A 102500-nucleotide genomic window follows, 5' to 3' on the forward strand; every position below is an offset into this window, starting at 1 on the left:
GTGCCGCTTCATTCGTCAGTTTTTCACCACAGACGACGCTTTCAGCTTTAATTTTCTCCATATTCTGCGTAACTTAAAAATTTTTTTTGAAAAAAATCTTCCTCTTTAGCCTCACATGTTGCCATTTCTGCTCCCACTGCTGACTTTGCGAGTTTACCTTTGTGTATATCGGAGGCTGGACTTTCATGTCCGCACAATACTTTAAAAGTTTCCTTTCGTAATTATTGTTCTTGTTATTCAGAATGTGGATAAAAAGACAACATATTTCATATCGGCCACAATGTCGCTGTCAACCGTTCACGGAGCTTAGCACAACGATTAAACGTCCGATTCGGTGATGATAAGATTGAAGCAAAACGAAAACAACGACACGTCACGATGAACTCAAATAGATCCGTTTGCAAATGATCCCAACCTGTCGTCTGATTCAGCCTCGCTCTTCGCTGAAGGTCTACTGTCCTTGGGTCCTTACAAACGCCGCCCCCTCAGTCTTCAAATAGAGTATGGGCATAGTGTTTCCATTGATCTGCATCCATTGAGGAGCTCACCGTCCAGCTGAGTCTAAACTGAGGCGCATGTCGAGCCGTGGCCTCTGTCCCAGGAGGACCACCGCACCAGGAGAGGTCGAGAGCTGCTTGTGGGTTAAAGCTCTTTCCTACAATCACAAACGGGGGGTGGGGGGGTTGGGAATTACTGTGGCGACAGCTGGCCGCTGCTTTAATGGACACTCCTGATGTTGCCTGTGTCTCTGTTTGGAAAGTAATGAATCCAAATCTGCTTTTCTATTCTATTTTTGAAAGAGCGCTTTATATTCGGCCGCCATTAACAGAAAACTTTCACCGCGAGACGCTTGAGTTTCCCCGGCCCTTCTGGGTGAAGCGAAGTGATTACAGAGCGGGTATCGAGCGCCGCATCGAGGTGCTCATGTGGCAGAAAGACGAGGCAGGAGGAAGCTCCGGCTGGAAAGTGATGATGAGACGGTAATGTGAGATAAAGTCACGGGGGCTAAGACCTGTCTCATCAACCTCTTTGTCCCACACACACACACACACACACACACACACACACACACACACACACACACACACACACACACACACCAGAAAATCTTGATATTAATACGCACATGACCTTAAAATGAAATACCCGGCCAAGCCTGCAGCTTCCTCCTGTACATCACAGGGACAGATAATCAATCAGCTCTGTTGTTTACATGAACTCCTCCAATCTCCTGCAGCCGCTTCAGGAGTGTTCCAAAGCGAAAACCTCATTAACACACATATAAACTTACAAATCAGCCTAAGCTGTACTCTATGAATAATTGAAATGTGCTGCATAGCGAATTGATTCACAGGCTTGCCGGAGATAAATCTGTATTCCCGGTGACAAAAAAAGATGTTGTGATCCATGATTGCACTGCATCAAAACACCAGCGGAGGAATTGAATTCTCTGGCAGTCATTCATACTAAGACAAAACACCATTCATATCACGTACATGGCTACGGTGAGCTAGAGCGACCACACAGTGCGGAGCTGGATGGATTAGTAATGAATCACCCGGGGAGGTGGACTGTTGCATCTCTCCCTCTGGTGACTCCCACACTGTCACATCGACATGATACAACGGAGGAAATCAAGCCCCGGGTTATACCGGAGGGGGGGTAAAAATATGCATTTCGCGGCAGCATCAAAAGGGCCAACCTGTTGGCAGATCATCAGTTCTCGACTAATCTGGGAATAGAGGAAGGTCTCCATCAACACATCCCTACCTTTTCACCGTGAGGAAAACATCGCGGCCAGAGGAGCTGTAAGAGCTTTGCTGGAGAATTGGTATTCACCTCATGTCGCACAGCCACAGTGGGAAGGGGGGGGGGGGGGGGGGGGGGGGTGATACGGGGGGAGGTGAGGAGGGCTGGAACAGTCACTCGCCCACAGCCTAAAGTCTGGTTAGGATAAGTCCACTTACCTGGCTGAGCCCGTCTTCACATCGCCATCGGCCGCTCTGCTCCCAGCCAGCCGAAGACCAGGAGCCAAACACCGAGAACCACGCCAATCCCTTTACTGCTCCTCTGTCTGGGGGGGGTGGAGGGGGGTGGTGGTGGTGGTGGAGGAGCAGTGTGTTTGCGCGTCAGAAGGAGACAGAGCGACCGCGAGAGACTGGGAAAAGAGGCAAGAGGATGCGAGCAAAGGTTATGGAAAGGCAGAATCGAGACGAAATGAAGTGCGCAGGAGAGACGGGGTATAAAAGTCTGGCGGGTTTTCTTTTGTTTGTATCCTGGAGGAGAGAGAGATCCACAGGCGGCCGCTTCGTCTAGGTGTATGCAGCAAGAGGCTGTACGGTAGCCTTGGCAACAGAGCCAGGATGAGGGAGAGAGAGCGGGCGAGCGAGGGAGTTGGAGGGAGGGAGGGAGGGAGGGAGGGAGGGAGGGAGGGAGGGAGAGAGAGAGTCTGAGTGTGTGTGTGTGAATGTGTTTATTAGTCATATTGTGGAGACCTGAACCTCTTCAAAAGGGTTTCATCTCTAAAGGACGTTTTCTACAAGGTCCTCCATGAAGGTTTTAAATTCCTGACAGCGAAGCCTTTAACGACACCAAACACCCGCAGGGAAACGCATCCCGCCGACAGAACTTTAAATATTGAAGATGAATCTACGGGCAAAATTAACATTTTTCAAAGTTGGAAACTTTCCATGGGAATTAATGGGAATTTATTGTAATAAATGGTCATTTTAGTTTGGCTCTTAATAACAAAAAATGGTAATTTGAGTTTACTGATATAAATTGATTGATTTACTGATTTGTTTGTTATTATTATTTATTATTATTATATATTATTTTTGATTTACTGACTTGTTATTTATTATTATTTATTAATCATTATTTATTATTTATTATTATTTCCATTTAATTTTATTATATATATATTTATTGATTTACTGATTTACCTTTTCAACTGCTTGAGCAATCTCAACGCGCTTTACATTTTTAATCACATTCTCTCTCACACACACGCTTGCACGCACACACACACACACACACACACACACACACCAATGGAGGCGGCTGACATGCGTGGCTCTTCGTCCATACATTGGGAGCAAGTGGAACAGGGAATTGAACCTGCAACCTACCGATTGGGGAAACGACCGCTCTACCAACCAGCCACCCAACTTAAATACTTAAATATAGCTGGGGAAAATATATTTGAGCATAATCCCGACTAAACGGACCCGATTTCATGCGAATACGGTTGAATATCTACACAGAGTACTGCAGAGCTGTTGAGGCCACGCCCCCTACATGCATTCCGCTATCACGTGCACCGATGAGTCATCAAATCTACTATCGAAGCCACACATTTCAGCCTGTCAACTAAGTTCTCATGATATTATGTTGTAATATATTCAACAAATATTACTAATGTTTAACTTACAAATGTCACATATACGTAAATGTTCGGGGTGTCGACTTTTAATCGTTTCCCACGACGCAGCGCCATGTTGACGTACACAATTCTGCACCGATGCAGCGGCGAAACATCATCGATTAGAACAAACATGTCCAAAATTCACGTGGAACTTCCCTCTGCAACCCTGGTCACTGTCACATAGCGACTCGCTGCCATCGATTTGGTATGAATCCGCTGCTGAAAGTAGACCCTGACAACTCCATTTACTACTTAATATAAAATTTTATATACATATTTTATAATATTATTTTTTGCCAAATCGATGGCGAATATTTCAGGCCAAGTTGAAAAAATGAACTATTTTAGTTGTTAATCTGACGTGGGAGATTACGTGGGAGTTCAATGTGTTTGCGGACAAGATTGGAGAAACACCACCGACACGCGAGCGAAGCTGGGTTCGGTACTTTTAGAGAATTAGTCGACAATGACACACACACACAAAAAAAACCCCACAGCCTTGTTTTTTAACAGCACAAAAAAAATAAAAAAAGTGGAAACATTTTTTTTATTTTTTTCAAGCGACAAAAACCTGTTTGTGTGCGTCGACAGTGGGGGAAGTTGGATCATAACACATCAGCGAGCAGTGAACACCCCCCACTGTCACCTCCTCTGCTTCCAAGCTGTACGCTCTGCCGCCCACCTCTCTCACTCATCTCCATCACCCCCACCCTTCACTCATCACCACCCAGGTCCATTCTCTTTTTCCGGTCTCTGTCATTTTCATCATCCCCTGTTTCACTCTCTCTCTTTCTCTCCTCTCCGTTACTCTCACTCTATCATCCTAAACCTCTCGCATCTCCCTCCTTTAGTGTTCGCTGCAGTCTTTCCATCTCTCTCTCTCTCTCTCTCTCTCTCTCTCTCTCTCTCACTCCCTCCTTCCTGTCTTGCCATATGGTAGCCTTTCCCTGTCAGCTCTCTGAACTCTCCTCCAGCAGGAACATTTTTATTTTTTTTTTTAAATCACTCTATGATGAACACAAATCACCAGGAAACACAAACATGCATTTGTTTTCTCTTGTTTAATTTCGCGGCCTTGGCCCTTTTAGCACAGAAACAACAGACTGCGTGTTTAAAAAAAAAAAAAAAATTAAATAATGGATGTGGGGGGGGAAACAATACACAAAATGCACATTAGCATGCCGCACAGTAAACACTACACTGGTGAACACAAACAAGCTGTAAACACATTGAGCACATATCTCACCTCTTAATTGATCCATCTAATTCTATGCACACGCTGAACGCAGCATGACCTATCAATTAGTCAAGTTTCCATCCGATATTGACTCTGTTATCAGTATCTACCGCCTCTTTAATGGATCCACTCCTCCGTTATTGTCCCTGCCACTGTCCTCTGTTTGGAGCTGAGCAGGGCGGCTGCAGGAATGTCTTTGGACCTTGTGTTTGTGTGTGGAAACATGGCCGGAGGAGTCAAAGCAAACTCCAGTGTTTGTACCCGACCTCCGCCGGTGACAGGAATAACAATACCCTCTCACTACAACCTGGTTGTTGAGACAAATCTGGCAAAACAGATCGTGTCAATTCTGTGAAGAACAAGAGGCGCTGACAAGAGTTCTCCTGGTGAAATGAGGAAAAACCCTCGAGCTTACGCCAGACAAATAGTCCGGACCATCTCCTTTTCTTCCTTCCATTTGAAGCTGTTGAAGAAGCTGAAAAATTATTTGCACATTTTTGCTTCACGGCAAGAAGATCTGGGCTCTAATGTTCTCCAGTTTCCTCCCAAACATGCATGTGAGGACGACTGGTGAACCTGAAATGACGACGACTGATTGATGAGCGAGAATCGGTCCAGAAGTAAACAAACAAAAACATTAGAAGGTAAACAGACAATAACTTACAATACATGAACACACAGTCACCGGTGGTTATTTTAAGGAAACAAGCAGAACCTAACCCCTAACCTCCACCCTGTAATCTCTAATCTCCACCCTCTACCCTCGAGCCTTTAACCTCCACCCTCTATCCTCCACTCTAACCTCCATCGTCTAACCTCCACCCTCTAACCGCCACCCTCTAGGCTCTAACCTCCACCCTCTAATCTCTAATCTCCACCCTCTACCCTCGAGCCTTTAACCTCCACCCTCTATCCTCCACTCTAACCTCCATCGTCTAACCTCCACCCTCTAACCGCCACCCTCTAAACTCTAATCTCCACCCTCTAACCGCCACCCTCTAACCTCTACCTTCTAGCCTCTAACCTCCACCCTCTATCCTCCACACTAACCTTCACCCTCTAACCTCCATTCTAACCTCCACTCTCTAACCGCCACCCTCTAGCATCCACCCTCTAACCTCCACTCTCTAACCTATAACTTCCGCTCTCTAACCTCCACCCTCTAACCTCCACTCCAACCTCTAACCTCTACCCTCTGACCTTTAACCTCCACACCCTAACCTCAACCCTCTTACCTCTAACTTCCACCTCTAACCTCCACCTTCTAACCTCTAGCCTCAACCCTATAACCTCCACCCTCTAACAAAAGAGTTTAATGCAACGCCATTACTTTTGACAAGAATGTTCCACTGTGTCCACTTACGGTCAACCGAAGCTGACCACCTTCATCCCACAGGAGGAAAAGAGCCGTTAATCCTCAACTAACGGTCCATGAAGAACTGGAAGCATCTAAATATCACCGAACTGGAAGCCCACCAGTTCCCACTGAGGAAGTGGGAGGTTTTGGAGAGCTCCATGTCGCTGCGTCTGATGTCTCTCACTGCGGAAGTGGTTTTGGTGAAAGTTAAGAAATTAAAGTACAAATATGTTACTTTCACCCTTGTTTTCTCTCTTCACAATTTTAAATTCAAAGGTTATGTTGGCACCGTTTCACCGGTCCGGACCTCTGAAGAGGAAATTGTCTTGCTTGTTGTTTCTTCTCCTCCGTTTCCTTCAAGGTTGCGATCACTGTGCGTTGGCCTCCTCCGACTAACTGATGTAACTTCAGCTGCACTTACTGAGTGAATCAGACTGAGCCACACAGCGCTGACAGCTCAGACACTGTGTCACGCAAACAATGCAACTCCTGTATGTGCACATTTATGAAAACTAACGGAGAAACAATTAAAAAGGGAGGCCAGAGTGATTTTGTCTGGTGATCGGTAACAATAACAGGAAAAATAGCAACAGACTGTTTACATTAATTGCCTTTCATTTTTGTGCAACTTAAGAAACAATAGACTTTGCTCTTCCTTAACTCTTCAACCCCTTTACATCCTTATAATTCATCTTTCGATATTGCTTTCAAGATAGTACTATTTCGGGATGCACCGATACCAGTGTCGGTATCGGGATCGGTGCATTCGGTGGCGAAACTGCACGGAATACTTATACTCATAAAAGAACCCTGATACAACCCGGTTAGTATTGAAAGACATCACCCTCCACATATTGTTTGCATATGGAGTATAAATTAGACTTATTGGCATTTAAGTACTGGTATCAGTACTCGGTATCGGCAGGATCAACCCCCACTATTAATGTATATTAAGGGTCATTTGCTACATTACCTCTCAAACTATACATTTGTAGCCCCCCCCCCCCATGAAGTAAATAAGCCCCTCCGTCCTCCTTTATCTTCTCCCCCACAGTACGAGTGAGTACGAAGGCATCGTCTAACCTAATTAATGATACAGGGAAAAAAAGATGCTGATACACAGTGGCCTTGAGCTGTCTGGTTCTAACGCTGCTACTCTGAAACAGCAGACTATTACATCACTTCCTCGTTTTCTCACACGGTGACACGCTCCCCGATTCACTGGGATGCGGTGCGAGTTTCACAGGCGAAGGCAAGAAGCCGCGTAAACAGTCACTCGCAGGGAAATGTGAATGAATAAGATGCAGTCTGTGCAGTACATGGAGTCACGGTGGTGTTAAAATCACTCAGATTGGAACTTGTCCACGTGAAAGAAGGGAAGGAAGAAAAAAAAGAAAAGAAAACTGAATGAATTTTCAGTGGATGTCAGAGGGAAGATTCCTGTGGTGACAAATGGAGACATCTAGTGGTCCAACTGGCTCACTGCTGGTGAGCCCAACTCATTGATGCACCTCGCTGGAACATTTATATATATATATATATATATATATATATATATATATTTTGGTTTGATTGTTTGTTTTTTTATTTCAAACAAGCTAATTGGACCTAAAGCCTCGCTGTCTGTTCCCGGGCTCAGATTTGAGTGTGACTCATCATGTCACCTCTCAGATGAAGCCGATTCAGCCTCCAGCCTGCCGTTATGGAGCCATAAAAACAGAGACCAGCACCGGCAGCGCAGTCTAATCCTGCGGTACATTTGCATTGCGACGAATCAGGGAGCTGTAAAGTGTCCATCTGATGACGGCGGACTGTTTCCTCGAGACGCCCAGAGATCTGCAGGCAAATGCAGCACTGTGTGAAATGCAACCAGCCACAGGTTCAAGCAGGATGGTGACACTATATCACTCTAGACTTGGCTGTTTTATTTTCCTTCTTTCTTTTGTTTTTTGTTTTTTTAATAAAAAAATAAAAAAAAACCCTGTTGCCTTTCTTGCAACCAGGATTCAAACGAGTCCCTGACCCGACTAATGCAAATTAAACTATATCAAACTGATTATGATAATAGTATAAACACCCTTTTTTTTTTTTTTTGTTTTGCAATGCATCTTATAACCCCAGTAATTTGTTGTCGTGACGCATTTATGCTTTCAATATTTATTCACAGAAATACGCCCAATAAGTCAATAATGTCATACTTGGTTCTATTGTAGGGCAGCGGTGCTCAAAAATAGAAATGTTCTGCCGAGTTGCATGAAATTTAAACGTATAAATGGCATTTAAAAGTGGATTTTTACCCCTAAACCCGACGTGCACAAATATCCTCCAGCAACACCACGGGGTCACAAGTTTTAATTAACTCACATTTTAATGAAAACTCCCATAATGCAACAGCTATAGGTGAAGTTTTATTTGATATATTTTCCTGTATTTTGCACTAGAAGGTTTCATTAAAATTGGCCTCATGTGGAGAATTGGGAGCAATTTTCCATCGTAGTTGTTTGGTTTTGTGGAAAATATATCATCACGTACATCATGTGACACAGCAAAGAGATGAGCTCATGATCTTATTTTGGCTTACTTCATACACGGTTTGGGAAGATAGACGAGGCTTTTTATCGTGTGTGTGTGTTATGGAGTGTGTGTGTTATGGAGTGTGTGTGTGATCGTCACAGCAGAGTCCGTGACAAAACTGATCCCTCTGATCACCAAACTGATGAATCAACTGTCATTAGTGGTGCTTTTTTTTTAAACGAAGAGTGCAAACATAATGTGTTTCCGGTGCACCTCCGCCCTCGCCGCAGGGCACCGTCACCGCAGCTCCGGCTCTTCTCACCAGCGTGTCGCCATCAGATCGTACAGTTTCAAAGGCAAGATTAGGATTCCATGTTTACTCCGGGGTTCAAATCCAAACAGAAGCAGATTGCGCTCACGGGTCACAACGGCAATTATGACCATTTGCCCGACGTAAACAAACGGATGCCCGATGGAAAGATGGACGAAGAGTTCAAACAGTCACTGCCCAGTCTGACGGAGCGACTCTGATCCACGGTCTGTGTCACGTTCACAGACTTTCAGCGGGGAGGAGGATTTTAATTTTAAATTGAATTGACATGTGAGAAAAACTAATGACAACAAACCACAACAAAACAAACAAATACAACAGAACAAAGCAATGAATGAATGAATGAATAAATAAATAAATGGATGTTCGAATAGATAGATAGATAGATAGATAGATAGATAGATAGATAGATAGATAGATAGATAGATAGATAGATAGATAGATAGATAGATAGATAGATAGATAGATAGATAGATAGATAGATAGATAGATAGATAGATAGATAGATAGATAGATAGATAGATAGATAGATAATATAAATAAATATACAATTAATAAATCATTCTTCTGACTGCTAACTTAGTTGAAGCTGTTTCTGTTACAACACATCATGGTGATTTATAGTGTTGTAGTTTAGGAAAACAGACAATGTTTGATTCTAACTGTTAGAAAACGCTCCTCTTTCCCTGTGAGGAATCCTCCAGTTTATTCATTGGTATTTTTCTCCCACTGGGAAACGGGACCTTTCCAACCTCCCAGTTACTCGTAAACACATCGTCAGTCACTCCGTCGTCATCCAGATGGTTTTATTTTCATTTCTCTCCCACGTAGACTCCTCTCTGTGAACTGTGCTTGTTGATGATGGGAGTGAATTCGTCCATGTTTGATTCCCTAAATGTGCATTTAGCTGGATAGCGTGCTGGCAGAGACGAGGCCTGGCAGTTTAGCGATGGAGGACCTTCTGCACGCGGGTCGCCATGGACGCTCGCTCGCCACTCTCCATAAAAACTGACAGTATGGATCCCGTCCCGCTGAGTCCTGACCTGTTGATTAAAGTACAACCAGAGAGCAGCTCCCTCTTTTCCTGTGTCTACTTAAAGCCAGTCACTGGTGAGTGTTGTGCGTTTGTTTTTTGGCCTGGACGTGTACAGATGACAGATGTAAACTGAATAGAATTTTGAAGAGGAAGACGCTGCAGCAAAAAAAAACAAAAAAGAAGATAGTTGGAGAAGTAGGGTGCTCAGCAAAGAGGATTTCTTTTGGAGAAGTAACGCCGCTTCTGCCTTCACTTCACTTTCACTCAAAATGCCAAAGGTTCATGGTTTGATTTTCCTCATTTAAAAACCGAGCGTGTGCTTCGAGTTCGATTGTTACGTTGAGGAAATAGAAAGACTTAAAGGGGAAGCGCCATCTATGACTTTGTCTCTGGCATGATGGTTCACGTTGCAGTACAAATCATATACAGTTATATTGCTATCTATCTATCTATCTATCTATCTATCTATCTATCTATCTATCTATCTATCTATCTATCTATCTATCTATCTATCTATCTATCTATCTATCTATCTATCTATCGATCGATCGATCGATCGATCTATCTATCTATCTATCTATCTATCATCCATCCATCCATCAGCCATCTTTACTATTCAATTCCATTCATCCATCCATCCATCATTTATCATCCATCATCCATCCATCCATCATCCATCATCCATCCTTCATCTATCATCCATCCATCATCAATCTGCCCATCATCTATCCATCATCGATCATTTATTCATCCATCCATCCATCCATCATCTATCCATCCATCCATCCATCATCAATCTACCCATCATCTATCCGTCATCTATCATCTATCATTCATCCATCTGTCCATCATCTATCATCTATCATTCATTCATCCATCCATCATTCATCCATCCATCCATCCATCATCAATCTACCCATCCATCCATCCATCCATCCATCCATCCATCCATCCATCCATCCATCCATCCATCCATCCATCCGTCCATCCATCCATCCATCCATCCATCCATCCATCCATCCATCCATCCATCATCCATCCATCCATCTTTACTGTTCAATTCATTGAGTTTTATTTATAGAATAAAAACTGAAAGCAGCTTTAAACAGGAACTAACATCAGATCCAGACACAGAAATGGCGACTTTGTTTTTTTTGCTCACGCCGGTTGCAGTCGGGGAATAATGAGAGAGAACGATAAGACGAAGAGAGCAACAAACAAACAAACTGAAAAACAAACAAGCCCACATCAGAAAGCTTCTCCTTGTTTAAGATTATGAAGTTTTTCAGGACAGACCAGAGGAGAAAGACACATCACCTTTAAAAAAAGAAAAACCTTTACTTTCATAAATAACGAAAGTTAAAGTCGGGTTGAACTGGAGAGTTGTTGTTGTTTGCTTTTATATTTTACACATACGAAACATTTTTTTTCAAATAGTGTGGAAATAACTAAGACAGTGTGAGATCACCTGTTTATACTGCCCACAGTCTTCTGTTCTTTGGTTCGTGTCCAGTGTATATCACCATTTTGACAAATTAGGAAATTCTTCTATTGTCTTCGTTGTTTGCCCTGCAGTTTCTTTCCTGCTTATAACTTATGTCAAAGAAGACCAAACAGTAAAAAAATAAAATATAAAATCACCGGTCCAGACTGCTGTTGGAACTCAAACCGGGTCACTTCTCTTCCGAGCACCAGTCCGATGATCAAATATTCAGCCAGTCATCATGGAGACACTATCTGATCCTTCTGTTCTCTTTTCTTTTTGTTCTCCGACTCTTGCAGTACAAAGCGTAACACGCGGACATCAAACAGCCACTGCCCTTGTTCACGTTTTATTGACGATCACCTGTGCAGTTCGTACGTCACCTGAAATAAATGAAACGGTAATAATGTCAAAAACTGGGTCATGTCTCACACTTATCTACCTGTTTGTTGCCTTTTATGGGTGTAAATGTTTGAATCGGGCTCATTGAATCACACAAAAGAACAACAACAGCATTTATTCACATTGGATTTGTATTATAGGACATTTATAGGCGCCCTGTTGTATTTGTCAGTCACATGCTTTGCTTGTGGGTGGATGAAGCAAAACACATGAAAACTGTGAGAGCTAGTTTGTCTTTTATATATACAACAAAAACATGTTTATTTTCCATCCAGCTGATTGCTTGATGAGACGCAATGTCAGTCCGTCTCCGTGGAAACGGAAGACAATGCCAGTTTTATGAACACACAAAAATGCAACTTTTTGAAAACACGCTTGACTCCATCTCTTTGGAAAAAGAACAACAGTGCAACTTTCTAAAAATGGGTCCCAGGATGGAAGTTTTCAAAACAGTTCGACTCCATTGGAAACGGAGGAAAAACGCAACTTTTTGAAAACGCTCCAACTCCGTCTTGGTGGAAACATTGGTAAGGGAGCGTCTCCATGGCAACAGACGCTGATCTCCTCTATGAGGTGCCTCTCCCATCTGCTTTGTATGGGACTTTTTTTTCCCGCAGTTTTTGGGGGATTTATTGGGAAACGATCAGCCGTTAACGTCCCAAAATCTAATCAATTGGTCCTCAGATGATGGCAAATCATCCCCGAAGAGTTCATGCAAATTGGGTGAGTAGTTTTTGCGAAGGGTTTCTAAAATACAGACATACAAACCAAAGAATAAATAAAAAGATAAATACACGCCGACGCAAACATAACCTTCTCTGCCCAAGGTGACCAGTGTTATTCACTTCACCTGTCAGACGTCCTACTAACATTTGGGACTGAAGTGCAACTGTTGTTACTCCACATACATTTGACTGAACAAAGAAAGGATGATGAATTCTCCTCACAAACTACTTCTCAGTCACATTTAACTTCAGTGTTGACAGCAGAGATTTAAATCTATTTACCCGCATGAAATATCCATGTTAAATGAATATTCCTAAGTCAAACTTCCTATTTTAAAATGATTGCATGAATTCTGTTTGAGCGTCAGTAAAGTTACATACTCCTACACTAATGTGAGTACTTTGTTACTTCCAGGCCTGTTGCTGTGACGCGTCACGCTGTGACTTCAGTCCGCGGAGACCGAGATGTTTAGGTCTGTCCTTTAACGAATGCTGTGCATGTTTACGACTCCACGCAGATAACACAGCATTCCTTCCAAGTTGTTGTCGCTTTGCACTTTATCAGTGTCATCGCACACGTCGACATACTTGATTCCTGCTTTCCAGACAGGAGGCCAAACATCGGACAGATACAGTTACATGTGCGTAATTCAACAAAAAAAAAGAAAAAGAGCCCTGTGTGGAGAAAAAGAAAATAGCTGCAACAATTCCCCGGAGGGTTGTGTAACAGTTCCCTGGGAATGGCGGGTCATGGTGACCAGTGCATATCATCTTTATCTCCATTAGCCGCCATCAGCGGGGCCTCCTTTAGCAGCCGCTATGAAACTGTCTGTCAGAAAGCGGCGGCAGCTTCGGTATCCAGCGTCCTATTTAAAGGTCAGAAAAATCGCCCACTCAACACAGCGTGTCTTCAGCAACGCGAGTGTGAAGAGGTGGAAATTTTCCACAGACACACCAGAGAAATTCACAATTACATAGATTCTCTAAGGTATTGGTATTTCATTGCAATTTTACACTGAAAAATCTGCAGCAAAAATGAGAACGTTTGTGTTATTTTAATGTGGCAAAAAGAAAAGAGGAACTCAGTGAGAGGAAGGGTGACGCTGCAAAGCCTTTTTTTTTCTCAGTCAGTCAGTCAGTCAGTCAGTCAGTCAGTCAGTCAGTCAGTCAGTCAGTCAACTCTGATGTTAAGAGAAAACATCAGTTTATCATACAATTCCAATTTTCAAAAATATAGGAAGAATGTGAAGAATGGTTGTTTTTTTTGTGAGGCTCCTCCCACTTTTAAAAAATGACACAGATACATAAAACAGAACATAATACAAAAACTGAGAACCTGTTTTAAGTGAAAACTTGTGTTTTGGGCTCAGAGCCACTGAAAAAATAACTTTTTGAAAAAAAAAGTATAAATATACCTTTCTGTAACAAAAATGCAAAAACATCCCGTTTTCACTTAAAACTTCAAACCACGTTGGCACTGCCATTGCAGTATAGGTGAATTGGACTGCATATTCACTACATACTTGCTCTCAAGGTAAATTACTTTGTTGTACTTAACGTGTGGTGTGAGTGGGTGAGCGGCCTGGAACTTTCAAAAGCAGCCATGCACAAGAACAGACTGAGTGCTGCTTCCTGTGCTGCAACTCTGCAACCACGCTGATAATATTTGTCTAAAAATAAACATTATATGAGGACTTGGTGCAATCATGGTACGTTTTCTTTCCTCATTCTGAATGGAGAAGAGCTGTGGACAATATGCAGCAAGTACCTCAAAGAAAGTGTCACGTCGTGTCTTGTCTGTGTTGGTCAACTCTGTCGCGTCAGAATAGATAAAACTCCAGTCCAGAGCCTTTCTGTCACTCTGTTTAACCTGGTGATGAACTCTCAGTCTCAAGGCCCAAAGAGAAGGTGGATGAGCTTCAAGCCGTTCCTCACGATGCTTCTGACTTTTTGGGTCAAAAGCAGAAGGTTTCAGAAACGTCAGCACAGGGAGACGTGGTGAGCGGCAGCCGAGCGTTCATAGCGACACCGCTTGTTGATACTCTGATGATTCTTGGCAGAGCGAAGTAGAATTCACCAAACATTGGATCGTTAACACACTAATAGGGAGCCTGAGCTGGGTTTAGACCAGTTGTGTCTGGTGGACAAAAACCGGCCCACAAGAGGCTCAAATCCAGCCAAACCACCAAGCGAAGTGTACGTATTTTAAAGAACACATAGATTTTAGTTTGGTTTTAAATGAATTTCTTAAGAGTAGTAATACTGAGACCCTGTTTACACCTTGAACGTAAAAAAAAAAAAATGTTGCGTTTACACTGCAGCAGCAGACACACTGACAGTGATGTCGTTAGTATGCCGGGCCATGGGAGGGCGTTGTTGATTGTTTTTTTATATTGAAACCACACAGACATTAGTGCAGAGAACAATACTCTAAAAACATGAACATAATCCAGAAAATCCGACATTTGCATGAGCAGATGATGAATCGGGTGCTATCAGGGGAGAGTCTCAACTATAAAAGTACTGATATGGAGCCGGTTGTTGAGACTGTAGTAAACCCCCCCAAAAAAACATTTAAATGAATAACCAAGAGACAATATAATGTTTTAGATATACAGTATAGGTGCTGGATTACATGTTAGAAAGGAAGTAGGAAGAAGTGTAAATGTATTTAATTACCATCACATATACTCTGTGCCACAACAAAGAAAAACTACATTTAAATTTAAAGGTAATTATGGCACTATTTTAGTCATCTGTCCCACTTGAGATGAAACTGGGCGGTATGTGGTCCCTGATCTTAAATGTGTTTGACACACTTGGTTTGGAGCCTTGACCTGTGTAAATCTTGTTTGATTGTTGCCTCACTAGTAGTGAGTAGTAGTGGAGAAACTTTGGCAGTAACTTCGGGGAAGTTTACCAAGGAAACGTTTGCCTTGAGGATTAAGCCACGTTTATATGACGATTTGAAAAAGCTCTGACTGTCTCTGTGGAAATGGGGAAAACACGATCTTAAAGGTGATATTATTCAGCTTTTCAACACTTTCACATGGTCTTGTTGGTCCAAAAACATTTTATTACCTCAATTCCAGCTTTTCATTGATTTTCCACCATTTGAATGTTGGATCATAGGAGCTGCATTCAGAATCTGCTGTGTCTGTGTGAGCTGGACTGGCTCCGCCCACACTTGCCCATCTTGGGAAGAGGAGGAAGTACTTCCTCTCGTGGTGCCATGTGCCAGAGCAGAGCTGCCTAATTGTGGGAGGAGTCAAAGGGAGAGCCTACCTTGATTGTGATTGGCTAAACCTCCGATGACACTATATAGGGTTTGAGTTTTGATTGGCTGGTTGGAGCAACACACTTTTTAAAAACTGAAACAAGCCAGGGAGAGAGAGGACAGACTGTTTTCTCTTCTGTCGTCGTTCCAGGTATGGGGACGATTAGTACTGCTGGAAAACCTTCAGAAAGTGAATTTTGCATAATATGAGCTCATTAAGTTCTCAGGAGGAAACGCTACTGCGCATGCCAACCACAGCTAAGCACAGCTGCAGTAACTAGTTCTTCTGCACATGCTCAGTAGACGGACAATAAGAACAATGTTTCTTCCATCATGTGGTGACTCCCAGTCCATATTCTCCTGAGACTTGGTACTTTTATTTTGACAGTCACCTTAATAACAATCCAACTTGATCGTCTGTCTACTAGAATGTCCATGTTCTACCATTGTTAATACCATTTTCAAAATGTTGCCGAAGAAAAGCAAAACTCTCCAAAAACGCTGCGTTTTCACTCGAAACGTTGTCGTGCAATGGAATATAATGAAATGTTAGAAGATAGACTCCACATTCTTTCACTCTGCTTCGCTCCCACTTATGGCAAGAATGCGGGATATGAGTTTTTCCGTTTCTTCGAGGAGAAGGAGGCGGGCTGCCCCGTTCCTCGAAGTTTACAGTAGGAGTGTGAGAGTTGTGGAGAGGAGGAGGCAGGCTTTATTGTCATAAACAAAGTGTCAGAGACCAGTGCACTGCTCAGGCGCTTATTAATGTTTCAGGGTTGCTCATGTTTCGTTGAAAAACAGATGATAGTGTTATAAAATATTTTGAATCTAACATTTTATGTTTTTGTTTCAGTTTTGAAGGTTTGGATTTCTGTTAACACTTATTTGAAAAATACACAGAATTACAAGGCTTTACAGAACAGCGCTGTAGACTTCACATGTAAGATTATAATTACATGATTTTAATAGGCCGTGATCTGAAGTGGGCCGGCCTGAGGTGAGGAGAGGAGGAGGAGGAGGAGGAGGAGGACGAGAGAGGAGAGGAGGAGAGGAGTGGCACTGTTGGAGAGACTTTGTCAAACTTCGTCGTGACGCGCCGCTGCGCTCCGCCCCGCTCACAACTTTCCCACCTTTTAATTGTCCAGATGTAGACGCGAGCTGCCGCCAACAAGAAGAAACATCCGAGAAGTTGTTGGTTTTTTTTGTTTTGTTTTGTTTTTTTTAATTCCAAGACACAAAGTTGGAGATGGCAGTGTAGCGAAGACACTTCAATCTTTCCTCCAACGCGCGCGGCATCATGACGCCGCGCTCGTGCGTCTGTCTGTGGACCGTGCTGCTCTCCTGCTGCGCTCTGCCCGGGGTAGGAAAGCTTCACTTCATCCTCACAAACTTAACTTCTTTTTTTCTCTCTCTCTCTTCTTGTTAAGTCGCTCGAGGCTTTTACAGCTTGCTTTGTTTCAATCTGGGAGGTTTGGCTGCACCTGTTGGCGCAGGTTAATGCGCCCCCGTTGGTGCGCGTCTGCGCAAGTTACAGCTGAAAACTTCTCAGAAAACTTGATCGGTACCATGAACTCCGGTTTATTTCACATGGTGGATGAAGTGTCTTGCTGTCAATGAACAGTGGTCCTTTGTGGGGTTTAATTTGATTCAAATTGAGGTCAGCAGGTAATTAATGCGCCGACCTCCAGTTTGAACGATGAAACAATGACTTATTGAAATGTGCTGAGAGAAAATATTCACTAGATAGATAGATAGATAGATAGATAGATAGATAGATAGATAGATAGATAGATAGATAGATAGATAGATAGATAGATAGATAGATGCGTCTTATTAGGCATTACATGTGCAAAACACATGAAACACACATCTCCAATTAAATAGAGTAACTATTATAACTATAACATATCTTATGCATTCATTTAGAACATAAAACAACATTATGTAAAATGAAATAATGAAAATAATAATAGCTCTATAACCTATACACAGATATGCATGGAACTGATTCGCTGCATTAACAAAGTTAAACTACTAAAAACACACTACATCACATAAATTGACTTTATATAATATTTACTAAACTTTTATAAAAAAAACACCTATCCGATTATACGCCACTGTTACAGAGTGCTGCAAAGAAACACGACAAGGATTTAAAAAAGTTAAACGTGCATCTGTCAGACAGTGAGACGGTATTTAATTGATATAAATAAAGGAGTTATAGATTAAGAAAGTCAGTAGATGACTGATATTTAACATGTGTTTGAGGTTAATGGGACAAATATTTCAAATGTCTTTCTTGGTGAATCATTTATTGAGGATTGCACAACCGACTGGACTTAACAAATGTGTTAAAAAAAAAAGCATTCCTGTGGACAAAAACTTACATAACAGATAGTTGTTGGCGTCCAGCAGCGTAGGTTCCACCTGTCCCGGTCCCACCAGTCTATCTGGTGGGAGAGAGAGAGAGAGAGAGAGAGAGAGGCAGGGTGAGAGAGGTTGAGAATGGCATGTGAGGATGTGTGTGGCCAACACAAAGGGGTCAGGAATGGAATGAGGTGCAGCTCAGTGTCCCCGTCACACAGCGGTCTTCACGACGGGCTCAGAGTGATGTAGACGTACTTAATGAAGTGGACAATATATTAGTTACTGCATCATAAGTGTTTATTATTCTAATACCGGGGTGTCAAATGTGAGGCCTGTGGGGCAAAACTGTCATCAGCCTCAAAGCCACGCTGTCAGGGTGAGTTTGTAAGTCAAAAAACTCGAAAAAACTCATAATGCAACAGCGATAGCAGAAGGTTTCTGGACATTTCATCGTATTTTGCACCAGAAAGTATCATTAAAATGGTCATTTTCAGTAGGATTTAGTTTTGTGACAATATAGACATTTTCATCATGTATTCTCTTTATCACGACAAAGAAAAACTTAAAAGTTTACATTTAAAGGTTGTTATGACGAGGGCTTAGCGATTTGGCCTAAAAAAAAAATATATATATATGTATTTCTAAAGATTTGATTAAAAAAATGTTCCTCAATGCACTTAAAAATGACTGCAGACATCAAAATATTGTCAAAAGTGCAACTGTGATTGTCCTGAGAACTAAAATGCATATAAACAATCTTAAAATAAAAAACGTAAACGAGAATCACTCATTCAACAAATTGAAGCTTTGACCAGGTTTAAGCAAAAGCGCAACAGCAACTACGGAAACCCACAAGGAATGGTGGAGTGGAAAACGGAAAATACAGAAAAACTTGAATTTGCTAAATAAAAATCTTTTTTAGCCATGAATTCGATAAGTCGATTAAATTGAATTCTTCGCCCAGCCCTACTTATGACACTATTTGACCAGTCAGTCAAGATGAAATGATGTGGCCCCTGAACTAAAATGTGTTTAACATCCCTGTTTACATACAAATAAGAAGGGAGCTTCTTATGAATTAGTGGAGCGTTCAATGGGGTAAAACATCAAATTTGATACGTCAAATAAAGGAAGCGACTTTTGTAATCTGGGATTATCGTTTTAGTTGCTGCTTCTGCACTTGTGTTCATCTGTTTTTCCTCCAAGAAAACATCGAGCCAGAGAACGACGAGGAAACTATCTTATTTAAAAACTGAAAAGAGCATCTCCGTGCCCCCGCACATCGTCCTCCAGCTCCTCAGGTTGACCCCGAGCTTCTCAAAGAACCAACCGTGCAAACGCACCGTTTTTGTTTCTGAAAAAAGTTTCGCTTTCACACGTCGGCGTTTTGAATATGACGTTCATTTACATGGAAAAGGGAGAAGCGCTGAAAACAAAAATCGTCACCTTAACAGAGAATAGACTTCAGATTAGTGCGTTTTGAATTTAATAGCTACTGACACGGGTCTCACTGGACATTCGGACCGCCTCACCGGCAGAATCACTGCAAGCGTTTTTGCACCATGAAGTTTCAGCGTGACGATGGTGAAGCACATAAATATACCACTCTGCAACTCAAGCTACTTCTCTTACCAGCAGTCACACATGACTACTTGATAGAAGAAGAGAACTTCCGGATCCTCTGACATCCGCTTTCCGACCTGTCCACGCTTAATGTTTTCATTTCCTAATATCACGTAATGTCTGGTTCCATATCTGGTCGTCACAATGCAGACGCGACAGGTACAATCAAAAGGCCTTCAATTGAAAAAGACGTGAAATTCTCTTTCCTATTCCAGGTTGTAAATACAGTCATTCATTGTTTATCAGTTGAATATTCTTTGCCTATGTGGCAAGTTTAGCATATTTAAATAATGAGGAAGTAAAAGGCTCGATGGCCCGTTGCTGTCGTCTTCTATGAACAGTACACAAGTGGTTCTCACACAGGACACATGCAAATGTGATGAGAGCGCAGCTGCTTTCAATAGAGGTTACACAACTCTGCGTCACGCCATGTTTTTAGTGCGTTTGTGCACAAAAAAAAAAAAAGTAGAATACAAATTCATTTCACTTTTCTTGTCAGATTATTGAGCCTGAAAGAAAAATTAAAGTTTAGATCTGGAGTGTCGAACATGTTTTTAGTTCAGAGGCCACACTCAGTCGAATTTCATCCTGGGGTTTTTATTTGTTGTGGTGAAAATGTCTATTTTTTCACAAAATCCCCAAAATTACAACTGGAAACGACTCCAATCTCAAAATACAGCCAATTTTAATGAAACCTTCTGCTGCAAAATACAGGGAAACGTCCCAAAATGATGCGTTTTTGACTAACTGGCGGTTTTGAGGGTGATGCTGGATATGTCAGCTCAGGTCTCGGCCTCTCTGGAGCCTCCCGCCGGCCGATTCTGGCCCCCGGGCCTCATGTTTGACTCCCTTGTCTTGGAGACGAGACAGTCAGGACTTTCTGCTTCAAGTTTTGTTGAAATCAGAGATAAAGTAAGTCGTGACCTTTAACCTTTTGTTATTGACATCAGGCTTCCAGTGAGTGTGACCGGCTGCAGACTTATTTCTTCCTCCTCCTTTTCTTTTATCAACGACGGTTGTTTGTCAGCGTCTTCTGAATTTGATGGAACTTTTTGGATTGAAGACTTTCGCACATCTTTCTAATAACTATGATGGGAATTCAGAAGGGCCATAATTATTTTTGAAGAAACTCTTAATATCACTGAAGCAACACACAGAAGATAACGTCATCACTTCGGCACAGGACGGCACTTCATCACACACATTTAAGCTTTTAAAAACTCTGAATAAAACAGTGGAAAACAAATAAAAAGAGCAGGAAAGTAAAAGCTGAGAAGTAGAAGGGAAACATGAGTTCTTCCTTTTTTTCTTCAAATGTTTACATGATGCAAGTGAATATTTATATTCCTTAATTCAACATGTCATATTAACGTAATTTTACTTTCTAATATGATATCAGGATGATTTATACACTGAATTTACTTCATGGGCTACTTTTATAATCCATTAATAACTAGAACTCTAAATCTCTGTTTTTGTTTTAGTGCAACAAAGTTTTAATACATCATTAGAAATTCACATTTAATGAACGATCCATGACAAACCCGAAATTAGAATAAAAGAACTGTAATGTCAACAATATCGTGCCTCAGATCACTGTGTGCTTTACAACTTACAGATCACAGTGGAGCTTTATGAAACTATTTACATCTTAAAAAGCATAAAACATTTGGTCACATGTTGCTGGAAGTATAAAATCTAGTAGATTAGTTCATGTCATGGTCAGAATGAGTTGTTCAAATTCTAGAAATGATTGTTAATGGAGATATATTTCTATATCAGTGTTGTGATCACCTGAACTGACTCATCACATAAAGTGCGCCCCTGGTGGTCAGATTAACACATTGCATTGGGCTGTTTGTCCTAACGACACTTTTCCGTTTTGAACTTCTGTCAAATTTTTTTTTTCAGCTTCACTTCCAGTAAAATACAGTCATTCGGTACTTCTTTCTTTTTTTTTTTTTGTTTGTGTGATTATGAATGCCAGTTATTCACCCACCACTTACAAAACGTAATTCGAGGGTAAAAGAGGATGTGTGGAGTCCTGGCAAAGCACGTGCGAGCTTTCAGCTTGACGTTTAAAAAGTTTAAAGAGTAAAGTGCAACACTTTGCTGCCGCTGCTTCTAGACGGGGAAACATCCTGGAACGAGGCGATGCGAGGTTTTCAAACACCATTAAAGAACTGGCCCATTGTGTTTGAGCACTTTATTTGAACGAAAACGACGCGTGACGGCTTGATGACGTACGATAAATTTCTCTCTCTAAATGTATTCTTCCTTCGTTCTCCAAATTAGAAAGCACAGGCCTCATAGTGTCCTGCAACCAAAGTCCAAAAGTCACAAATCAAGCGCTCTTTTGTTGAGGTCTGCAACCCTCCACCCACTCTCGGCCCCCCAATGCGTCGACATCAGGACCGTCCAGTTTTAAATCTGCGTCCCCAAACACGCTGCCCTTGACCGCCACTGGCTGGACTGCGTGTACATGACGAAGCACAAAGAGTCACAGTTCCCCGGTCCATGTAAATGAGACGTCTCGCTGCCTGAAAGGCCTCATTGTCGGCTGGCGGCTATCATTTTATCAAAACCTTGCGGCCGTACGAGGGTGCATCGGACGCAACAAGTGATTCCTTTTAGATCGTTTCGTAGGTCTTCCAATCACTCCAGGCCGACGGTTTGAGTTGTCAGTTCATAAATGGTCTCGTAAATAAGACTTATCCGTTGCATGGAGCCGAACCTTTGGTTCAGTGTTTTGATTTTTAACACACAGAAAAGGTGAGCGGTGCGATGGAACGGAAGACATCGCCACTGTATGAGCTGAGCCGCGAAGGGCGTAGTGATCTGTGGTGAAGTACTTTACGTCAGGACTCGTTTTACACAACATTTCAAGCGAAATCGTTTTTGTGTTTTAGTTTCAGAAAAGTTTCACGTTTACACGGCAATGTTTTGAAAATGATGTCCGTTTGCACAGAAGCAGCAGGCACGTGGAAAACATCGTTTTGTTTTTGTGTTGGTCAACTAGTTGGCGCTGTTTGATTTTGTAATGAAACCACAATGGGAGAACACGGATATTGTAGTGGACAGGCGAACAAGTTGGACTGTTATTAGGGTGACTGTCAAAATAAAACCACCAGGACAACACGGACTGGGAGTCGTGACACTCTGGAGGAAAACATTATTCTGATTGTCTCTACTGAGCATGTGCAGAAGAAGAACTATTTACTACGGCCGTGGTGCACATGAGAACCAGCAGCGTTTCCGCCGTCTCCACAAAGACGGAGCCTGGGGGCATTTCCAGAAAGTTACGTTTTTTTCCCGTATCCACGGCGATGGAATCGAATTGTTGTCAAAACGTTGCCTTTTCAGTGACATTTAATAGAAATCGTTCCATTTATCAATTTAGCTATATGACTCCTCAAGTGGAAACAACAAGAAGCGCGTCACTAATAATTCAGACCCCACAGTTTACCCACTCGCCTCATATTCACACGTTTCAGGCCCTTCTCTCGCCGGCCGCTTCGCCTCCATCCAGAATCCACGGCTGTGGGTTTCACATGCATTCATGCACAGTTTCCTCCTGCTGCAGGCCAGCGGCGTTATGAGGAAGCTCCGCTGGCCGTCGCATTGTGCTCAGATGTGTATCTGAGCACAGTGAATACCGCGTCGCTCATTTCCATAGCCTCCGATGTGATGCGGCGCCTGATAGCAGCGGCAGGACGGCGGTGAGGGAAGCTGATACCTGGAGACCAACGCGCTCGCAGCTCAAACTACCGCCAGCCAGGTGGAATTGTCGGCGGCACCGGATATTTATAGACCTAACCTTTGTGATTCATGTTCCTATAGTGTTACAGACTCTCCCAAAGGGCATTGGGCATTTTTTTTATTCTGACCTCTGCTTTGAAAATTAAGACTGTTTTTTTTTTTTTTTTCAATCTGTGGGGAAATACAGCAACTAAACTTTTGTAACGTTGGACTCCATCGTGATGAGGAGAAATAGGGAGATAAATAATCCTATAAATGCTGAACTGAATATGTGTCTCGAGCAGGGGCGTCAAACATGAGGCTTGTGGACCAAAACCGGGTCGCAAGAGGCTCCAATCCGGCCAAACCAAGCAAATTGTGGAAAAATTCAAGAAAACATAGATTTTTAAAAAAAAATTAATATCTTAAGAGTAGCGGACACAAGACAACACTGAGATCCGAACATTTCAATGTATTTAGCAGCAGATTTTTTTGACTGAGTTTTGTTGACTTCATGTTGTGATTGTTGTTATTTTCTGCAGCGATTGTTTGGTTTCTGCCCCCAAAAAATATAGATATTTTAATCATCACTTATACTCTGCGCCACAGTAAAGAAAAGTTTAAATTCAAAGGTAAATATGTCAAGATGAAATGGGGATGGGGCTGAAGGCGACCCCCTGAACTAAAATTCACAATCTTTGTCATTTTTCAGAATGACAAAGGATGAAAAGTTGTCCACGCAGATTTTCACTTTTTTTTTATTTTATTTTATTTTATTTTATTTTATTTTATTTTATTTTATTTTATTTTATTTTATTTTATTTATTTTATTTTATTAAAAAATATATTTTTAATTAATTAAAAAAATATATTTTTAATTCATTTAAAAAATATATTTTTAATTCATTTAAAATATATATTTTTAATTCATTTAAAAAAATTTGGGGGAAACATTCCGAAAAGTTTTTTTTAATTACAAAACAACTTGACATTTTAAAGAAGGCTCAAAAAATTCATGAAAAGTGTCACAATAAAACGTATCGTTTGTGTGAGTCATAGTAAGGGGGCATCGTTGCACAAGCCACTAAAAAACTAAATTACACAACATTGCACTCATTGGTTACTTCTTTTAAGTAACTTATTAGTAAAGTAAGTTATTAGGAATATGTTTAACTAAACCCTTAATACCCTTGTTTCTATATAATGAAAAAACAAACCCAACGGGACATATTGACACGGCAGAAGAACAGAAGAAGGACTATTTCACCGCGTGGAGTGATGTTTGGCATCAGATGACTTTAAATGGGCGAGAGGCAGATTTATGAGCCGCAGTCGTGTCGCTCTTGTTTTCCGTCATTGACCTTTAATGAGCTGGAGGTACGAAGAACACTTCGGCCCAGACGTCCTTCATGTCTCGGGCTCAGGAAGTCGTGTCGGAACAGAAACAATGAGTCCACCGCTCGAGTGAAACTTCTGAGGCAACGACCTTTAAATAGAAAACAAGACGCTGCTTTATTAGGAAAATGAAGACGGGAAAGTTTTAACTCGCCTCAACCTGCAATAGAATATTATTATTATTATAATAACAGATTTTTTTAAATCGTCAAAGAGGAATCATTCGTTGAAGTTAAACCCTTAAAAACACACACCTTCTTTTGAAAAGAACCACATTTCAAAAAAGTAAACGACAGTAAAGCACGGGTTGTTTTTGGAAAAGAAAAATAGCGGGTAAATTGTGTGTATAATGTCCATCACTGCCATCTAGTTTTGTTTAAATCCATCTTTTTTTAGCTGAAATGTAGTGAATTATCGGCTCGAGTCGCGACCGACTCCCGGTTTTGTATCACGCTCAGTTAAGAACAACGTGATTGGCCAATAGATACCATGTGGTCGATACTTTTTGATCTAATTTTTAATTTCCAAAATGGACCGACACCCAAAACACCAATTACCGCCTAAAACCAAGGGGAAGACTAAAAAGGTTTTTTTTTTAAAGTACCAGAAACACTTAAAAAGTATCAACAAAGTAACAGTTTGGTGAAGAAAATACCACTAAAGTACCAGTAATTAAACAATTTTTAATGACAGAATCCAGGCGAGGACCGGAGACGTCCAACAAACACATCGAGAAAGAAAAACACTTTTTAAGAAAAACTGAAAAAAAACCCCAGAAGGTTTCTTAGCCGATGGAATCAAACCGACGAAGGTTGAAACAAGAAAGATTCATGAAGGAGAGACGAGGGTCGACGTTTGTAAACTTTTCTATGTCTGTCATCAACACGCACACACACACATAAAATGTACACGCACATAGATGTAAAACACACACTGACACACGCACACATATAAAATTAACACACACGTAGATGTAAAACGCACGCACACAACACACACATGCACACACACTCATGCACACGCATATAAAATTAACACACACACTAAATAAATACACGCACATACACACATACTCAGATGGTAAATACACACATACAAAATGGACACACACATAGATGTAAAACACATACATGCACACACACACACACACACACACACACACACACACACACACACACACACACACACACAAACAGAAGAAAGATTCATGGGGCAGAAGAGAACAGGATCAACATTTTTCTACTTCCTCCTGGTGAATATTTTGTATATCATCAACACGCACGCACACACACACACACACACACACACACACACACACACACACACACACACACACACACACACACACACACACACACACACACACACACACACACACACACACACAACACACACACTCGATCAGATAACACGATTTTGCAGAATTTACAGCCGTGTCAGAATCCACCTTCTCCACTCAGCAGGTCAACAAGGGCACCAGCGAGACCTCACTCATTTATTTTTATTACTTTGCGTAATTCAAGGAGAGGAAATCGAGTATTGTTTTTTTTTCTTCCTTTTTCCTGCGATATTCTTCGTTTGTTCCCCGTTATCGGATCATGACGAGCTAATGTTAAACGGCTGATCCCTGAGCAAACGGCCTTAAAGGTGATTTTTGTCGATTGTGTTATTATGCAGGAAGGAAGCCGGGGCGTTATCGCGAGGCGGACTGTTGGGAATCAGAAGGAGTCAGAGAGTGGCAGGCCGCCTTTAGGACTGATGTAATGTTTATAGAGCGCTCAGTACAGCCATTTCCTCCCCCTCCTGCAGACAGTCAAAGGGCACGGCTAGTGTAACGGGGCAACGGGGTCGCTGCTTCACAGTATGAGCATTAAACATAATTCCTCATGTGAAGGTCAAACTGTACACACAAGTTAACCAGCAGATTTTTGTTTTTTACACAAAAACGCGAAAAGCAACACCGGAGCCGGTTGTTAAACGGAGGTCCAGTACGATCCCGAGCCGGGCGGAGCTGCGTCGCCTCCAGAAGGAAAACCAAGGCCATCGTTTGAGCTTTACTGTTTCTCTTTCCCATCAGAGACTCTGAGCTGTGAGTTATTTCTTCTCTCTGAATCAGCGCCAGAGCGTAATGGCTTGGGACGCTGTTTTGTTTATTTAGCCGGGAGCAAATTAAGTGATTCTTCGGAGGAGGTTCCAAGGGAAATACGAGTTTTTGGGGGGAGTTGTGGCTGAGAGCAGTCGCCTCCCTGGAGGGCCAGTTCAACTTCAACACGACTGTTTGTATAAGAAGGAGAGATGTTTGTGTTGTTTACCAGGTTTTCAGCTGGATTCTCCTCACAACACAAATAGGAAACTCCTTTCGCTCGTCTATATGGGATTTATCTACTGAAGCACTAAATTTAATTCACTATAAATACTCACCGCAAAAAGTGGAAAATCTCAATTTATATTTTAAGTTATTTAAAAAAAAAAAAAAAACTTAAGCAGGGGTCGGCATCCTTGAGGACTAAACGTGCCAAAATTAAATAAATGAATACACTACTAAATAATTACTTAAATTTGTCATTAATTAATTCCAATCAGAATTAAATACATAAATGTGTCATTAATTATTTAAAATACCAATTCACTTTATGTAAAAAAAGAAAAAAATCCGTATTTAATTAATTATTTCATGGTCTGGTGTTGCAATGCGAGCCTAATCTATACCTTAAGTAAGCCAAGTAATAATGACACGTGCCTGATTAAAGTGCTTCAACAACAGTGATACAATTTTTCAAATATTTATTTTTCAGTTGAACAACTTATGAAAATCAATTCACAATCCTTAACAGTCCAAGTACTACTTAGTACTCTCTCCGCATGCATCGGTGTGATCCTTCTCCATCTCATCAGAATCAACAAACCTATGTTCTGCCTCTATGGATAGACAACGCTCACTCTCTTCGTCACTGTTATGTTAGTATTCAAGCCTACCTCCACATTTTGACAATAATTTAATTGGTCCATATGTGGCATGAAAAGATCCGAGCCACATAAACCAAAGCACATTCGGGCCACATGTGGCATGCCATCATATAGTCGGTGCCATCATTGCCCGGCCTGGCCCACATTCCGGCTGACATACTGCCGGATCTGGCCCAGACCTGTCTGCTATGTGGGAATATATAGAATTTAATTTCTTGTCATGTCAGGTTTGGCTCAAGATGCCAGACACAGCCGTACATAGGTGGAACAACAACAACAACAACAACAAAAGTCTAAATCATTACAAACCACAAGAGCGTCATGAAGAGACGCTGGACCATCGTCTACCTGGTTCAGATTATACCTATATTTATTGGACGATATAGTCATTCTAAGCGCTCGAGACCAAAGTTGTCAAACACTTTGCACCCACTTCCTGGCAAGGCGTTAATCCGACACACACCCAACAGCAGAAGAGTAGTCATGCACAAATATACTTCCTCATACCAACAATATCCACCCACAATCAAAAGACCTTTCTTTGTTTTGTTTGACATAATAGTTTGTCTTTGAAGTTTGGGCGATCGTTTAAGAATAACATCATGTAGAAGAAAGAAAGTGAGATTTTAATGGATGACGTTTGTGTGTATTAGAGTCCTGAACCCTGAAACTCTCGAGGCTATACTTTGTTCTGACCAGAAAAGGGAAAGTTAAAAGGATCTGGAGCAGTGGTGGGGGAATTTGTTTTTCCCTGAGTTTCCTGGTTTGGTGATTTATTAATTCGTTTTATTTTTCCTCTGGTTATACAATCCTGCACTTGATGCTTCATTGTCAGATCCCATCCTGGCCTGAAGCAGCAGACTGTTCTGCCTGCCACATCAACCACGTAAACCAGAGGCGTGAAAACATATTTCAGTCCCGAGGCCACATGCAGCCCAGGTTCATCTTGAGTGAAGAAATGATGCCAAAATAAACCCTTTAAACTAAATATAAAAGCCAAACAATTATTCTAGAAAAGTGACCACAATCTCAACATAAAGCCAATTTTAATGAAAAGTTTTGGCGCAAAAATGCAGCGAAAGAACTTCATTGTGGGTGTTTTTGAGGCGAGTTTGATGTCTCTCATGGCAACGTCGCCGATATTTCAGCTCGGGTGTCAGTGTTGCGTTTGATTCTCTTGAGAAAAGAATCTCAATGTTTTCTTTGAAATCTTTCCATTTTTCTTGGTGGTTTGTCCAGATTGGAGCCTCTTGCCCTCCGGATTTAGCCCACGACCCTTATGTTTGACCCCCCCATGATGTAAACCGTGGAAACTTCTTCGAAGCTCATTCTGACTGGTTTCCACTACTTTCAGTTTGCTAATGTGAAAGACGTTATACTTTGTTAATCATTGCTGGAGAATGGCTCGTCTAGATTTAATCCATCCCAAGGTCAAATGGACACTATTTGGAGCTGACGGACTTCTGATCTCCTCTATAACCTCGAGGCCAGGGCCGTCAAACATAAAGCCCGCGGGCCAAAACCAATGCGGCCAAACCACCCAGCAAATTATTTTGAATTTCTAAGAAGACATTCATTTTTTTTAACTTTAGATTGGTTTAGACATTTCACTGCGTTTTGCAGCAGAAGGTTTCATTAATATTTGCTTTATGTACAGATTCTGGTCTTTTTTTTTTTTTTTTGTAGTAATTGTTTAGTCTTATATATACATTTTCATCACATCTATTCTGAAGCACAACAAAGAAAAACTTTGAAGTTTAAATCCAAAGGTTATTATGGCACTGTTTCACCAGGCCGTTTGACACCCCTGGATATCAGGATTCTGTGTTTCATGCATTTAATATTTTATATATATATATATATATATATATATATATATATATATATATATATATATATATATATATATATATATATATATATATATATATATATATATATTATCGTTAACATCTCTTCAGATAAGTTTTGATATAATGTCAGCGTTACAAGTTTAACATTTCAAAGCTCTTTTCCGTCATTGCCGGTGGTTAATGATTGGCCCCGAGCTTTGCGGCGGACAGAGCGATGCAGGCCTGAGCTATGACGCCGTGATCGTTTAATGTTTAGTCGAGTGGCAAACAGTGTGACAGGGCGACATTGTCAGAAAAGCGACTGCGGGCTTGTTTAGTTGTTGGCTAATCAGTAATGTGGAATAAGGATCAGTGTTTGGCGCCGATATCTGGATAACCAAAGCAGAAATCGAGAGTCACGGTGGACGCGAGTTTGCACGTGACATCACGGAGCGGCGTGGCTCTTATTTGTTAGTCATACGGGAAGCAGCTCAGGAGTGAGATACGGAGTGGAAAAGTGACCCATGTCTCCTATTTAGTTATAAAAAATTTATAAAAATGTACCTCTCACATGTGTAATCTAAGTAATACACCTTTTGCAATGTTTTTAGTCTTGAAATTTAATTTTAAGGATTTTTTATTTTATTTTAAAGTTTAGATTTCTAATTTGTATACACAGACTTGTAAACTTCACTTCTGGGCATGTGATGGGATTTAGTAGTGCCTTATTTTGAAATTGTATATATGAAAGGAAAGATCAAATAACACACAAAAGCAGTGGCTTATGACCTCTAACAAGGAATATTTATATTAAATATCTACATTGGAACATTCTTATGAGCAAAAGTTTCATGTCAGGGGTCACAATTCTATATGACACCTGTCACATTTAGGTGGCGTTCACACATTTAATGGAAGTTTCCTTGTCGAGAATAAAGTTTCATTCACACCAGAGTTTGTTTTAGTCCGACAAGTGTGAACGCACACGCCCCTGAAAGCTCCGTGAAGCAGATCTCACAGCGGTTCTGCATAGTTCACTTTTTTTTTTGTCACAGGGGTAAATATTTCCCCTCGATCTGTCCGTCAAATTTACCGTTTATTGATGAAGACTTTAGAGCAGTAATCCTGTTAGAGAGAAGAAGAAAACAAACAACCTTTGACTGAATCAAGTGAGATCGCATGTTCTGCTGCTTTCAATCTCTTTGTAAACTCTTTTGTACAATAAACCACACCTTCAAAACCCTTCAAAAAAGGAGGAACAATATTATTTTCACGTTCACCTTCACTAAAGTATTTTCAGGGTCGACTTCCTTGTTTGTACTAACTGCCACTTAAACTCAATACCTTTAATCAGTTACAGTGGGAATTTAATCTCACATTAACGGAGCTTTTGTGTTCGAGCAGGAAGTGATTCGAAAGTGATTGTGAGCTTTAGACGCCGTACAAATGTGATCTGTGAAGTTCCACTGCCTGTCAGGAGCAGACACTGGAATTATTAGATCAGTCTACACCTTAACTGAACCGATTCTTCACGACTTTATTACTTCACATCAGATCACAAATGTATGGATAACAAATCCGCACACACAAGCACGCCAACTGAAGGTGCAGGGAGGCATTTAATACTGACCAAGTTACGCTGAATGTCATCCACACAATAACAAACATTACAATGACAATAATCTGTGTACACATTCGTGTAAGACAGGGGTGTTGAACCTCGGTCCTGGAGGGCCCTTGTCCTGCATGTTTTAGCTCTCCCTGCTTCAGCATACCTGAATCTAATGATGATGTCATCACCAAGGTTGTGAAAAAGCCCAGTAACGAGCCGCTCATTGCAATCAGGTGTGTTGCAACTGGGAGATAAGCTAAACCCTGCCGGACGGGGGCCCTCGAGGACCGCGAGGTTCAACACCCCTCATGTAAGAAAATATGACACTACGTAAGATGCCTTAAAAATGAATTATTTGCAAGTTTAAAACTCATTTTTATTTCTCTTCTTCTACATATACTTCAGAATTTGCTCTATTTCTAGTTTAGATTCGAAGGATGGATGGATGGATGGATGGATGGATGGATGGATGGATGGTTAAAGAGAACATGGTGGTACTTGTTCTGTAGTGTCTGTACTTGGTGGTTAAGTTCAGCAGGACTGTGCGGGTTTGGATTTGGTGCTTCGAAGCTCAAGGCTGCCCTCTGCTGGTATGAAATGATTCACTTTGCTCTTCTCCCCTCTCCACAGGACACTCAGGCGCTTTGTGGCAGTAAGTGTCATTTTACCTCAAGACGCTGGTGCTGTTCTCTGTTTTGACTTCTTTTTGTGTTCTACATGTATTAATATGTAGCCTACTTTAATCATATTGTGTGTTTGTCTGTTTGTTTCTGACTGTTTTTATTTTCTTTCTTGTTGCACCTTCTCCTAGATAATTGTTCAACCCAAGCAGTTCTAACGGCAACAACCACCAGCATCACTCTTGAGTCTCCACCCAACTGCAGCATTTCCACTGGTGGCAGAAACTCATCAAATGGCTCAATATCCGGTCTGACTTCTGGCGCCGTCCATGAAGTCCAGCTTCATTGTTTGAACTGCTGCAAACCAGTGGCGACACGTGAGTTTGATCGTTTTGAAGCTTTTTGGTCAGTCACATGTTTATCTGCAGCTTGGCCTCAGACTCAGCAGGTCATTTAGGTTGTTTATTTTATTATTAATTTGTTCCAGACATTTCAAAGTATATGGAACATAGTTACATATCCCAAAACAATTATATATGCTAAGATGAATTCATCAATTATGAATAGATAGATGGATGGATAGATGGATAGATAGATAGATAGGTAGATAGATAGATATTAGTTGGTTTTTTTATTGAAAGTTTGTTATGGACATGAGGGCACAAATGAGATTATTCAAAATAAAAACACACAAATCAAATAAACATAACAGAGCCAAAGCCAAAAATAAGTACATTATATATAAAAAAAAAAAGCCTAAAAGGAGTAGGACGAAGCCTATATAAATATGTATATATAAACATAGAGGTTTTAAAAATAGAATCTTCTGATGAAAACATATTCTGAAAATCTATTTTTAAATTCACAGAACCTGGACGTGTCCTGAATCTCAATGCTACATCGACAACGTCCTCCGTCTTTGTGACGTGGACAGAACCGCCAGGAAAAATCTCGTCCTACAGGATTGACTGGACACATGAAAATGAACCGAAGCATGTCAATGCGACCGAAGCATCTAAAACCATCACCGACCTCACAGCCGGAACGCAGTATAATATAACTGTTACTGCAGTGGCAGAGGATAATCGAACTGCAGGAGAAGGTTCAACTTTGCTTCGGTACACAAGTAAGTCCCCTTTGAAATGAGGTTGAGTGGAGTTTGCATGTTTTCCCTCGGCGTGTTTGGGTTTTCTCTAGGCACCCTCCCCCAGACCCCAAAGACATGCACGCGTCGCTGCTTATTGATTTTAATAATGTACAAAGGTGTGAGTGTTTGTGTATCCTGCGCCATCGGTCCAACAACAATTGTACAAGTTGAAAATGCATCTTTCTTTATTTTTTTTTTTGGCAGTTTCGTTTCAGAAAAGATTCACATTTACGCCAAAAAAAACCCCAAAACAACTGAAACCAATGTTGTTTTTTCATCTTGGTTCCACTAGAGGGTGGTGTTGTTTGTTTTGTAACAGAACCACACGCGCTATAGCAGAGAACAATGTGTTATAAACATCAAGACTGAAATTCAGTTGTAAAACTATAACAATTAATTGTATGAGTAATAGAACAAAGCAACTGTTCAGTGAAGCAAGAAGAAGAAAAAAATAACACAACAGAAAGTGAAACAAAGAAAAATTGCTGGATAGTCACCAAGATGTTTTTGTCATTCTTCTCCGTTTAATTTATTGTTCTTCATAGAACCCAACATGGTTGAAAGTCTCATTGTTAAAGGAGAAACAACATCATCTGTGTATCTGAACTGGACCAAGCCAGAAGGAAACAACTCTTTCTATAGAGTAAAGTGGACAAAGGGTTTAAATAACAGGACTGACAATGTCACTGAAACAAACCTTAATGTCACTAATCTGACTGCTGGAGTGAAATACAGTTTTACTGTCCAGTCTGTGGCTGGAGATAACACAACAGAGAGTGAAATGATGACAATCTCTTCCTATACAAGTAAGATGAAGATGATGATGAGGAATTCAACCTGGATCATATTTGGTTCTCCCTCTATTTCTTTCTTTCTTCTTCTGTTGACTTCATTCATTTCCTTTAACTGATTGAAATATGGAAAATGTCTTAACCTAAAGAGTTAAAGAATTGAACTTGGATCATGTTTCTCATTTAACGTTTTTATTGCTTCCTTTCTTTTTGAGTTCATTCTATTGGTTTTCTTAACTTACAGAACCTGAAATAGTCTTAAATATCTCTGTTACTGAAGTCACAACATCATCTATGTATCTGAACTGGACCAAACCAGAAGGAAACAACTCTTTCTATAGAGTAAAGTGGACAAAGGGTTTAAATAACAGGACTGATAATGTCACTGAAACAAACCTTAATGTCACTAATCTGACTGCTGGAGTGAAATACAGTTTTACTGTCCAGTCTGTGGCTGGAGATAACACAACAGAGAGTGAAATGATGACAATCTCTTCCTATACAAGTAAGGTCATGTTTATGGTGGAGCATTGAACTTTTGGCCTATTTGGCTCCCATCATTTTTTGTTTTTTTTGACTTTTTTATTCTTCACTTTATTGACTTTTCTTAACCTACAGAACCTGAAATAGTCCTGAATCTCAATCTAACTGAAATCACAACATCATCTATGTATCTGAACTGGACCAAACCAGAAGGAAACAACTCTTTCTATAGAGTAAAGTGGACAAAGGGTTTAAATAACAGGACTGACAATGTCATTGAAACAAACCTTAATGTCACTAATCTGACTGCTGGAGTGAAATACAGTTTTACTGTCCAGTCTGTGGCTGGAGATAACACAACAGAGAGTGAAATGATGACAATCTCTTCCTATACAAGTAAGATGAAGATGATGATGAGGAATTCAACCTGGATCATATTTGGCTCTCCCTCTATTTCTTTCGTTCTTCTTCTGTTGACTTCATTCGTTTTCCTTTATCTTACAGAAATATGGAAAATGTCTTAACTTAAGGAGTTAAAGAATTGAACTTGGATCATGTTTCTCATTTAACGTTTTTATTGCTTCCTTTCTTTTTGAGTTCATTCTATTGGTTTTCTTAACTTACAGAACCTGAAATAGTCTTAAATATCTCTGTTACTGAAGTCACAACATCATCTATGTATCTGAACTGGACCAAACCAGAAGGAAACAACTCTTTCTATAGAGTAAAGTGGACAAAGGGTTTAAATAACAGGACTGACAATGTCACTGAAACAAACCTTAATGTCACTAATCTGACTGCTGGAGTGAAATACAGTTTTACTGTCCAGTCTGTGGCTGGAGATAACACAACAGAGAGTGAAATGATGACAATCTCTTCCTATACAAGTAAGATGAAGACGATGATGAGGAATTCAACCTGGATCATATTTGGTTCTCCCTCTATTTCGTTCTTCTTCTGTTGACTTCATTCATTTCCTTTAACTGATTGAAATATGGAAAATGTCTTAACCTAAAGAGTTAAAGAATTGAACTTGGATCATGTTTCTCATTTAACATTTTTATTGCTTCCTTTCTTTTCATATTTACATCATTCACTTTTCTTAACTTACAGAACCTGAAATAGTCTTAAATCTCTCTGTTACTGAAGTCACAACATCATCTATGTATCTGAACTGGACCAAACCAGAAGGAAACAACTCTTTCTATAGAGTAAAGTGGACAAAGGGTTTAAATAACAGGACTGACAATGTCATTGAAACAAACCTTAATGTCACTAATCTGACTGCTGGAGTGAAATACAGTTTTACTGTCCAGTCTGTGGCTGGAGATAACACAACAGAGAGTGAAATGATGACAATCTCTTCCTATACAAGTAAGGTCATGTTTATGGTGGAGCATTGAACTTTTGGCCTATTTGGCTCCCATCATTTTTTGTTTTTTTTGACTTTTTTATTCTTCACTTTATTGACTTTTCTTAACCTACAGAACCTGAAATAGTCTTAAATCTCAATCTAACTGAAATCACAACATCATCTGTGTATCTGAACTGGACCAAGCCAGAAGGAAACAACTCTTTCTATAGAGTAAAGTGGACAAAGGGTTTAAATAACAGGACTGACAATGTCACTGAAACAAACCTTAATGTCACTAATCTGACTGCTGGAGTGAAATACAGTTTTACTGTCCAGTCTGTGGCTGGAGATAACACAACAGAGAGTGAAATGAAGACAATCTCTTCCTATACAAGTAAGATGAAGATGATGATGAGGAATTCAACCTGGATCATATTTGGTTCTCCCTCTATTTCGTTCTTCTTCTGTTAACTTCATTCATTTCCTTTAACTGATTGAAATATGGAAAATGTCTTAACCTAAAGAGTTAAAGAATTGAACTTGGATCATGTTTCTCATTTAACGTTTTTATTGCTTCCTTTCTTTTTGAGTTCATTCTATTGGTTTTCTTAACTTACAGAACCTGAAATAGTCTTAAATATCTCTGTTACTGAAGTCACAACATCATCTGTGTATCTGAACTGGACCAAACCAGAAGGAAACAACTCTTTCTATAGAGTAAAGTGGACAAAGGGTTTAAATAACAGGACTGATAATGTCACTGAAACAAACCTTAATGTCACTAATCTGACTGCTGGAGTGAAATACAGTTTTACTGTCCAGTCTGTGGCTGGAGATAACACAACAGAGAGTGAAATGATGACAATCTCTTCCTATACAAGTAAGGCTGTATATAAATGTATTCTTTCTTCTTTCCACTGTTGCTTTGTCATCGGTTTGTTTATTGTTGTTTTTTGTCCCGACTTATTCTTTTGACGTCTCATGTATTATATTCTGCACAAAGATCCTGAAAGTCGCAGCGTCCTCTTCATGCCCTGCCTCTTAACCATCTGTTCTCTGGTTTCAGAGCCTGACAGGCCTGGAAACGTTACGGTCACACATCGAGGAACTGACTCCCTCTGCATTACATGGACTTTGTCTGGAGGAAAGACTTTTTTCATGGTTAACATCTCAAATGATAACCTGGCTTATCTGAACGTCAGCCGAACCAACGACAGCTCGGCCAACTTCACAGATTTACTCCCCGGGAGAATCTTTAACGTCACCGTGACGGCCGTCGCTGGAAACTTGGAGACCGTGTCCAACATGTCTTCATTTGCAACCAGTGAGTTTTGTATTTTTATTTTATTTTTTTAAATCTATACGCAATAAGCGATGTGAGTTTTGATTGTACTCTTTTTTTTTTTTTTAAATTGAAACGGACTTGATTGCATTTGCAAATTTCCCCCTTATTCATGAGTTCTTAATGTCAATTCAATGCATCTTTCGTCACGCGTACTCTTTCACGTCTTTGCTCCTTTTCAAACCTCCCAGTGCCCACACCTCCTGGACCCATCCACGTCGCTGACAGGACCAACTCTTCGATCCAGCTGGCGTGGAGCGGCCCTGAAAGCATGGAGGGCGCCCCGGACGTCAGATTCAACATCGCCTACCAACACCAGGGCGGCGAAATGCAAAGAACAGACACCACGGACAATGATACGAAGCTCTCTTCACTCTCATCTGGAACTGCCTACTCTATATATATTACAACTACTGGACCTCAAAATTTAAACAGCACAGCTGTAAATATCTCTTCCTTTACATGTGAGTACAACAGGGAGGGAGATATAAAACCTTGTGTAGCATATGTGTATTTTTAATTTTTTTTTAAGTAATCTATTTGTATTTGAGTGTATTCTTCATCTTTTTCCTCTCCTGTCATCTTTTTAGTGCCGAATCCAGTGCTGAACCTCGTAGCCAGAGCTGACTCTACCACCTCGGTAATTGTGTACTGGTCAGAGCCTCTGGGAGTTCAGCTGTATTACAAATACTTAGTTCAAGTGTTCAATGGCACAGAAGCTCTTGTGAAGTCAACAACAGTGAGCGATAACGGCACTCTTGTTTCTGAGCTGGAACCAGGGTCTGAGTACAAGATCAGAGTCACAACCGTCGCTGAATCAGGAATCAACTCTGCCGTGGAGGAGACGCTCAGCTCCACCAGTATGAAAATGCTTCGAAGTAGAATAAGCACAATAACTTTGAAGAATGATCTTGGATATTTGGTCTTACGTCCCTGTGTTCTCTACAGTGCCCAGCCCCGTGGCTAACCTCAGTGTGGCTCATGTGAACACCACGTCCATGGAGTTACAGTGGGCCAGGCAAAACGATCATAAACCGTCCACCATATATCAGGTCGAAGCTTCCCGGGACGGTCTGATGGTTCACACTGACTCGACGCAGAATGAGACGTACACTTTTTACAATCTCAATCCTGGAACTCCGTACACATTTCAAGTCTTCGCAGTTCTAGAAGGTGTCCAGTCGTCAAAAGAAAACAGACTGTTTTACACAGGTATGTCATTCATGAGTATGGAGAGAAGTTACTAAACATAAACTTCTAAATGTTCAATACGTCCTGCATTCAAAGGGTTAATCACGACACAGTCATGTGATCATGATAATATAGTAACTGCATCAATGATAATGCTCATCATCATTATTTTCATATATATATATATATATATATCCTTATTGTAACAGGTATGACAGTTCCAAGCTATATATATATATATATATATATATATATTTAAACACTTAACACAATGTCTCAATAAGTTTTAATAGGTGTTGTGTTTACACTAAATTCTATATACAGAATTAGTTTCCTGTCACCCATGTACAGCCAGCTGATGTCACAATGACTCTGACCCTCTCTTTTCTCTAGAACCTGAAGCTGTTTCCCTCATTACTGCCACTGGAGGCACAACGGACCTGTCAGTGAGCTGGGAGCTGGTTTCAGGACAGGTTTCCTCATACGCTGTGCAGCTCGACGGAGGGGAAAATCCCCAGAACAGGACAGGTCTGAGCAACGAGACTACCAGCACTCGGTTCAGCGGCTTGAAACCAGGAGTAGATTACTGTGTGGTGTTGGTCACCAAAAGTGGACCGCATGCCATCAAAAGCTTACCTGTCTGCAACGCAACCTGTAAGTTCTCCTCCCAAAATGATCTTCTTGTAGAGTATTTTAACGATTTCCTTTGGGGGGGGTGTTGAAAATGTTTTTTAACAGTAAAATGTGTCCTTTTTTTGTTCAGTTCCCAACCCTCCCAGCCCCATCACGGTGCAGTCTCAGACCGGGACATCCATTAACTTCACCTGGACCTTCCCACTGGACATGAACCCTGATCAATGCAATTTCAGTGTAACGACGGTGAACGGCTCCTTTCTGAAGAGCAACAACTGGTATCTTCTGGATGATCTCCAGTCTGGAAGTCCCTACAATATCTCTGTGGTTACTGTGGGCGTGAGGAAGTACGAGAGCACAGAGGAGACGGCACTAAACTACACCAGTGAGTCGACGCTTTCCTGCAGTTATTACTCTTTACCTCTATGTCTTTGTGTGTTTTTCATTCACTCCTATCTGCATCTGTGCACAAATGTAATTGTTTGTATTTGTTTGCTTAGGGTTTTTTTTTAAACTATTATTTGTCGGCTTTTTATTGTTTTTATTGATTTCCGTGTATTTTCATAAAATATAGATTTATTTAGTGTGTGTGTGTGTGTGTGTGTGTGTGTGTGTGTGTGTGTGTGTGTGTGTGTGTGTGTGTGTGTGTGTGTGGATGGATTCAAATTAGTGCAAATATATATTTCCCTTTTGTAAATACCTATATTTTCTATATCTATTGACGTGTGGAACAAATGAATAATTTCAAAAAATTTCATAAAAATATATATCTTTAGTGTGAGTGATTTCCAACCCACGCTGGGATAAAGTGTAGTTGCATTTGCACAAAAATGTACTTCATACTCACTTAAATGAACCTTAAGTGAGACATAATAAGTTAATATCATTTACTTGCTATCTTGTCAAAGAGGGGTTCTGTTGAGCGGAGGGCATTCAGATGTAATCAAGACCAAAATTAGTGTAATTACAGCCTGGAAACATCTCTTCAGTTACAGGGACTCTTAACAAGTATTTATCAGCGTTAACTCGTCTGCCTTGTACCTTCAGGGCCATATTCTGTCACCAATCTGACGGCGACAAAAATCACCACGGATACAGTCACCTTGGAGTGGAATCAGCCAGAGGCCAAATCGTACTATTCCTTTTTGGTGCAGTCCACAGATATTCTAAGAACAGTGCTGTCTCCAAACGTCACAATCACCGATCTTCAGTCTGGGAGCAACTTCAGCTTCACTGTCACGACCCGGACGGCGGACGGCACTGAGGCTGAACCCGTGACTGTGTCTTACTTCACACGTATGTACACCGTAGACACTGGCTCTCTGAAAATGAACTTAGCAATTTATGCCCCGCTCACGCGACAACGTTTCAAGTGAAAACTCATCGTTTTCATGTTGTGAAAATTACGTAGTTTTAGTGCCAGGCCACTAGTGGGTGCTGTTTTTTTGTTTTTGGAATGAAACCGCACACATGTGTACGCAGACAACAACACGATATGATGTTTCCAAAAACCTCCCTTTCTGTTGTCGTGTAAACGGAACCCCAAAATACAACAAAAGTTTTGTGTTTTCACTTCGAAACTTGCGTACAAAGCACCCGATTGTGTCTAGCACATCATGACTCGGAGAGTTTTAGCCTTCACCATGAGGAGAGTGCAGCTCGTTCCTCAGGCAGGTGATGTTGTGTTTTGTTCGTAGGTCCACATCCCGTTCAGCAGCTGACTGCTGAATCCTTGAACACGACTGCCGTACGCTTAAACTGGAGCAAACCGCTCCAGTACAAGGATTACTATCTGTATTGGGTTGAGGTGACAGGCTGCAGCTACCAAAACAAAAACCTGACGGAGGAAACTGTAGAGATTTCAGATCTCAACCCCGGCACCAACTGCACGTTCTGCGTTTCTGTGGAAGCAGAGGGCTTCAAAGGGGAAAAAATGTGCACGTCCGATTACACGAGTAAGACTTCTCTTCTCTTCTCTTTTCCACGCCACAGTCTGTGACCTGCTTTAATCTGTCCTGCTCCATTCCTCCATCATCAGAGCCTGAGACGGTGCAGCCAACAGTGTCCGGTCGGTCCAATGACTCTATCCAGGTGTCATGGACTAAACCGGAGGGAAATGTGGATAAATATCAAGTTAATCTGAACAGATCTTCCAGTGATTCAAATGGATCGATGCAGCTGACGTATATTGAACTAAACAGTAACAGTACCGGCTATGTGTTTGAAAACCTTTCGCCTGGGAGGCTTTACAGCGCCATGGTCATCGTGCACAGTGGACCCTTCAGCGCCCCGTCTGAATTAAAGGAAAATGCAACTTGTGAGTATCATGAATTAGTTCGTTATTGAAGCTTTCAGTTGTGTCACCGCAAGTTTAAACTCTATCAATTGATGCTTAGGATGTAAATGGAGAGGTATGAGGACAGAGAAAGATTGGTGCAACAACAAGAAAAACAGAAAGGCAAAAGCGTGTGGCTATGGTAGTGTGATCGTCTCTTGATCTTGATCAGAGGTTGCAGGTTTGATTCCCAATTCTCAAGTTACTCAGGGAACTTTTCATTAAAAAAGAAAAGAAAAAATAGTGGTGATTTACCCTGTTTTACAAGTGAAAATTAAATCGAAAAGCATCTACAGTATATCAGTCTATTTATATATTCTTCCACTCCAGTGATTCCTAACCCCCACCAGGGGGCGCCAAAGATTTATGTGGGGGTTGCAAAGCCTGCTTGACTTTAAGAGGTTTAACTTTTTTAAAAGTAGGTGAGTCAGTATTTAGTTCATTGATATCACAAAATTACCATTTTTAAGCATTTGCATTCAAAGTCTATGATTTATTTTAAAATATTTTTAAAAGTGCGTCCAATGTACACAAAGATAAGTTTGAAAAGTCAGCAGTGGGAGAAAAATTGGTGGTTCATCGGGCTGAAGAGAAAAATAAATCTGTCAAAAGGAAAAAAGAGTAGACCTAGAGAGTTCCATTCAATATGGCTTCATTGAAGCAATGGACAAAATCAACTCAATGCATATTTTGCGGTGAAAAGCTGCTGAATGAAAGTTTAAAACTGTTCATGTGATTAAAAAAACATGCATGTTTAATTGGAAGTGTGTATAACTTTCTTGATAACGTCACTCAGCTGGGTGAAGTTAATGTTACATCGTCCATCTCCAGTTCCAAACCCTCCTGGGCCGATTACGATCCTCAATAAGACGACCGGGTCGATCGACTTCAGATGGGCAGAAGCTCCTTTAATGGAAGGTGCAACGTTTTTCTACCAGCTGACTCTCACCCAATTGCCGGAAGGGAAAATCACCGACATCAGGACCAACACAACCACCAGAACCTTTGACTCCCTTCCTTCTGGGACCTCCTTCATCATCTCTGTGTCGACTCAGGGAATTATGGATTTTGAGAGTCTGAAAGTTCATGAAAATGTCACCACAAGTAAGGGCTTGGTTTTGCACTCGACCGTCTCCACCTCGACTGTCTCCGTCGACTTTTGAACTTCGGACATGTCTTTCAATCAGGACCGCTGAGCGTGCAGTCTCTGACGACCACCGCGGGAGACACCCGCATCCGGGTCGACTGGATGAAACCTGAAGAAAGCAAAGACGGTTATCGTTACAATGTGTCCTGGGAGGGACCAGATGGAGCCTTTGGCTCAAGAATCATAGTCAACGATATCAAGTATACAGTAGACGAGCTGGTCCCGGGAAGCCGCTATAACATAAGTGTCACCACAGAGACCTCCGACGGGACGCAGGCCGAGCCACAGCGGAGCTCCAACTGCACACGTATGATCCTTTTCTTTCCTAATGCATTTATTTCTCTTTAGAGTATCCACATGTTTTCTCAAGTGATGAGAGAAACAACACAGCAAATGATAAATTGGATTGATTTTAGGATTTTGCTCTTTGTTTTTGAAGCCCTCACTGGCCTTGCTCATCCTTATTTCTCAGAAAATCTATAATGTCCGAAACACTGAAAGACTGTTAAGATCCACAAACCAGCTCCTGGGGAGATCGTGCTTTCTCAGCCGCTGGCCCCAAACTCTGGAACAAACGGTCACCGGACATATGCACCATTACTGACTTTGGCCTCTTTAAATCCAGGCTCAAAACTTAAATATTCAAACTGGCTTTTAATGCAAATTGATATGGTGGCATTTTATTTTATTTTGTTTTGTTTTGTTTTTATTCTTGTGTTGACATACTGCACATTTTACTATTGCTCTCTTTTCATGCTCTTTTTTAATTCCTTTTAATCTAATTTTACTGCCTGATTTTACGGAAACGCACTTTTGGTCACCTTGAGTGTTGCAAAGGACTTTATAAATAAACGTTAAATTGATTGAGGGATGTTTGTACAGTAAGTTTGAATACTCTAATATTCTTGATATAATATCCTTTGTTCGTGGACTTGGCGAATTATTCCTTATTTTTCCTGGTGCAGGTGCAAGCCCTGTAAAAAACATGATGTGCAGAGGCCCAAATGAAGATAATGCACGGATCAGTTTATCATGGCTCAAACCCAATGGCCAAAGCTCTGGATTCAGGGTCTCCGTAAATGACACAGAGATCCAGAATACCAGCACATGCTGTAGTCGGAATGTTTCCAACCTCCTCCACAATACTGAATATAAGATCACTGTTGAAACTCTAAGCTGTGGACAAGACAGCACTCCGGAGATTCTAAACTGCACGACGGGAATCACAAGTAAGACGTCATGCATGCTTACATATTTCATTAATTATTCATTGCTACAGATATGTAGTGATCCTGAACCTTTTATTTCAGAAACCTCACAAGATATTAAGATTAGAAGATGCAGAAATTTTCTTTTCTTGTAGTTTTTGTGATATTTTACTGCTTTTGAAAATGTAACTGTTGTCTTTGTTTCTTTCTTTTAACATAAAAAAAGACCCGCCCATCCCATCAGACTATCAGTCAAAAGTTAAAACTGTTGCACAGGGACACAACAAGTTCTCCATCAGCATTAACTCCAGCCTGTTCGACCCAGTTAAAGGACCGATCACACACGTTGGTGTGCTGGTAACAAAGAGTCTCTCAGGTAGTTTATTTTCACCGAGATTGCTCTTGCTTGCACATTTTCTTTTTGCCATCATAAGATCTAATAGCCCCTGTTTTGGGTTCATTTCTGTCCCTCCAGGTGTCTGCCCTAATTGTACGAAGTACTTGATGAAAACATACAATGATTTTAAAGACGGGACTGCACAGGTATATCTGGCAACCGTCACAGAGCTGCAGCGGTCTCGCAGCAGTCAGGAACTGAGTATCCATGTAGGAGATAATGCCCAGTGGGAAGGCTACACCAACGGTGCTCTGGAGGCCCAAACAAATTACCGGTAAGATACATAAATGAACCAGGAGCTGGATCTATCCATATCCATATGTACATTTACTGTATGGATTATATTTGTGTAGCACGTAGCTATCCATCCACCCACCCACGTGTTGTTTGCTCCCACAGATACGCCATTGTACTTTTCACCCGTCTGACTGTACAGAACCACCTTGTGGTTGTCGGAATGTCACTGGTTTCATTCACGAACTTCACCTTCACTGCTTCACTCTCCGGTGACCCAGGTACTTTTGGTGTTTGTCTGCTATGAAAGTTCTCTCACAATGAGCTGGTTTATCATCGCTGTCACCTTCTGCAACACATCAGCTATCATCGGTATAGCCGTGGGATCAACACTGGGGATTTTCTGCATTCTCTTCATCATCCTGATTGGATTCATCATCTTCTGGAAAAGGTTTGTCACGTTTGTCATCGCCGAACAGTGACTGTATCTTGGTAACTCCCACATTTCTTCATTCCAACTATCATGCTGGGTGATTGACCTTTGTTCCATTTGCTCACCTTTTTCTTGTGCCTGCCTCTTTAAGAGGAGAGGCGTAAAGATTATTGCCCCAGGTGGCCGTTTAATTTGATCATTATTCGTATTTTTATTTATTTTGTTGGATAGTTTATTCTATTTTTTAACTAACAAAGTTGCTATGTCTCTTTAACAGGATGTCCAAAAAAGAATCACCAGAAATCCAGATTCATTCCCTGAGGTATGTTTTTCCATTACTACTTTATTCTTTGTTTGAATCCTTCCCGCGCAGTTATTTCCGTAACTGTTGCTCTGTCCTTTTTCTTTCTCTCTCCAGAGCCAAAGTGTGAGTATGAATGATTTAAAAGTCAGTTCCAACGTCAGTAGTGGTTTTCTCATGACTCTTGTTTGAACACTCTTTGAGCAGGAGTGTACCTGTGAGGGTGGAGGACTACGAGGCGTACTTCATGAAGCAGAGAGCCGACTCCAACTGTGGCTTCGCGGAGGAATTCGAGGTGAGAGCATCAGTGTTCGAGGTGTAAAACTATAAAATGTCATTTATATTGTCTGCATCTTTAATTTCAAAATAAGGACCTGAAGACCGTGGGTACCGCTCAGGAAAAAATGCAGGCCCTGTCTCTGGAGAACAAGCCGAAGAACCGCTATACCAACGTACTTCCCTGTGAGTCACCGACAAATCATCTTCTGCTGCTTCTAACCATCACAACCGTCATCACTCCTCCAACTCCACCTGACACACAGCGCCTGCCTCCCAACATTTTCGCTTGGGCCTCATAACACAGTGTGGAAAGTCACCGTCATAACATTGTATTTACCCTCTTGCTCACCTCTAGATGACTCCTCTAGGGTGAAACTCTCTATAATCCGTGGAAGTCCAAGCGACGACTACATCAATGCTAACTACATGCCGGTGCGTACTGACGCTCTCCATTTCCCAGTAACAGTACACATCCTTCACAACGTTAACGGTCGTGTCTTTTGCTCGCTGGAATCACACGAGCTTCACACATTCCTCGTATGAAAGTCTTTGAGAGAACTAACTCCGAAGGGTGGGGTGGTGCTGCGCGCCGTGGACGGGCCGCTGCTTTTTCTCGTGCAGGGTTACAACTCCAGGAAGGAGTTCATCGCGGCTCAGGGCCCTCTGCCCGCCACGGTCAACGATTTCTGGCGGATGATCTGGGAGAAGAACGTGCAGACTCTGGTCATGCTGACCCGCTGCAATGAACAGGGACGAGTGAGTGTGAACACGAAACACCACCGCTGTTGGCAGCCTGCTCCACCCATCTTCCTCAGTTTTAACTATGTTGACTTGAAGTTTCTAATTTTACCCGTGTATTGTGAAAGGTATAGGTACTAAGACAGAACCCTGTGGAACTCCATGTTTTTAACTTTGAGCTGTTGTCTCGCCGTTTCTGCTGGTAGTTATTGGTTCAGAAATTAGTTTTTTGTTCCTCTAACTTACTTGATTGAATCACTAAGTACCCACAGTCATCTACAGTTATATGATACTAGTATTTGTGAAGCTACACGCTTCACAAATACTTTGGGATATTTGGTTTTCAGGGCAAATTTAGGGAAAACCTAAAATGCTACAGTGATATTATGCTATGAAAGGAGTAGGGCATTTAAAGCGGCCATATTATGCAAAATTCACATTCTAATGGTTTTCCAACAGTAATATACCTGGACTGACGCCCCAGAAGTGAAGACAGTCTGTCCTCTCTCTCCCTGGCTTGTTTCAGTTTTTAAAGTGTGTTGCTTCGACCAGCCAATCAGAAATCAAACCCTATATAGTGTCATCGGGGGTTTAGCCAATCACAATCAAGGAAGGCCCTCCCTTTGACTCCTCCCACAATTAGACAGCTCTGCTCTGACACATGGCACCATGAGAGGAAGTACTTCCTCCTCTTCCCAAGATGGGCATGTGTGGGCGGAGCCAGTCCAGCTTATACAGACACAGCAGATTCTGAACGTAGCTCCTATGATCCAATATTCAAATGGAGGAAAATCAAGGAAAAAGCTGGATTTGAGGAAATAAAGTTTAAATGCAACGTTTTTGTACCAACAAGACCATGTGACAGTGTTGTATAATATGACCCCTTTAAGTAGAATCAAAAATAAATACTTTATTAATCCCTGGGCAAGAAGCATGCAATTTCCTTATCTCAAACAATTTATGGTTATAGGATAGCAAGTTCTGCAAAAAGTCCTGAAACATTAAACAGTTGGACACTCTACATTTTTGTAAAGGTCACATTAAGTTCCCCAATAAAGGTTAGGGTGCAATTTAGCGCCATCATGAAATCTTTACCGAAAGCCAAATATCCCTTCCTTTTTACCAGTAGTGTATGTGGCCTGATTAACGGGAACAATTCTAACACAAGCAACGATTTCTCAAGTAATTACTTTTATTTGCAGTGACTAGAAAAGCCGGGGTAACTAATTAATGTAATAGATTCTTAATTATAAGACAGCCTAACACTGCTTTAATAAAAAAATAAAAAGAATACTGCATGTATGGGTCCTTTAGGTTAAAACGAGCTTGTTCATCAACATGATGAAGGCTATTCCTGCCTTTGTCACCATTTGTGGGCGGCTGTTTGTGAGCTGCGTTTCACTTGCAAAAAATCACAGTCTTCTATCGAACGCTGAAAACACCTTCCACGTCGATTTATCGAATAGAAATAATGAAATGGAATGGAATGTTATTGTGAAGTGAAGCACAAGGGAAGGAGCCGGTAGACTGCCCCTCCTGTTCCATATGAAAAATTATAACTATTGTTTATTGCAAACACGCTATAATTTATTATATTATTATAGCATTTAGTTTAGATGCCACATACAGCCCAGTTTCATCTTGAGTTTTTTCTATGTTTTGGCGCAGAGTATACGTGATGAAAAATTCGATATTTTGTTTAGAAATCTTTGAAATTTGGACAATTTGTTTGGTGGGCCGGATTGGAGCCGCTTGTGGCTCAGTTTTGGCCCACAGGCCTTATGTTTGACACCCCGATTCAGAACTAACTATTCAAAAACAGGGCTCATGGTACCAATGGTGAGAAATTTTCTTGTAGCGTGAACCAGTGTTTTATAAAACACTGAGTATTTATTTCATTGTTGTCAATGTTTCTCTCGTTCGTCTTGTCATTTCCTTCTGTTTCCAGATAAAATGTGAGCAGTACTGGAGTCCCGGCACAAAGCACTTTGGAGACTTCACTGTCACCACAGCCTCTGAAATACCCCTTGAAGACTGGACCATCAGGGACTTTACCATTAAAAATGTAAGATTGAGGGTAAAACTCCTGGCCAAGACGCCACCTCAGTCTGTGTCCTCACCACCGTTCTGAGGCCGTGCACTTTGGCTCCTCCAGGTGAAAACGGCAGAGACCCGTTCAGTCTGTCACTTCCACTTCACGGCCTGGCCGGATCACGGCGTGCCGGAAACCACGGAGCTCCTCATCACCTTCAGACATCTGGTCCGAGAGCACATGAACCAGTACTCCAGGCATTCCCCCACCGTGGTCCACTGCAGGTCGGACAGCGCATGCACACACGCACACACGCACACACGCACACACAAACAATCAGATTTTTTTTGTTTTCTCCATTTTTTTTAAAAAAAATTTAATTTTGCACACAGCGCTGGTGTGGGCCGCACAGGTACCTTCATAGCCATCGACCATCTCATCTTCCAGTTCGAGAGGGAAAACATTGTGGATGTATACGGCATCGTTCACGGACTACGCATGCACCGGGCCCTGATGGTGCAGACAGAGGTAAACGACGGCTTTACCGTCACACGGCTTTACCATCACACGGCTTTTCACCTTTCGCCAACAAACGAAGGTTACGTATTTGGGTGTGTGTATTTATTTATTTATACATTTATTCGTTTATATGTGTGTATTTTACCAAGTTTTCACAAAAACTACTCACTTGAAATGCATGAAATCCTCAGGGATGATTTGTCATCATCCAAGGACCAATCGATTAGATTTTGGGATGTTAACGGCTAATCGTTTCCAAATAAATCCCAAAAAACTGCAGGGGGGGAACAATCCCATACGAAGCAGATGGGAGGAGATCAAAGAAGGAGATCAAAGGAGATCAGCGTCTGTTGCCATGGATGTGGCACTTTGTTTTACATTCAGTGTATAAAAAACTGCTATACAAATAAAGTTGATTGATTGATTGACTGATTTTGCAAAAACTATTCATCCGTTTCGCGTGAAATGTTCAGGGATGATTTGTCTTTATCCAAGGGTGGTCCCATTAAATATTGAGAGCGATTGGGTCAAAGGTCAAGGTCGAGGTCATGACTTCATCAGTTTTATCCAATCAATGTCAAACTAACACCAACATCTTTCGTTTTCAATTCTATCTTCTGACATGCCACATGGTGCTGTGTCGTCATTACCCTGGTTAGCGGTTGGACCTCAAAGGTCGGGGGTGTGGGGGGGGGGGGGTCACACGGAAATTGTAACATGTGTGCACATGAGTATCAAACTGTGATAACATGAAGCAATTCAAACGACAACGTGGATCAAGTAACCTTGTAATTCATTGGTTTCCATGGAGACAAATGTGATGTGGCAAAGGTATGCGCTCAGTGGAGTGCCAGTTCGAGTTGTCTCCTGTTATTGAAAGATATCAGGCTCCTCTCATGTTGGACTAGTTCCCAGGTTCAGCTCGAGATGCTGACACAGTCTCTACTTATAGCCTTTAAAGGGTCATATTATTCAGCTTTTCAACACTCTCACATGGTCTTGTTGGTCCAGAGACATTGTATTCAAAGTTTTGCATGTCACTAACATTCTGTCTCTCACCTGCAGGACCAGTATGTGTTCCTGAACCAGTGCGCTCTGGACATCATCCGATCGAGGACAGGGACCAACGTGGATCTGATCTACCAAAACGCTGCTGCGCTCTCCATCTACGAGAACCTAGAACCCCACAGAGCATGTTTCAAAAGCTGATACCACGACACATAGGCTCAGGAAGCCGTTCAGGCTCTTCCACTGTTTTCTTGTTTTGGCAGTAACTGCATAGAGAGACTGATTTTAACCAACTTTTATTTATTGCTTAATCATATTGCCGAGTAACTTCTACTTTTCTGGATTCGTACTTTGTGGTATTCGTTTGTTTTTGAATATTTGATGAATTGTTTGAATTGAAATGAAGATTCAGATGTGTGAAATTACAGACCAAAAATATAAGGATTGTATTTTTTTAATCAATTGTTGTACTTCCTACTGTATGTGTCTTATTCTTTTCCACTCAGGTAGTCTATTGAATGCTGTATTTTTTACTGAAGTTTGTGATGAAAAATAACGTGAATATTTAAACTTTTGGAAAAGCACAAGCGGGTTTACCTTTTACCAGCCTTTATGCCTTATCACCAGCAGGTGGCAGCCTTTTACTAGTGTGAAAGATTGTGTTGCATGAACAGGAACACACAAATTAGTTTTTTAATCACGGTTTAAGTCAATATGAAATGTGCAATGTTTTGTTTTTAAATGAAGGAATTGTTGTTTTGAGTCTGCATGCACTGTCGTCTGATTAATGCACTGGATGCATATGTCTTTACACTGTCTTACACTCTGAGATGACTCTCTCAGGATTATTGAGTATCTTTTCTTTTTTTTTGCGGCACAGTTTGCAATATTTGTGCGCTTGTCTCAATGTCTGATTGTTGTAAATTCGATTTTTTTTTTCGCTCAGAAAACGAGGTTTTGTTAGGAAATCCATCAAAAACATCTATTGTTTTGTCCTGTTACTGCCCTTCTTTGCTACACTTGTACATTCCTCACATAAATGTGGCGTTATGTCACTTCCCGCTGCGTATCTGATCCATCTCGAGACATTTCCTGTGCTGTTCAAATGACCAGGGAAGGACAGGTTTTATTTTCGGCTTCTGAAGGTCAGAATTTTCCATGAGGCAGGTACTTTTTTCCCCCTCTAAGATAACTGCTGCACGTGGGTGGCTTGTAAATATTTGCAGCCCTTCTTTTACTTTTCTTGACAGTGTAGGAAATGGAAAACAAGGAAAAAAATGTGAGCACTTATGTTTTTGATGAAACAAAAGAAGGGCGAATAACAGTTTTGAAGTGCTTTATGAGATGCTTGCTGGTACAATGCAAATAAAAAAGCGGGTTTTAAAAAGCGTGTACAGCTTCCAATTTGTCAAATGGACTGGGATTAACGATATTAGTATATCAGCATCAATCTCCTGTTGATTACAGCTTTTTTTTACTCCCACTATTGTGTTTTTAATTGCACATTTGTGGACTTCGATCACGTCACCTCAGTTTTTTTCTGAACTCCGAAAAAAGAATGGAGGCAAATGTTTTCATCTCCAAAGGAGAAAGGTTAAAGGTCAGCGCTCATCCTGTCACTCAAACAACAAATGAAATTCAACAACCACATTAAAACAAGATAAATCAGCTCACTACCATCTCAATGGAAGAATTACTGAGCGAACAAGCGTCAGATAATCTTTTTTAAATGTTTTTCATCAACTTGATTGCTTAAGATTGGGATTCCTAATGGCCTTGCTTTATTGTATTTCCTTTACTTCTTTGTAAAGCACTGAGAATTTACTTGTGTCTGAATGGTGCCATAGAAATACTTTTACCTCGTCTCACAAAGCTCACCGAGAATATTGGCGCTTTTGGGTCAAGTTGATATCTTTAAAGAAGCCACACTAAACAGTGGCCTGTGGGCAAATTTCTCAATGAATGGAGGCATGAGAACGGGTCAAAAAGGGACTGGTAGGGCCCGATGCTGCAGAGGAGGAGAGAGCTGGAAACACCTCTGCATTATTCAACTCCGAGGTTGCAGGTGGTGAAGTGCAGCCTCTGTGGATAAATAAATAATGCCATTCCTGTGTCATACTTTATGTGGGGAAAAAAAAAACATACCTTTAGACAGACTCTTTGAAAACATTTGATGGTTGCATGAGACCTGACAGCAGGGGATTTTTTTCTTTTTTCTTTTTCCAGCCACCATGGAAGCGTTTCGATGGGAAATCACTTTCACACAGAGCAGGGCCCCCCTGTCAGGGTGATAATATAAGATTTCACCAGCGTGTCAGTTTCAATACGTCTGATATTCCACGACCCTGAAACAATGACCCCCCCCCACCACCACCACCACCAACCCACCTCCGTTTCTCCATCTCACCTCTCCACTTCTCCACGTCAGCCCGGTTTTATGTCTCTGAGATCCACAAGCTGGATTCAAAAATAGACATGGCATTTTAATATCCTCGATCTTGCCTCGTGTGCTGTGGGTTGCAATAAAAGGTAAAGAGCTGCTATGACAGCGTCCAGTGCAAAAACACGAGGCAAGGTGATGGTTCAGATTAACTTTACCTGATCATATTTATGTAACTTTTCTTTCCTGTTTCTTTCAAACTCATGATGTACACATGAGAAATGGAAAATGTATTTGGTGAAGATTTTTTATGTCCACAAGTAAATAATGACAAAGAAAAACCCTTTTGCATTGTATTTCTCATATAGTGACATGAGCCTTGGGAAAGCTTCAGTTGCAGTCTTCCCAGCTGGTGTACAAGGTCCCATATTTTGGCACGACATTTATATCAGAATATTATACAAAAGTAAAATGTGTAATGATAGACACATTGGCAGCCTTTGTTGCAAATATCACTTTAAATTCTGGAATAGTACTGCTGAAATGTGTCTGAAATACAGAAGTCCAGTGAAAATACATCCCACTTACATCCCACACAATAAATCATGATACATGTACAACGATTTTACACGTTTCCCACAGATTCCTACTATAAACAAATGGAGCACGATTTCACCACAAGGAGGTTTGCTCCATTATGCAGCTGTGAAGGAATTAGATATTGTTGGTCCCACCTCCCCTTGAGGAAAACACATGTGGACACTGTTGAGCTGGAAACGCCCAGAAAGTCATATGACACCCAATAAAAGTGCTTCATCCAACGCTTCACTATTATTTTAACTTTATGCATATTCAAAGTCTTCGAGTTTTTGTATTCCTATTTGTCTACATTTCATAGCATGATTTGAATAATTCTTGAATAATGTATCACCCACCCAAATAACCAGGGAGAGAGATGAAAGACTTTCTTCACTTCTGGGGCGTCGTTTCCAGGTGTGGGGACGATTATTACTGTTGGAAAACCGTTAAAAAGTGAAATTTGTATAATATGACCCCTTTAATGTATTCCTGATTTTAGTTTTTTTTGAAGCATTGTGATTTCAATGGTTCTGATTTTATTTAGATTATTGATATAATTTTCAGTTGCATAGAATTTATAAAGCCACACGTGGCTCCAGAGCCACAGGTTGACTAGAAGAGATCGTAACACCCGAATTTAATCACAGTATTTTTTTTTATATTCTTTCTTTCTTTCTTTGTTTGGACAGCTGAGCAAATACTTTTGGCAACCTCTATGAAAGCGCCTGATGTGCCGTGGGTGCAGTACTGCGCCGCGGCCACAGGGGTCGCCAGATCTCCCCGACGCGACGCGGCGCGGCTCCGTCCAGACGAACCGCAAAGCAGGAGGATCCTCTCTCCAGTCCACTCCGCCGCGCTCTCCATGTTGAAACGAGGCAACTTCTCCCCCACAGCCCGCTGCGAAACCGTCCAACGCAGTCCGCCCGACCACCACCGGCCGCCGCCGACCCCGGGCTGCAGTCTGCCGCCTCCCCCGTGCTATGACGCCGGACTGGGAAAGAAACTGGGAAACAACTGCGTGAGCGGCTTTTCGCTGCTCGACGGAGTGAGTTTCTCTCCTTACTACAGCAACACAACGGGACCGTAACTTGCTATTTTTAGCGAACATCTCCTCACATAAAACGTCCGCGGTGGGTTAGTTAGCGGAGCTCGAGGGAGGTATAGTTTTATTTATTTAATTATTTATTTATTTATAGGCGTTTGCGGCTCGGCTATATTTGGAGGAATTCGCTCAGTTGTGGGAGTAAAAAAAAAAAAACAAAAAAAAAAAACGGCTCGCTCGGGGCGGCAGGCTAGCGCTCCTAGCCCCGCTACCCGGAGCAGCGCGAGCCACATGCGGCTGCAGCTTCGCGCTGTCACCCGTTCGCATAGCAACCGTGCGAGCAGAGCCGATACCCGGGGTGGCAGTGACAAGCAAGGGCAAGCAGCCTCTCGTATTTACACCTCCCCGCCGCCGCTGCTGCTGCCGCTGCCCGCCTCGAGGGGTAAACCCACCGACAGCTGAATTGTGATGGAGCAAGATAACCGCTGCACTCTCCAGCCAGAACGGTGGAATATTACACGGTGTGCATTGTTGCAGGGTGATCGACGTGTTGCACCAGCTTGAATGCGGCGTGTCACTGTGCAGGACCGGTGGATCATCTTAAATATCAAATGTAATGCAGCGTGCAGGCCAGGACAGCTCCATGTATGCTCACTGTAATACCAAACCTGTAACCTTTGTCTCGGGTTCACCAGCTGGTACATTGTGACAACCAGCATGTTCAGAGGAGGAACTGATTTTATTTTTTATTTTTTTTAGGTTTTCTAAGCATGCAAACTTGTGTGTGTGTGTGTTTTTTCTTTCTATCTCTAACTTGGGAGTATGAACGCATGTCATCGGTGTCGTGTGGTCACAATGACACACCTACTTTGGTCATTGCTCTGATATTGCAGATATAGCTGCTCCACCCAATCTCAGCCGAAGTAGTGCAGAGGCCACGACTCCAATGGCTTACATATTATAAATACATAATCTCATCTTCAAGGCTGTGTGATATATCCAAAATGTATATTATACGTAACGACCATACATATATTAGTTCAGGGGCCACATGCACCCCAATTTCATCTTCAGTGTGTCCGACTGGGAAAATAGTGCCATGATAACCTTTTAAATTCAAACTTTAAAGTTTTTCTTTGCCCTGGCGCAGAGGACACGTGATGAAAATGTCTATATTTTCGCTAAACCAAACAGTTACTTCATAAAATGACTACAATCTCAAGATGAAGCCAATTTTAATAATGCAAAATACAATGAAATTCCCATGCATTATGCATGTTTTTGTGAACTGACTGTCACGGCATGGCTTTGAGCATAATGTTAGTCTGTTAGTGACAAGACCCCGAGCTTCCATGGCTGCGTTGTGTTGTGTCTGCTACTCTTAAGAAATTTGTTTAAAGAAATTAAGTGTTTTCTTTGCATTTTTAATAATTTGCTTGGTTGCTTGGCGGGCCGAATTGGAGCTTCTTGTTTGCTGGTTTTGACCCATGGATCTTATGTTTGACACCCCTGTTACAGACAAAAAAAACTGAACTGCAATATATTACATTTCCATGCACTATACATTCACGTTTTGCATGTTCCGTATTCCAAATCAAATGCAGTATTTAGCGTCATTATTCATCCAAGTCACATCACATTTGAATTACTCAACAAAACGAACGCGTATCGTGTGTTTATATATTGGATACAAGGTTCACTTCCTCGAAAAGCTCCCCTGGACTCTGATGCGAATGAAACGAGTGAGATCTGGTGTGTTTACGGTGTGAAATACAGACGGTCCAAAGACACAAGGTGAGCCGGAGAGTGCAAGTGTGTAACCACAGCAGTATGATGCAGTCTCTCGCTCTCCACTGTCTTTTCCCGTGTACAGGGCAACATTCTGGATAACTCGCTGCCTTGCCTGTTGCTCATGTGACAAGATTTAGTTAGAGAATAGCACAGATTTGTTATTCCTCCATTGTCTTCTTTTGAGGCGTGTAAACCGGACCGAACAGGGGTAGATTTCAGCTTTCAGTCTTGGCCAATGGATGAACCATATTCTCTACTTCATTGTGCTTTTCAAAATTCCCGCATCATCAACTGATTGCGTGACCTTGATGCAGCGGTTTCAAGTTTTTCTGCATTTCCCGCCCAATCAAACCGGGTGGCTGGCTCATCCCCAAAGTGCCCTCGCATGAACACATCCTCCGTTCCTTCCTGTACCTGTTACATGGCACATGCATGACCGTGCAGCATCTCATGGAATTGCCTGTCGGCAACACGACGCTGAAAGTTCCGTATGCCTGCGCATCAGTATGTGTCCGTCCCCTAATGAGAGAACACAGTTGTTGTTTTTTTCAATTCTTATAATAATAATAATAATAATGATAATAATAAGGTAGGATTGTGTGACCAGGCCAGCAGCGTGGAAACCAGCACAATGAGCACTGCACAGGAAGAAAAAAAAGTCACAGCAGGGACAAGTTGACAAGCTGTCTGCACAGTTTGCATGTAACTGTCACTTATTAGTTCTGACACTCTCCAGATTTAAAGAAATGTCTATATCCTTGTCAACTGCTCTGTCCTGTGTGCCCACACTGTGCATTTAAGGACCAGCTGTGCAGATAATTACCCCATTGCTTGTTTATTAACTAACATACTTTCATTCATAGACAATTGTAACATGGCGCAGTTATTTATAACACCGCTGATGAGTAATCAGGTTATTTTATATAAGCGATTTAGATGCAGAGTCTTTTTTTTTTTTCCATAGCTTGTTAAACCTACTGTATTTTGGTTAATATAACTGAAATTGGTCTCTGTGGGTCTGGCTGTGGTATTTGATTTTGATGAGATAATGACCCAATCTGGGGATATTTCATCGCCACTTTACCTCATCCATCTGTATTTCTAGTGCAGACAGAGATAGAGGTGCTCATCATCTTTAATTGTGCGGTATTGTGTCGAGTTGGAGCTTCGCGACAGACGAGAATTGCACTGAAGTGCACTTTAGTTAATAGTTAAAAGGATTATTAAAATGTGTCACTCAAAGGCCTCTGGACGCTGTTATCGAAAATCTGAGGCGATGACATTCACAGGAGGAAATGCTTACCAGCATCGTAGAAGTGAAATGTTAGGTGATGTGTTTGAAATTAAGCTGTGAGAGTGAGGAACAAGACGGCGTGTGTTTATTCCCTTGTGTTTCCGTTTTGTCAAATGATGTGTTTTCCTTGGACCTCCAGTCGTTGTGGCGACTGTCTGCGCTTCGGAGTAGGTTCTACTGGCATGTAAAGTCAGAACGCCTGGTATTAGGGTTCCTCATCGATCTGATATTGAACAGCTCCGACGGATCAGACTGAAAGTGACGTCACGAGCAGGGGGAGCGACACAACAAGCGGCTGAAGGTCATTAATAGGTTTGGCTATTAGAATTGGGTCATGAAATCATTAGAGGCAGACATCCCTTTTGTCAACATGTTTGTTTTTTGTTTAGTTGTGTTGACTGACAACTGTTATCAGACTGTATATTACAGTACATTATATTAGTACAGTATATTATAGTACACAGTAATTATGTTTTAGAAACAGGGGAAGCTTTTCCTGTTTTGATCTGGAATCACCCAATGTCAGCTCCTGCCACGTGACTGTCTACCTTGCCCTAATCAGGTGGGGATATTTAATGGTGTTGGTGCCCTAAGCCTATCAACTAGAACTGTGGCTTTGCTCTGCAGCGCATTACAGATGGGGAGAGCGCGGTGGTGAATGAAAGAAAGAGAAAAGGGTGGTCAGAATGTGAAGAGCTGCTTGAGTCACTCTCTGTGGGTGGTTACTGCTGTGTGTTTGTTTGTTTTTTGTTTTTTTTCATCACTGCTTTTTCTAGCAGGAAGACACAGCAACAGATGTCCCAACTTCCATGCTGTGCATTGAGGGATACTCAGAAAATACCACGTCCCAACCGCTGACACCGACCGTGTAGCTACGAATGCCATCCATTTTCAGACCAATCAAAAACATCCAGAAGGGCCTTCTTTTGTTCAAACCTGTTTCTCTTAGTTTTGTAGGTGAACCTCCAGCCACTCTTTCTAATAGTGTGAATCATTTGAAGTCTTAGTTTCACACTGACCACTCTTCACAATGAAAGTGCCCTACTACACGCTTGATAAGTGGCTCAGCGCAGTGCCAGTTCCCCTGAGATGTAAATACTTTCCCCGACATCTAGTGGGGGAATCTAGGCTAATACTGCTCCATATTGAATCTGTCACTCTGCCCCTAGAGAGCAAACGCACTTTTAGCAGGCTCTATTGTGCCAAGATTCCCTTCCCCTTCTGTGCTTGGAGATTTTTTTTTTTGTTCAAGTTACTTTTACAGCCATAAGATGGTCTTTCTGTACAAAAACAGGTCTTTTTTTTTTTCTTCTTTTTTTAGGAAAATATTCTGTGACTAACAGAGTTCACATTTCCATGGTGATTGGATGACCTTATAATGGAATTAGCAAAAGGAGCTTTATGACCTCGTATATGTATGAAGATTGTACAATTGTATTTTTGCTGGGTTTTGTCACACCTGGCTGTGAGTCGTCGTGTCTACGGGGTCTTGATCTGAGGTTGGAGCTCTTCTTCTTTCTTGTTACAGAGATTAAATTTGAAAACCATTTCTGTGGTGAAAATGCGTCATTATGTTGTACAATTAAATTCTGATGCTTATTACCATTAAGAGAGTTTTCTCAGGCATACAGGGTCTACAATAGTTTCCATCTATTTAGCTGTGATCTCTTGTGACAACATTGACAGTTTTATTTACTCCAGGAAGATGCAATACATAAATTTTTTTTCAAGATTCCTTGCACATCTTTACATATTTGTTTGACTGAAGTCTCTGCTCTTCTTAGTGTCCTGTAAGGTGCATCTTTTTGCTTTCACATTCCCTTCTTTGTGTTGCTGACTGTATCCAACACACAAACAGATTTAGGGTTTTCAGCTGAGCTCCCGACCCCTGAACCTGGTGGTGTTATTTATAGAGCAGGTTTCACACCATACATCCACCACTCTTCTTTTTACAGGCTGTGCCGAGTGCACTTGTGGTAGGCAGCGCCTCTGCAATCAATATCCACCTCTCACTCATCTTAAACTAACTGTGTGAAGCTGCTGCTTGTGTCGGCGCTTCCAGTTTTACTTAAGACCCCCCCTTTTTATTTTTATTTTTTTTACTTCTCGGAAGTTATGGATGCAGTTTTAGTATGAAAGATAAGACTCACTCTTGCTGTTGTCGTGCTCTAAGAATACATTTTTCTGATTTCTCTGTTAAGTCTCGTCCTTTATGCGCTGTACTGCAGTTATCAGCAGTTTTCCTAATTGCTCACAGCCCAAATAAAAGGCAGTAGCACTTTCATTGTGTCTTTTTCATTTGTTTTAATGCCTTTACTGAGTGGCAGCACTTGCACTTGAGATTTTATTCACTCCCTGAAAATGATTGGCACAGTGCACTGCCCATGTCAAACCCCGATAATCTGCCGTTTCAAGGACTAAGCTGCAGCATCTGTGTTGAGTTTACAAAGAGGGCTGTTGTAGGTTTTTGACATACTTTAACACAGTGTTTTGTTGTGAATGCCGTGTTGCTGAGAGGCCAGATTACGTCACCGGCCTGGTAAAGCCCCGTTTGGAGGGTCATCTCAATGCTCTGTTGTTAACCGGGTCCGATTGGTTGTCATTTTTGGCAACTGACTGTTGATGTTTTTGTGTCATGGAAATTCAATTGGAACAGACTAATCAGTTAATACCTGTTAAAGTAAAGCCACCGCCTTTTCACTTTAGGAAATTAATTGTGGTGGCATTGTATTTACAAAACTGCCTCAGCCACCCTTTGGGGGGGGGGGGGGGGTGACGACACTCAATGGAAACTTGTGACTCCTAGTCAAGCATTGCCTTAGCCTTTCAGAAAGACCTCAAGTTTCAGAAGATGGACAGCTTCCATGACATGGGACATCATCTGACTTCAATCTTAAAGCGATACTCCCTCCAAAATCTCTGTCTGGGCTGTTCATTCTGTGATAAAAGGTGGCTGTGATAGAACTGTAGTTTTGACCTTTACCACATTTTGGCTACCGACAGCATAGATCTTGTGCTTATGGGCGATACCAGTAGTGAGCAGGTGTTTTTCACTTATCACAGGGGTGTCAAACACATTTTAGTTCAGTGGCAAATACTGCCTAACTTCATCATGAGTGGGCTTGACTGGTGAGATTGAGCTATAATAACCTTTTAAGTTTGAACTTTAAAGTTCTTCTTTATTGTGCTGAAGAGTATATGTGATAGAAATGTCTATATTTTTGAAAAAAACGATTACTTCTGGAAATTTGAAAATGTGCTTAATGCATATTTGTACAAACTCATCTTGATCACATGGCTTTGGGGCTAGTGCTAGTTTGCTAGCATTGAGGTAGCTATCTTTCATGCTGATATCTCAGCTCTGTTCTCAATGTTGTGTTGCTTGGTGGTTTCGGAGGCCAAGTTGGAGCCTCTTGCAGGGAAGCTTTGGCCCACGAGCCTTATTTTTGACACCCTTGACCTATAACAACACTCACAGAAAGCTGCTAAATATTTGCTGTAAAATTCATTCCTGTATATGTTTATGTCTTCTAGCTTCCTTCCTTATTTGTGTTGAGTTCTACTTCCTTAACCAGCTTTGGTTTTCGTATTTGCACTTGTGATGTATTGATCTCGTTGATTTTAAAAATGTCAGTCTTTTAATGCCAGATTATGATGCTTTTTGTTGTGTGTCTTGTTGCTGGTTTCGAGCTTCATTTCAGCTTTAGTGAGTGATTGAACAGTGTCCACGTCCAATGAAGCCAATAGTTTCCACAGTGACACAGCTGTCAGCGCCAATATTGTGTCCGTGGTTTATATCCTGCTTCTACGTAGCTGTATAAGCCGGCATTTCTAAACCTGGGGTCTGCAGAGTTTACAGGGCTGGCTGAGAAATTGCCTGTGTTAGTTGTTAGAATCAGATCGGACATGTCACAGTAAACCACAAAAAGGTGCTTCTGTAATGTAGTTGTTGCTTTACTGTCATGTTTGTATTCAGAAAGGGGATCTACAGCCTTTCTCAAAGGCAGTCTCATATTTCCATGCAAAAAAAGCTTTGGCAGTCACTGGTGTAAACTGACATGTTTCCATTTAGAGCTATAGAACTGTACATGAATACAAACAAGACATTGCCAAATCATTTCTTCAAAAAGGTACGTGGTTGACATTGCTTTTTAAACACTGGCCACTGGCCAGCGCTCCCTCTGAGTTGAGAGTGGAGTGCTGTAAACCTCATTTACCTGATGCAGATCAACTTGCTGATTTGGATTACTGGATTGGGTTTACAGTTTTTTTGTTTTTTTCTCTCTTCCCCATCCTTTGTTGATTGCCTGATAACCAATATGAGCATTCGTCTGTATTAGAGCTGAACAGTTTTTTTTTACTCGTACCGATGTTTAAATGTTGTAGAGGGTGAGCGTGAGAAAACAAATTGCTGGAGGTGACTGACAATATATTTGCTGCTGATGTGAGGATTAGAAAATCTCTGCAAGACTTTTGTTTCCTTGTATGAAATAGATCAAAGGACACATAGTCCATCATCTTCTTGCAGATTGTATCTGCTACTGCATCTGGAGGCCTGCAAAATGTTTCATATACCTGTAATATGTCATAATGTTGTAAAGTAATGCAAATAAACGAAGACTTAAGTATAAGATTTTGATGACTGTACCCTATCTGTAACAAACCAACTGCTATTGTAGCTTTGCTGTTACTAATATATACTTTTAATCTAGTTAATATGCAAAATGCACAATTTCTACTTGACTTATTCCTATTTTCTGACACATATTAAAAAAATGTAATCTTTGGAAAAAAATGTTAAATCTTTCGAATCACTTGCTGACAACAATGCCCAGGTCCTGCCACCTTTTGCCGCACAAACCTGACGATTGACTAGCTCAAGCCCCATTTAGAAAACCACGATTGACTGAAAAAGGCATTTGTTTCAGGAAGGTTAGAACTATTACTGTACACAGGGAATCGGCAGAAATGCTGAAAACACTGTAGTTAACAGGCCGGGCTACTAGTTGGTGCTTTGTTTTTGTACAGCAGCCAACCAGGCATGAACCAAACTGTACGATCCAAACAGTCAAATATATTTTTTTTCTTCATATTTGCCAAATTATGTTGGTTGAGTAAAAAAGAGCACCATCACTCCATTTTTATTGTTGTCCATCTCTTTAAAAAAAAACAAAAAGAAACAACAACAATTGATGACTGCAACCATAGTGTGCATGTGCAATATTGCGTGTTTTCAAAAAGTTGCGTTTTCCCTGTTTAGACAGGTGGAGACCAGGGACGTTCGCTAACATTTGACTGTGGAAGTCGTTTTCAAGAAGTGTAGTTTTCAGTGACTTCAAACATTCAAACACAGTCGTTATGTAAGTGAACAGCCAATCGGAAGCTTGCCGCTTGGACTTTGAGACATCGTCATGTAAACCTGTCAGGTGTCCGTTTGATCCCGAACATGGGACATAACTATCCAAAACTATTACCTGTTTCCTGTCTCATATTCAGAAGCAACATGTTTATATGTTTATATTTCCGACCTCACAATTCTTCAAATTCGAACTAAGCAAACATTACCCTCCCTCATTTGTGTTTCTTCTCATAATAAGAACAGCATAATTGGTTCCCTCTCAGTGATAGGGATAAAAGCTGTGTTTACTCTTGGTGCCATTTTGCTGGAAAGAACAGTTGCTTAGCAGGATTAGCGTGCCAATCCGGAGACAGACACGAGGGCACAAACATTATGCCCCGGGGTACGAGGGCATGTGATGAGCAACAATTAGTGTGTAAGGTCTTTGAGTGCACTTACTGTTAAGTGCCCTTTGACTCGGTGCCATTCTTGTGAATCTGTTGCCATTACGAGTGCTTTTTCTGTGTCCTTGTGTTTTAGCTGTGTGGTCTCACTTGGTTTATGGTTTGTATGTCTGTTTTCCGGCATGGCCGGACAGTTCCTGTGCAACTTAAGGATGTTTCTTAAAAAGTAGTTTACATTAAACATTTGGAGTAGCACTCGGGCACAAGAGCAAGTAAAAGACTGATGATGAGACTTCCTCTTTGGCCACTGACCTCATATCATGTTTGACTGTCTGGGCGTCCGTCTTCTTCAGAGCACTGCTACGTATGACCCACTGCTGCCATGACATCCTCTTGAACATAATAGCCGTGCATGAACGGAGATGACTCTTGTAGGTTTTCTATTGTGGGAAAGTTGGTGCTTTTTCATGATTATTTCCAGTTTGCATATTAAACAGAGATTGAGGCCCCATTTGCACAACAGATTTAAGTGAAAATGCAAAACTTTAATTGCATTTTGGGAGGCCCGTCTACACACCAACGCCTGTCTGAGCCGGTGAAAACACAACTTTCCGAAATCCATGCGTGGATGGCAGGAAAGCTACCACCGTGCAAGCACTCCACGCCTGTAGGAAATGGTTCTTCCTCACATGCACGGGAACATGGACAATAACAACAATGGCAGCCTTCAGAGAGGCATGACTCCCAGTTGAAACGAAAACTCAAAAATGATGCGTTTTCACTTGAAACGGTGTCACGTACGCGGGGCCTGAATCACCAGACGCATTAGAGTTTGTTTTCTGTTGAAAGTGGTACAATCGGTGCCAATTAAAATCACAAGTGATGTCATATAAGGCGTAATTGTTTTTGTGGTTGTTCATCATATTGATAACATTATTATGTTCTGCTCAAGTCAACTTAAAGAAAAACAAAGCGGTAGAGTCAGGTTCGTGGCAGAATGAGCATTGAAAGTTGGCCAGAGTGCAGATCTTTAACCAGGATTTGTAATTGTTGAGCTGCTTTGCACACGTTTCTAAACACGACTATATTCTCAGTTTGAGTGCCTTCTTTCAACCTGAAGTTATTATTCACACCCTTCCTATTGTTTCATTTAACTGCACCAGAGACACGACTATAAATCAGTGGGCAGGATCTGCCCGGGACCCCTCTTGTGAGTCAGTCTTTTGCTCTTTGCTGGGAAAGCTGGCAAACTAGCTGCGCGCTTATGTAAATGCTACTTAGTTGTATGCTTGGAGAGAAGCATGCGGAGCGCTGGTTATACAATATGCAAGTGGCAGTGTTTCAGCCATCCAAAGCAACAGAGTTTTAATTTGCGGGGCGAGCGAGGAGACTCTTCTCATGCTGACTTGTGGCTGGCGCTGTTACATTCATACGAGCCGTCTGCAGTCGGTTCAGTTTCTAGTTGCTGTGCACTCGTGAGCTCCAAGGCACAATGTGAGTGTCATTTCTTCATGGCATGCAGTTTACATTATCGCACAATGAAATGAATTGCTCCTGAGAACAGACACTTCAACATCTGGCCCGAGTGAGGAAATGTGGGACAACTTCAAGTGTGTGGTTCTGGAGTCTTTCCATCTCAGCCACATTCTGGGTCACAGTGTCTTCCTTTATTCCCACTTAGCACACTTTGTACTTTTTTGCCTTACGTGGACAAAAGAGTCTTTTGCTGGTGGGTTTTGTTGATGCCAATTTCCTCTGAGATGATCCCAAGTTGCATCTTCCTTCTATCTTCTCTGTGTCTATTTCTTTTCTTCTTAATTTGGTCCATCTTCTCCGCACAGCCTCCCTCCTTTGTCTTTGCCCCTCAAGCGCTGTCGGCTCAGGGATTCTCTTTCAGTTCACTTCTTATTTAGGTTAGATGTACTCGAGTGTTATAGCTTCCTTCTTCGCTTGGTGATACGATTTAAAGGGACAGATTCCACCAGCGCTGCCCAACCCATTTTAATGTTACACTTGTTGGTTTGCCTGAAGTTAATCCACTGAAGTGGTTTCTGCTGGGAGCCACACGCAGCCTACTGGAGTTGGAATCTGTGAGTTCTATTTGAATTGATAAAGTGCAGCTGCCTATGAAAGTATCATGATCCAGGGAACGTAACTGTTACATAATACTTCAGAATGGAGATGCAGCCAAAAGTATGCAATGCTACTTAAATAGGATCAATAGAAAATTCAACAAAAAACTATTTGCAAACATTGTAATACAAACAGTTGTCAAAAGTCAGCAGATACCACCTCTTTCTTCTGTTCTGACAGAAAAATGCCAATACTCTTGGAGTGTTCCTTCTGTTCTACTTTGTGCAGAAACAAAAATATGGGGAAAAGGTAATTATAATATCTGATACACTTGATTGATAGCATTTTGTCCTCTTTCACCCTGTAGCAATTATTGTTTTCCAAACTGACAAACATACTCTGCAAATGTTTGTTTTGTCAAGTTCAACAGTCATACAACTAAAGTGTGTATCATTTGTATTTGAATGAAAACATGCGTTTCCTTGCATCGTGGCCTTCCAGCTATGATATTACTGCGTTGACTGATTATCAAATTTAATTGACAGATTTGTTGGAATTGTATTAATGTCATTGCAGTGTGTATTTTATGGTTTTATTTTTCAATGTGTGATTTGTCGCGTATCTCCATTGCTTGAGAATGCATCCGTTTGTCCCTCAAGAAGTATTTTAAAGCATTTTGAGTACCTGTTTACACGACAAGGTTTTCAAATGAAAACGCATAACTTTGATTGCACTTTGGGTGACCGTTTACGTGGCAACGGTGCTCTGAGCCACTGAAAATGACTGCCACGGTGGAACTTTTCGAAAATGCTCAGGCTCCATCTCCGTATAGACGGTGGAAACTCTACTGCGCATGCAGACCATAACAAGAAGACGATAACAACAATGGCGGCCTCCACAGTCGCATGACTCCTGGTCCATATTCTCCTGGGAGTTTGTACTTTTATACAGTACAAACTCCCAGTTGTACTGTAGTTTTACATTTGTGGCCCAACATGAAAACTACATAGTTCTCAGCGTTTGTGTGTGAACGCACATCGATTTCAAGACATTGGCGTGCAAACACAAGTTTTCAGGAACGAAAAAGTAAAAAAGATGTTTCACTTGAGTCTCTGTGGTTTAAACGGGCCTGACGGAAATAGAGAAGTGATAATGGGAAACAAACACGTATTTAAATTTTTTTCTTTGCCTGTAAAGTGTAATATGTTACCAAATTTAGTGAGTCAGGTTAGAACGTAGGTGTATTTAAAGTTGGAGATAGGACTGCATGCTGATAATAAAGTCCTGCTGCTTTCTCACTTCAAGTCTTTCTGGATTCACAAGCTAGTGGGATGTGTGTATTTGTATGGTGTGTGTGTGTGTGTAAGACTGTTGGTTGACCGTTTCTGTTGACTAAGTAAACACATGCTGAACAGAATATTTCTCCCATCTGTGGAAGTTTTTGAAGAGAGCACTACCGGTTCATCTTTTCACTTCATCTGTGTGTCCAGGGGAGGTAAATGAAGTAGTTATTGTTCCACAACTGGACGGCAGCTGGAGCTGCTACCAGTCCCACTTGTAACTAACAGAGCAGTGTTGTGTGTGCAGGTGGAAAGCAGACAGATGTTAGCAGCAGGGTGGGGCGATAGCACAGTGGTGTGACCAGGAGGAGCATGGGAAGAAGGGAGAAAAAAAAAAGTCTGTTTGTATTTGGTGGATTTTAGTGAAACAGTATTCTAACTGTTGTATCTTTGCAGGTGAGACAGGCTGCCCCAACAAAGGCCTCTGGATGCTGCGTGTGCTGCTGTTCAGGTGAAAGGTAAGCTGAGCTCTCACTCTCCAGCACACACTTTAATTTCTCAATAATGCATGTGCTCCATTGAGCGGGCAAACTGTTTCAGCCTCAGTTAATCATATGGTATACGTGCACCATCTTGCAATCTAAGAATAAAGGCTTGAATACTTTACCTGTTCCTATTTCATTTGTGAACTGAATTTCTTCTAGGCATTGGTCTACTTCAAATAAAAAATATTTAACAAATGACACAAATGCAAGTACATTTTTACCCGGTGCTGCCAGGAGGGATAACTCACTTTCTGAGTGGAACAGAAAATGAGGGCATGTCTCTCAAGGTGCAGATTAGACTTTCTGTTTATGACGGCTCTTATTGAATTCAAAATGTAAACCGCCTGATCATTGAGTGGAGTAAATCCTGTGCTTTTGACCTCTGTGAATCATTGTGGGTCAGGTTTGCAGAGTTGCTGGAAGAAGGCAAACCCTGACTCAAGTGAGCTCAGCAGCTTACTGGGTGTGTCACATTCATTTGGGTTGGAAGAGAGTAAATGTTTGGAGTTTCACAAAGATGCTTGACTACAAAGTGATACTTCAGAAAGACATGCGCTGCTCTATAACCGGCAGTTTGCCTGGAGTACATGTTGATCTTTGGTACAGTGGCAGGGAAAATGTAATGACTAGTTACTGCTGCTTTTTTTAGCTTCCCATAATTCACTCTGTATTTTGGTCTCTCGTGAAAGTATAAACTATATAGGTGCTTGGCAATTCATGTCCCGTCTGTCCATGGAGTGTGAAGTCTTTAGCCAAAACAAACTGAGTACAGCCATTTTATTTTTGTTTGATTGCAATGGAAACAATAGGTCATTTTGACCTATTTCTCATTTTGACAATTTTGAGTTGTTGAGTGTTTTTCTAAGTTATAATTAATAGCCTGCACTTTATCAGTGCCGACACTGTTGTGGGGAAAATAAAAAGGCAACACTTACCCAGTTAATTCAGCCAGGAAGCACGGGGCTCCAGTCGTGCTGTTTATCTTGGCTTGACTTGGCTGGAGAGCGACGATATGAGATTTAACAGCAAATTACACATTAACCAGACAGTCTCCACCTGTACCCACCAGCTCACGCCCAGGCTACTGTTCTCATATGTGACTGCTTTAAACAGCCGGTCACACTTTGATTTAATACATTAAGATGAGTGTAATGAACACTTTGAAGTTTAACTTTCTACCACTTGACTGAATGTCTCCGTAGTTCCCTTTCATGTCTTTCGTCAGTGATGTTTAGCATTGAGCAGGTGTTTGCAGTGCCCACTCTACTAAACATGGACTCTGGTCAACAGATTGAAAGTACCCTATAATTCTTTCTGACATGTCTAGTCTATCACTTAGGCAGTGAATTAGCCTTGACTTTGTTAACGTTATTTACCTACACCAGCAGTTTGAAGTCAGTATAGTGTCCACAGTTTGTCTTCCAGAAATGGAAAGCACAGAACGTTTGAGGAATTAAATGGTAATGCCATTAGGGATACACTGTTAGTACTTTTCCTTTAAGAAAGTGTTATCAGTGCATCATAAACTCCATATATACGGGTCACATTCTAAGTCATCTTATGTCTCTGTGTTACAAAATATTTCCCTGGAACCACTTCATTCCAATTGCTTCACAATCCAGGCCCTGGCATCAGAATAATTTATCCAAAAATAAATCCAAATTGCTTGTAAGACAGAGCATATTAAGAGGAGTGCTAGCGATGCAAAATACAAGCTGCAGTGTGTATTGTGGTCCTCCATTCAGGGAAATCGGAGCACCCAGTAGTCTCTTTTGATCAGTAAAACAAGATGTAAGTTAATGAGAGCATCACTGAGAGACGTTAAGATTTGATGGTTATTTATGGGGTTCCTCATGTTGCAGAATGGCTTTATATGCATCTCTCTGTGTTGGTGACATCTGGAAACCAGTCAACATTGCCTGTTCTTTGTGGAGCCGCATAATGAGAGCAAACTATGCCATTATGTAAATGTGGATCTTCACTACATTAGGTTGTTTATTTTTTTCCATACAAAATACGAACCTTCTCAAATGGCAAATATTATCTTAAATCGTATGCAAAGCAGTACACCATGCATAGATTGTGCAAATGCATATCATTTTATGACGTAGTTCAACCGAGCATTTATTGTAAAGCAAATGAACATCAGCATAAGTGAAGTGTTGCCTTCTAGAGTTCTGCCCGTTTGTTGCAGTGACTAGTAAAAAGTACTTTTACTCTGTGCCCGTTTCAGTGGGATTTGAAGTAGCAACAGAAAGAAAGAAACCGACAAGTATGAACGGTATGACCTTGAACCTGTTACAGAACGTGCTGTTTTTTTGTTGTTTATAACATATTTATATTATATCTTAACTCTGCAGTTATCCTTCTTGTACGAACAGCTCTTCAACCTGAAGTAATGTTGTGTGAGTGTGTGTCTGCCTGCCTGGCTGTCACACACATTTAGTTATAGTCAATGCAGCAATGCTGCAATGTCATTTCCCACATGCTGACGAGCCCTGTGATTAGCTTTTAATTGCAACCAATGAAGAGTGAAGGCTGGTATAAGTACAGTTGGAATAGTTATGAACTAATTAGCTGCCGCTGCTTTGAGCATAACCTGGAGCCAGTATGAGTTATCCAATTATGTGCAGTAGCTTCCTTTTGAAAATCTGCTGAGCCAACAAGCAAGACGCGCTCTGCACTTCATTTCTTGTTGCACAAGTTAATGATTTAGGGGTTTTTTTTGGGGGTTTTTTTAACTCCCATTTCCATCATGAAAAAGCTCAGGTTGTAGCACTCTTAGATGCCATTTTAATTTTATAGGATTATTTTCTTGTAACCAAACAATTGTACATATTTTTTTTTATTTTTTAGCTGTAACTGTTGTAATAAAATGTACTAATACCAAAGTGAAATTATGAATCTTTTTAGAAGTGTTGACTCCAGCTGTGTTGGGTCTATCTGCAGAAGACATATTTACTACTGCCGTGCACAGCAGCAGTATTTCAGTGTTTTCTTTTCTCTGTTTCCACGGAGACGAGGCCAGAACACGTTTATAAAGTTGCGTTTTACCCCCGTTTCCATGGAGACGGAGTCGGAGAGTTTTCGAAAGGTTGTGTTTTCAGTGGCTCCGAGCTCCGTTGTTGTGTAGACGGGGCCTAAAATTGTAACGGGCAGGCAGCCTGTCCAGCCTGACTCCTAAGTTGGTCATATCAAACATGCAAGGATATCACTCAACCGATTGTGCATCAAATGGTAGACTGGGGTGTAGAGCGCCATCTATCTCCATTACGTGATGTTAATGTAGTTCATGGATTGTGACGTGGCTATCAAGTACCCTCTTGGACAAACTGCGCTCCTTTCAGGTTGACCCGATTACTGCTTGTTAAATGTTTGATACCTCACATTTTACCCTGACAGAATCCATTAATCTCAGCTATGAGACAAGTGCTTTTCTTTCTCTCTTTTTTTTTTTTTTTTTTTTTCTCTTTCAAGGGTGTGAAGTTGGATCAGTTCCTCTTTCTACATTGTGTTTAGGAAGAGGATACCATTATTAAGAGTATCAGTTCTGAGGTCTCACTTAACGGCTCATTTGTCTGAACGTAGCTTCAAATATTAAAGTATGGATTATGTTTTTGAAACCCTGATGTGTTTTTTTCGCAGCTGGTTAGATGATAAAAAAAAACAAAAAAAACATTTTATATGTTTTAGGACAGTAGAGGTGAACTAGAAATGTTGCCTTGAAGTGGATCCAACAGGGGTTTGAAATTGTGTTCAGATGAATTGCTGTTTCCTCTCTGCCCATTTCCACTGACATGAGTTTGCACTCCAAATGTACACAGCAAGCAACTTTCATCAGCTCATTTCAAAACGGAAAAGAAACTCTCCTCTGAGTAGTTTCCTCTAGAATCATGGCACTTTCCTGCAGATTGGTGATTACGTAAAATATATGTTCATACCAGTTTTGGAAAAGTTTTAAATTTCTTTTCCACCCGTAGCCTGTATGTCTAAACACTATATTTACTTCAATGAGTCTAGTTTACTTTGTGCTTTATTCCAGCTCCAATGCTGATAAGAAAGTAAAAGCAGCATGATTGTGGTATTAACTTCAGCAGGAGTGTCAAACTTAAAACTGGCCCCTCATGAGACTCCAGTCCTGCCCGCCAAACCAGACCAAACAAGAAAATGGTCAAAGAAATTCAAAGAAAACATAGATGGGTGTTTCACTGTATTGTGCACCTGAAAGTTTCATTAAAATTGGGTTTATCTTGAGATTCAAAAGTAATTATTCGGTTCTGCAAAATCATAGACATTTTCATCAATTATATACTCTGCCCCAAAACAAAGAAAACCTTTTAAAGTTTAAATCTAAATGTTGTTATGGCACTATTTTACCGGCCCATTCGAGGTGAAATTGGCCCGTATGTGGCCCCTGAACTAAAACGTGTTTGACACCCCTGAACTAAAAACTTTATTGAAGGAGTTATGAAAAAAATATTTACCGTAATGTCCGGACTATAAGCCGCTACTTTTGTCACATGCTTTTTTTTTTTTTTGCTTTGAACCCTGCGGCTTTAACACCATTAATTAAAGTAATTTATCCAACACCTTGTCATCTGTTATCTCGTGACTTTCTGTCCAGCGTCCGGGTCTCTGCTGCCAGGCGTCTTCCCTGCAGCCGCTCACACCTCCTGCCTGTCTGAGCCCCCTGACCTCCCTGCACACTCTCCCCTGGGGGAAAAAAGAACACTTGGCCCATCCTGCAACCTGCGCCAGATTAATCACACAGGCTAATTTTCGCCTCCTTTTGTCTCCTCTTCCAATGCAGTCGCCAGAGCTTATTATTACCTTTTCAGCCACGCCGGCTTTCAGCTCTATATTAATTCCTTGTCATAATATAAAAGGGCATTTAAATGACTACAGCAAAAGAGAGAATTTCATTTGCAAACCGCTAATGTATAATTGACGGTACAGTGGGATAGGAAAACTGGCTGATGTATAGCTTTTTCATGTCGTGACTTTTTCACTCCAGGGAGTTAAAATGCAGGAGTGACATTCAGAGCTCGAGAAGAGACGTGGCACCTTGGTGCCTTCGCTTGAAATTCGTTGATGCAGTTAAACTCTTAAATGTGGACATTTTCAAATACGACGCTCTGCTGGTCAATGAGCACTAATGATATGCTACCAAGACAGAAAAAAAAAAAAAATCTAACAGGCCAGAGCACCCGACTGAGTTTGACAATTCAAATCATCACCTCTCGACTTTCCGTTTTTAGTCACACTGCCTCGTACAGCTATCATTTGCCTTTCCATTATTATCTTCACAGATGTCTTATTTTTGGAGTTTCCTTTATAGTAACAGAAAGATAATTTAAAGGGACCAATAGTCATTCAGACTCTGTGAGTTTAGATTAGTATTTGTGTGTGTATTTATCAAGTAAAGAATTGAAATACACAAATAGATGCGATCTTTTAACAGAAAATAGAACTACTACTAGAATAGTCATACCACTTTGTTTCCACTGTTTCTCTAATTGTTTCTTATTCTGGCACGTGACTGAATTAAAGTTGCTCCCGACCTGTGTTTGTCTTTGGGTGTGTGCTGTACTTCATATGCTGCCGACAGTCCGTTTCTGTGTCATGTTCGTTCCTCTGACACCCAGAAGATCCTGTTTAAATAGCCACCAGGGAAATGAAAACAAAGGAACAAGTCAAAGTCACTGCTGCAGAATGTCCATTACTTAGGCCCTGTGTTTCTTTAAATTGTCAGCTTCAGTCTCTGTGTATATATATATATATATATATATATATGTGTGCACTTGTGTGTCATTGGATTTTTATGTACACAAAGGGACTGTGCCTGGCACCACGGTAAGACCCTTTTTCATCAGGCCGGTCCAGTCAGGCCTCCGTCAGGCCCGTTCCCACACACAGCAACCCCCTGGCCTGCATCCAATGGTATACATAGCCAGCTGGCTTGGTCTTTCCCAGGTCAAACATGGCTCCAGTGTGTGCCTTGGGACATGCTCTGTTATTTAGGTTTATTCCATGAAAGCAAAAGCGAACAAATTAACAACTCGTCTGAAGCCTTTCAGACAAGATAAATGTGCCATGTTAAGTTTGAAGGCTGTCCATTCAATTGTGCTACAGTTCTGAGCATTGTTGTTCAGGAATTTGATATAAATTGAAATAGTTACACGTTTCTTACTAAATTAGAATGTTAATATTTTAGAGCGTATTGGTTTGAAGTACACTTAATGTCTGTGAATGCTCCATGGTTTATATTAAGAATTGTCTGCAAGCGGATGTTTTACTGTTGAAGAACAACACAAATACATTTATAAACCCCCCCCAAAAAAAAGATTGGGTTTCTTTGGTTGTACCTCTAGATGTTTTCTACACCATATTTTTTAAGTCATTTTAGTTGAGGGGCCATATTTGACCTCAATTGGGACGACTAGTAAAACAAGTCTTCTAGTTGGATCAGCTTTCTGATACATAGCAGTTGTTAGTCGGGATGCACCGATACCGATACCTGTATCGGGTCCGATACTTCATGGAGTACTTGTACTCGTAAAAGATCCTGGCGAGTATTCCGTGACGTCATCCGTCTGCAGCAGGGAGACAAGAGTGGACGAGCGACATCCGCGGTTTGGAGATTCTTAAATATTAATGAGAATGACAAAATACTGGAGCCTTCAAAGCTATTGGAGGCGTGCATAGCATCGATGCAGAGGTTTTGCATCATTTGCGTGTGGAGTATGAGTTAGACTTAATGGCATTTAATAAGTACTAGTATCGGTACTCTGTATCGGCAAGTAGCTCAAGATTAATGCTCGTATTTGTCCATTTTTTAAAAAAGTGGTACCGGTGCATGTTAGCTCTATCCCTACTTTTCACTTCCAGTCTAAACAGACTCTGTTGCTCCTTGTTTGGAAACGTTGCTTCATTGTATTGTTTTGTTTTGTTTTTCTGCGTTCTCCCGGACAGAAGACTCCGTTACCAGGAACAGACTTGATGTATTCAGGAAGGTTGTGTCTCCTACTAGTCTAAACTGAACCACATAAAACACTAAAAGCTCTTTGACCCACTACTCCATATTTGCACCCTTTCCTTTTCTCCTCACACTCACGTCACGGCTGCACAAGAACCTTTGGTCCAGGCTTAATACTCCACCATATGCACAAGAACAATTAACTATATGATTATGAGGTGACATTGCTATAGCGTCAGGGAGAGGAAAAAAGATGGTGTAGAGAGGTTTTACCAAGGGCATCGATCATCCCAGACCGTTTCAAGGGTTTCCTATTTTAGGTCGGATAAAATGGGCAGTCTGGCTGGAAGATGTTTTCTCTGAGCGAGATCCTTAAAATACTGCATCCCTGCATGACTCGGAATAGAGCAACTAAGCAGCACATCCTCCCACAGACTATCTTTTTAGAACACTAACAGTTGTCATCGTTCCACTTTCTTTTGAATTTCGATTTGATCATTTTAAAATACTAACAGTATAAAATTTGGTCTCTTGCCTTTCCCATTCAGGACAGTGTGAGCGGAGCAGTGACTAACATTTGGGTCAAAGTTACTCAGACTAAGCAGTGGTATAATTTTTTTCATGAGGCGTTTGGTGCGTTAAAGGGAGCCTTTGTCTTGACCTGGTTTCTGAATGCGTTTCACCATGTTATTTATGCATGATGCTGAAACATGAAGATCAGCTTGAATACGAAGTTGGGAATTCTCTCTGTACTTTTGGTGATTATCAGTTTTGAAATACACATCTCCAATGTAATTTATTATTATTTTTATATAATTTAGTGAGCTTGTTTGGCTCCTTTCTTTCTCTCTACAGTTGATGCTAATGACTTAATATTGGACAGTTCTGATCATCATGCTTCGCTCCCATCCCTGGTCATTTTTATGCCAAATAAAGCCACGTTGTTTAGTTATTTTCTTCTCAATGGATGCCGAAGGAAATAGAAGAGTTGTAAATAATCTGTATTGTACCTTATGCGTGTTTCTTTTCATATATAAGAATCATGTCTGCTTCAGTATGCGGCTGCATTCGCCGTGGATGCACATACTGTACTTGGGGGACTTCCTATTGGTGTGTATCTAGGTCATACAGGCATCCATTAGCCGCGTCCTCACTGGAGATGGGGGGTTAACGTGGTCCGGGGCGCTGAAGGGAGGCTCGCTGAAGTGATGGAGCGATGAGGGAGTGTCTGGGCTTAATCTGCGCCATCATATTAGGAACAGCTGGTTTGGTGCAGGCTGTCAGTATTGTGAGGCTCCTGCACTCCCTCTCAAGCTGTGCACATACTGCAGTACTCACTTGAGGGATCACACAATGGAGTATTCAGTCTAGGCTGCATTTGTCTTATTTCTCACTGCACCGTGTAAATATTTAAGGCCACTTAAGTCTGTACTTCCACTGATCATATTGCCGTCATTCAAGTATTTGTTGGTGTTGGTAATGTAAGACTAGTTTTCTAGACTCATCATCATATATGTTATACACTAATATACACTACACAAATTCTGCCACACAGAGTGAAAGGCCAATAAAGGGTTACTGAGGGAACTCCATTTGCTGTTTTTGCCTTACTATTGCAGTTGTTTTGACAGCTTATAATTTCGTAACGGTGGAAGTTGTGCAAACAAGCAGCTAGCAATGTGAAGAAAACAAGGGAGGCAAACTTACTTCATCTGCTCAGCGGCATTACAGGAATGGGACGAACTTGGTCTGGTTACTCTGGTTCTCAGTACGTTAAACTACATTTTTTGTTGTCAGAGTTAACTAACCACTGGACATTTACCTTCTGATATACTGAAACACTTCTGTTGCTGAGGAATGGGTTACATATTCGATAAGAGGCAGCTTAATGAATGAATACGTTTCTTCTTGTTCTTGATAAGATTCCTGAAAGATTAGTATCCTAGGTGGCTGTTTAATTTTATTATTGTCTGAATCCTGATGGCGACCCTACTGCCGAAGGCATTCACACAGTTTTTCAAATCTTTATTATTATTGTGACATCTGATCACCTCCTACAATCTTTAACCAATTTGAACCATTCAATATTCAATATCAAAATGTCCAGCTTTTTCGGGACATTCCTGCTATACTGTATGCTTTGTATATCTTTTCATCTTTGAAGATATGGTCATATTTCATACCATCCAATCACTGGTGGATGGGATAGGCACCTCATGGAGGAGATGAAAGGAGATCGGCGTCAGTTGGGAGCACGGACACAAAAAGCACATCAAAATTCTCGGAACGTTCGGGAATATTTTGTTGTGACTTTTGTTAATGATTCCGCGAACTGATTAATCAAAGGAGATCGGCGTCTGTTGCCATGGAGAGAAGTTTGACAGACCGGAGCAAAGCTCTGACAGTTAATGATGTACTCAATCAGTTTAGTGTGAACTTTTCAAAATCAATGTTAAACCTGAGTGCAGGAAGAATGCCACACACGTGAATATTTTTATCATCTGTTGATATTGTAAGGACCCCCGGCGAGCTCAGTTGGTAGAGCATGAGACTCACAATCTCAGAGTAGTGGGTTCGTGTCCCACGTCGGGTGCCACCTTCCCGTGGGCTCACCACCTGCAGGAAGGTTCTTAATCAGGTGCAATGTGATCCGCGACCCGGAAACGGATAAGCAAAAGAAAATGGATGGATGGATGGATGATATTGCAAGCCTTGAAAATTTCAGCTCCAACTTCAAAGTTGCTTCATTTGTCAATTCTGCGACTCATTTTCACACATACAGTGAACCGAAATAGCATTTACTCACACTTTTTTAAATTACGCACACTAAAATATACAGACAAGAATATAATATTTTAGAATATAATAGTTAAAAAAATTGAGGTAGACATAACAGTGATAAAACTTGGCCAATAAAGAGAAAGAGTTATTTATGCGAGTAGAATCAGCCAGGCGTAATAACAGTATGCAGGTTGGAACATGTCAACTGATCCTTTCCATCCTTCTACACCCCCTGCCTTTCCAGTTGGTGTAATCATTACTAAAAACAAACAACACCCATATGACAGCGAGTGAAGTGCTTTCACCTCCACAGAGTACCTGTGAGCAGTACATGCTTTTTTTCTTTTTAAGATCTGGTCTTCTTCTCAGAGTCCAAGGTTAATGTATGACACATGAATGTGTGTTATTGACTGGTCGTTTCCTTGCTGTTATCTTTTCTGCAAGCTCTTCATATCAGTAGGTAAATATTACCCCAGCACCTGTGTGGCATAGTTTTGCTGGAAGAAGTTGACTGACATTGCTCTGCAAACACGAGACCTTGTGTACGGTTGACAGTGGGAGTTGAATTTCAAGTTTCAAGCTATGCTGTAATATCAATAAAGAGTCAATAAAGTGCAGCTTCAAACTCTTGTCGGACACATTGATATCATATTTTATCAGTAAGACTGTGGCCTTGTTGACACGACAATGTTTTCAAGTGAAAAGGCAAAACTTTCCTTTTGTTTTGGGTGTTTGTTTACACAGCAACGGTGCTTGGCGCCACTGAAAACGTAACTTTTTGAAAATGGCTCCAAAAGTGGAACTTTTTGACAAAGCTCCGACTCCATCCTGGCGGTGGAAACGCTGCTGCAGCGCATGCATTCCACGGCCGCAGTAAATAGTTATTCTGCACATGCACAAGTAGATAATAGTAGACAGTAACAAGAATGGCGGTTTTCTGGTGGGACTTACCCCACCGACCCCTGGGCAGAACCACGCTACCCGGGGGCAATTTTAAATCCTCTCAATGTTCACAGGTCCATTTCTAAATATTGGAATATATCTGAAAAAAAAATATTTGTGGCTTCAGGTGAAGAAAATAGAAAAAATAAACCAATCCGCTCTTATGAAATATGTCCAATATTTTTAATTTATCATAACTTTTGATCTATAAGTATAAAACAAACAAACAAACTTTAAATGTGTCACTTTGTGTACTTATAAATATTAAATATTTCGTTTCACAGTGTTAAGTTATGGGAATTATTGAAATCCATTGATAAGCACCTGTCGATGATACATCACAGCTAAAGGTAAGAACCCTTCCTCCACGCTTTCCGGGGCTACAGCTAATTATTGACTGAGCCTGTTAAAATGCCAGTGAAGTGTGGGCAATGTACTATTTCTAGCACTCCTTCCGTGTACTTGGAATGTTTACAACTACATTCAACTCTGTTGAATTCTGAAATTAAAGATGATCCGGATTCTGTCCTGTGTCTCAGTGAGGAGTGTGTCTGTGGTCAAACAACACACCACATCAATGCGATTAATTGAATACCTGCTTATCAAGATGTTCACACACAGAAGGGGGGCGAATAGTGTTTTTCTTTGACCCTCATACATCAATAACTTCCTCTGATGTGTTAAGACTGTATTCGTAGTTTTTGTTCTGTGTGATCTGGTTTGTGAACATTGCTTCACCACTGGTGCTGGGATTGGCTACTTGGGGAGACGCGTTTTATCCCTCCTTTGGCGCTACACGGTGTGCATGTGTAATCCTCTCTTCAGTATGCTCCCACACAAAAACATGATCATATATGCACTTTGACACACTTTTATTTGATAGTTGCATCATTCCCCCCCCCAAAAAAAAAACCCTACACACATGACCTTAAATATCAAAATGACCGTCCCACAGAACACAAAGACACATTAAGTGTGTGAGGATGCCACACCCAATGCGTAATGTGCTCACACTCTTAGCTTTTTTTTTCCCTCCCCTCAAACTAATCCCACCCTGCAGCTGTGAGAAGCAGCTGTGATTGGTCCGTCCTGTCAGTTTACATGTCTGGCCACATCTTGACCTAACTGAGAGCCTGCACTGTAAGTGGTATTAAATGTGTGTCTGTGTGTGTATCACCGTGGCGCTTGGCAGCCCGTTGCGTTTACTGTTGTGTAACGCTGGAGCTCGAAGCTCTTTTCCATGCAGCCTGCACCCCATCCAGGGCTCCGCACTGTACCACACATGCACGCGTGCACTGCAGCAACAGAGTGCTATTAATAGACGCGCCCACAAGGACAAATAAGGCTCCTTTTAAATTTTACATTTTCCCCGGCATATCTTTGGCCGTTCGCTGCCGTCGGTTTGATCGGAGTGAAAAATGCAAAGGGGGCGAGGGAAGAAATTAATAGAAGAGAGAAGGAAGTCAGGAGGTTGAGAGGCTGACTCATAGAGGCAGAGTAGACAACAGAGGGAAGCAGGGAGTGGTGTGGCCAGTCTAAAGATGTTAGCAACACACAAAGCCCCCAGCCCGACACGTGGATTTACAATTTCCAGTTTTAGCCATTTAGATAGCAAATCTTTAGTAAAAACTCCGTCGCTCGTAGCAGGATATACACTTTGACACACTGCACTTGTCTCGGTGTGATCACAATGCAATGATGTGAGAGAGTTGAATCAGTCTGTGAGGATGTTCTGTGAATGAATTTTTATGTAACACTGTTCTTGGATGTGGTAATTGACGACTCGTAGGCGAGACTGCTCCGTAGGCTGAGAGTCAGAGGGGTCCACTGTCTGCTGTACGTGTTTGTGCACTGAGAGAAAACCAATAGGGTTATATTGATCTAAGCAGAGCACAGTTTGGCCGTCCAGACAGACCCAGGTGTTAACGGCTACACTCCATTAACCACAGTGTTTTACCATCAGCTCCGATTTGCTATGATCAGCCCGCTGCCCGTTCAGAGGAAGATAATGATCCACCTGAAAACAGCCGTGACCATCTGCAGATGTTGAGAACATGCAATTAATAGTTGGCAACTTGTCGATAGGAGCAAAGCCCAGTGGAGGCATATGCTTTGTGTGTATGTGCATGCTTATTTTTTCTTTGTTCAAAATGCTTTGATGGCGGTCTAAGATATGACTCATCCACCTATTGCTGTACAACAGTGCAACAGCAGCAGGCCACTGCAGAGCCTCTGCTTCATCCTCTGCTGTGTGATGAAATGTGCACCTCATTAGCAGATGGGCTTCGTGTGGATGTGAAAGGAATGACCGATGAAGAATAATTTGGTTGGGCGAAGAGAGTTGGACAATGGAAGAGCAGTGGTAGTGGCAGTGGGGTTATCTTAGACAGTGGGTCTCTGTGAACAGACCAACTGAACTTGGTCGAGGCCTTTATCTGTCTTATACTCTGACAATGTGCAGTCTGAACTGCTTGTCACTGCCACGCACAGTGCCATTATGTGGTCAGGCTGACATGTCACCGTACAGTAGGCCTTTGTTAGTGTGGATGGCTGCAGGGGTGGGGGCCCAGACAGATAAACATACTCCGAGAGGCAGAGAGAAGGAGTCGGGATGCAGTAGGAGTGCCCAGAGTCGGACACGCAGGCAGAATTAGCAAGAAAGATCCAGTTCAAAAGAAGAAGTCAGGATAAATCACTTCAGCTGTTTGTGATTTCTGATGTTAATACATGCTGAAACAATTATCAGTCGTTTAATCAGACTGAGTTCTCTTCATTCTTTCTCCCCACACCTCATTTTCCTTTTTGAATCCTTCTCATTGCAGACGACAAGCAGGTTGTCAGGATGAAGGAGGAGAATCTTTTCCATCGGAGGTTTTCTCTGTGTCCCAGTGCCACCTCCCCACCCAAAATTGACCCCCGCACCCTCACCAGGAACCTGTCCTATGGAGGAGACAACGACCTCTACAACCTCAGTCCAGGTAGAGAAGGACAACAAAACAAAGACACATGCAAGTGGTTTCCAGTGTATGTGGAGATCTGCTGCGCTGTGCTCTAATGTACTTAATCCATACAAATCAACGGAGCTCGGCTGCTGCTTGTTAGCTGGTTTTGGCGGCCGCCGTGCTTTAATTGTCTGTCAGCAGGTTTATTTATCAAGTTCATTTGTATGTGACTGTGTGTTGTGGGTTCCCACCAGGCAGTGAAACAGACAGGAACGGTCTCTCCATGCTGAGTAATGAACTTAGTCCTGCCCAATCACCAGGCAGCAAGGTAAGAACACAGATCCTGATTGGGCAGTCCCCTAACAGCTCACTGTAAATGACTCATTCGGTGAGCAAACACTGTTTTCTTTTTACAATCTGTGATAACTCCTTTTTCGATGGCTTACGGCATTAGCGACCTCAATCCTATGTCTTTAGGTTTTTAGAGGTATTACAGTATTTGCAGAGCTTTGTACAAATGGGTAAATAAAACCAACTTACTTCTTTTGATGACACAGAACCAACAAATCCGAAAAATAACATTTAAAATATAAGGTAAGCCACCTTGTTATTGTAGAAATGTCATGGCCATGGTGGGAACTGTGTCTTCAGGTCCTCAAGCCATTTCTTTGACATCCCAGACCTACTCTGTCCTCGTGCTGCTTATGCTGTATTAGTCCTAATAGTCTGTGTCCTCCTTCAGTGATACTAAGTAGTGATGGTCTATAAGTGTTTCCGGTGGGAAACAGACAAACATGTTGTCTTGTCCCCTCTCCTCGTGTCTCTTCGCTTCGCTCAGTCTTGCAATATTGCCCCTTTCGTACGTTTAGTAATTCTCATGCGCAGGTGCATCGCTGGCCTTTTGCCCCCCTTTTTCCACCCTGACAGCCCTCACGGGGAAATTGAAGACTGAGAACACCCCCCCCCCCCCCCCCCCCCCCCCCCACACACACACCTCCCATGTTGTCCTTTTATATTTTCATGTAATTGTCACAGTGCTTTAAGCTTTTTTAGAAATAAATTGGCTAACCTTCACCGGATGTTGTGAGACCTAATGATGTTGGGTACGCTGAAGGTGGGTATGTAATCTCAGGAGAATCTAACGATGACCAAGTGTTGTGATTGGGATTAGCAGAGACAATCCAACACTTTCTGTCCTTATCTGTTGATTCGAGGGAATGTTTAGAGCGTGGTCGCATAACCAATAGTGACAGGAAGCTGATTTTCTTTGAAGATTGAACAGGAAACACAAAAAATCTGATCAAATAGGCTCTCGTCATTTCAAGTGAATCAGATTCTTCTTTATCTGGGATGGAAACATTTAGGAGACAATATATTGCTTTCAGTTAGGATCTCTGCTAAACTGGTAATAGTTAGCCCTTTTTAGAGTTAAGTTTGTGTTTTCCCTCTCTCCTCACACCCACCTCCAGTCTGAGTCCAGGATGTTTAATGGCGTGGAGAAGGACTGTCCCTCCCCCACAGAGAAGCTGGCCAGGAAAGAGTCTCTGAAGGTAAAAGTCACTAAGCACGAAGCATTGTTTCATTCATCATCAAATGAATAAAGATGGCTCATCTGGATCTGTTGTGGAGATTAAATGTTTCTGGGTTGTTTTTTGTTGTTGTTTGTTTGTATAGGTCCAAAAGCAAAATTACAGGCAGGAGAAGAAACGGGCAGCTAAAGAATTGTCAACTGCCCTCAAGGACCCCAGTGTCGTCATCATGTCCGACTGGCTAAAGGTATCAAGTGTGCGATATAGAAATCCAGAATAATGCAGTCACACTGAGTCATTAAGTGTATTTCACTAATCAGTACTGCAAGTAATTATTGCAGCAGTTTTACAGTTTAAAATGTATTGAAATTATTCCCCTGTAGTGCTCTATAAACTGCATTTCTCAGTATTAAACACTCACGTTTCATTTTTTTTTTTCTTTTTTTTTACTCCTGTAGATCCGTGGTTCCTTAAAAAGTTGGACCAAGCTGTGGTGTGCCCTGAAGCCCGGCGTGCTATTGATCTATAAGACCCCTAAAACGGATCACTGGGTGGGCACCATTCTGCTTAGTGCTTGCAAGCTGATCGAGAGACCCTCCAAGAAGGACGGCTTCTGCTTCAAGCTTTTCCACCCGTTGGACAAATCAATCTGGGCTGTCAAGGTCAGCCGGTTTTATAGACTCGACAGCCATTTCCATCAAGCCAGTAATTGTATACAGGCAGGAAAGGTTTAGTGGTCACTCTGAGATGGATTAAAATCCCATTAAAAGACTTCCATCTCAGCTAATTTCAATCTTGGAGTCGTATACTGTAGGTCTGCTTTTGTTTATACAAGCAAAACACATCATTGTAATCTCCTATATGTAGTTTTAGAATAAGTCTGGCGTGAGTGACTCCTTGTGGTAGTTTTAGAAAATACACTCAGACTGAGTATTGCACATCTAAATGATTTTAAAAAGCTTCATTGTGCTGATTGATGCTCAGTTTTTTGTTTTTTTTGCCTAAATAGCTTTTTTTTCTCCCCCAAGTAATGATTTTGATGCTCGTTGTGCTCATTGCCCATGGGAAAGCCGTTAGTTTCTGTTGGTACAACATGAATACACAACATGAAGCGTGAGTCACTGTTTGATCCATATGCTCAGGGTCCCAGAGGAGAGACGGTTGGCTCCATCACGCAGCCTCTACCCAGCAACTACCTGATCTTCAGAGCTGCGTCTGAATCCGACGGTGAGGCTTTCAGTCCGACTACGTTTCGAGCGCTCAGGATTTCTGGACTGCGCTCATTCCCTTCTCTTAAAAAAAAAATAAAAAATGAAAATAAAGTGTGTCTGTTCCCCAGGCCGGTGCTGGATGGATGCCCTGGAGCTCGCTCTCAGCCGCTCCAGTCTCTACAAGCTGACAGCCAAAACCGGGAGAGAAGGAGATAACAGCACGTCTTCAGATTCCTCCCAAATCCTCCACCTGCTGCAGTCCACTGCGCTCACGGATGCAGAGCTCCTACAGTATGTTACACGTTCAAACGGCTCCACATCATCATCTATCATTTCCTACTTGTTATTGAGTCTGTTTTGTGTACTCTTCTTTAATCACGTGTCAAGTTGCTGCAATTCACCGTCGTGAGCATTTAATTTTCTATTATTAGGTTTGATGTTTAATAATATATTGTGACAGAAGCTTGATAATAGAAGTGCAGTGCTCCACCATTTCCCTCCCCAATAGTTTTATATTGTAGACTTTTTGTTGAGTTGATGAAGAGCTGTTTTTATTCAGGTGAGCATGACTTTGTGCATCTTTCCAGTCATTTCAAGATATATTCTATCTTGTATTTATCCTTCATTCAAATTGTTGTTATAGTTTCGGTGTTTATTGTTGTTGTCTTATTGGAAGTTTTGGCCGACTTTCAAATTGCTCTGTATATCAGTGTGAATATATTCAAAGCTGTCTTGAATACTTGGCTATATGTTGTAGTTGCTATTCAACCACAAGATACTTGTAACTGGACGTCGTGTTGGATTGGAGACCAGTTTGCTGCAGGGTGTCTTGAAATTCCCTGGTTGTGAAAAAGACACTCCATGTTTCTGAGACATGCAGGTGTATCACTGGCTGAGTTAAGTTGTGAGAGTCATTGCCGTTATGATGAAGAAACTCGTTATCGTACAACATTCTTCAAACTTCATTCAGTCTCATGGCCGCTGTTTTTTTGTTTTGTTTTTATTCCAAAAATGGCTAGTTATTTTAGTTGCCTCTAAAAAAAAAGAATTTTCTAAATGAGAAGAAAAATGTTCCAAGTAAATACATTCCACAAAAGAAATGGAATGTAACAAACATCATATACCTGCTGACAACCAAAATTGTCATTTTATCAGTGGACTGGAAGTCAAACAGAAACCTTGACAATTTAGTTTTTCATACGTCTGTCCCACAGTCAGTCACAGGCACATTTGTCCACATTTTTTAAAATTTTTCCTGCTTTATTAATCCTTGCTGCTGGTCCTTGGTCAATGAGTTTCTGAGATATCGTGTGGAGGTTTTCAACGCCGGACTACAATCTTTTCGGCTGCAGTTAGACGCCAACCTGCTTTCTCCGTGAGGGAGAGATGAGAATCGTCATTTAGGAGATGTACTGCAGGATCAATCCCTCCAATTAGACTTGAAAGTGTATAAACTACCTTCCTCAAGAAATCCCATTCGTTGTCTTAAAAATAAAAAAAGTTAAATGATTATATTGATGAAAACTGTATTTTCAAACATAAAAGCTGTTTAACAAGAAACAAGAACTACACTTAGTACGTATCTGATACTAAAGTGTTTTATAGTACTTAATCTGTAGCTGCGATTACAGGAACCTAACCAATCGAGTTAAACACCAATCTGATTAAAGTGGCCTCATGTAAACGCTCCTAACTGATTAGATGATTGAAATCGGGATGGTATCGGTGGAGGAGGTGTAACCCTGTTTACGATCCGATCAGTCGCCGCTTCCTGCAGTGTCTTAATGTGACGCTTCGTTGTTCTTCGTGGCACACGCTCTTGACCATATTAGAACTTTAAAATCGTCGAAAGGCTTAACAACTGTAACGTTTGACTTGTTTATGCAAATCTATGAGGAAAAGACTCAGGACCTAAAAAAAAAAAAATGCATCAACACCCACATCTTTCCAGATTAGACTGAATTTTGGGATCATGTGTGCAAATCTGAAAACAACATCCCAGTCCATCCCAGTCCCAAAGCATGATGAGAATATTGTCGTTATTATCATTATATTATTGTTTCATATAAAGCTGCATATCATTCTGATCAGTTTATACAATGTTGAGGCCAACGGGACAAACAAGTCCCTCAATTAGAAAGAATTCAATGCAATTAATCCAAACGGCAACATAGAGTCTGTATCTGCATTTAAACATTGATTGTGTTTGTAGACCTGTGAGTCTGTACTGCATCTGTCAGGTTTGGGTTTTTTGCCATGTCGAGGAAGTGCTGGTGAACTCGTTTACAAAATGTCCCATTAAGCTTTGACAAGTTGGATTCAAGCTTGAAGCAGCATGAACAATAACAGGATACTGCAGGAACGACTAGGAGTCATCATTTATACATCTGTGCTTTTCCTGCTTTGACAAGTCAAACGTCTGAAATCTGTGGTTTGAGTGGCCAAGTGACTCTTCTGTCCTGGAACTCTAGAAAAACCTCCTATTGCTTGAGTATGTGAGTTATCCAGTAAAGTTCTGGTGGGGTCCAGTCACTGTGCAGCAGTATTATCATGTTAAAATGTTTTGCAAATACAGATTTATGACGGTAAACTGTGGATTTTAGGTTTTCTGCACAGACACAACATCTCTAGCCTCACAGGCCAAACTTGACATTGTTTAACTGGAGAGGCTGTGATCCTTCCTGGTCTAAGAAAAATAATGAAGATCATCAACAAACATACCTCTTTGTGAAACTCGTCAGGCCATCGTCGGACATCTGATCACAGCCTGAAGACCGTTACATCGATCAGGTATAGCGCAACCCGCTGTAACAGGAAGTGGGGAGACGTGCACAAAACTTCGACATACAACACATTCCGACGTGCGTCAGGGAGCGAGGACCCTTTCAATGCAGCTTTAACTCTTCTTTTTTTTGAGGAAGTAGTTGTGAGGAACCTCCCTAAATACTGTGGCAGTGAATCCGCTCTCATCCAGACAGGCGGCTGACGCCCATCAGGTGGTGGACACACTAAAACTGTGTCTGTTTCAGTGTTTATGAGCGTTGCCTTCACCTCGGGAATCTGATTGCTGCTGCTGTGAAAAATCAGGTCAGACCACAACATTAGAAAAAAGAAAAACAACCAGTTCACAGGTTGTGTTGTTGATAAAGAAATGATGCTTGGAGGATAATCATGAGTATGTGCTCATATGCTTGTTGCTATTAATATAAATGTGTCGCTTGTGTGCAATCCACACACTGACCTGTTTGTATACTGTTTACATCTTACATTAGACATCTTTTTTTCCCCCCTCCTCCTCACACCTCCCCCTTCTCTTATCTCTTCCCTTGCCCGAGCCCTCCCTCTGGCCATCCATCCCAGCACTCCCTCCTCTCCTGCTCCTCTCTCGGCCAATCGCAGCAGTCCGCATTATCACATGACTGACAGGGGAGCAGGAAGATGGAGCACAATGTGAGCCATACACCGCCCAGAAAGAGACGGTAGCAACGCAGCCATTGCAATCTTACGTGTGTCCGCGCACGCACACACACACACACACACACACACACACACACACAGAGAATTATGCAGGCGCACATTCAGGAAGCAGGTGTGTCAGAGCCGAACAAACCAAACTGCACCTTTTTGGTCAGTCAGTGAAAAGAAAGACATTTACACACACAGTAGAAAAGGACAAACTGCATCTGTTTTGGGGATTTTCTGGCACTGTGGTGCAGAAGAAGACTTTTCCTCTATGCTGTACGTCTTTAAGGTAAGGAAATGTGTCGCTTCATCCAGGGCGTGTTTGGATTAATAACTGACACTATATGTTGCTTTCAGGAATGCGATCATTCAGGTCTCTCTCTCTCTCTCTCTCTCTCTCTCTCTCTCTCTCTCTCTCTCTCTGTCTCTCTCTGTCTCTCTCTAACCTTCAGGCTCGCTTCCATTGTTGCTTTTGAAAAGAAAAAATAAGCTGTTGTTACCCATGACCATATAGCCATGACTGTGTGTTTATGGCAGCATCTGAAACATGACAAATGCTGCCCACTTGTTGGGAATAAAAGATGTTTAGGATTTGGGAGATAAGATTATGTGTTTGTTTGTACTTAGAACCTGCCCTGAAGTAGTTAGTTTTTTTGGTTTTTTTTAGCGTAGCTCAAATGTACAATGTCTGATCTGTAAAAGCTTTATGATGTTCCCCTTAAGCTCCCGACACGTCTAAGCCTCTCCTTCCCTCTTAACACTTTCACTTTTACATGCTGATGAATTACTTTCTTCCTTGTGTTTTTCTTTTTTCAGTCAGATCTGAGTCTGAAATGACAATTCAGCAGAGGCTCTAGTTTGAGTGGGTTCTCGCCGCGTCACACTATGGCAGTGTGTATTGTGCAATCCAAATTGCCTCAACTTGCTTAATATTTACTCTGAACGACCGGGTTAAAACATTTCTACAGAAACAAAGGTTCTTGTCTCTGTTACACTACAGACTAATAAGAGTTTTAACATAGAGACCAATGATTATCTTTTCTTTGACATTTTGACAATTCTCTTGGTGGTTTGGCCGGTTGGAGCCTGTTGCAGGCCGGTTTTGGTCCATCAGCCTTCTGTTGGACACCCCATGTTTGAAGTGGGTCTCTGGGTTCAGCCACGTCTTGCTTGTTCGGGGCTTTCACCCGACGTCTGGGCTTCAGGATTGTAGCACAGCCAAGTCGCTGAGATTAAAGTGAGTTGGCTGAGCAGCCAAGGCCATCATCACCTCATCACTGGAGCGATAAAACATCCCCCAGTAGGTCTTTGATAGATGTGTCTTTTTCCGAGCACACGCAGTACTCCTGTGTACCTCTGTAGTGTGACTTTTCAGTGTGAAATCATCCATAAATGCTCGTTTTTATTTTCTATTGCAAGTCATCAGTCTAGAACAGATAAGGATCACCTTATACGCTTTGGATCAGAAGATGTTGTTTTAGTAGATTGCAATTATTATGTATTTATGTCCTTTTTTTTTTTTTTCACAACCGTGTGCTTCTTTTTTTCAGATCATTTGCTGTTTTGTTATGTGTCCGTACCCAGAGTTCTTTTGATATAGTTTGCTTTTGATTTGTCTACTTCTCAAGCATCACCGTCTCATGTTTGTGGAGCAAAGTCCAGTGCTGGAGGTGGCCATTGACAACAGAGAGACAATGTAATCGTAAAAGAGTGAACCGACGTGTGTTGGGGGGTTTCCAGGTTTGCCTTTGTAGCTGGACAGCGGCGGCTGTAGTGCAGTGACTTCTCCTGAAAGCGCTCTCATTATTTAGAATATTTTAGATGGGTATTTATTTCAGACACAAAGAACTGGACCGGTTGGGGTAGTTGGACTTTTACCCACAGATTGTAATCTACAGTTTTCATCATTGAGTAAGTCTTAATTGCCATCGTGATGATGTTGCAAAATTTGTTTAAAAAAAACAAAGAAATTGATTTTTAAAATGGATATTTTCTTTCCTTTATATTTGATGAAAAAACAGCTACTTTTCTTCTCTCTCTGTCTTGTTGTATTTATGAGAGATGAAAAGCTGCTGCACTCAGTTATGATGAGTCTAAATATCTGTTATAATACTGCTTCTTTATACAGTGTGGCTATGGTTTATAAAAATATATTTTAAGGTTCTTACAGACTGCAATTTTAGCTTAGCTTCAGATAAGTTTATTAGCTGCTACTCATTGCGACGTGGATTTCATAAGCTTGAGGTTTGACTGCACAGCGTCGCTCTCGGCTGAATAGGACGGTACTTCAGTTTGCAAGAATAACAAGGTTATCGTATCTCTCCACACTGCCAGTCCCTTCAGAAAGTAAGAATAGGGCAGGTTCCTGTAACGTTTAAGTGCAGGGAGAAAAGCTCGGGATGGAAATAGATGGAAAATGGTGACATGGCCCGACATTTTAGGCCCCGTTTACACAATGTCAAATGAAACTCAAAACTTGTGTTGCATTTTGGGGGTCTGAGATAAAAAAAAAAAATAATAATAAATTGCGGGGGGGGGGGGGGGGGGGGTTCTTATGTGCTCACAAGAGTTTAAAGGAAGTTTTCACACTTCCATGCATCGCCTGGATCAAAACTAACCAGCGTGAACGTATAATGCCACAGAAGGGCTTCATGTTGCGGGAGAATGTTTTTGTTTTTTTAGATTATCTTACTAATGAAGCACTTATCAATGTCTTTGTGGATCGTTGTTGTCGTGTAACATTAGTAGGACAAATAAAACTCGCTCAGCCTCGGCTTGACTCAAATTACCAGAGCCACCCGGCAGTTTAATTATCTGTAATTTGTCTTTGCTTAATTTAAAACAAGACCACCAGGAGCAATAAAATGGCTGATTGTCAGGATTGCTTTGTTCCAACCTTTATGGTCGCCTCTGTTTTTGTTTTTTCTCTATTTGTTTTAGGTTGAACGACACGGTGCTTCTGGACCACATGGAACACGACGGCTTCTCGGACAAGTCTGAGCGCGAGGCTCACGACGACTGGGACACCACAGCCAATGAGAACGGTGGACGGCTGACAGAGGAGAGCGACATGGACCAATCCGACGAGCTGTCCCCTGGGCCACAGGCCACGGCCTACGTAGAGCAGGGCACAGAGGACATGGCTGAGGTTAGTCATCAATAATGAATTTGCATTCAGACTTGCATGCGCTTTCTTCCATAAAGCCTGCAGATTGACCCTCCTGTGCGTTTTCCTCCAGGCTGGAGAGGCGTCTCAGGTCGAGACCGTCTCCGAGGAGAACAAAGGTCTGATCTGGGGCCTGCTGAAGCAGCTGAGGCCGGGAATGGATCTGTCCAAGGTGGTGCTGCCGACCTTCATCCTGGAGCCGCGCTCCTTCCTGGACAAGCTGTCGGACTACTACTACCACGCCGACCTCCTCTCACAGTCAGTCTCTTCCACCCCTTGTTTCAATTGGGATATGGTTTTAGAATTTCAAATTAAAAGCTTTTCATCTCGGTCACCACAGAGCCGTACAGGAAGAGAGTGCGTATGGTCGCATCAAGCAGGTGCTGAGATGGTATCTGTCTGGTTTCTACAAGAAACCCAAGGTAAGACGTCCTCACCCAAAGATTTGTAGATTTACCTGTGATCAACCAGATTACGATGCCTGTTTTTAGATGAAAATATTGATCAATCTACATTAAAATGGTAGAAGAGGCTGACATTTATGATTTACATCAGTGGAGGGCAACTAACTTTTCCTACATGAAAACTTATCTCTACTGCTTCTTTTACATGATTTTAGCATTTCACTGCTTCACTTTTGTGCGTTTAACCAGCACCATCAATGGGAATTAATTTACTCATCCTGTTTCATGTTTTATTGTCCTTTGGGGCTCAACATCCCCTACCATGACATTCAGCAACGAGTTATTTCCCGGCGGCTGAACGGCTCCGTTCAGGGTCTGTTTCTGCAGTAAATCTGTCTTCAGAAGCTTCCCTCTTGTTTCGTCGTTTCTGGGGGGAATTTATCTCCTCCGTGTCAGAGGGGAGTCAAAATGGCCATCATGAGCCAGCAGATAATGTCTCCAGATTAATCTGAGTTGACTCAGCATTTTTTTTTAAAGCAGAGTACTTTTTGGCTCCAGATATATTGAGAGAAATGTGATAACTTGAATTGAATTTAGATTCTGGAGTCATTACCTCACACGGCTCCGTTGAATGGCCTGACTAATTGTGTTGTGCTTGATGATGATCATCTCGTTGTTTGTTCTAAGATCCATCCATCCCAGGGAACATTTCTCTCAGCGAGGATTTACTCATACTAACTCAGGTTTACATATTTTTCAGGGTCTTAAAAAGCCTTACAATCCAATCTTGGGGGAGACATTTCGCTGCTGCTGGCTTCATCCTCAGACCGACAGCTGCACGTTCTACATAGCCGAGCAGGTGATAAGACACACGCGGGACGTGATTCATACACATAGTGTACACACCAGTGAATGTAGCAAATGTAAAAATAATAAGTGCCAGCGGGTATCAGATGCCTCTTTTTCCTCGCTCTCCCTTTTCTCTGCCAGGTGTCCCACCATCCGCCCATCTCTGCCTTTCACGTCTGCAACCGGAAGGATGGTTTCTCCATCAACGGGAGTATTCTGGCCAAGTCCAAGTTCTACGGTGAGCACGAATAGGATCTGCATGTTTCCTTCTCTTTGTTTGCAGATGTTGAGATAGATTCACACCTCTGCTGCTCTCCTAGGTAATTCTCTGTCTGCTATTCTGGATGGAAAAGCCCGACTGCTGTTTCTGAGCAGGGATGAGGAGTATGTCATCACCATGCCCTACGCACACTGCAAAGGTAACCCATCCTTTTTCTGTCCTTTTGTGAATTAAGTATTGCCGTGGGATCTTTCTCGTGCTCGGACAGCCTGCAGGGAATGACAAGGGGTTTTTTTTTTTGGTTTTTTTTTTATATAGGTTTAGTTCCTGATGCCTCATTATGCTCTTGTATTAATTATAATTCACCTTCACAGCTCTCTTTCAACACTGTCAAATCAATTTGCCATTTAATTTCATGTTTTGGTGATAAACGCAGATTAGAAAAAAAATGTCATTGTAAGTAGATTAAATGGTAACTAGATTTAAGGGCGCACATTGCTGCACATGCATAATACTTAAAGGACAAAAACAAAATCTGTTCTTCAAAAGACTGAACAGTATCAGGGCGGTAGATCATCACGAGAACACAATGTACTTTCAAGCAGCAGTCTGTCTACACAGACCTATCATATTGCATTTATTCTAGTGAAGATACATTTTGTGCCAGAAAATCGATCTAGTAGTAAATGGCCTTTCTGGACAGCAGTACCTTTAGCACACGGGTTAAAATATGCAAGCTCATCTCTCTGCTGAAGCCAATGAAATAATCTTTTCTTCCCATAAATCATCAGTCCTGAGAGAAATGTAGATTGAAAACTAATGCTGCTCATGTGCTTTTCCTCATTTTGGTCAAGTTTGGGTTTTATGAGGAGTAGAAAAAGGCTGTGGTGGCCCAGAGTGCAAAGAGGCAAGCTTGTGTTTGCAGGTTTGAATCCTTACTGCTCCCCTGCGTAGTAAAGGTCCACTGCTACCCAGAGATGGGTTACATTTTGCTGTAAATTAATCATTCGCGACGACGCATTATTATATCTGAGTCTACGTGATGCTGCAGGTTGCGGGGGTGTCAAACGTATGTTTGATATTGTGGTTCTTGTATTAAAATTACAGCTTTGTCATGTGTTGTAAAATGATAATTCATTAAATGTGAGCTTCTAAATGATATTAAAACTCTAATATTAAGACAGAGATTTAGAGTTCTAGTTATCTCTACGTTATAATGTAATTATTTATTGGTCTTGAGGTCAAATTGTCTGTGACCCCTAAATAAAGTGAGTTTGACCAAAGAATGCACTTATTGTAATAAATACTACTGAGGGTACACTGACACAGACTGCACATGATTTATAGGGTTCTAACAGGATTATTATCGTCTCATATTTAGTTTGCTGCCGTTTTAATGCTCCAATGTCCTCTGTAGGTATCGTGTATGGAACTATGACTCTGGAGCTGGGAGGAAAAATAACCATCGAGTGTGAGAAAACTAAATGTCTGACGGAGCTGGAGTTCAAGCTGAAGGTGTGTTCACTTGTGTGTCAACAATAAACCGTATTTACCTTGACGCTTGAACTATGGCGTGTCCCCTGCAGCCTTTCCTCGGAGGTTCCTGCTCGGTGAATCTGATCAGCGGGAAGATCTTCGTGGGAGAGGAGCTCCTGGCCACCGTGGACGGACACTGGGTGAGAGCTCCTCTCCGACAGCTCGGTCCCTCCGCAAACTGCTGAGCTCTCCCTCTGCCACTGACTGGTGCAGCGTAGTACGGAGTGTGGTAATTAGTCAGAATGGATAATTACATGTTTTGTAGAAGCGGCAATAGGATGCATCACACAGCCTCGATTTGGAAGAGCGGCTCTAATGAGAAAAAAGAAATACTTGAATTTTGTGTTTTGGGAATGATTACCAATTCATTCATATTTTTCAGGCTTTGTTACAAGAGTGGCATTACCTCTACTGTTGGGTACGGAATTCTGTACTATTATAGGTACCGACCGAATTCTGTCGGTACTCCCAAGTACATCACGCAAAATCAAACAGTACAATGTTTTGGTACCTAAACGCATCCTTGTGACTGAGGGAGTGGAAGAGTAGGCGATTTTCGGAGCCGGACTTGAACACAGCATTTCACGCACAGGAGCATAATGACGTCAGGAGCTGCGTGTTCAGAAAACGGAGCGTGGCGAGGGGAAATATGTCTGATCTGAGGAAGCTCCTGGTTTAGCTCTAGATTTTTCTTAAGGCTGAGGGGTGCACGATTTGACAGCCGCAGATCTACCGACACAGATCTAGAGCTCTACCATCACAGCGTTTCCAGAGGGGAAAGGATTAGGAGTATGTGGAGCTGGGTTTTACTTTGTGCATTATTAATATTAAAATACTGCGTGATTGTAGTAAAGGGTTTTATGTTGACGAAATTTGTGAAACAACTGCCACGTTACAATCCAAACAGTTGGATGTTGTTTTGATATATTTGTTAAAGTTTACATATTGAGAAATAAATATGTTAAATTAAAAAAATATATTTTTTTATTATTAAACAAATTACCATTTATTACCACTTCAATGCACAAAAGTACCGAAAATTAGTACCGTTATCAATTTTCAGGTACCGGGTATCAGTACCATACCGGTTCAAATGTGAAAGGTACCCATCCCTAATTACTTCCTGGTTATTTTGGGTCACACTGAACATTTATTTGCTTCTGTCCAAATCAGGACGGTGAGGTGTTTATCAACGAGAAGCGCTCCGGCCTGCAGGAAACATTGTGGAACCCCAGTTCCGACATCCGCAGCGCTCGCCTCAAGAGACAGGTGGTGCAGTTCGACCAGCAGGGGGAGTTCGAGTCCGAGAGGTGAGTCACACAGAAGACCTGTCCTCAAACTTAGTTCACAAGTTACTAAAGAAATGACAGATTTTCCGCAGGTTTTTGAGATGACAGTGTTTCCATATTCACTCACACACGTCACATCTCAATACATTTGATAATCACTGATGAGTTGTCAGTTCATCTTAATTAATCCAGTTTTAACATTTAAACTGAAATGTTATTTTTTTAAGGAACTGCATTTTGATTTATTTTCTTAAATGACAAAATTCATTCAAATAGATTGATGATGGTTGTTGTTGTTTTTTACTTTGTGTGATTTTTTTTGATTTTCTATTAAGGGTAAACTTTTTTTTTTTATTGCACCGAACCAAGTTTCTGAAATACTCCATAACCAAAGCACAAACGTTTTCCTTATTCAGACACAAGAAAAATCCGGTTCCAATCCGACTCTTAGTTAAACCGTCACTGCTGTTGCCTCGTTTGCATGTGATTTTAATGTGGCCTGCACAGGCTGTGGCGGCACGTGACCAGCGCCATCATGGATCGGGACCAAGTGCGGGCCACCCAGGAGAAGTTTGTGTTGGAGGAGGCTCAGAGGAAAGAGTCCAGAGAGAGGGGGGACAAGCCCTGGACGCCGCGGCTCTTCCAGCAGGACCCCGTCACCTCAGAGTGGACCTACAAGCACATGGAGTACGAGCACACCCCGACTCGATAAAAGCAACAGGCGGTACGGGCGGCGGCGCGCCGAACGTACCGCCGACAATGGCGTGCGCAGGTTCTCATGAGAGCGTCTCCGTGTTTCGCAGCATGCGGCCTTGGGACCCCGAGTTCTGCCAGGGGCAGTTTGAGAAGGACGGCGTGATCCAGACGCAGGAGATACGTCAGCGGCGACACAACGGGCTCTCTTACAGCCACAGCTGGACCAGCCAGCAGAAGGTTCAACTCCAGCTTCTATACACACCCTTCAGCCAGAACACTGTGATCAGCAACGTCCAATTCATTTCACTTCAGCGACCACATCCAATTTGATCTCAACACCAGTAAATATGTCTTGTTATTGAGAGACACTGAACACTGCAGAGCAGGAGAACCTTGTTTCTAATAGATCAGTGTTAAGTGTTGATGTATCTTTAACAGGTGCAATGATGAACAGATAACCACAGTTCACTTGTCAAGTGGTCATAATGACGCGGCTGATCTTTCGTAAATATACTTTTTTTTTGCGTCCATGTCTCTGAAAGGTGAGAGACGTCCCGTGAAATCACATTATTCTGAAATCCCTGACAAGCACTTGAGACGCCCCCTTTTCCTTCCCACTTGATATTCATCGCAGCGACGTGAAGCTGAATCTTTATTTAGTTCCCTGCATGTTGCATCAGCTCCTGGTTTTCTCTCCTTCCCCCTGAAGCATCTTGAGATAAAGTCTCTGTGGTTTGCTCTCAGGCGGAGTTGAACGGGAAGCACAGGAAGGCCAGCAGTCAGCCGTCCAGCTGCAGCCAGAACACGGAGAGCAGCAGCAGCACGCCGGAGCCCACGCACGAGTCCTCCGACAACGAAGGTGTGTGTGTGTGTGCACACGCGCTGGTTTAACACTGGAGCACACTGCTGAGTTACTCGGCGAGGCTCACACTCTTGTCTTTGACGCGTGCGCAGGGTTTTCCAACCAGTGTGCCCGGTGCAGTAAAGAGGTGAAGGACATCGCACAGATAGAGGCGTCCGTCACGTCCATACAGAAGACGCAGCAGGACATCCAGAGGTGAACACGACACATTTGCACGTGTAAACAGCGGCCATGAACGAGGAAAAGCTCAGAATGTGAAAGAGAAAACTGTAGTTTTCATGTTGGGCCACTAGTGGGTGCTGTTTGTTTATTTGTAATGAAACCGTTCACACAGAGAACAATACGCTGTCAACATTTCAGGGTAAAGACACGTTTTCCACATCCAGATCAGCTTAATTTGGTGATCACGTGATCTTATTTCTTAATTTGAAAGAACACAAGATAAGATTGTCGTCTCCTTCCAGGTTATCATCTGAACCGTAGTTGAGAATCCTGGATTATTCTGGAGTTTCACCCACTAACGTGTGGCTGGTGTCTGCTGCCTGGGCCAAATAACAAAGGACACCTCCCAGTCCATTTCCCACAATGCACTTGTCATTTAAAGTGACAGGCTCGGCATTTTAACAGTAAATAGTGAAATAAAATGCACCTGTTTTCATGCTCATTAGTTTTTGAGATGTCTTGGTAACTTTAGAACCTCCTCGACGGAGGTAAAACCGAATGACAAGTCTCCACATTCTCTTACAAGTTGATCAAGCTCCGCCATCTTGCGGCCATGGCGTCACGTTAAACCGCACTGTGGATTTAGTGGTGGAGCCTCGTGGCATCGAGGAACCAGTCGGCGAGTGACCGCTTCATTTAGAGCAGCCGCCATTTCTGAATGACTGGTTAGACGTAGCATTTAGCTAAAACACATTTCAGCAGGGACGAGGGACGTTATGAGCGACGAGCTGCCGGAGGCCGACTGAGACTGAGTGACTTCACTGTCCGTCACGTCATCCCTCTGTTTATAGGCGCGGTGGTTTGGACTCGTCATCAGAAGCCGCCACGCGCACATTTGAGGGATGGAACTGTTATTTAAAGGAGATTTTCCAAAGGCTGTCTGACTTCAGTGGCTCTAATGTTTGAAATGTCACAGTGTGGAGTGATACGAGTATGAATGTTGGACATGAACCAGCAGCCAGGAAGAGCAAATGGAAAGAAAAGAAATAATGCCTTGTTCATCCTGAATCTCTCTCTCTCTCTCTCTCTCTCTCTCTCTCTCTCGCTCTCTCTCTCTCTCTCTCTCTCTCTCTCTCTCTCTCTCACTCTCTCTCTCTCTCTCTCTCTCCAGAAACCTTGTGGCTTTGAGTCGTCAGCTGGCTCGTCAGAGGGCGGCGGACGACGGCGTGTCGCTGACCGGCCGTCACTGTCTCGTCCTCTGCGTGCTGCTCCTGTCTCAGCTCCTCCTCAACTACGTCTTCACCTAAAAGCGGCTCCTCGGGAGGCGTTTTCGCTCCTCGCCGGTCCGACGGAGCGCCGCCGTCCTCCTCACAGCACAGACTCTAATCATCAGACGGGGGACGGAGAGCTCCGGTCGGTTCCAGGAGGGGCAGGAGCACGGACTATATAGCAATAAACACAGCCACAGCCACCACCTGTCAGTCACCTGCAGAGAGCAATGGCGCCCCCTAGTGTAGCCAGACTGAAACAGCACCGGCACCCACGCACTTTGGACCGGAGAGGAGCACGTTATTAAAAAAAAAAAGAAAAACTATTTAAAAATGTATGATGAAGAATGATTTTGCAAATGACAGAGAGGATGTTTTACCATTCCTTAGTGTCTTCTTTTATATTGCCCTGCAATACTGTTTATCTGTGTGTGCCTGTGCGTGTCTGTGTCTGTGTCTTTGTGTGTGTGTGTGTGTCGTTGGTACCTACAGTAGGCCCTATGGGCGCCGGCAGACTTCTCCTCGTCCCCTTCCACTCCAGATTCTGGGCCTTAACGCTGAAGCCAAAAAAGAAGAAGAAGAGAAACACAAGATATACAAATGCAGAAGGAAAGTCTTCTCACCGTGTGATCGTGTGTCTTCTATTGACGTTCGCTCAAACACCCTCTGTCGCGTCTTTCAACGGGGACGACTTTACCAAAACAGTGTTTTTAATCCGGGAGGGCAAAGAGTACTTGTTTACAGGGAGCGCCGTTCGTGTCTCAGGTGACACGCGGCTTCGAAAGGACGCGTGGGGGGGGGGGACAGACAAGAGTGTCCTTGTATATGTGTGCCTGTTAGTGCTGCAAGTGGAGGAATAATAGAAGAGCACCGCTTCGGTTCTAGACCACGACACTAGTGTGTACAATCAGGGGAGGGGCCGGCGGAGACACGGACAAATGTCAATAATTCGATCCAGAATGTGTGTGTGTGTGTGTGTGTGTGTGTGTGTGTGTGTGTGTGTGTGTGTGTGTGTGTGTGTGTGTGTGTGTGTGTGTGTGTGTGTGTGTGTGTGTGTGTGTGTGTGTGTGTGTGTGTGTGTGTGTGTGTGTGTGTGTGTGTGTGTGTGTGTGTGTGTGTGTGTGTGTGTGACTGTTTTAGATGTAAACACTTAGTAAGGACATTTGGGTTTTCCTTGAATCGGTTTGTATATATTCGTCTGTTTCAAAAAGAGATTTGAGAATGTATTTATTAACCTTGACTTTTCCTAACCCGAATCCGCTCGGTGGACAGAGACCAGGGGTGACAATCGCTCCTCCCAGGGTTTGTGTAGGTTTGTCATTGTGTGTGTGTGTGTGTACGTGTGTGTACGTGTGAGGAAAGCCATTACAGTCGTGCTAAACGAAGCCGGATCTGTGATCTTGGTTTTTTAACTGGGTTTTGTTTTTTGGTTTTTTAGCCATTGAGTTTCACTCTCGTTGCCAGTGCTGATCGACTCACAGAGTATCTGAGAGCACAAAGAAGGAAGTCGACTCTGAATGCTTTTTATTTACACCTTAATTTCTTGTTGTTTTTTTTCTTTATTACCCTGTTTTCTACTCTGACATGTCACATGGAACAAAAAACAACGATCACAACGATGCCCATGTTTGTTTGTTTGTTTTTTTTCCATCCATACCTGTTGCATACTGTAGCACTACAGTAAAAAGTTTTAACCCTGACACCCTCTGCTGCAGCTTTTCTTTTCATCTTCCACACAGAGAAAAATGTCCCATCACTGACAGGGCAGTTCTGTTGTCTTCCACTAGAGGGAGACATTGTTCTGCAGTAAAAGTGAGCGACTAGACCGGAACAATCAAAACACATTTTAGTTCAGGGGCCACGTTCAGCCAAATTTCTTCTTGAGCCAGTTCAGTAAAATAGTGCCGTAATAACCTTTAAATTTAAACTTAAGGTTTTTTTTCCTCCGTTGTGGTTCGGCGTATAAGTTTTAAAAAGTGTTTTCGCAGAAGAGTTACATGCTTAATCCCCATAAATTACTCAAATCTCTACATACAGCCAATATTTAATCCAAAATACTGTGAAACGTCCAAAAAACCTGTCTCTGTTGCATTATGGGTGTTTCTATACACTCGCCCTGACGGCATGGCTCATTTCCAGGATTCTTTATTGTCATACCAGCCCACTACATGTCAACATGTTTTACTTGTCAGCACTGAAACATGAATAATTAGAGAATGCAATAGAATTACAGAGTAATATTACCTCGATCATTAATTGCACCACTTGGCACCTTTTAGAGGTTATTCACGGCACTATTTTACCAGTCCGGCCCCCTCGAGATGACATTGTGACCAAGGAACACCCCTGATTCAAAATAACATTCTAAATGTTATTTTCAATCAAAAGAAAAGACACGTATTTATGTTTTCTATATGCAGCGATACCACGACATTCTTCCCGTGTTTTACAGGGACTGAAACCGAAGCTGTGCCGAGCAGCGAGAGCCGAACCTGAGCCGGTGGAAATCTGCGGTTAGACACCACACAGATCAACGTCTGGGCCACACACACACACACACACACATTTAAACCCCGGTGGGTGTGTGGGATCCTCGCGGGGGGTCTGCGGTGTGACGCTCGAGCACAGTGATCAAAGTTCTGTCCTTTAATCACATGAAGATAATAAAACTAATATCCTGGGTTTGAGTTTTGAGGCTGTATCTGTATATGTCTGCAACCGCTTGTGGTGGGACGTTAACCCCTTAGGCAGAACCAGCAATTGGGCATAATGAAACTTTATGGACGCAAACTGCCGTTAAACCCAGAAGAAGAAGACTGTCTGTCTTACTGTCCGTCTACTGAGCATGTGCAGAACAGCTAGTTACTATGGCCATGACGTGAATGTGCAGTCACATCGTTTCCGGCGTCTCCACGGCAATGGAACCTTCGCATTAAATTTGCTTCTCAGAGCGTTTTCACAAAGTTCCACCTCGGGAGCCATTTTCAAAAACAGTTGCATTTACGGTGGCTCTGAGTACTGTCGTCGTGTAAACGGACCCCGAGTACGCAGCAAAAGTTTTGCGACATCACGTCGTCGTGTAAACAGGCGCCTCGCCTGCAAATCCACATCTTCCCACCGTACAGATCCTCACAGTGTGTTTTGTCGTCTCGTGAGCGGAGTTCTCTCTGTCCTGTGGCGTGTGTCTGTCCTGCACACGGCGGTGGACGTGTGAGTGGGCGCACAGTGGAGCATTGTGTAGCGTCGTGGGTTTGGTGGAAGGAGTGACGGGTCCAAATTGGGGTTTGTGTGTTTTTGTTTCTTAAAGTTCATGAGTTTGTTTTCCCTGCAGCGGGCTGCTCTGAAGCCAGCGTGTGACCGACTCCCTGCTGTGTGTGGATGAACTGGAGGCGTAAACCGGTTCAGAGCCAGTTGGAAAACTGAGTTTGGGGCATTTTCCTAAAGGTCCATCTTGTTTGAGCCATTTCTCAAAAACACAACGAAATGTTTTTTTGTATTTTCACTTGTAAACGGAGTCTCCTCCTTTTGTTCTCACTGTGTGACCTTTGACCTCTCCACCCCTCCACCCCCAGCCGGCTGCGCTGAGGTGTGTCCTGCTTCGTTTGCTTCTCTTGGTCGAAGGGCAGCAGGTCAGATGTCTGCCGTCCCACAACGAGAGGGAGTCAGGAGGGAGAACTTGTCTGGGCTTGTCCCGTCTCGCCCTGCAGAGGAGGAGGAGGAGGAGGAAGAAGAGGAAGAGGAGGAACAGGGAGTCTGCTGCACACCCAGGCAGTGTTTGTCTTTATCTTTTATTTCCATGAGATTAGAAGATGTCAGATTAAATCCTCAAAGGGAGAATGGGACTGCAGAAACCCTGGTTTTAACCCTTTATAGCCCTTTAACTGTTATTAATATCAGTTTTTTTAATATCATACAATATTAATGTTAAAATAACTTATTTTTACGGCTCGTTTCAGTGTTTTTCACCAAAACTCGGTCACACAAGTACAGAAGGTCCAAATTTATAATAACAAAGATCAGAGACCGTTATTTCAGATGTTTTTGAATTTTATTTATTTTTAATTAACATTTTTTTTAACCAGAAAAGCCTCTTTGAGATTAAAAATCTCTTTTCTAAGAGTGTCCTGTCCAAGACAGGCAATTATACACCTAAATCATTATAAGAACGTGAATACGTTAAACAACGCAGAATCAAGTAAAGACATTTTCAGAAATTTAAAAAATTTAATTTAATGAAATTAAATGAAGTCCATCATTTAAAACATCTATAGACTTTTATTTCTTTTAGACTGAAAGAGAGAAAAAAGAAAAGAAAAAAAAACATCTGCAGACAGTCAGTTTCCAAGTCACTGAGCAACTTTTTAAAAGAGCCCAGTGAAACCAAATTTTTGAGTTTCAGGTCTTTTTGTAGTCCGTTCCAAGCAAATGCAACAAAAACCCGAACGCCTTTTTTTCCCAGTTCAGATATTCAAATTAATCAGGGATGACTCGTCATTATTCAAGGACCAATCGTTCAGCTTTTGGGACGTTAGCGGCAAACTGTTTCCAAATAAATCCACAAAAACTGTGAAAGATTTTCCCACACAAAGCGGAAGAGAGAGACACGTCAAGGAGGAGATCAAAGAAGATCAGCGTCTGTTGCCATGGAGACGCTCCCTGACCTAACTGGTTAGCAGCGATATGAGCGAATGGCTATCATGCTAGCGACGCTGACTCGGTTCCCCAAAAACAAATGTGACGCTGGCGATTGTCTGCGCTCTACCGAGTGTAGCTCTACTTATGTGAGTTTTAGTTGAACGTCTGTGTTCCCCCGTTGTTAATGTTTATACCGCGTTGTTCTCTGCAATCAAGCGTGAGTGGTTTCATTGCAAAAACTAGTGGCCCAACATGAAAACGTTGCCGTGTAAAACGTGAAACTTTTCTGAAACCAAAGTGCAAAAACGATGCGTTTCCCACATGAGACTCTGCCCTGGTTTCTGGTGAAAGTTGTGACGGGCTTTGACGCGACGCGTCCATTTGGTTCTAATGCAGCCCGACGTCCTCTGTGTCCTCAGAGAGAAAATAAAAAGCAAAGCCAAACTTTTCACTTCCACCTGGATCAACAATTAAATTTGGCATTTCGACGATTCAAAAGGTGAATCATCAGTATTGCTATAAAAAGGAAAAACCCTCCGAGTGTTGATTTGTTGGTGGCGCCCTGCCCCGTGTGTTGCCGTGCCGACCGCCCACGCCGTGTGATGTAATTAGGAGTGAAAAGGTTGTGGAGGTGGTCCTCCTGCGCGGGACAGGTGAGGCCCTGACCTGTCGGGACAGGGGCCGACGGATGAGTTACACAACCCGCGGCGGTCGCCTGTGTGTTCACGTGCTGCGGCGGAGGCCGCGCCGTCTGCCGGTGGGATTTCCAAGGAGAGCCGGCGACTCCCTGTCGGGTCTTGTCCCGCCGCGGCGCTCCTCAGTTTTACGAGACAAACATTCGCTCGCATGTAGTGAAGCGGCACCGCAAACCCGTCAGCACCTGCAGGTTAACCCCCTGAAATAGACCGCCGGGATCCGGCTGCTCCAAGAACACACATCACTTTAATTACATCCTGAACTTTGGTTTTTTTTATGAATGGTGGTGACAACCAGAGGCGTGACCTTTGACCTATACAGCGCGGGTGCAGTCCTGCTGCAGCCGGACCAGGATGTATAGAGAGTTTAAATATAGACGAGCGTGTTTGATCCTGTTTACATGAAGGATGTGGAACCGATCTGTGATCCCCCGGTGAGGCTCCGTTTACACGACGCATTGTTGTTTTTTTTTTAAATCTAAAATTTAGAAAACTTTTGCGTTTCGTTCATTCGTCAATTTTATTTCAAACACGATAAATCTAAATAAAAGTAAAATGAATACAATGGAAATTACAATGGGTGGTGAAAAATCTGTGTTGATGAAACATTCAGGAGGATATAATTTGATTT

At 41.9% G+C, this 102500-nt stretch overlaps 2 protein-coding genes across 3 annotated transcripts; both read left to right on the plus strand.

The window, feature by feature from the left end:
• The first annotated feature begins 16814 nt into the window (after nt 1-16814).
• Nucleotides 16815-50900, plus strand: LOC308117152 (receptor-type tyrosine-protein phosphatase eta). 2 transcript variants are annotated; one of them, XM_080475842.1, is made up of 29 exons: nt 16815-17149; nt 31957-31978; nt 32138-32323; nt 32815-33072; nt 36788-37045; nt 37255-37527; nt 37654-37923; nt 38012-38275; nt 38648-38908; nt 39018-39272; nt 39935-40183; nt 40585-40842; nt 40926-41204; nt 42054-42326; nt 42410-42676; nt 43335-43598; nt 43804-43953; nt 44053-44248; nt 44374-44489; nt 44572-44659; nt 44919-44963; nt 45150-45237; nt 45314-45404; nt 45577-45653; nt 45843-45977; nt 47908-48024; nt 48115-48275; nt 48384-48519; nt 49576-50900. In XM_080475842.1, the coding sequence occupies exons 1-29, from the start codon at nt 17087-17089 to the stop codon at nt 49717-49719; spliced, it is 5244 nt and encodes a 1747-aa protein (XP_080331968.1). In that variant the 5' UTR covers nt 16815-17086; the 3' UTR covers nt 49720-50900. The 2 variants fall into 2 exon arrangements, with proteins under 2 accessions (XP_080331968.1, XP_080331969.1); XM_080475843.1 differs by lacking the exons at nt 16815-17149; nt 31957-31978; nt 32138-32323; nt 32815-33072 and adding an exon at nt 36469-36601.
• A 2364-nt stretch (nt 50901-53264) lies between these two features.
• On the plus strand, nt 53265-98238 carry osbpl5 (oxysterol binding protein-like 5). Its single transcript, XM_080476149.1, has 23 exons — nt 53265-53522; nt 66156-66217; nt 79766-79921; nt 80140-80213; nt 81355-81435; nt 81560-81661; nt 81873-82076; nt 82557-82641; nt 82754-82916; nt 89028-89235; nt 89327-89511; nt 89594-89675; nt 90418-90516; nt 90648-90744; nt 90827-90925; nt 92144-92241; nt 92313-92402; nt 93436-93572; nt 94059-94238; nt 94355-94484; nt 94992-95106; nt 95202-95304; nt 96443-98238. The coding sequence occupies exons 3-23, from the start codon at nt 79786-79788 to the stop codon at nt 96576-96578; spliced, it is 2604 nt and encodes an 867-aa protein (XP_080332275.1). The 5' UTR covers nt 53265-53522; nt 66156-66217; nt 79766-79785; the 3' UTR covers nt 96579-98238.
• The last annotated feature ends 4262 nt before the right edge of the window (nt 98239-102500 follow it).

The sequence above is a fragment of the Lipophrys pholis genome (genome assembly GCF_963383615.2).
Source record: "Lipophrys pholis genome assembly, chromosome: 11".
Lineage (NCBI taxonomy): Eukaryota > Metazoa > Chordata > Actinopteri > Blenniiformes > Blenniidae > Lipophrys > Lipophrys pholis.

Coding starts and splice junctions, on each gene's coding strand:
- LOC308117152 (XM_080475842.1), top strand. CDS start 17,087: ATGACGCCGCGCTCGTGCGTCTGTCTGTGGACCGTGCTGCTCTCCTGC. Junction 38,276..38,647: donor AAACAGACTGTTTTACACAG/GTATGTCATTCA, acceptor TCTTTTCTCTAG/AACCTGAAGCTGTTTCCCTC. Junction 44,490..44,571: donor TTCACTCTCCGGTGACCCAG/GTACTTTTGGTG, acceptor GCAACACATCAG/CTATCATCGGTATAGCCGTG.
- osbpl5 (XM_080476149.1), top strand. CDS start 79,786: ATGAAGGAGGAGAATCTTTTCCATCGGAGGTTTTCTCTGTGTCCCAGT. Junction 82,917..89,027: donor ACGGATGCAGAGCTCCTACA/GTATGTTACACG, acceptor TATTTGTTTTAG/GTTGAACGACACGGTGCTTC. Junction 89,512..89,593: donor CACGCCGACCTCCTCTCACA/GTCAGTCTCTTC, acceptor CGGTCACCACAG/AGCCGTACAGGAAGAGAGTG.